This window comes from Dermacentor andersoni, chromosome 8, assembly GCF_023375885.2.
Source record: "Dermacentor andersoni chromosome 8, qqDerAnde1_hic_scaffold, whole genome shotgun sequence".
NCBI lineage: Eukaryota > Metazoa > Arthropoda > Arachnida > Ixodida > Ixodidae > Dermacentor > Dermacentor andersoni.
The window spans coordinates 83,032,197-83,176,375 of record NC_092821.1 but is presented as its reverse complement, the minus strand read 5'-3'; the positions used below and the strand labels follow the sequence as shown (position 1 = coordinate 83,176,375).

The 144,179-nt window shown below is 45.1% G+C and overlaps 1 protein-coding gene and 1 long non-coding RNA gene across 2 annotated transcripts; both read right to left on the bottom strand.

The window, feature by feature from the left end:
* Window positions 1-45,369: 45,369 nt before the first annotated feature.
* On the bottom strand, window positions 45,370-51,386 carry LOC129386761 (uncharacterized). Its single transcript, XR_008614069.2, has 3 exons — window positions 51,279-51,386; window positions 49,320-49,481; window positions 45,370-45,684 (listed from the first exon to the last, which is right to left on the bottom strand). It is a non-coding gene; the product is annotated as an uncharacterized lncRNA (long non-coding RNA).
* Window positions 51,387-63,845: 12,459 nt separating this feature from the next.
* Window positions 63,846-143,248, bottom strand: LOC129386746 (uncharacterized). The gene is made up of 13 exons (XM_055074954.2): window positions 143,142-143,248; window positions 138,422-138,445; window positions 136,594-136,700; window positions 122,495-122,646; window positions 118,021-118,213; window positions 117,027-117,255; window positions 116,158-116,323; window positions 111,196-111,311; window positions 108,171-108,339; window positions 75,201-75,380; window positions 69,518-69,655; window positions 66,001-66,200; window positions 63,846-64,270 (listed from the first exon to the last, which is right to left on the bottom strand). The coding sequence occupies exons 1-12, from the start codon at window positions 143,246-143,248 to the stop codon at window positions 66,192-66,194; spliced, it is 1,590 nt and encodes a 529-aa protein (XP_054930929.1). The 3' UTR covers window positions 63,846-64,270; window positions 66,001-66,191.
* Between the last annotated feature and the right edge of the window lie 931 nt (window positions 143,249-144,179).

Here is a 144,179-nt window from a genome sequence, read left to right as displayed (position 1 = left end):
GTGGTAGATACGCAGTCATTGCCATGCATGCACTCATCATCCCAAAGTCGTTATGCCTCAATCGTGATGACTCTAGAATTGTCATGCCATTGTTGTCACCGCATCAGCATCATACTGTTGTCGGCATTCGACAGATGCATTACACAGCTTAGCATTACCTTTTCAGCTTCTAGAACAGAATGCACGTGGTGATCTGCCGCAGTAATATTATGAGAGACACTTGGGCGGAACAATTGCTGGCCTCAATCGCCAAACCTCCCTAACATCATTTATTTCAATCTCCATAATAGTATAATCCTAAATTATGTCACAAAACTTCTACAACAAATGTCAACATGGTTGCCATAAGACCTTGTCTCTCATGAAAAACGTAACTATATTGTCATGTTCACTAACTTGATCTCCTCCATTGAACTTAGTTCTTGCGTTGAATGGATGCTTCTAGCGTTTTAAATTCTGATACTTTGTGCCACTGCCTCCTTCTCCTGAATAAGCTAACTTAATATTGATCCACATGCAATTACTAAAATTCACTGAATGCTTTCTTCATGACTAAACACAATTTGTATGTTAACAACTCCAATTCACAAATCTGTCTTTTGTCACTTCTGGCATGCCACAATGCTGAGTGTTTAGGCCCTTGATTTTTCTCATTTTAGATCTCGCAAAGAACTTAACGTAGAAAACTAAACTTTCTGTTGATGACTGTGTGTTTTGTCGTGAAACAACCAAACTCTGGCAGGTCCGTTTCTGTTCAAACAGACTAAACAAATGGCCCACTGAGTAAAAAAGCCAGCGTCTGTCGTCTCAGCGAAATGGAACCTCAAATCCCATTGGTTGTGACCACATTGCGAGCGTGCCTCTACGGAGCATATCGGGTGAAAGGGTACATCTGCCATCACTCTAGTGCGCCAGGTGTTGCGGGAGGGGAGAGGGCGCCGCCGCAATGCCACGTCATCCTTGCTCTCGCAAGCCGGCGCCCAGTGCATATCCCCCCCCCCCCCCCCCCCCTGGGCTTAGCTGCTGCACGTGCCCAGTGGGGCAATGTCTCCACTAATGTCTCTTCGGAGTGCCATCACTAGTTTAAAACCTAATATCAGTACCCTAGCAAAAAAAACTGATAGAAATTTCTACAAGTCTCTTAGGAATATGTATAGGTTGTATGGGTCCTTCTAAGAGTGATATATATTCCTACCTGACCCATAGAACTCTTTACCAGACTGGCAGGCAGCAGATAGATCTCACTGTGCTGCCTACAAGACCAAATAGCATGATGTATCAGTCTTTTAAACCCAGATAGAGATCATCATATGACATACAGGAATCTGATTGAGGCACTGATAAAGCATGTTAGAAATAGCACACATGCCGGTGCCCACACGCCTGAAGAGACGTTTTTAAAATGAACTGAATATACAACCCTGAATGCATTGCCTGCCACGTGAACAGATTAACAAACACAGTTGGGATATTAGAGTATCAAATAAAAATGAAGTGTGTAAACTGTGCAATTATCAAAACTTTTTACAGCTTGTATGCAGATATATTATCCTAAACATGTTTCAACATAAATTAAAGCACACGTTTTCAAAGCACAGCAGCGTTACTTAGCCTGTGAAACTACATTGGGGAAGTTGCATGAGAAAAGTATCAGTCCATCTTTGTAGCAGGTGTGCTCCAGTTCTTTTAATACAAAATTACATTTACAAATTTTGCGAGACGGATGTGCAACATTTAATGCATATCCAAAACAGGATTACTGTCATCATCATCATCATCATCATCATATTTATGTCCACTGCAGGACGAAAGCCTCTCCCTTCGATCTCTAATTACCTCTGTCCTGCGCCAACCGATTCCAACTAGCACCCGCAAATTTCCTAATTTTGGCGCACCACCTAGACTTCTGCCATCCTCTACTGCACTTCCCTTCTCTTGGTACCCATTCTGTCACCCTAATGGTCCAACTGTTATCTAATCTGCGCATTACATGACCTGCCCAGCGCCATTTTTTTCTCTTAATGTCTATTAGAATATCATCTATACCCATTTGCTCTCTTGTCCAAACTGCTTTCTTTCTGTCTCTTAAATTTATACTTGGCATTCTTCGTTCCATCACTCTTTGCACGGTCCTTAACTTGTTCTCAAGCTTCTTTGTCAGTCTCCAAATCTCTGCGCCATATGTCAGCACCCGTAAAATGCACTGATTGTACACTTTCCTTTTCAATGATAATGGTAAGCTCCCAGTCAGGAGCTCACAATGTCTGCCGTATGCGATCCAGCCCATTTTTATTCTTCTGTGAATTTCCTTCTCATGGTCAGGGTTTCCTGTGATTAGTTGACCTGGGTAGACGTACACCTTCACAGACTCTAGAGGCTGACTAGCGATCTGGAACTCTTGTTCCTTTGCCCGGTTATTTATCATTATCTTTGTCTTTTGCATATTAATCTTCAGCCCCACTCTTACACTCTCCCTGTTGAGGTCCTCAATCATTTGTTGTAACTCGTCCCCAGTGTTGCTGAATAGAACAATGTCATCGGCAAACCGAATGTTGCTGAGGTGTTCGCCGTCGATCCCTACTCCTAAACCTCCCCAGTTTAATAGCTTGAATACTTCTTCCAAGCACGCAGTGAATAGCATTGCAGAGATTGTGTCTACTTGTCTGACTCCTTTCTTCATAGGTATCTTCCTACTGTTGTACTAAAGTTTATTTAGAAAAGCAAAACAAAGCACTTTCAAGACTGTGGATACTAACTGTAGGTCTAACGTGTCAGGCTGAGTTTGTGAATGCCATAAATTAGACACTACCAGCGTGATTTCATTAAAGCTACTTTCTGGGCTAGTTGGTGCATACTTGATTTGAAAATTATGACAACGCTAATGCATCCATCCACAAAGGAACAAGGACAAGACACAAGCAACGTGACTACCAACATGACTAGGGTTTATTTTACACTCCATTATCTAAAGAATAAGCAAGCAACTTTAGCCACATTTAAACAAGCACATAAGAGGAAGAACACAGACTGAAGTACCAACTTCACCATGCCCATTTGTGCTCACAGATGCTGGATAGAACGCCAGGTCTAATTGGCACATGCTTTTATCATATTACAACTTCATATGAAGCTATTTTCTTTAGACTATGCACTTTTGCATTCATCCCAAAAGTATTGTGATATGTGACAGAACACAAGTGAGCTTGTGCAAAAAGAACAAACTGGCATGGCACACTGACAGGAAGCAAGGAAACAGGACAAGCATCGCTATTGGTACAAGATCTACAGCAATATATCAGAACATGACAATACAGCAATATTATTTAAGCAAAAGTGAGTACAGATCTGAGAATTTATTCAAGTAAGAACATGGATTTACCATTTTTAAAACCACATATTCATGAACAAAAACAGCTAAACATCAGTGCACATATTGCAAAGACACACAATTCTTCACTGGGTGCTAGTTCAACCACCGCACGTCGAAATGTGTAAAAGTATTTTAACCTGTGTAGCTTTCAGCACGCGACAGCAAAGAAGACTATCAGAACAGGCTTCATATATAGTGTTTGGAGTCTTTGATTCAAACCGTAATACACTGTTAAAATAAAATTTCAGAGTTTGCTTGTTTCATTCAGAAAAAAGATAGTGTCTTAGTCATGCCGCCACAGTTAACGGATAAACTTGCACCAGCTACATTGAGTCAAAGGAGAAAATAAAGTGAGGAAGACAGATGCATGGTGTGAAAATGATGCTGTTGTATCAAGTAGCATAACTGCTCACTTAACATTCAGCTGCTTTCTATGCCTCTGCATACAGACTGAGAAGCTTTACCTCTTCACCATCTGCTAGTGAAGCACTGTTTGTTCACTGTGATCACCCACTCAAGGCAGTCACGTGGTTAAGTAGAGCCCTTCGCTACATGTAAGGACACCGACCCGAAACTGTGCATAAGTCCTGTAAAATATTGTCATGTTTTGGCTACTGCAACTGTTCATCAGCAGCTGCATCACTACTGCCAACATGCAGACCATGCAATTCCCCAAGCACTTAATCAACAAGAGTACAATAATGAAGAGTGGCAAATTGGGCTAGCTGGTTCATTAGGAAAACAAGAAGCTATCGCAAGAAAAAATAAACACTCTAGAATTTTGATGGCTCTGGCTTGTGTAATATATTCAAACATCAAAAAGCTGATTATTACAGAATGCCATAAAGCGTGGTGCACTGTTACCAACTGTTGTTTTTTAAAGCTATAACCTGTTATTACCAGACATTCATGTACCATGGCTGAAGACATACTGTTCATCGTTGTCATGTCTTGAGCACGGGAATTAGTCTCTTTCATAATGGTTTCATATTTTTCATTCAAAAATATAGTTGTCTATTTCTATAAACACATAAAGGCGCATAACTTCGCTGGGTGTTACGTAAACTAGTGACTCCTCTCTTCTGACGCAGACTGAAAGGTGCTTTGCATGGAGAATTTCAACAGGAAATAGTTTCTTGCATTTCAGAATTATACAAGAATTCGCTCCAGTAAGAATTCTACAAATGAGAGAAAACGCACCTGAGAAGCTGACAAATGCACTGTTTTTAGTCTTTATAGTTCAAGTGTACTGGAGAGAGTGGAATGTTTGTTGGTTGATGACCATTCGGTAATATTCCGTGACACTTGTTGAGTCACCGCCACGGTTGTAGACTACAGCCTGTTTTTCACTTTCATCCATGTTCAAGCACAGCTTTCCAGTGCCTAACAAAACTGTCTGCTGACCAGCTCTCCTCTCCTGTACACCAAAAAAACTCACTGCTTCTGGTGAAAGATTTAAACTAGCTTTACCTGCCTGTAACTTTCGAGCAAGTACATAACATTCCAACATTTGTAAAGGAACATCATTAGCTCAGCGTACCAATTTCACAAGAAGTTCATTTCCGCCTTCAAATACAAATGAAGAATGCGACCAATGAGGTCCTAGTTTAGCCGCACTTTTAAGAAGATGTAGGATTTGGTATACATTGTATGTCATTGCACCCAATCCATACAAAGACTGTGCTCTCACAACAAACTCCGAGAGAAGATCAGATGATCTCATTATGGTCATCTGAAGTGACGGTGTCCAGTAGAAGTATATAGACACCCTCCACAAGCAAACTGGAATGTCTGACATACTTATCTGGCAAAAAGCCATGAAGGCATGGTAATGAATAATGAAGAACCCACCACTTCCATTCACTAGCTTTCCAGATTGTGAAGTCTGATAATCTTCGTGGTGTACGTGTGAACCAATTCGGTGGCTTGACTGCCAATAACCTCCTGTTTAAAGAGGCTAAACTTTGTTGTGAACCAATGTAAACATCTCTTCTCTTTTAAATGTGATCACATTTTTATTCTTTTTAAGCTGTTGCATGGTGTGTAGTTGTTCCAACAATCTTTCCTTTCTGAATCCTGGGCTTCATATTTGATTTGTATGTATTGTCTTTTGTGATAATATAAATGCATTATTTCGGACTCATTTTTTGGGCAAATGAGGAAGCTTGCTTCTCCTTGAAGCACATTACACCTATACAACACATATAGATACTGATAGACTATAGATCTGGCAAACTAATACGAATACATTATTACACTAATAAAAGGAATACACTAGTAGACTGGTACAAGCAGAATAGCACAAATACGTCCAGAATAGAACTAAAAGTAATTTTATCAGTGTATCAGTTGTATCGTTTCATAATGCAATAGAAAAAAACTGATATAATTTTTATTAGGTCGCCCTATCAGATTTTTTGCTAGTGATCTTTCAGTGTAAATGCATATCAACTTTTTGACTAATGCTAATAACTGAACACATGGCTTTTTGTGCTGCAAGTTTTCTTGGACTCCTGCTTCCCTTAAACTTATACTGTATAATATGCTTGCAAGATCAAAACTGGAGTATGCTTCATCAATCCGGGATACACCGACAAAAAACACAACTCTCATATTTAGTTGAAGCCATACAAAACCAACCTGTAAATTTTATTGTAGCTGCTTATTCCCATACCGCAAGCATATCAACAATTAAAACTTGCCTTGATTGGCCAGGCTTGTCAACAAAAAAACTTACCCATTTATTTCACAAATTCTCGATTGAAACATATGTTATTACCTCCTTGTATCTCATTGAGAATGAACTACAACCTCAAGGTACAGGTGCCAACTTGCCAAACCAATCTTTACTATTCCTGTAAAAGGCAGCCTCAGAACACACACACGCACACACGTATATATCAATGAGCTACATGGAGGTAATAAAAACATGTTTCAATTTAGAATTTGTGAAATAAACGGGTAAGTTTTCTTGTTGCCTAGCCAATCAAGGCAACATTTAATTGCACACAACTGCACACATTGCACACAACTGGAACTTGCACCACGATAATGTGCTGGCCCACAGTGCCTTCATCGTCACCGACTACCTGGTTAAAGAAGGGGTGCCAACGATCCCCCAGCCCCCGTACAGCCCGGGCTTGGCTCCCCCTCGACTTATTTGTTTCCATGCCTCAAAACACCCCTGAAAGGCAATCATTTTGGGACAGCGGACGTGATCAAAGCAGCTAGCACCACAGCATTAAAGGCCATTCTGGAGGAGGACTACCGCAACGCATTCGAGAGCTGCAAGTCTCGCTGGAGCCGATGTATTGACGCAAAAGGAGAGTATTTTGAAGATTTTTAAACTTTTTGTAACAACAAATTCAATAAATGATTTTTAATCGCCTTACTGACACTACTCCCAGGACAGACCCTGTACATGCACCTTGAAGGTATGTATGTGGAAAGCATTTCAACCTATGCTTGCTTTTCTGGCATGGAATAAAACGGCCTTTTGTCTCAAAACCCCTTACTTTTAAACTATTCCATTTGGTTCATTTTTCTAACTTCTGCAGAGTTGCATTCACAACTTTCATAGTTAACCGGCTCCGTTTTCATTCTTGCGTCCTAAAATATGCCCTCCTGTCATGCATAATTTGGAAGGCCTTCTGTTAGCAATGGGTATTGTATTTCAAGACTATCAGTGCAATGTTGCATGAAGAAACCTATTCTTGGAGTGAATTATTGTTCAGCTTGATATCATGATACTGGTGCATGGTTGTTATTTAACTCTGCAAGAGAATGGTCCTGCCATGCTACCAAGAGTGCATTTCATGGGTATTACTCTCTTTCTTTTGACATTAGTTTATGAGGCTCACAGATATGTATCTGTGTCAACAATAACACCTGACATCTAATTTTGTGCAACATGCACTACATTTAATCAGATAAAAGTTGCATGTTTTGTCTCTTGGACCAGTCTGCTCAGTGGTAGGAGGTCGAGACGACAAATGAGAATGGCTGGCCAAGATCTGTGGTGTATGTCCCGTGTTGTGCATCTGACAAGATTTCATGGTGGCAAGAAGACATGTCAGACATGATGTGATCTTTATAGTTATTGTGCACAGAGTTATCAGCATGATAATATCCTTAATGCTATAAAGAGTACCTCCAGCAAGCAGTCTATATGCTTATGCCTTTTTGTTGCTTATGGCAACAAAATCCAACATCCTTTGAAACATGCTCACTTGCTGTCTGATGCACAAAATGAAGAACGCTGCCTTCTCTAAATTTATTAGCATCAAGAAGGCCACTCTGGAAGCAATTATATACATACACAGCAACACACACTAAAACCTACAAATGGGAGAAAAAACACAAACTAGGCTAACAATAAAAGAAACCTGACACCCAACAAGTGTTACATGTTACTCAAGTATGCACATTCAACCTGAGTTAGAGAGATAGATGGTCGACTCCCGCACTCCTGTGCATGCATGTGGATATGTTAAGCCTCAGCTACTCGTTCTATATAACTATCCCAATGTTTGTGAAATATGCTGTACAACCGCAAGAACAATGATGGCTTGACAGGTGGTTTCAATGAGTTCTATAAGGAGGATGCATCAACTCTTCCAGCCAATCTACACATTACCACATGAAAGCAGCAGCTTATAAACAGCACAACACCATACAGCACAAATTATATATTTGCCACGTGTTATTAAACTTACATCATTAAAGTACATTAGAATTGGTGCTAAGGCTGGTGCACAATATATGCATATACTTTAAACAATCATAAATAATGCAGGAGCTTGGAATATGATTGACTATTCTCGGAACTGCTTTGATAATACAAAAGTCAAGGCTTTGTTTTTGGCATCACCCACTCCAATTCGTTTTCTTTCTTTTTCCAATTGAAGCATTGGCAAGGTTTGTGCCATGCGCTTCGACTGTGATTCTTCCTTGTTCGCGCACGGCCATGATCATAATAACGCAGTGGTCCCTGCCTACTTTTTCATATACTTTACCGCAATACATTACGTATGCTTCACCGCATAACATGACTGTATTGCGGCAAAGCTAATTTTATGGAACTGACATTATGTAACGGATCTTTTGTCCTTCTGCTGCTCGCATGAGCATAAGCTCGAAAAACCACAAATTACAGACTTGGTTGCTGCTGGTTGATTTCTAGTTAACATTTCGAGACGTCCACGTTGTTTACAAAAAATTCGGTGAAGTTTCTCGCGCTCGGACGCGCTTCAAAAGGCAGTGTGACCACCTATAATTAAGGCAGTCATAAGCGCCAACGAAATCCACACAAGGTACATCAACTTCCACAAAGCTTCTGCGCAACGCCATCAGTAACTGGCACAGGGGCCACCCAGGAGCTGGCAAACGCTGCGATGACATCCACACAAACCACGTCGCTTTCCACAAAGCTATTGGGCAACACGATCAGTCACAGGCACAGGTGAAGTCCGCAAAACACTACATGGGCAGAACTACTACGGCCATACTCAATGACTTCGCCACAAGCTCTCACATTTAACGACATCAAACAGCTACAATCACTTCTCCACAGCCACGGACACAAGCGAAGACCGCACCATACCGCACGGGCAGAACGGAAGCACCGATTCGCGTTCATCGCTTTAGCGCCACCTATTTAAAAATAATATACGGAGCCAAGCCAAACCATTATTTAGCGTCTATTTGGGTGAACCTAACGCTTTCGGGCCCTAAGCGTTCGAACGACCAGGGTACAGTGCTCTAGAATATTGGGTAGTGGGTTCAGGAGCCGGCGGGCTACACGCAGTTCGCGAGGCGGCGAATGTCGACAGGTCCCGGATGTATGCGGCGGCGCTGTTGTAGCGTGGGCTGTACGGCTTGGCTGGCGCGCCCTTTTCGGCTGCTTCTTTCCTCGCTTTGCTCGGCTGCTGCGTCGCCGTGCTTTGCTGTGCTCCCTGACCTGACTTTCCGTGGAAGCACCTGACGTTTTTTTTTTTTCGGAGGCCTGTCGGCGTCAACGCGTCTTGACGCGTCAGCATCAAGAGGCAATGTCGGGTCGTCGGCGTCAACGTCATTGCTTCGCTCCCGGGTGTAAAACAGGATACCAGTGGACAAAAGGCGAGCAGCCGTCACTTTTCGCAGTGCCAAAGGATGAAAGCCGACGGAAGCAATGGGAACGGAACCTGCATCGAAAGGACAAGGTTTTAGACGAAACCTGCTCCGTCTGTGAGTTACATTTCGAGCCAGCATGCATTCTGAGGGACTATATTCATATCATTGATGGCAAAGAAGTCCGCATCCCACGAGGAAAGCCGGAATTGTTACCGAATGCGGTGCCAACTTTGCTTCCAAACGCGCCCAGCTACCTTTCGAAGAAAGCGCCGCTACAGAGGCCCCCGAGGAAGCGGAAAAGCACAAGTGCCTGCCCCGATGAAGCGAAAAAGCGATCAGGTTGTCATTCCGTAGATGACGAGGAAGCGAGGTGTACGGACGTTCGCACTGCGTGCAGCGTGTTAACAAACGACCCAGACACTTGTGAAAACGGCGAGACGTCTTTACCGGACGATTTTACGAGGCTGGATGTGCCTTCAGAATACTGGAGCTGCAATCGCATACCTGATTACAGTGGGACTGTGTACTGCAAGCTACGAATGAAAGAAAATCAAACCGTGGAGTCGGAGAGGGTTGTGGTGCTTTCAAGAGACGATGGGCCCGGCGTCGCGTACAGCGCGCATCTCTGCGGCCACTTGATAGAAACGGGACGCATCGCCAGCTGTGAGGAGGGAAATCAACTACTTCGAAAAGTAGATTCATATCGCCTGTGCAGAGGAGCACTGTCAACTAGCAGCGTGCCAAAAAGCAGCCTGACGAAAGGACTCGAAGCGCAGTCGACTGTGCACGAGGGCACATACTTTAGCAAACGGTGTGCTGGAAAGGAGCCATCAGAAGGTATGTAGTTTTCTTGCACGTATGTTGTTATTGTGCCAATTTTATTCAAACTTATGCGCGCACTATACGATTGGCTAACGACACCGACACTGTGGCAATTTATTTTTGCTTTGTGTTGCTCTTCTTTGCAGGACAAGCATGCGTGTCCTGCCGCTACCTCAGGAAGGCCCTGCTGACTCGATGCGCAAGGGTAAAGCGGTCAGTTGAAAAGAATCTGCTCAGTACAGCACAGAAACTGCGTTCAGCACGGCAAAAGAACCGAAGGCTGTCATCACGACTGAGTAACCTGAAGGATGAGCTTTGCAAGATGCAAGAAAAAAATGCTTCTAAGCCTATGGAAGTACTTGAGGCAGAGATCTCGGCACTCAATCCAAAACAACAAGAATGTGTCCGGCAATGTTTCTTGGCAGCGAAAAACAAAAGCAGCAAGGGAAACGTGTATACAAAGGCTTGGATTCTGGAGTGCATCTTAATGAAAATGAGGGGTGCAAAATTATATGAACACCTCCGAAAGCACAACATTATTTGCCTACCAAGCAAGAGTACGCTCAAGCGCTATTTGCGGGCATATAAAACCTCATTTGGGTTCAGCCACAAAGTACTGTGTGAACTGAAGAAAAAGACGCGACACATCAGTAGCTTCAAACTGCGCGGCGGCCTTCTGGTTGACGAGATTAAATTGTCCGAGCACCTGAATGTGACATCTTCAGGCCGTATTGAGGGCTTCGTTGACCTGGGCCCTTTTACAGCTGAAGGGCAGAATGTTCCCTGTGACCATGGGATGGTGGTAATGTTTGTCCCGTTTGCTGCCAAGTGGACGCAGGTTATTGGCACCTTTGCTACAAGTGGCAATGCCAAGGCTGAAGTGCTTGCGAAAATACTTATAGAAGCCACAATTCTCGCCGAAGCTAGTGGACTTCTCGTCGATTTCATCACTTGCGACGGTGCATCATGGAATCGACGTATGTGGAACATCTTAGGAATTGGCGTCAAGAATGGGAAGATAACGTGCAGCCGAGAACACCCTGTGGACCCTTCTAGACGGCTGTTTTTCTTGTCGGATTTTCCGCATTTATTGAAATGCCTGAGGAACTCGCTTCTGAAAGGTCCTCTGAACACCCCAGATGGCATGGTAAGTGCTCAGCGGTCATGAAATGCACCTGTGGCAGCAAACCTCATGAAAGCGGTGTTCTAGCTGTAGCATCTTTCTCAACCTATATACTTCGCATTGTTAACTGTTCCAGGTTTCCATCCAGCCTGTAAGGCAGGCCTTCAAGCTCGACTCGAGCCAGCTCACCCTGAAAGCAATGCCTGGCTTGACATCGGCGCACCTTCAGCCAAATGGGTTTGAAAAAATGAGGGTGACATTTGCTTTCCAACTTTTTGGGAATCGTGTGATCAACGGTCTTCACTTCTACAAGGAGAAGTTGGAATCATCCTGGGGCAACATTGACGCTACTATATCATTCTTCAGGTAGGGCAAACATCATTTAGAAGCAACTACTTCTCGATAATTAGCTTGACGGGCACTAAGAAATAGCACCGATAGGAGTAGCCTTTGTTTAGAGCTGCGTGACATATTGAATTGCTCTGTTCACTTCTTACTTTTCACACCCTTGCTCCTTTGATGCTGCATTGCAACAGCAACATAATTTGGTCGTTGTGCATTTGTGTGCTAAAGTTTATTTATTTTTTTTTTTCAGAACTGTCAACTGCCTCATCAGGACCATGACATCCCGTTTCACTGCACAAGCACTGCGTCGAGGCTCTAACAGTGCACAGATAATTAAGGACTTCCTTCAGCTCCTATCACGCTGGGAAGCGCATGCAAATGGAGCAGGATTCCTGAGTCTGTCAACGGCAGTTGGCCTTAAGGTCACACTTTCTGGCACCCTCGCACTGTTAGAATACCTAAGCACACAAGGCTTTAGGCATTTGATGACGTCTCGCTTAAGCCAAGATCCACTGGAGAACTTCTTTGGCATCGTAAGGCAGTCCTGTGGATCTAATGATCACCCGACACCCACCCAGTTTCTGATAGTTGTAAATTGCCTCTCGTTTTATAATCTGGCAAACACAGTGAGCTCAGGCAATGCCGACAGTAACGATCCAGTCAGTTCCTTGCTGGATGCATGCGATGCTCACACTGCAGAGGCTGACCTTGACAAATTCATTGAGTCTGGAAACCTGTCATTGGCAGAAGCCAAACTAAGTCGCATTTCTGCCGAGCACAGCGGTTATGTGATTGAAAAGAGTGATGACCGTCTGATTCATTACATGGCAGGCTATGTTGCGCGCAAATTTATTGCGCGTAGTGACTGCATAGAGTGCAAAAACTTGCTTTTGCAGGCACCAAACGAGAGAAGCGAAGATAGTGAGTTCACTGGCATTTGCGACAAAGGAGGGTTGCTCTACCCGTCCCGTGTGCTTTTTTTGACAGTAAGGAAGCTGGAGGACTTATTTACTACTTTCTTCAGCCAGGAAAAGCTGTGCAGTAATAGCATAGTTGATGTTATGCTGTTGAGCAAATCTCAGCTTTTATGTGGTGTAGGGTGCAGCCAGCACTCTGATGTGCTTACAGCCAGCATCGTGAAGTTTTATGTGCTGACAAGGCTGCACTTTTATGTAAGGGGTATGAATGAGTCGCGAGAAGCAAGCAGAAAGAAGAAGCTTCATGCCAAGATTGGCCGCTGCGCGTAGTGTCAAGTTGTATCTACAAAAAAAGCATGACAGAACTGTCAAACATTCGAGGATGAGCTGAACAGCATGCAGCGTTCGAATAAAGAACTGGTTTGTTTTTGGGAAACTCTTTTGTTTTGTATTCAGTCGTGTTAATAGATCGGCGGCAAAAGACTGCTCGTTTTGATAAAAATGCATGCCTGAGAGCACTAAAAAAGAGCAGTCGTTTACATAAGTTGCCAATCTTACAATAGTCACGCTTGCTTTCAGTTTACGATAAACAGTTTCCGCAGAACGATTTCCAAGCGGAACTTTTATAGAAACGTCTCTTCATTGCGATTTCTTGTTGGCCCGCAACTGTAATAAATGCGGCTGACATTTGCTCTCCCGCTGCTTGAGGTTTGCCGTAAGAGTCTCGTGATCGATGGCACTTTTGTGCCTGTCCCTCTACCTATAGCCTTTCATTAGTGTGACGATAATTATTTCGCGTACACGTGTTAAAACACGGAGTGGTAGCGCCAATAGAGCACAGTCTGCCGTGCGAAGCATTTGAAGTGCACTCTGTCGTGCCCGCGCATTCGTACCATCGCGCTATTGCATGCTATTTGCTAGGCGATTCCACCGGCCGCGATCACATTTACGCCTCCTAAGTTGCCCGGCTATCCCTCTGTACAGCAGTAACTAACTTTAGGACATGTATTAACGTACAGAGCCTTGTTTATTCGTCGATGGCTCAGACGATTCCACGCCGAGTACACACAGCGCATCGCGTTTCATACAGCCCGTGCTCTGGTGGCGCCACCTCTCGTCATCGACATGAGACGCTTCACCCGCAGCCGCTCCCTGACCCCACTACCCAATATTCTAGAGCACTGTAACCAGGGCACTATAACGCTTACCCCCCCTTTCCACTCCGTCGACCGGGTCGCAGGAACGGCGGCCTTTAAGAACACCACAGGGAAATGAAAGAAATACAGGTAATGGACTCTTATTGTACCTTACTTGTCACCTCGTCATCTGCAAAGATGCTGCAAACTATTTTGGAAGCTTTGTTTTTGTAAAAATAGCAAAACTAGTAGTAATGTTTATTTCTAGGTGGCGCGACAAACGTTAAGGTAGGTTCGGGTGTGTATGTGTGCGCGCACACGGCCGCAACCGAGCTTCGTTTTGCGCACACTTTTGCAACAGTACACATGGTTACCGCTAGTTTTGTAGTCGCATTTTTTGGTCGTAGTATTTATTGTTTACGCTATAAATTAGATAGTTCTTAAAAATCTATGAAGGTTAGTTGATGAAAAATTATTGCTAATCAATTAGTGGTTCTTAAGTGCCGTTATTTTGTGTTTGAAAGGTTTTTATAACTTAATACGATAGTGAAGCCGTGTGAAGCTGTGAACGGCTCGCGGACTCAGTTATTCGGTTGCAGTTGTGCGGTGGTTCACGCCTCGTGCTTCTTGATGAAAGTATTTTCTTTTCGGACATCATGACGCACATTTTAGTGAAATGCTTTAACGACGATAAGTGGAACGCTTATCCGGTGAAGTGGTTGGCTCATCCAACAACTAGTCTTCTATTGATGTGCGAGCCTGACGGTTTTGATGAGTTGCGCGGCAGAGGCCATGATGCCTCTTGGAGAGAAGGCACCCCGAAACAGTCGCAGCCGCACTTCTGAAGATAGGTAAGTAATCTCGTTTTCTTAGGCACGTAGCCTTCTTTTCTATTTCGACATTGACGAGCGTGACATGTTAAGCACACCGTTCACTTTCTTGAAGCAAACCGCATGCCCCGGAGCAAATGCGCGCGATACTAACTCTCGCTGCCGCCGTCACTTCGTTTGAAACAATGGTAGGCGAAGAGGCAGCGGCGCCCCATGTGCGTAAAATTGCATTGCTTCATTTCTTCCTGTCTAATAACGTTTCCTTCAGTTGTATGAGAGAACACAATTGGAACATAAGGATTGGCTTCTCTGCGCAGTGATAATTTTCTACAGTGGCCACGTCATCTTTCAAGGGGGCTCACGTATGCCGTCTAAGCGTTTGTTATCGCGTTCCGTTACGTGAGAGGCGCGCTGCCTTTCAAGGTATTTAGGCAGGCACTACGAGTTTAGGAGAACCGCGACAAATAATCCTGCAGTAGGTGTGCAGCTGTGCTACTCTTGTACCACACTCGTACCGGAAGGCAGTGTTGCACTTCACGCTTACGCATGTCGTAACTATGGCGGCCTGCGTGGCAATTTGGGGCTCGAGGTCGTGGATACGATCCCTGCAGCGGCCGCATTCCAAAGGAGCGGAATGCAAAAACGCTCGTGCATTGTGCATTGTACGCACGTAAAAATTTCCAGGAAGTCAAAATTAATACGGAGTCCCCAACTACGACGTGCCTCATAATCAGATCGTTGGTTTGGCACGTGGAACATCAGCATTATTTTTTTTTTCCGTAGTGGCTCATTGTATACCATACGGCTAGTGTGATCACCTTTTGTGCAGTAGCGGTTAGCGCGCCTCGATTTAGGTTGCGGCTAATGATGCGGCGCACCGCGAAATATATTTCGCCTCTCTGGGATTTGCGGAGATCGGCCAACCGATTAGTCACAGCTTCCGCGCGGTGACTGTACACGGATACACAGCGCAAATGAACGGAGGTGTGGTGACGTGGTCAAAGAACACAGCCGCCGACGGGCTCACCTTATCGTCTATCACCGCCAAAACTACCGCCGTAAGCATCTTTATCTAGCGCGGCGTGTTGCCGTTGAAGGCGTACTGTACAATTTTAATAAGCGATAACCGAAACATGCCACCGTTCTCTGCTGCCTCTGTGAGTTGGACCGATCCGAATGTGTGTTGTTTCCAGAAGCGAAAGGAGCGCCAATCGGCGCGTTGTCGCCTCGATCTAAGCGTCGCACTCGAGGACCGTTTGCGCGGTGAAGAATGACGCGTGCATGAAGGTAGCTCACTGCGCGGACGCTACCGCGCAAAACGCGCAAGGGCGTGTACGCGACGTTCTGCACACAAATCGCGCGGGATGATCGGAGCCACGCCGGAGCGGCTAGCTTCAAAGAAGCGGTACATGTTCTCACTCGTACAGGCACGCTCACGCTCGCATCGCTCTCGGCGTATGTTTAGGTCATTCCTTGTGCTGGACTTTTGCCCAAACATTCGATATCTGTTTGGTATGGGCTATGCACTGTCGCGTGGTCTTTGGTTCTGCGAGAGAGCCGGGAATATTTTCCCCACTGTGAAACATCGCTGTGCGTGTTTTAGCTAACATTTACCGTAGCAACCCATTCCTTCCTTTTCTCGACGGCACTCGTGAAGAGTCGCAAATTTTTACTTGCCAGTATAGTGTGTAGTTCTATTTCGTGCGTAGTTATGTGCAGTCTGTGGCAGATTCTTAATCCGCGCAATATCATTTTCTGTCCACATTCCCTTCTCACAGGTTACGTATGCAGTAAATTCCCAGATGCTAAAGTGTTCTACGCCAAAACCACCTTGGCGTCGTGCAAGAGACACCCGTTGATATGTGGCTGATTCACTAGCAAGGTCGCATCTCTGCTGCCACTCTCCATCAAGTGGGATTTTCAACTATCTTTTGTGTTGCTCTGTGGTGTACTAGCTGCCGCATGGACGCTGTGAAGGCTTACTTTCGATTTGCTCTGGCGTTTAGTAGTAAAGGATGGGCTACCTTTTGAGGGGAGGCATTTACTTTTGTTTGTGAGAATGTTTACCAGCCTAACCAAGTGATACGTGGGTACTGTAAACAGCAGCACGAACAGAGGCGGACGACGAAATAGGTAGGAGCACACACGAGCGCAAGCTACACTAAAAGTTTGCTTTTAATGACAAAGGTATTAAACACACTGGTCAACTTGGCAAAGCTAAAAATCCGTGCATGCGTGGCAGAAACAGCCACGTGCGACAAGAAAAATATATGAAGCCATGTCATGTAGAATAAACGTGCGTGAAAAACGAGAACTATCGGTCAAATCTATTGAAAAAGCGAAAGATTTGTCCGATAAGTGATACTACCCAACGGGAAATACTCTTTTGAGAACAACTTTTTCCCACTGAGGGCAACAGATAACTTGGTTATGCAATTGTTTCGTTTGTGATCAATAAATATTGCTTCTGGAACTCCTCTGGTGTTGCGGTATAGAGCAGAAAGAACGATTGTTTCATCACAAAGACCAGAACACAAGAGGACTTATGGAAGCATTATTTATTAATCACGGAGAAATATTCATAAGCAAGATTTCTGTGACCATTAGTGGGAAAGAGTTGCTGCAGTACTTCTCGTTAATATCACTTACAGGAGAAACCTCTCAGTTTTCATGTCTTTGTTAGTTTTTGACGCACATGTTTATTCCACAGGACGTATTTAGGTCCTTTTTTGTTGTGCCGGGCTGTGTATGCTGCGCATCCATGGCTTTTTCTTTGTGAAGTTTGCCAGTGTGTTTAAAATCTTCGTCTTCACGAATAAACTTCTACTTGAGTCAGCGTTCATGTGTGTTCCTACCTTAATTCATCCTTCTCGTCTCTGTTTGGGTGGTTGTGAAATATAAATGTACACCGAATTGGCGAAGTGTCCATAGAATTGATACATGAAGTTATTTGCGCTGTTTATTTCAGGAAGAACGCTATAGGGTCTTACCTTCTCAATGTTTTTGACACTGAGTACATTTTTCTAGTTCAATTTCAAGGAGTCCCCTGAGGAAGCCAATAAGAGTGATGGTAACTTCCTTTGTGTGTAAGATTTATGAATTTCATCCATTCAATGCATGACATGGCACATGACTGATTGTAGGCTGCAAGCATTCGTAGTAAGATCTACTTTTCGGTTCTCATGACGCTTCTTTGTACTGCGCTGCATTCTCCAGGCACATGAACCTTTTTATGCTCTAAGTGCATGCGTTCTTTTTCTATATGTCTGAGCGAAAATTGTAAACCTAAATATGCATATATATCATTTTCCTTGTAAACTTTTTCAACATGGGTGCTGTAGCTCCCTCTGTCTTTCAGTTACTGCCTTGTCCCAATTTTTATGCAACCTTTATGTATTTTATGCAGCAAAATTCTGGTGCTATTTTAATAACATTTTATCTGCGAAATTGAGGTAATTGGTGTTTCGTATATGCATTCATTGGCGTTTTTCAGTGTCTCAGCAATCTGGCTGTCGAGTCATTGGAACCTTTTCTCATACTTTGACTATTTCTGAGGTGCTTGATACTGAAAGTGCAGGTGACCATTTATTTGGCTGTTTGGAATTGTGTTGGCCATGTGTTACTACCAATTTTCTGTGCTAAATAATTATTTTTTCTCTTATCGTTCAAGGTATTAGCCTTTCCTTATCTCTTTATTGACTGAGGTAGCACGTAGTTACTGGGTATAGGAAAAAAAGGCCCAAAAAGTGCTTTAATTAGCCTTGTGCAGGTCCAGAAAGATTACCTGAAAATGAGCTCACTAAATTGTGGAAATGCCACTTAGGAACTCTTCTGTACCCCACAATAACATAATCAAATGGTGTACTGTTTGTTCTTGACTTGTGCCAGGGAGATAAGCTGCTTTCATTACACAAAATCGTTACAAGTTAATTTCTGAAGAAAGCAATCCTGGCTTGTCAGAAACACGATTCAGGTGTTCATCATGCCCGACAACTTTCTAAATTATGTCTCGTCAAATAATAGCTAAGTTGAGTGATGTTATTTCATAAAATAATTGGGCAACATGAAAATATATATATCTCGAAGACAAAGCTCAGGCAAGTCCACTTTGGCACTTAATTAAATTTTAATCTTGATGAAAGACGTGTGCTAAAGGTTGTATATATTTACGTGAAGTCATTTGTTTCAAGTTGGTTATTTTGCCTTCTCACAGTCAGCCGTAGCTCTTCCTGTGATGTGTTAGTGTGCGCAACATTTTAATGTAACATATTCAGATGTCTTTTGTGTATTCACGTGCAAGCAGCTCCAAGTGTTCATGTGTTCAAAGTTGGTTGTTACAAGGGTATGCTTAAGGCCTGGCTTTTGAGTCGCTTTGCCTTCTAGTCATAAACTTAAGTCGAAAGTGAAGAGCACAATGATCGTTTTGATTGGATTCATATGTATAGGTTTTTTCAGATGTATTTACACTGCTAGAGTGCTGTAGGTACTAGCCTATGTCTCCAGGTTCGATGTAGTGGTGCCTTATGTACTGTAATAATGTTTCACGTGCACGCATCTTTAGTGTAAATAAAGCTACTTCAGGTTTATCAGTCTCTCCTTTGATTTTGTTTGTGTTTGGGAAAGTTATGAACAGGCACCGGGGCCTGCAAATGTGAACAGCAAAGCAATTTCAATATATGAATAAAAATCCACTAGTCCAACGAAACATAAATCACATTTCAATGGCGACCTCTGAAATCTCAATGCCATCTCAACTGTGTCACAATGTGCTTTTCAGTGCTGTGGCAATAATAACTCAACAACAGGTCAACAGAACTACCACAACGTCAGTTCAACGCAGAATCAATTCTAACTCAACACCATTCAACAAAAACACAACGGGCCGTTTAAGCACAATGGACTTTCAATGGTAACTTAACAATCATTCAACATTGAGGTACCCAATGGTGTTTCAATTCGATTTCAGTGGCCAATATTCAAGAGTGCTCAAAACTCAACCCAACAATTCTCCAACAAACTGTAAATAGTTCCCAATAAAAAACTCAACTTTGACCAACGATATTTCAATGCCTTCTCAATAATTTTTTTCGTACGGGAATCGTGCATGGTATGAAGCCCTCGTCTTGCGTAGTAAGTTTTCCGGTTGTCATTACTGTTGTATTTAGTGCCGCCGTCTTGGATAGACTAAATTATATGTGCTGTGCAAAAACGACAGAGCCGGATTATCCATTTGGTGGCCTTTTCTTAGTAGATAACGCACAGATTATTTAAATTTACTGGACATTACGCTTGTTCTACCCTTGCAACACACCTATGAGATCGTAACATGTTTTAGTTGATAAGTAACCTTATCAATACGCCCCCGTTCCCGTGCATTCTATTCAAAGTGTGGCCAATATATTAATGTCAAAATATGAGAAAATAGACTTTGCAGGCTGTTCTAAGCGGAACTAAGTTGCAATTCTTAACGTGATTGTTCATAACTGCAGTCACTATACTGAGCATGTCGTTGGGCACGGGTATATCGCAATAACACCTGAAAAATGTGCACAATCCAGGCGGGTATCTTTGTTTCAGCAATTATTATTATAGAAATCGTTTGGGATTCTCGCATTTCTTTTATTTTTATAAGTACTCTGTGTGTCACATGAACCTGTCTTGAAACCAAACGTATCGTTGCAGGCACCGGCGACAATTACGGTTGTCCAACTGCTAATCATACTGTAACAGAACGAAATATCATAATGGTACTGACTCATATTCCCAAGTTGTCTTTAGTCAGGGGTAAGCAAAGTTACCTAGAGGCATAAGTGAATAGAGCAAATTGTATAGAAAACTACTATTGAACCGTAAAAATAATTCATTGAATATTTTTCCCTCACCCTGTTGCATTTTCTTTACGTGTGTCTCTGTGTCCTTGTCTTCCGTGCTGTACTTGTGTGGCCATCAATTACAAGCTTGCCCAACACCTTGTCAGCCTTATTAAACAAGGGATTGAATTCAGTTGAATCTGATACTGCATGTCAAGTGACTGACGTGTTGTTCATTTAATCTAAATGTGGACTGGCAGTACTTGGCAATCATTGAACCACAATATTTCCTTGTACTTAAGATGCGGATGTAACAGATTGCCAAAAAGCTTTCATAAAAAAAGCCAGGGAATGCTTGGAAAAAGATCGAGGAATTTTAAAATTACCCCATTGGTATGCTGTCTTGTTATATGTCATACAAAGTTTCCGGAGAACCTATCTGTTAAATATATGTTTAAAACGTTTCACCTCATATTATGTTGAGGGAAATTGGTCCCATTTATTGAAAGCAAAATGAAAGTCAAGCATACTGACATGCCATTTCTTACTCAATTTTTTTGTTTTTTGCGTACACTAAAGGTCCTGAACCTCGAAACCCTAGAAAACTTTTTCAACTTTGAGAGCGCCTTAAGTAATTTACTGTGATAGCATTCATTCGAACTATAGTATCAGTTTTGTTTTCTAGGAGGTGCATATGTGTCGTGCCATGACACAGTGCTCGCGTGGCATTTCGGGTGCTCATCTTGTATACCTAACTTGGAAACCTGTTAGCATGCCCAAGAGGCCTCATCACCTGTAAGAAACTAAATGACCATATCAATACAATCAATCCATCTACCTTCTCTTGAAGCTATGGTCAATGACCCATCCATTTAAAAGTATGAGAAAGACATTTAAATGTGTATTAGGCAAAATAAATTACAATCTTTCACATGATGCTGTGAATACTCCAGTCACGTCTTCTGAGCATATCCCTCTGCACGGACATACTTAAGAGGAAGCTTCAGCTCGGGCCCAACTCCGACGCGGCCTATTCAAATACATGTAAAACGCAAAAACGTTTTTATGAGGTAATCCCTGGACCGATATTGATGAAATTTGTTGCATTTGAAACAGAAACTTAAATTCTAGTGACTGTTGGGAGCGGAATTTCGATTTAGGGCTTGGATTTTTTAAAACATTTTTCAAATATTTGACCGTTTGAAAAAAAAATAGAAGCACGAAGTTTACAAATTCATAGCTCTGCATGAAGAAATGATAGCGCGGTTATGTAAACGGCATCCATTAGATCATTCAAAGCGGACAAATTCAATACGTCATTTTACACCTTACGTGAATTTGTTCCGTTGGTTACAACGGTTTTGCAAAAGTTGCATTTCGCTATGATTAAATTTTTTTTATATTCATGTGTAACATATGAATTTTGTCCGCTTTAGATGTACTATTAGATGCAATCCACAGAATTGTACTATCATTTTCAGTGGTTGAGTCACAGGGTTGTAAACCACATAGTCTCGTTTTCTGAAAAATTTCGATTTTTGCCAATTTTTAATAACAAATTAACAACCTAACTCGAAAATTCGAAACGGACAGTCACTAGATCTTAAGTTTCTCTTTTAAATGCAACAAACCTCGTCAAATTTGGTGCAGTGGTTGCCGAGAAAAACAAATTCTTCTTTTACATGTATTTAGATAGGAACGCTCGAGCTAAAGCTTCCTCTTAACTGCCAGCCAAAAAATGTACAGATACTCCAACTGGGTAATGTTTCAGCAATAAATGTAGAGAATTTGGAATAACTACCATAATGCATCATATATGAACTTGTCATAAAAATGAACATACTCTTGCTGGCACGAGCAGCAGTTGTGACTGTTGTTCACCATATCATACAATAACACATTGTATAATGGTACTGATTTGTATTGACAAGCAGCCATTAGTCATAGCTAAACTGCGTTAACTACTGACTTAGATGGTTTGAGCAAATATTTTAAGTTGCTTAATGAACATACAAAGAACACACACTTGTTGCTTTTGCCTCATCTTGCTGCATCTACTTATTTGCAGCGTACACCTGCATCACCTTTGTGTCTAATGACACAAAGGTCAAGGCCAGCCTGGCGACCATGCTTGCCAAGGGGAAGTGGTGTAAATATTTAGTCTCTTTCCGTAATAGCGTCCGACATATATTTTAAGAAATTCATATATTATATCGTGCAATAAAAACAGTTAATTCGTTGCTGCTGCATATTTTTTTCTTTTTTGCACTGCATGATTCAGCACTTCAATTTTTCCTGCTTATGCTACATATATGAGAGTGCAGCTGGTTCAGGAGCATTATTAACCTACTAACGTTAACGCATAAGTGCAGATGAAAAGCAACAAGTGCACATGCATAAATACATTTAAAATTTTTTGCTACCACATGTAAACAAAAATGTAAACTAACTTGCAGGCTAACTAACTAACTAACTATGGCTTTATACACTCTTTTTAGACTTGTCTATAAAATGTCTGTGTCTATAATTAATAAAAATTCATGTTTGTTGACAAATGTCTACAGAATGTCATAGAAAAAAGTGTATATGATTATATAGTGCTGTTTTTGTAGACTGAAGTCTATAGAATATCTATAGACAAATGTCTATTGGTAGTCTATAGACATTTGATTATAAACATTATATAGACGTCAGTCTACAAGAAGAGAACTGTATATAGTTCTATTTTTGTAGATGAAGCTGCGTCGAATGAAAACTTCTGAAGTTCCTCCCGCACGACCGCTCTGACAGTCTCACGCATGTCGTCGGTGCCCACTGATTGAACTGCGGCGTATTTGGTTGAGTTCATGCCGCGGTTGAATTGTCGGTTCCGCGTTTTCAGTGTTTTCTTGATGCTGCTGGCCTCGAGAAGGAACTCCTCGATGGTCTTCGGTGGGCATCGTATCTTTCCGGCGACAAGCTCCTGCTTCACACCACGCCTGACTTCCTTCTCGAACACTTCCGGGTCGGCGCGGCGAAATAGACGGCTCATTTCTTCCGTAGAGATGGCAACGTTCTCGTTATATAGCTGCACTCTGGCTTCCAACAGAATTGCGGACCTTTATTTCCTAACGACGCCTGTAAAAGTCCTCAGGAGGTAAGTGCGGAACAGGTCCCACGTTGTAAGGGTGGACTCCCGATTCTTGAACCATGTCCTCGCGGCATCTTTCAAGGAGAAGTGCGCGTGGCATAGCTTATCCTCAGAGGTCCAGATTCTTTCGAAAGTCTTGAGCCAGGTTTCTGGATCGCATGACGGAGCTCCACGGAAGGTGGGCGGCTCCCTGGGTTGTTGAAGCATAATGGCGGACGCTGAAGCTGCCATTGTTGCTCTTGACTTCGCGTCAATCTTCCAGGTCCTTTGAGGCAAAAGTCCGTGTTCCACGGCCAGCCCTTGGAGTCTGCGGTTACCTCTCTGTTCATTGGTGACCATGTTGTTGTTTTTCTTGGTTCAGGTTTAGATCACGGCTTTGTTGGGGCGTCCGGGACATGAACGCGAAGCACCTCGACCAGATGTCACGTAGTAGTGACGGTAAAGAACACAGTAGCGAAACTGTGAATGACGAAACTAAGTTTTATTGAGTGAACCTATGCCAGCAAGAACATGCTACACTCGAAGCACAACGATAGCGGCGAACACAGTCGGCGATCATCGAAATCTGATCTGCCGGGTAAGCGGATCAGGTTTTATACCTGAGTCATCGAAGGTTCCAGAAAAATTGAAGGTGCCTGCGTGACTTCCAGAAAGTTCTACATAAGTCGTGTCGCGCATACAGGCGATCAGATTACGCAAGGTTAGCTGACCACCGATAGCAGATAGAACCATCGATAACATTCCAGAAACTTACGATACATGCAGGCGCGTTCTAAGCTGAGCGATAACATTTGTTTTGACCGTGAAGCGCGGTCGCCCGAGAAAGACAAACCAGTACACGTGTCAATACGTAAATATAATTACATATCATATACGCGATTTCATTTGAATCTCGCTGGAGATTACAGATAAATTTCAGCAGACACTGTTCTTCATGTTCATGCTCTATGTGGGGACTAATTCAGAATACGTGAGAAAACGGGGCTCTCTGGCATTAACAATGTTTCACGCTTTCGCCTTATGTTGGGTGGGGAATTCGGTGGCACATAATTATTTCTGCAAAAGAGGTGCAGCACGCATAAAAGAGATTTGATGACATCTATAAAGAAACATAGAGCCATGCGATATATACCCTTAGTCTTTACGACACCTGGATGCTTCAAAGATTCGTATGAGCCGAGGTCATTTTTAAAAAATTTGTGTATTGATTTGACGTTTTTTTTATTTACACCGAAGGAAGGTTAGGTAACTCCCGATATTCTGTGGATCAATTGTTCGCTATACTAGCCGGTCTTCTGTGCCCTACCAGGTGAGATAACTACCGTCTGACTGACCGGGCGGCGCGGACTCTGGAAGTTAAAAAAAAATCAGGGCCGTTTAAAAGATCAGTCCACGTGAAAATGACATTGATTCCTGAGTATTTAGTGCAGGAATAATTCTCCGCTAAGCAACATTTCCAATAAAACATAACGCCAACGCACATGTTAAGCGGCAGCAGTAATGAAGATGTCATCGTCAATTAACGTGGCGTTTATGACCTGTTAAATGGTTACCGCTGTTAAAAAAGAGCATTCTTGGGATCTACATCCCCAAGAAATTCAGTCACAGGAACTTTATGCTCATGAGCCTAAATATTCGTCATATCGTACATGCAGAATATTGTCCCAAGGGACGATCAAAACACAACGTTGCCTTTATTGATAGCGCACTGAGTGTGGCTATTGTCGTCCATAGTTTGGTTTTGCATTCGCTGTCTCCAGTTATCGGCATAATTTACCCGTATTTCATCGGGTTTTATTGGCCTTTGAGTAGAAACACTCATCCCGATCAAAACAGCATCACTCAATCTGGACGTCCAGAAAAGCAGACCTATGAACAGCGCAATGAGGCAAACGGTGCCGCAGAACAGAAGCGTTTTCTTGCCTATACGTTCCTCTTCGTCATTGCGAACCATAAAATTTCCATCAAAATATTATTTTGGCTAAGTAGACTGTGCCTCTATTTTTAACCCTTTAATCAACCAATATATTCCTCTCTCTGCGCTATTGCAACAAATTTTCTAATTCGCTCAACCAATGCGTCGTAATATGCAACAGCCTAAAGAACACAACCGATTTCATAAGATATTTCTAATAGGTGAAAGTTGTATCAATTTTGAGGAAGTTTTATATTGGGAGGTATCATATGAATTAATTAAAAGCAGCATTTTTCTTCGCGCAACTACTGTACCAATTTTGATGAAATTTGTTGAATTAAGAAGAACGAACTTAGTCCAGTTGTAGTGCACTACTACGTGCCACAATGGTCCGCTCACTAAAGACGATGACGGCACGACCAGCTCTATGACAGTGCGTGAGTAGAGGACTAGTTGGAATAAGTCTTCCGCCTTATTGAGGGAGCTTGACTTAAAAAAATATAATTTGTGGACACTGGCACCAACGTCTGCATGGTTATTTCTTCAGTCATTTAGAAACAGTGTTACGATAATATTGTATTATATTTTTTAAATAAATCATAGAAAATAATAAAGAAACCTAAATATATTTTACAAACTTTCCAAAGCAGGAATAAATGCTATCATTTAATTTCGTATGCGGCACTTAAAAGCATTCCGAAATTAGGCTAAGATCCACGCCCTTGAATTGTGTATGTAATCTTCAAATACGGGTTTAGAAATGCCCTTGTTGTCCACGCAACAGCTTTACGCAAATTTTATATCGCCCATTTATCGTGTCCAGCCACTAAGGACCGTTGTCCTTATTTCGTCTCCTTTGCTCACGGCTTTTATACGTCTGCGTGTCTCGTTGATCATTCGTTTCAAGCATGCTTGATTTCAAAAACAGGCTTGAGCGCTAGCACCCACAAGCAAATGGAATTTTGTTTGTTTCTTTCGTAAATCTTTAGGAGCATCGCCAAGATTACACCCCAAAATCAATCTGTATTTAAGGGGAATATTAGAATTAGAATTAGCACTTCAAGAAGTATTCGGTCTCCCTGCAGTGCGAAAACTTCGGGCTGAACAACAGCTTCGCTGTCGTGCCCAACAAAAGGGCGAAACATTTACGAGCTACATTGAAGATGTAGTTGACATCTGCCGGCGTGTCGACCCAGATATGACCGCAGATGACAAGGTCAAGAACATCTTGAAAGCCATAGAAGATGGCGCCTTCCAAATGCTCTTGGCAAGGAATCCTCAGACAGTCAACGACCTCATAACGCTTTGCCAGAGTTATGAGGAGCTGCGCAAAGAACGGCTTTCTACGTGCCAAGCACTCGCTCCGGACGTCGCGCTTTCAGCTCTGAGTGATGGTGTCACTTCTACTCCTTGCAGTTCAGAAATTTTCGACAGAATCAAGCAATTTGTACGAGAAGAAGTGGCGCGCCAACTCTATCTTCTGCCAGTCGCTCCAGCCTCAGAGCCGCGCTTGTCTCCAGATCTCCGTCACATTATACAAGAACAAGTCGCTAACGCAGTACCACTTGCTCATCCACCGCCTCCTACGCCTGTGCCACTTACGTACGCTGCCGTTGTCGCTAATCCAAGGCCTCCTCCTGCAGGTAATCAATCCAGACTTACCAGCGCCTTTCCCTCACCTCCGAAAGCCGCTGCAACATATTCTCCTGCCTCCCCAAGCAGCTACTGGCCGCCACAGCAGAGCGTGCGCCCACCTCGCCAATATTTCCAACAGTCTCCGCCCGCCATTCTCAATCCATGGCGCACCCATGGCAATCGGCCTATCTGTTATTCGTGCGGCCTACCTGGGCATGTAGCACGGCTTTGCCGCCGGCGTGGATGGTATCCTTCGGATTCTCCGAGGGCACAAAGTAACGGTTTCGACTCTCCGTCCCGTTCTGCTACTGCCGCTCAGCCCTTCGAAGCCTCGTCTCCTCTTTCCCGACCCTACAATACCCGTCGGTATCCGTCTCCCCGTCGGCGTTCTCTGTCGCCGCTTATCCGTCATCCTGAAGCTATCCGAGAGGAAAACTAAGGAGCGCAGTTCCGGAGGCAAGAACTGCGATCTCAGCGAACTGCTCAAGACCTCATTTATTTCCTGCGAACGTCTTTGAAGTTTATGCAAAAGACATTGCCGTTCACGCGCTTGTAGACACGGGAGTAGCAATATCAGTGATTTCGGACAACTTCGTCTTACCCTTAGAAAAGTCGCGACGACATATTCAGCCATTTCATTACGTACAGCAAGCGCTGCGCCGATAACCCTTTGGGAAGTGTACTGTGCGTGTTGTTATAAGCGGCGCTTTATACCTTATTGAGTTCGTTGTTCTGCCTCGCTGCTCCCATGCCATGATTTTAGGATGGGACTTTCTGTCCTCTCATCATGCCGTTATAGATTGTGCCCGTGCAGAACTTGCGCTGTCGCCATTCGGCACCAACGTTTTCGAAGATACTGATGACATTTCCGGGCGTGTGTTCGTCACCGCCGATACCGAGATTCCTCCATACTCTGCCACACTTGTACCCGTTTCCTGCGGTGGGTTTTCCGACTCCACAGTTCTTTTCACGCCGTCTAAGCTTGTGGCTCGCCGCCATCCTTTCTTGATTCCTTTTGCCCTTCTTGCCATTCGACAAGGTTTGAGCGCACTTTCTGTATCGAACCTGTTTCCTTGCCCTGCTAGGCTGCTCCACAATGAGTGTCTTGGTTATGCCGACGAAATCGAGCCAAGCTTCCTTTACGATTTGCCTGACGACCCGGCTTCTCCTCCGGTTGACGCTCTGGCTCTTCAAGTTTCTCCTCCCACGCCGCCGTGTGACCCAACATTTTAGCAGTGTATTGATCCCAACCTCACTCCAGCGCAGCACGCCCAGATCGTGCGTCTTTTACACCGCTTTCGCTCGTCATTCGACCTACAACAATCTCGCTTAGGCCGTACTTCCACTGTTGTCCATCACATCGACACCGGCAACCATGCGCCTTTACGCCACAGGCCGTATCGTGTATCCACCACGGAGCGTAGCATGATCGCTGAGCAAGTTGCAGACATGCTCCAACGCGGTGTCATACAACCTTCGCACAGTCCCTGGGCTTCTCCTGTAGTGCTGGTAAAAAAGAGAGATGGCACAATTTGCTTTTGCGTGGACTACCGGCTACTTAATAAGATCACACGCAAGGACGTTTATCCGCTGCCCCGTATGACGACGCGCTAGACTGCCTCCAAGGCGCCGAATTCTATTCATCCTTAGACTTACGATCCGGGTACTGGCAAGTGCCAGTGGCTAAGTCAGACCGTCCGAAAACCGCCTTCATCACACCTGACGGTTTAGTTGAATTCACCGTGATGGCCATGTGGCCTGTGTAATGCGCCTGCCACATTTCAAAGAATGATGGACAACATATTGCGCGGCCTCAAATGGCAGATATGCCTGTGTTATCTGGACGACATCGTTATCTTTTAACCGGACTTTTCTTCCCCCTTACATCAACATGAACCCGTCCTAAAGTGCATCGCCGATACTGGCCTCCAGCTTAACTTGAAGAAGTGTCACTTCGCTGCCCGGTAGCTGGTCATCCTCGGCCATGTCGTATCGAAAGAAGGTGTACTCCCTGATCCGGCGAAACTACAAGCTGTTGCCCAGTTTCCCCGACCAACGACTTTGAAAGAACTGCGCAGCTTCATTGGATTAGCGTCATACTTTCGCCGTTTCATTCGCAATTTTGCCACTATAATAGCACCTTTAACACAGCTTCTTCATGGTGGCCATAACCTTTCAACCTGGTCACCGGATTGCGATGCCGCCTTCAGAAAGTTGCGTCGTCTATTGACGTCACCACCAATCCTGCGCCATTTACACACGGTTGCCAGTGGCGTTGGCCTTGGGGCCGTTCTCGCTCAGAGAAAGGCTGGCTTCGATGAGTACGTCGTTGCCTTCGCCACTCGTGCACTCACTAAACCTGAATCGAACTATTCTCTTGCATAAAATGAATGCCTGGCTATAATTTGGGCCATAACCAAAATCCGTCCGTATCTTTATGGCCGCCCGTTTGACGTCATAACTGATCACCATTCGCTGTGCTGGCTGTCGTCCTTAAAAGAACCGTCCGCTCGTCTTGCTCGATGGGCCCTTCAACTTCAGGAGTACGACATTCGCGTGCTGTATCGTTCTGGCCGAAAACATTCGGATGCGGATGCCTTGTCTCGTTCGCCACTAAGAGACGGGGCTAGCTTCCCGAAGGCCTCATTGTCCTAGTCTTCCCTTGCTGCCACGGACATTCTTCTGGAGCAGAAGAAAGACCCATGGATTGTGTTCATGCTGCGTTTCTTGTCCAGCCCATTGACACCCACTACCAATCGCGCATTACGTCGCCAAGGACATCACTTCTCCATTCGCGACGGGCTCTTGTACCGTCGCAACTACCTGCCGGACGGTCGCAAATGGTTGCTTGTCATCCCGCGACACCTGCGTTCGCAGTACGCGCATGCAGGGGTACTGAAGACATACGCGCGTCTACGCCTTCGTTACTACTGGTGGGGGATGTATCGATTCATCCATCATTATGTCCGCTCCTGTCTGCATTGCCAACGCCGTAAAGATCCCCCTCGTCGTTCAACGGCCCCATTGCAGCCTTTGCCTTGCCTTGCAGGTGCTTTTGATCGAGTAGGCATCGACATTTATGGACCTCTGCCAACCACATCAGATGGCAGTCGCTGGGTAATTTTGGCCATCGACCATCTTACGCGCTATGCCGAAATTTCCCCTTTGTCCAGCGCTTCTGCACGTGACGTCGCCTGGTTTCTCCTGCGCCACGGAGCTCCGAGGGAATTACTCAGTGACAGAGGCCGCGTCTTCCTCTCCGACGTCATCGAGGCTTTCCTTAAACAATGCCGCATCATTCATCGTACCATTACTGCGTATCATCCGCAGACTAATCGCATGACTGAGCGCTTTAATCGCACTCTTGGTGACATGCTGGCCATGTACGTTGCATCCGACCAAACCAAATGGGACCATGTTCTACCTTTCCTGACCAATGCTTACAACACCGCCACGCAGACTACCACGGGATTTTCGCACTTCTTTCTCCTGTACGGACGCGAACCGTTTTCCACAACAGATACTATCCTTCCGTACGGCTCTCACTCCACGGAAACAACTACCCTATCCGAAGCTGCTGCACACGCAGAAGAGTGTCGCAAGCTTTCCCGTATATTTACGCCAGAAGACCAGCAACGCCGGAAGCACCATTGACAAAGTTCCAATGCTCCTGTATCCCATGCTCCTAGCTCGCTAGTGTGGCTTTGGGTTCCAGCCTCCACCACTGGACTGTCACCGAAACTCGCGTCGATGTACCAACGCCCATGCCGCGTGATCAACCAAACGTCTCCAGTCAACCATATTTATTTATTTATTTATTTATTTATTTATTTATTTATTTTACCCTCAGGGTTTGCCCATCACAGAGGGTAGGGGCATATTACAGACGAACATTGGAAAAACAGTTGATACAATCACAATATGAAGCATGAACAATCACCAGCCTAATACAAAAATGAACTGAAACAGTCGCATCCAAGATAAAGCTGAGTAATTTGAACATCTAAAACTAAAACAACAATAAGCAAAAAAACAGAAGGACAAATTCAATACAAATAATTAAGCAATATTAAGCATGTTATTCAAGCAATCCTTAAAGCGCGTTGTATCAATGATAGCTGTAGCTGCTCGTGGCAGCTGATTCCATTCGGAGGTGGTTCTAGGTAAAAATGCATGTGAATAGGTTACAGTTCTACAACGAGGAACATCAACTTTTTGGGGGTGGTCAATTCTAGTTGAAAGGAGGGGATTCAATGAACTGATTGCGGAGATGATCGTTGTTATAAAAAATTTTATGAAAGAGAGCGATTCGGGCTATTTTACGCCGAATCGTAAGTTCTGGAAGGTTAAGTAGTGACTTCATCATGGTAACACTGGCTGTACGGTCATAATTGGATAAGATGAAGCGAACGGAACGATTCTGCACTCTTTCAAGTTCTTTTATCAGTGTAGTACCACCGGGATCCCAGATAGATGATGCGTATTCAAGTGACGGACGAATGTAAGTTGTGTAGAGAAGCTTTTTAAGTGATGGGGGTGCCATATAGAAGTTTCTTCGAAAGTACCGAAGTGATCGGTTAGCTTTGGTGACGACGTGCCTCACATGATGGTTCCATGATAGGTTACTACAACTGTTAACACCGAGATATTTGTAAGATGAAACAGACTCAAGAGGCGTATTATCAAGATGATAGTGTGGTGGCGCTAATAAGGTGCGGGATACGCGCATTGATTTGCATTTCGAAATGTTCAATTCCATGTTCCACGTTTGACACCAGGAATGTATAGTATTTAAGTCGGTCTGAAGTAAGGCAACATCGTCTTTGTTAGTTATTTTCCGATAAATTACACAGTCATCCGCAAATAGGCAAATCTTTGATGAAATTCCATGTTCCACGTTTGACACCAGGAATGTATAGTATTTAAGTCGGTCTGAAGTAAGGCAACATCGTCTTTGTTAGTTATTTTCCGATAAATTACACAGTCATCCGCAAATAGGCAAATCTTTGATGAAATGTTATCGGGTAAGTCATTCATGAAAATTAAAAAAAAGTAATGGTCCCAATACAGACCCCTGGGGAACTCCCGGTAGCACTGGCTGGACTGGGGAATCAACATTATTTGCGGAAACAAACTGAGTACGGTTAAAAAGGAATGCTCGAATGCAGTTTAGAACATTGGGATCTAGATTTAACTGGCCGAGCTTAAAAAGTAGTAAATGATGACTAACCTTGTCAAATGCTTTGGAGTAATCTAAAAAAAAATAGTCTATTGTGAATCCAGAATCAAGTAAATGATGCAGGTCGTTAGTAAAGACTAGAAGCTGTGTTCCGCAAGAAAAATTTTTGCGGAAGCCATGTTGTGAGGGTGTAAAAAATTGGTATGACTCAAGAAAATTGAGAAGGTGAGTGAAGATAATATGTTCAAAAACTTTACATGGAACAGATGTGAGTGAAATTGGACGGAAATTTGATGGATTGTGTGTTACACCAGACTTGTGAACTGGCACAACCTTACCTATCAGCCAGTCTTCCGGAAGGCTAAATAGCTGCAGGGACTGAAAAAATGCATGCCAATATGATACAGGAGTATTCAATAGTATTTTTCAAGAATTTTGTACTGATGCTGTCGACGCCACATGATGATGAGTTTTTCAGTTTCTTAATGATTGTACGAATACCCTCAGAAGTAATAAAGATGGCGTCCATGGGCAAGTAATGACGTAATGGCAAGGTATGTTGTGCATTGGTAACTACTGGGTGAGAAAAAGCCTTTACAAATGTATCATTTAATACGGACGCGCATTCTACGTCAGGTACTGGATGTCCTTCCGTTGTTAGCAAAGCTATTGCACTGCGCTCATTGCCCCGTATGACACTCCAAAATTGTCTAGAGTTATTCTTTAACATCTCTGGAAGGGTGCGATTAAAAAACAAGAATTTAGATCGTTTCATTTCAGATAAGTAAGTTGTGGTGGCAGACTTATAGGCTGACCAACCTTTATCCGACCGAGATTTGATAGCAGCGCGATAGAGCCTTTTCTTACGGTTAGAAAGACGGTTTATGTATCTGTTGTACCACGGGGCTCTCGTATTCGAAAAAACTTTCTTGGTAGGAATGTATGTAAAGGTTAGTTCTGAAATTTTCTTTTTAAACAAGTCCCAGTTGCTTTGCACACATCGTTCAAAGTAATCGGACAAAACTCGTCTAAAAAGGAGCACAATTCATTGTTAATTGCACCGAAATCCGCTTTTTTTAGTCGCGTATTGTTTTGAGATGCTTTCGCGCGCGTGAGAAAGGCAGTGAAATATGTTCCTGTATAGTTACATGATCGCTAATACCAGGCGTGTTAGACACACAAGATACAATTTCCGGCGTTGATGTCAAAACAAGATCAAGAATTGAAGATGTATTATTTGTAACGCGTGTAGGAAATTGAACAAGCTGTGTCAACCCGAAATCAGAGCAGATGTGAAGGAAATGATCTGCTTCAGCTGAATTAGGCGATGAATATGAGTACACCCGCCGTGGTTGCTCAGTGGCTATGGTGTTGGGCTGCTGAGCACGAGGTCGCGGGATCGAATCCCGGCCACGCGGCCGCATTTCGATGGGGGCGAAATGCGAAAACACCCGTGTGCTTAGATTTAGGTGCACGTTAAAGAACCCCAGGTGGTCAAAATTTCCGGAGTCCTCCACTACGGCGTGCCTCATAATCAGAAAGGGGTTTTGGCACGTAAAACCCCAAATATTATTATAATATGAGTACGAATTTGGCCACATAATGTTAGGAAAATTGAAATCACCTAGTAGAATGATTGGCGCTCCGGGAAACAAAATGTTTACGTGATCCAGGCAATCATGAAGGTCGTCATGAAAATTGGAACACACAGGAGGAGGGCGGTAGCATACACCAATGACAATTTTTTTAAAAGCCAGGCTGAGGCAACACCATGTTGCCTCCAAACTAGTCTTTATATCAACAGCGTAGCTTTCAACTTCCATGTTACAGCAAGAAGAACGCCACCGCCACATCGATTAGACCTATCACATCGAAATATTTTGTATTTTCTTTCACAGCAAAACAGCTCTTCGTTTGGTATTTTATCAGAAAGCCAAGTTTCGGTTAACGCGACAATATCAGCGTTAGAATAGTTGATCAATGCACACATTTCATCTTTCTTCGACAAAAAGCTGCGAACGTTAGTAGAGAGCAGAATCAGGTGGCTAATGTTAGCGGAAGCGCCGCCACCCCTGGCTTTCTCCTAGCTTCCCGAGGAAGCCAGTGCGCGACCAGAACGAAGGTGCCGCGGGGAGAAGTTGGCGGCATTGGTTGCGCGTCTGGATGGTCCTGTTTCATATACTGCGTCAGTACTGCAATCGTAGCCGTAGCATGTGTCATTAGCAATTAATTTGTTCTAGCGCAGTTTGAAAGGGCAGTTCAGTTCTTTGGCATAATTAGTTAGTTTCTCTCTAATACGACAAGTGTTGGCTGAAAAATCTTCTCGCATGACCACTCTGCTTCCTTTGAGCATGTGACGCTTCGAAAAAATCGTTTCTTTTGTTTTGTAGGTAGAAAACTTTACTATAATAGGTCGAACTTTGTTGGTAGAAAATCGCCCGATCTTATGCGCGCGCAATGTTATCGGCAGATGTTATTTCGAGAGATTGGCGAATTACACTTAAAACATTTTCTTCTGTCTGCTGCGCCGTTTCAGAAGCGTTATCAACGATACCAAAAAATACTAAATTGTCCCTCCGAGAGCGATCTTCTGCTTCATCAAGACGCACGCGTAGCGTAAGTGCCTCGCTTTTCAGCTGCTCAGTTAGTTTACGCGTTGTTAATTCGCACTGTACATCATCTAAAATAGATGTCCGCTTTTAGACAGATTCTAGGCGCGTAACTATGGTAGAAATATCTTTAGTAAGTGATTGTTGCTGACTCTTAAGCTCTAAGATGTCGCTTGACATCGTCATCTGTGCAGCTTCCATGCGATTTGAACGTTCATGCATGTCCTTCATTAATTTGTGCATCTCCGTAAGTTGATCACTCATGGGACCCGGATTCCGTTCGACATCGCCGCATATCAACAGCAGTAATTGACACAAAGGCATTAAGAAGGCTTCTAGGCATGGAAGCACCCTGATACAGTGGTGGCATGGGGCGGCAAACCGCGAAAACACTCACCGTGGGCACGGCACAAGGAGCAGACATACATTGTTACTTCTATAACAATGAACGGGGCGATCGTTTCTCACCTGCACAGGAAACAGAAGCGGGTGTTTCAGACGCATGTTCACGATGCCCGCGCCGTGCCCACTGGCGAAGATCCGTGATGCTTCTTCTTTTATAGCATTGTCGCAAGGCAACGTTGCCGATGGTTGCGCTGAAGATCTGTCGACGTCAGTAGCACCGTCGCGCATGACCATTTCCGGAGTTCATCTTGTCAAGGAAACGTTGCGCCAGTGTATCTCCTGCTCCATCACTCCCACCACGGAATCATTGACACGTGGATCAGTTGACGTCGAGGCGCCTTTGACGAAAAGAACGGCCTGCACTAAAAACAGAAGCGGGTGTTTCAGACGCATGTTCACGATGCCCGCGCCGTGCCCATTGTGGAACCCCTCGAGCTACATTTGGGTCATCGCCATCGTGGACGCGAAATTGTGCATGCCCAGCGTCTCAAGCCCTACTATGATCCGCCTGTGCTGTCCTGCCCGTAGGTCGCCGGGACGGCTTCCTTTTCCGGGGGGAGATAACTGTAGTGTAAAATAGGGAGCAGTGGGGCTGTGGCTAGGAGATAGACAACGACGACGAGAAAGAACAGCCTTGTTTCGATGCTCGGTCGGCTACACTACCTCTCGTCGCTGCTCCAACGTTCTAGTATATATAGCTACATAAATATATATTGTCGCGAAGCACTTTCAGCAGTAAGCGTTCGCGACTAGAACGTTGGAGCAGCGAGAGGTAGTGTAGCCGACCGAGCACCGAAACAAGGTTGTTCTTTATCGTCGTCGTTGTCTCTCTTAGCCACAGTCCCACTGCTCCCTATTTTACAGTACAGTTATCTCTCCCGCGGAAAAGGAAGCCGTCCCGGCGACCTACGGGTAGGACAGCACAGGCGGATCATTGTAGAGCTTGAGACGCTGGGCATGCACAATTTCGCGTTCACGACGGCGATGATCCAAAGGTAGCTCGAGGGGTTCCACAATATAGTTGACTGGAGACGTTTGGTTGATCACGCGGTATGGGCCTTGGTACTTCGACGCGAGTTTCGGTGACAGTCCAGTGGTAGAGGCTGGAACCCAAAGCCGCACTAGCGAGCCAGGAGCATAGGATACAGGAGCATTCGAACTTTCTCGATGGTGCTTCTGGCGTTGCTGGTCTTCTGACGTAAATATACGGGAAAGCTTGCGACACTCTTCTGCGTGTGCAGCAGCTTCGGATAGGGTAGTTCTTTCCGTGGAGTCTGGGCGGTACGGAAGGATAGTATCCATTGTGGAAAAAGGTTCGCGTCCGTACAGGAGAAAGAATTGCGAAAATCCGGTGGTAGTCTGCGTGGCGGTGTTGCAAGCGTAGGTCAGAAAAGGTAGAACATGGTCCCATTTGGTTTGGTCGGATGGTACGCCGTAGTGGTGCGATGAATGATGCGGCATTCTTTGAGGAGAGCCTCGATGACGTCGGAGAGGAAGACGCGGCCTCTGTCACTGAGTAATTCCCTGGGAGCTCCGTGGCGAAGGATGATGTGGCGCAGGAGAAACCAGGCAACGTCACGTGCAGAAGCGCTGGACAAAGGGGAAGTTTCCGCATAGCGCGTAAGATGGTCAATGGCAACGATTACCCAGTGATTGCCATCTGATGTGGTTGGCAGAGGTCCATAAATGTCGATGCCTACTCGATCAAAAGCATATATCCTACATGGAAATTTTGGATCAGCCGCTGTGATGGCTAAGCGGGAGGTGGGTGGCGGGATCAAATCTCCCGCGGCGGCGGCTTCATCCCGATGGGGGCGAAATGCAAAACCGTCCGTGTCCCACGCATTCGAGACAGGTCATAGATAACATATTTGTCAAAGTTAATCTATCGTGCCTCACTTCGGCGTGCATTATATTAAAATCCTGGTTTTGGCACACAAAACGGCATATTTTATAACAACATTTATTGCGTGTTTCCTTAGCGGGAACAGAAACGCTTAAGGTGTTGCGCACACATCTGTAAGCAAATTAAGGACACGTATTTGCGTTATACTCAGTGGGAAGAATGTGGCAGACGTGGACACTGTCGTGAGAATATGCGATGAATGTCCGTGATCTTCGCAATTATTGCCTTGATGGACAAAATATTTTTGTACATATTTCTAAAAAAATAACGTTTAGATTGTGATCAATCAAGTTGGGAACGCCAATGTCCCAGACTTTAGATTTCAAATGGACATACTTGGCGCTGCACGAAACCCAGCGGACAAAGTATGGAAAAGCGTTTGGAAATCCAGAACCCTTCTTTTGTCGACCATGCGTGGTGCAGGATGGGTATTATGTTATCTATGCATAAACTTACCACATTCCCGTGTTTATTCCGTTGCGTCCTCTGCAAAGTGAAATAAAAGAAAAAAAATTTGCTCAATTGTAAAATAATATAGATTCACGCTTTATGCACTTCTTGAAGCATTAGATGAGAATTTGGCCGGCTGCACTATGTAATCTAAGCCGGGAGCAGTACCAATACGTAATCTTTCTTCGGTAGCCTATTTTCTACGTTCAAGCTGTATGTCCTTTAATCTTACTAGAATGCGGCAGGACAGCCCCCAACACAGGAAACAGGATACGAAGCCAATGTATAAGCGCATTCAGCAGCCAGGCGAATTTTTTTATCTTCTTGTTTTATTTTTGTACGCTTTATTCTGGTAGTTCTTCATATGGAAGTGATTTTCAAATTGCATTGGCCCTCAACTGTAAGGCGCTGCCTTTTCTTACTTACAAAGCAAAATCATTCCTTTCATTTGATGGCAAAGCAACGCTTTCTTAGAGCCCGTCAAAAATGCATTTACAATATTCAGTTGATGTTACGAGCTGTAATGCACAGCTGTTTCTAAGCTACATAAAACCCTTTGCCTTAGCTTTTTCTGAAACGCTTAGTATGTGTATGTTGGGCTAATGATAATATATATATTTAAGGTATTTAAAGGGCTCACCTTTCACATTATCGCAAGAAACGAAACTATGACATGGAGAACGCAGTTGATGTACATCGGGCATAAAACTGACACGTAAAGGGGCAGTGTTCCAAATGCAGGCTGGACATAGTATGAGGACCAGCTCAGAGATTTGGCAGTCGGTATGGTATCGGAGGGCACGATTTGATTCGTTATACTTCTTTCGTATATTAAGGGCAATCCACGATAGCATAGATAATCCCGAGTCGCAGCATGCGGCTGTGCTCACATCTAGCGCAACATATGTTTCGTCTGACGATAAATATACAAGGCCTAACACTACGAAATGAAACCACAGCACTCTTAAAGTTGTGCCTAGAAGACACTTGTTTTTTGCGACATCAATTATATGGACACTGCAGTCGGAGTTGCGCCGTCGTCGTCACCGTGATGTTTCGTACGGGTGAAGATGTATGAGGGTGACGTCACACACTGGTGACGTGACTGTGTGATGTCGCCGCCGTTCACCGCGTGTTTCGGGACCGGTACGTCCACAATGTGCTTTGGTACCCGATGCATAGCTATATTAAACAGGGTCGGTGAAATAACCATGCCCTGTTATGGTAGATTAAGGTTGGTACAAATTAAAGGAAGGTGGATTAGGCGGGAGAATACGCGGTTAAAAGTATTTACACCCTTGGGTCTGTCTGCTCCCACAACAATAATCTTTTTCATTATTTAATGCTGCGGGCCCGGTATTCATAGGCCACGAATGGCATGTGCGTTGCCCCCCCCCCGAGTGAGAAAGCATTCTCGAAAAGGGAGTAGACGCCGCACATTTTTTGCGGAAGGAAACGCAAGCAAGGCTGATGATTATTGTTGTGAATGAAGATACGCCTCAAAAGGTGCAAACTTTCTTAATAGTGTAGTCGACGGGTGAAAGATGTCGAGAAGTTTCTTAGCCCCCTTTTAGAAAAATACCCAAATTTCAAAGCACCTCTATGTCGTTTACATTAACTAAAGCGAGCTCATGTGGAAGCCCCTATAAGTAACTCAAAGAAAATATTTACGGAACTGCTGGAAAACACTGCGTGATTGCTCCTTACAGATTGGCTATTGGTGATTATGAGTAATGCAGTGCTCCCGGTCGACACGTCACCAAGCGTCTGGCCGTCCTATTGAAGCGAAGCGAAGCCGCACTTAAAATCTTGACAGCACTGTTGCGCGCCCGAGCAAAAACAGCACATTCCCTTAAGCCCCTCAGTGGCTCCCGCTGTTGTTACAGGGCCTCTAACCCACTCAAATGCCGAAGGCGGGCGATTGATTTGTGTCGCATTCATCACGTCCCCCACGGACGCTCTCTTCCGCTACCATTGCATTCATCTAGAAGACACGTGCTCATTACGTCAGCATTGAACGTCACCCTGTCAATCCTTCTTGATTGACCAAACAATTCACTTCCACTCATCAGGACTCGCGCGTTTTGGCTCCACGCTTTAGATGCCACACGAGCGGTGGAAAACAGACAACACAAGTTGACAACAGTTGATTGGGCACAACAAGAAAGCGAGAGAGACGAACAGGGGCGGCGTATGAGTGCATGGTAATAGTGTGCTAGCAGGCGGATCGGAAATGTCCCTTGTAAGTGGTTTCTTTGCTACCTTCAAGGTTTGGTGACATCACAGACTTGGCACTGTTAGGGTCACGGCGCGTGAAGAAAAAGCCAATATAGTCCGGAGAGGTTCGCGCAATTCCTTTTAAACAGCGGAGCTGTATACGACTGGCGTCCGGGAATTTCTTCCCTTCCGCAGCCGAAAACTCAAACAACTGCCTTCCAAGTTCCTTAGAAGGCAGTTGCAGAGAAGCGGCAAATGTAGCATAGAAAGCAGAGAGTGACGTCACTGCACTTTCATATGTAAAAAAATAGAAAACCTTGTGAGAGCGCTATGGAAGAGCCATGCATAGTTAGGACTCCCGAAGAGCAGCGCGAATACGATGAGCGAAGTAAGGAACAGCAACGTCAGTATGCGCAACAGCGTCGGGCTCAGGCTCGACAGGACCCAGTTCAAGGCGACGTCACATTGTTCTATATGACCACGTGATGCCACAGCTTCGCTAGCCAACCATCTTCACAGCGTGGGAGCCCCATTTTCTTTCATTATCAGTGGACGTTTAAGAGCCCTTTAGGAGCAGCCACACCATAGTTGAAAGCGTTTTTGGGTTAAAGATGGCGCTTCTTGTGACCAATATTTTGAACCCGACCGGTTCCCTTCCTCCCGCAAGCTTTACTTCAGTGTATCGCAATAAAGAATGTGTTTCTAGTTCATGAGCTGCAATGGCTGTTCACGCACAAGCGGATTTGATAGCTCGGCGTACAATCCGCGTTCAGAGCGCGTGCTATGGCCTCAACGCAAACTAGCTAAGCCGTGTTGTGAACAAACATATCACTGCTCTTTTCTTTTTGTCGTATTGATTGCACTGGAAGTAAGAAAGTATTGTCGCTGGTGTATGCCCAGCACAGCGTGCCTCAGTGCCTTTAAAAGCACAACGCTTAGCACGACACCGATATGGCTTAATGTCACACCTGTCGGGGCGTCGTTGGTTACAAGACGAAGCACACTGAGCTCTGTAATGAAAGTTCACTTACCCATCTCTGGTGCCGCAATCACGAAGATTCACTCGAGTGGCTGGAAAGAGGCCTAATCCTGCAGTAACCTTGAGCAAACGCCGTGGCTGATGATGACGATGAATCCTCAATAAATGGCACAAATCCACTATGGGGGATAGGCCACGAATCGGGTGGTACTATGATTGAATGAATAAAAGGATTTGGTTAATAAATAACTAACAGAAAAAGTAAAATAAATATTTAATCCAAGATGAAAAATAAACTGAATACATGAGTAAAACTAGTGATCAATACTATAGTAAACCTTGCGTTGATAGGAATACTAAAAAAGAATGATAATTAAAAAAAACATATACTTAAACTTGGGTAAGCTAAATTTTTGAATAACAATACTAGAAGGCTTTAAACTGTGTATTTGTGCTTTTATATTTTTGAATTTCGTAGACTGAAGTAGAAGTAAATCAATTGTGGAAACTAAGAACTATTAACAAGGCATTCTTTTTGTGCCACATAGAAAATTATAAATGGCTAGGCATACGTTCCTGTGGCCGCATCCCAATACTATTGCTCCAAGGGAGAGAATAGTAGTGCTTTTTAAAGGCAAACTTAAATTTTGAAGTGGGATTTGACAGTTTTCGATGAACAGAAAATCGCCGACAAGATAATAAAAATGATCTATAGATTCCGGTTCATTGCAGAGGTAGCATAGAGGGGACACCGCCAGACCACACATGTGCAAGTAAAGATAAAATGTTGGAATACGGCAACGCAGCCTAGTAAATGAAACTTCGAATTTCCGGTTAGGACCCCATTTCCGGTTCCAAGAATAATTTAGGTGCGAAAAATTTGTACATTTTGCTAATGACAGGGATTTTTTGTCTTCGCTCAATGAAAATTGTCTATATCTGGCTGCAGTGACGTGCGCCATTGCCGGCAGCACAGATAGCACAGGGCCTGTTAAAGAAGCTCGGGCCAAGGAATCGGCTATTTCATTAATATGAATGTCTCGGTGGCCTGGGACCCATACCATATGAACTAAACTTAAATGAGGTGGAGCTAATGAATAAAACGTGTTCAATGTTGTCGATTTTGAAGGCGCAGGAAGTGCGCTGCATACAGATAGAGAATCTGTGACGATAATAATTCTTGTAGTATCAACGGGTAATTTCCTCAAGGCAAGAACTATTCCAGACGTTCGGCATGAAAAATTGATGTGAAATCTTGTAGGCGAAGTGAAAAAGACCAATCGAGGGATGTTGAGTAGATACCCACTCCTGCCTTCTCTTCACACGAAGAAGCATCGCTATTACATTTATTTTGAAACGGACCAAATATTCTTGTAAACGGTCATTCAAATATGTTGTGGGCAGAAATTTTGCATCGTTAGGAAAAATGTCTGCAAATTCAATTTTGAGCGATACTGTAGAGCTATGAAGCGGAATTATTTCTCTAAGGCTAACATTTAAAGGTGTTAATTGTGCTAGCACAAATACAACTTGTGGGGTATGCAACTGTGACCACGTGCAACCGTGACCACGTGGCTAAGACCTCGCTGAGTACTCGCTTCTTGTTCTTCTCTTTTGACCGCCGGTCGCTTGCTTGCTTGGTTGTTCATTTGTGGCGCTTACCAACAACAGGCAATTGGTCAAGAAGCCGGCAGGTAAATGTTAAAGGATAGGGGGAGCGAGAACAAACCGAAACGAGAAAGCAAATCGCGGTGAGGTACAACCCCTGTCGTAGATCACTGACGTGGGTTTGGTTTGGTTTTTCTTCAATGAATGCATACACCTACCGCGGGAGATTGGCCATGATTTAGATGGTACTACGCCACTTCTATTATTCTCAAATTAGTCAAATGGTCCAGATCAAATGAAAAATAACCTATGAACAACTTCAGAAAACCCTCCGGAACCATCTATAAATTCCTGCACGGCTGAGCAAACATCTCTGTGGCAGTTTATTTCTTCCTTGTTTTTTTTTTTTTTTTTGGTCGCCTAAACCCTTCGCTCATGCCCGTGAGACTTATTGGAGAAACAAAAGATGATAAATATATTATATTATATATTAATTTTAGATATATTATATACAAAACATTTGGAGCATTTCCAAACATTTATTATATACAAACATTTGAAGTACACCCCAATTGCAATAATGCACCCCAACGTGAACATCTGGCCTTGCAAGATTGCGGAAACTGTAAAGTCTGAGAGCCACTATAATGAATTCTCCCTAATGACAATTGAACTGAAGTAGCTGAACGTGCCGTGGAAACTGTCCTCTAATAGTGGATAAAGCAACCATTGGGAATTGGCACAATATCGGGTGAGATAAGAAAATAATTTTATGCGTCTAAAAAGACGCACTATACAGAAATGTTTAGTAGCTAAAATGAATGGTCATGGAAAATCTTCAGAACGTATGAAAGAAATCGTCCTTATACAACTATATACCTAGCCACAGCTACACAAACATCCCTATAACACTTTCCAAGAATGGAGGCTACCGGATGGGAAATATTTGTGATAGTGGTGCAGGCTTGAATAGGGTGCCTGATTTCGATTGCATGCATATATGGTGTGCCCATTTCTGCAGGGTCATCATTTTTAAGTTTTACGGAACTGATAAAAATAACCCGCCTGCGGATAACATAATTCTAGTCCTTGATTTTAATTATTCAGAGAAGCGGACATTACTAGCAAGAATATCAGAACACGGAGTCAAGTAATTAACAAAGCGTCACTAATTATATTCTGAACTAATATTTATTATATATCAATTTGCGAATTATAGCCGGTGAGTTTGTGGGGTGTGTCCACTTGGAATGAATTGCCAGACAGAATGACGCCATATTGGAGATATGCGCCATCAAACTTGCCGTGAAAACGAGATTGTCAAGAAGCGCGAAGGATGACAACGGACGTTGACGGAGCTGCGGCTGAGACTTTGCGATGGCATTATTGTTCCATAGTTACCGTTACCGCTTCTTGCTCACCCCAATTCAGCTCATGTCGTAAACCTTGCAAATTGGTATTCGATGGCAGATGGATTAGGTAGTGGTAAAAGAGAACACTACAATAGCTACGCTATAGGGCGAGTGCTAAACAAACTAAAATTTTGTACTTTGAGAGCGTAGATTAAACTGAAGAAAGGAATATTAAAGAATTGTGGCAGAGCCCATCTCGCGATGACTGTCGGCGGTAACGGGCTAGCATTGGATCAATATACCAACACAACCTGTCTCCACTGTCAAAAACAGTTGCCTGCGAGGCGTTTACTACAACGGGACTCGCGCTTCGCTAAGAACACTGGGCGCAATCTAGCGCAGCCGTCGCGACGCCTGTGCGTGGGCTCCGAGGTGCATGGAAACGCCGCTGCGTGCGAATGCGTAAAAATGCGCCGAGCGTAAATTAGGCTATTCTCTCGTTCCGTCTTGTGGCCACGCTACTCCATCCAGTGACGCTGCCGATAAATCCACGCGTGCCGTCGCAGACGAAACAATTAGGAGGCCGCTTGAGCATCGCCTTTGGGAGTGGAACGCGAAAGCATTCAAATATCTCTGACTGCTTGTCACGCTTTCGGGCAAAATGGCAGCGTGTCCAACCGAGATGTTTACCGGAAACAGCCGCGGCAAATGATATGTACGAAGGTGGGCTTTCTGGTAGAAACGTGGCCTCTTGCGTCATCCGCATTACGGTGGAAGCGAGCGCCATCTAGAAGGGTTTCGAGGAAGCGGGCACGTCGTTCCGTGGACTCCTAGATATTAACGCGCCGTCGCTGGTCTACGAATGGTTAAAACGAAGGAAACGGGGTGTGAGTTTTCACGTAACAGAATGTGTTTTCTCTTACATTCAAATTACAATCCGAGGGCTCTCATGTCTGTAGGTTGTGCGTATGTCGTACACTGTAAAAAAATTTTCCTTACTTTACAGAAAATTTGCTGGTAATTTGTGACCGAACACTCTTCCGTAAATTAAGAACGGTCATTTCCGTAGAACGGACAACTGTAAAAGAGAGACCGTAATACAAGATACGAGTGCTTCTGTATCTAGAAAACGGAAGACTGTATTCTGAATTTGTACTATAACCGTAAAAGTACGGTGCTTCTCGTATTCAGAAAACGGAACACACTGTATGCTGAATTTGTACTATAACCGTTAAAATACAGGTGCTTGCCGTATTCAGAAAACGAGAGACTCCGTATGCTAAATCTTTACTATATCCTTTAAAGTACAGGTGCTTCCCGTATTTCATCTTGCAGAGCATATCCATTGTTCGAAGAATGTGCCATCGGGGACAAAATTGCCCAGGACGTGCGAGAGTCGACCGAATTTTAGGTGCACTATTTGCTGGGATCAGCCGTGCTACCATCTGCATTCGGAATGTGCATACGTGACTCACTGTTTTCAGCGGTCTTGAACAGAAATGCAATTTGGTCAGCGCTCGCACTTCCAGGGTACTTTTGTCCACGATAGTACATCGCCTTTAATGCAAATGTCATGAAGGCAGCTCATAGACAAAGCAGCAGGTCACCATTGAGAAAATTGTCTTGCCAACACACTGACATGGCTGCAGAGATAAAACACTTTGCACTTTGTGATATGAATGCACTGCATAGCATATATACACAAAGGTGCAACATTTCAGTCCTCAAGTTCTTAGATCACAGAAGCAACTTTATTTTCTTCAATCACTCGTCTTGCACTTCTTCCTGGTGAAAGTTGTTCTTGACCCAAAATGCTTGCAAGGATAAACTTGCTGCTGTCAGGAGAAACAAATAGTATTCGTGAATATCCATCCTAAACAAAGCGGCAAAATAGTATAATCACAGAACACGACAAAGCAGTAACTTCTGTGTTAGAAAAACATGTACGTAGACCAACATTGTTGGAACAAGGGATGTTGCTATAGCCAACATTTCGACATAGGTGCTTGTCATTAGGGTAGCAAATGTTTTCCTTGGCTGCGTTGTTTTGGATTGTGCATAGCTCAGTGGCCCCTAGCCTCATTGGGGGAGAAGAAACTGGTGCATATAATAGGTCAAGAGAAGCCAAAGTGTTAAAATAAAGGAAGGAAGGGTGTGCTTAGCAGTGGTGATTGTGATGGAGCGGGTATGAGCACTACTGTTAGTTCTTGCAAAGAGTAGGGGTGACCAAAACAGAAAATGATGTACACATGTAAGCAGTCATTAATCCAGTAGACCTAATCTTCCGAGAAGACAAAATAGGTATCAAGATAAACAGTTTGCACTTTTGGAAAAGGAAAACGAAGAATTAAGGAAAATAAATTTTGTATCAAGATGCATCTGGTCAAGATCACTGTAAATTGTAAATGAAGGCACATTACGAATATATATTTTGTTAAAAGGCGATGAAGAAAAGATATATTAACGAAATATTAAAAAATAGGGACATTAAAATTCAACTGGCTATGACCATAAAACAGTAAAGAACAGCCTGTGGAAAAAAATGGGATAGACAATATGATAACCAGGTGCAAGATTGCAAAACATCGAGCGATGTTTATATTCATGCTGCTGTTGACGGCTTCAAGTTTCTGTCTTCTTGTGGAACCTTTGTCTTACTTGAACAAGGAAATGGGTCATTTTTTAAACAAGTCAGTTCATATGCAGTTCAAAGCGTTAGCATTATTATTTTGAAAGAAAATATTATGGTCAGTTCTCCTGGGTGTGCTTTCATTCACCAGTTATTTCCACCGGTGTAAGCTCAAAATTTGTCTAAATGGACCTTAGCTCCTCGCAAACCATTAGCTGGTCTTTTTTTCAACACAGATGCCTGCACATTATATTTGTTGGCAGGAGTGCTAGCGAACTACATTAAACTTGTTGCCACAACCGAAGTGAAACTTGGTAACAGTGATTGAAAAAAAAACAGCATTCCACAATATTGATTCAAGTCGTCTGGAAAAGTTGCTTAAGTTAATGTACACCCCCCCCCCCCCACCAGACACAATTATACACCACACTGACTCTCATGGTGTCAACCATGCTATTATAGCACTAGGCATCAAGTAGGAGAATTAGAAGATAAGAGGGCACAATGCTTTTTGTTAGAACATCAAATGTGCTTTACATTAATGCTACATTCCAACTAACAAAGGAGCAGCCGATAGTGACCAATGCATACGAAAGCTAATGACATTTTGTGCAGCAGAATGTTGACGATGAGGTGTTATGCGCACAAGTGCACTCATTCACACAAAATGACATCCTGCAGACAAACCTTGAGCCAACATTACAGTTTGAAAAACACCACAGTGGAAAGCAAAGAGTGTTAAATTTGTTGAAAATTACTAAAAATTATTCGATTATTCATTATCCTTACTGTTCGTTAAAAATTCGCAGATTGTTCCCTACGGGTGCTGTAAACTGCTTTTATAGTGGTAGCAACAATGATTTGTGGCACAGGCAAGAATAAATGCTCATGAAGTTTATGCAAGAGTATACCCTACAAATTACACCCCATTTCACATTCCAATGTGGTAGAAGAGGAAGACGAAAAAAACTGCTTTCTCGTGGAGGATGCATGCCCCAGAACAGAAGAAACAAGTGTACCCTAACCATTGCTGCTGCCGTGCCTCTGCACTAGCAGTTACATATAATATGGCAGTTACAATTTAATGTCCACAAGCACTGCAAGCTGCTGCCAGTTTGCCAGTACAGAGCTGTAATAAATTTAGGGCAGCTTTCTAATGGATTCATCTCATATGACACAATCGGAATGCAATATTCTGCAAATAAGTGAAGAGCGATGTGCCATCCCATACAATGAAACGCCTTTGAAGAATCTGAATCACCACCTGCACTCTTAGGCAGTTACACCCTTTGGAGTGCCCCTTCTGCCGCACAACAATAATCATTATCTGCCTTGATGTGTTTCCTTTCTTTAAAACGCCACGCCTGCTACTTTCCTTCCGGGAATGCTATCATGCTGATAATGTGCATGCCGTTCGTTACTGGAAAGTACAGGGCTCGCAGCGTTAAAGAAAGGAAACGCAACAAGGCAGATGACGATTATCAATGTGTGGCAGAAGGGGCACTCCAAAGGCTGTAACTTTGCCTAAGAGTGTGGGCAGTGATGAGGTAAAAGAGTGCGTTCTGTGTAAAGTAGTGCACCTGTATAACCTAAAGCTGTGGAGAATGCATTTAGTATCAGCTGTGAAGGTTTCTAATTTTAATTGCACACAGTAAAAACCTCCATGGAGTTTTGCAAAACGCAAACCCCCTACCTTTTTGTTGTTCAAAGGCAATGACACGTAGGGCCATAACATGTACATTATCAGTTTTGTTCCCAGACAATCAAAGTGAATAGCACCACCTTAAGTGTTATGTGCCTTCTGTCTCACATTTTCTGTCAAGAATTGTTAGTGTCAAATGCTGCGATCGGCAGAAAAACGAATTTCTGGAGCAATATAAAGTATTAAGTACCGTGATCTCAGTTCTTTCACTGCTGTTTAAGCATTATCGGGTCTTAAAGTAAAAAAACGAGGAATAAATACACGCATATTTTACGTCACAACCCTCATGAGGCATTTAGTAGTCTGGATTATAAAGGATTCCAGATTTACAACGCAGGACAGATTTTATTCCACTGAAAGAATGGCATCATGCCAATGATTCTGCATTTGGTGCTATATTTATTTGTATTTAGTTCCGTTGGAATGTGTGTGTACTGTCAGCGATATTGCTTGACATGTTTTAGGTTGACTGTTTTCTAAATTTAGGCAAATTCGTATTCGCAAATAACCTTGTATGACACCAAGAACTTGCTTAGCAGGAGTATTTCTAACATTTGCAAAATATGAGGCTCTTGAATGCATATCTAAGCCTGGGGTGCACGCCGCCCCCTAATCTCGTCAGCAAGTTTCTGGAACTCATCTACAAGGTATGTTATGATGAATGTAAAGTTGCTTGAACGGGAGAAATAGGGAATTTAAACAGGTGAATTATGCAGCATAAGAATGATGTCAGCAAGAAGCAAGCATCAAGAAGCACTGTCACTCAATGCGCATAGACTATCAAACGCAAGAATTATTTGGGATGATTTAAAATTCTGGCATTGGAACGAAATGTCTTTTAATCTACATATAAACTGATTATTCACTCTACTACCACTACCTTTACCAGAAACATTCATAATCATTATCCTATCTATGCCACATCATCCTAGCTAATATTCAAGCCTTCATAAGCTGCTTTTTTTACTGCTAATTCTCTGTGGGAAAGAGGTGTCCGTATGAAGACCATATCATATACTTATTACCCGTTTTTTGATAAATGATAAGGGAAAAACTTCACACCAAAAATGCGTTGAGCTTGAGCAAGTTGTACGTTTTAAGCTGTTGATTCTTTTTTCCCTTTGCCATCATTGACTGACCTGGTTAGCTAAGTAGACAGAAAAGCTGCAGGAGAAAGGTAGGGGTGCCAAATTAGACTTTTGCCCCAGGGGACCTTTTCACGGTCACTGGAGGAACTGCCTGTGGCCTCGGCATCTTCCTTGAAGGCCATGGCCATGTCTAAGAAACCTTGTCTCCACAGGCTGCATAAAGAAGGATAATTTTCTGAGCCAAGTCTTTTTCTTAAAAGAACCCATTTAAGGTGTATTCGTGGCTTTGCACCACAAAACTGACACATGACTGGCCACTCAAGACACTTTATGTGTATTCGCAGGCTTATTCCTTGGAAAAACACTTTTATGTAGCACACAATGAGTAAGAGTAACAAAAAAGTGCATAAGGAGGCTTTCATATTGCTCTACAAATTTTTATTGACACATTTCATTTAATTATTTGAGATATTTATTAACTAATTAAGAATTATGTAATTAGGCAGAATGCAAAATATAATCAGAGTATCTCCACGCGACGGCAAACAGCATTACCTTCATTTTGTCTAGTTACATCGCATTTACATATTTCTAAATCTTGGTGCACGATAGTTAAGACACCCTGTAGATCAAAAAACAATATTACAATTCTCATAATCATCTCTTGCGTGTTATTGGTGGCTATGGCTGCTTCAAGTTATTCTTTCAGTACAGTACAAGCAGTTTTGAAGTGAAATTGTTTTGCATCGAGGGTGTGTAATATAGAAAATCAAGCAAAAGGTCAAGTTGTGTTCACTATTCAGATGTTTAACTAAGAAGCTGCAGGAAAAGGAAATAGGACACAGCACCTAATAAACAATGCATAATTGGAAAATTCAAACTGATCAAGAAACCAGTTTTTGAAAACACAGAAAAAAGCCAGCAGCTTACGTCGAATACACCCTTGCTATGTACTCCAAGTGAAGTTGCTACGGCAATGCTTGGGCACCATATGAACGTAACAATCAACAACTTTGAGCAGAATATTAACACCACTAAATGAACTGGCCTTTGAAGATTCTTGATCTGAAATCCTGAGCGACTTGTTCTGGCGTTTAATCTGTCGAGCTCAATTTGTATTCTCAAAAGCTGGCTCTCGGCCATAATTTCTCCAAACGCAACATCAGCTTAAATCTCAAGATAGGGTTGACCTGTAAATAAAGTGGATAATGCATGGCAAACATCATGAACACTCTTACATGTTAACCAGAGGGTTCACTCATGCAGCCATGAAATTGTGATGCAGACACGTTATATTGAAGCTGGTTTTGTGAAGTGTTTCATGCTTCCAAGGCTTCTTCTCCAGTTGTGAAAGCTGTCTCCACTAGCTAAATAAGCGATGAGAATAAAAAAGAACTTCAACATACTCACAATACGTTCGCCATTTGCAAGTAAACAGCAGCCTTTTTGGGCACCCAGGTTGCCTGGTGCAAATCTACTAGGCCACAGTACTTGCGTTACCCAGTACCAGCCACATTAAAATGCAATGTGTTCAGAGCCCTTTCCCTCTGTTTTTTTGCTTTGGAAACAGTTTACCATGTGTTCAGTAGGTGTCGAGAAAGGGGACAGAAAACACTGTGCACCAGTGATTTCTAATGTTTTGCTGGATGCAGGTGAAGCCAGTGGAAATGCGGTGTCATGCAGGCGCTTGTCCTGGAAGCAGGGCATATGGTGGACTAACTAGTGCGTGCGATCAGATAATATTGCTGCCGAAAAACTTTTCTTTGTGGTTTTTTACATTTTAGGAGGTCTCTACATGTCTAGTAAGCACTTTTATGACAATCTGAACCCATATACGATAGTGTTCTCTTACATCAAGTTTTTTCTCATTTACCAGTGTCCCCATTGCACGCCACTTATGTTAGCTACAATGTAGACACTGCAATGGAAAAATTCTGGACACTTCGAAACACTGCTTGCGTAGTTTATGGCACATCAGGCAGGCATGTTAGGGGAAGAAATGCCACACACCCGTGCAAACGAAGTGCTGCCGCAAAGTTGTGAAGCACCAACTTCCGGGACAAGGTTGGCTTCAGTCGAGGGTGCTCGATGTGCTGTCCATCCCCTGTAGTAGAGATCAGTGGTCAGTGGATTTCTGGTCGGAACCTTGGCAACAGCTTCCACCATACTTTTTTGAACCTGCAACATGTGCAGAGAAAGTCACATCGCTGTGCGTTGATTGTATGGCTTTATTGTTCTACACATTCTATGCAATCAATAAAAAATACAGTTCGCACATTTTTACTACTGTATATAGACAGTCTAGTTGCTAGACACGCGAAACATTACCATCCATCTGACAGAATGCAACAATAGAGGCGTACACTGTAAAGCTACACTAAAATTTAAATTGATGTGACACCTTATGAGCACGCAGTATGCTTACTGTGTGCTCTAGCCCTGTGTCAAGTAAAAGTTAATCGTCAATCATTTATGGTGTATTTCTACTCATTCTGGGTCATCAAACTGTACAATCAATGTTCCAAATTTACACATTGTTGGCTTTTGATTGCCCATGTGATCCGTTTCCTACTTACACATGCAGTAATCCCACTGTAATAAGGAAAAAGAGTTAAAAAAAGAAATGCCATGATAATCTTCCACATTCGCTTAGGGCAGGAACAATGGCCAATAGCATGTGGTTGAAGCTACATAAATACTCAGTTTTCACACAGCCTAATTGTTCAGCAAGTAACAAAGAGGTACGCTGTGCGCCTCTGCATAACCAATAAAATCTGACTACTTGACACTGTACTAAGGCTGCTGCTTGATAGTGTTCGGCAGTTCAGCTTTGGTTTTCTGATATACAGAACTGTTTAGGTACCAGTAGTTTACTTTGCGATAAAATGGCACTTGGAGCACTGGTCATTTGCACATAAATAATGCGACAGCAAATATAACACAAGGATAGGAATATGGGTCTCTTAGAAAAAGTACATACACATTATGAATATAATGTGGTGTGATGCCACAATGAAACTAAGCAACGCATAGAAGTGGAGGGCACTTCCATACCACCAAGGTTATTGGACAGACAGTACTTCAGAAGTGCCCGCAACACAGTCAAAGAAGGCAAAGCAACATTTCATTGCGTTCAACACAATGCATTGGCGGGCTGGTTGGTGCGAATCCATAAATACTTTGTTTAGCGCAAAACAATGGACACAAGAAAGACGACCAGCACAAGGCGCTACTCTCAACTGACATCACTTTATTGCGTCCGTCCTTTACAGATAGTAGAATCTAGAAGAACATGTGCAGTGAGCACCATGTGCAGGGACCACCAACAACCGATCACAAGAGCGCACTCATGCGACGGGATCCAAAAAACCATATTGAGCACTGCACAAGGTTAAAGAAGGCACACTAATGCACTGTGACCCCCATGACTGTATGAAGAAAGCTTCCGATAACTCTCGGGCGGTGGTATCACAGCACTTTTTCAGAATCATAGTATCACGAAACATGGCTTTGCACTTCCATATTTTACAATGTTGAGCCAAATGGGAACCTGTTCCTGTTGGTATGGATCGCTTATGTTCGCAATGTTTCGCGATACTACGATCTTGAAAAAGAGCCGTGATACCACCGCCAGAGGGTCATCGGAAGCTTTCTTCATACAGTCATTGGGGTCACAGTGCATAAGTGTGCTTTGTTTTACCTTGTACAGTGCGCAATATGGTTTTTTGGGATTCTGTCGTATGAGTGTGCTCTTGTGATCAGATGTTGGTGGTTCCTGCACAGCGCATGTTCTTCTAGATTCTGCTGTCTACAAAGGAGGGACGCAATAAAGTGATGTCAGTTGAGAGTAGCGCCTTGTTCTGTCGTCTTTCTTGTGTCCATTGTTTTGCGCTAAAAAAGCAATTATGTATTCCTTGTGTGTGTTTGAAGACAGCTCCACACGCAGTAGTGATTCCAGTATTGCTGCCCAGTGGTTTAGCTCGCCGCAGCTTGAAGTGCCACAGAATATAAGGAGAGAAACCTGCATTATAGTTTTGTTGCAAACAAGAATATAACGTGAAGTGCATTTGAGGCCAGAAACTATAGAAAAAAATTTCATGATGCACCACTGTGCAGGGTTTTATAGCAAAGTCAAATACATTTAGTGTAAATATCACACTATGATGGTACACAATAGTGGTAACCTGTAGTAATATAAAAGGCGCCTTAATGTTACAACAAAAGTTGACATTACTTAATAATAGCCCTGTAAAATTTAGCATGCAGGGGCACCACTTGGTTAAACAATAGTGATGTAATGTCTATGTACACAAGTATTGCCCATTCATTTCTGCCATTGTCCAAATGGCATAAATGAATGGGTAATACTTGTATACATAGACAGTACATCTTTACTGTTTAACGAAGTGGGTAAACTATGTCTGCCTCATACAAGATTAGAATTAAACCATAAATTATATATAGTCACCCTAACAGTAACACCTCATTTGAACTTCACAGTAAGTAGACGTCACCTATTCAAAGTTTATATGTTGAATGTAACGAACCGTCATTGCAGCAGCGCAGAGCATTCCTTACATTTCCTTATATACTCAGAATTCAGTCATCACCGCAACACATATGCTACAACATCGTCACAAAGTGCAACTCACGCTTATACTACACAAATAAACCAAACATGATTGGGCCACTTGTACTGCGGTATGAGCAATAGTGTCGGGATTATGAAATTGCCCACGAAGTCCTCCAGGTTGCCAAGGAACCAGAACGGTTGGCCCCGTGGTACGATTTCACGCAGTTGTGCGACTGGACATTAACACATTTAAGGAAAAGAGACACTCCTCACAACCACATTATACAAGAATTCCGTGCTCTTCAAGACCAATATCGAAATCGCATGCAATTCTACACTGATGGGTCCAAAGCAAAACAACACGTGGGTGTAGGGGCCGTAACAGAAAATTGGGAAAGAAGTATTCGTCTACCAAAACATGGCTCTGTTCTCACTGCTGAAGTTTACGCTGTATGGGTTGTAGTGAAAAAGATTATCACTGGCAAGCACAAAAACACAGTCATTTACACTGATTCCTTAAGTACACTGAAGGCTCTAAACCTAAAATCTGAGTGTGAACCCCTGTTAGGGGACATACTAAAGATGGTCGCACTTAACAAATATGGGAGATCAATCCACTTCTGCTGAGTACCAAGTCATGTTGGGATACCGGGTAACGAAGCAGCCGATAGATATGCATCGATGGCAGCGAACAAAGAGATAACAAATACAACACTTCCATACAAAGATAGCATCCGCGAGATTAGAAAAGCCTTAACGGCGAAATGGCAACGCGAATGGGACCACTGTGCTGACAACAAACTACATCTCACGAAACCCATAGTTGGCGAGTGGAAGTCATGCTACCATCAGGAGCGGTTCATCAATGTAGTTTTATGCCGACTACGCATTGGGCACACACACCTCACACACAATTACTTACTTACGAAAGAAGACACACCAACATGCGAGAAATGTCAACAGCCACAAACAGTTATGCACATATTACTCACATGTACGCAGACTGAAACACACAGACGAACACTTTTGCACAAATTATATCAACTACACATACCTTTACACCCTGCTCTAATTTTAGGTGATGATCCGCTAGTCCCATTATGTGACGTTCGTAAATTTCTAGACGACACTGGATTTTTACATAAAATATAGATTATTAACAAAGTCTTTTCCTTCATTAACTGGATTTTAAAACACCTCGTGTTTGGCGCAGCAAAGCCTTAGCCGCTTTTGCGCCATTAAACCCCATTTAACTAAGTAAGTAAGTAGACGCTTGTTGATGCCAGCCTCCCCCAATGCTAAACTGTGCTGCATGCTTTACAGAGAAATTATAGTGGTATCACTAAACTCTGAAGCTATTCAGGACTGCAGCATTGTAGAAGACATCTACAAATGTCCCATTTCATGCGTAACAGCCTGAATTGCTTGCACATCTTACCAAGTGCAAATTAAAATTACTTCTCCTTGTTTAGCATTTTTGCCTGCTAGACCACAATCCAATGTCATCAATATATTAACATATTACCTCAAAGAACCTAATTTGGCTTATAGATTAACACCTTCGCATACTGCCACAGCTACACTCTGCCATATGCGTTGCAATCATAAAGGAGTGCTTGTCCACCAGCACTCCAATGTCACTAACAGTGATCACCTACACAGCTTGATTCAGGTGGCAGGTGGCAGTCATGATTCAGGTGGTAAATAGCTAAGAGAAAAAAAATCCACTCACTTTCAGAGCTACAATACTGCGATAACTTGAGAGAGATGGACCCATTGCAGGCAGCAGACCTCTTCTCAGCTCCAGCACAACAGCAACTTGCCTTTCAGTAAAAGAAAAGGATTGATTAGTAATGATAAGTTACCTTGTTTTTGCTGAGTATCAATACAGTCTGACTTTCATGCATATCCACTCTCCGCCTCAGTAATACAACTGAATTATTCGTAAAATAAAAGAGTCAATGATAATACCATTCGCTTCTCTTGTATGTCCAATTTTTTTTGCACTGATACCCCGTTTACTGCTTGCTTACTGACACGAATGCCTTGACTGCCCAGACATCATTCGAAGCAACACGTCTTGCTGCACTGCCAGAAGTTGCACCGAGGAAACACAGCAGAGCAGCCAGAGCAAAGAACTTTTTTTTTCTGGTCACAATTAAAACGTGCACCCAAGCAAGAAAGTAACGATCACAGGTAGTGAGCGACTGCTATTGCCTCGAACGTTTATTTCCGTATTTTAACAGAAGTTCTTGTATCAGATACAGTATGCTCTCAAGCCAATACGAGCGTCAATACAAGTGCGCAACTGAACGCAGTTTTATTCTACGCTTTTAACGCGAGTGAGCAAAACGCTAGAAGTACCTCACGGAAATTGTAATCGAGCCGATCGCGCTACGACTGGAATCGATCTGAAAAGATAGGGTGATCCCTTTCCCCATTCATGCGTCAGTTTGGCCCTAAGACGTTGCAAGTGGTCTTTTTAAACATTTCTGTTCGCGACACCGGCTTACCACACATCACTTCAAGACCTACGTTATGCAAACCAAATAAGATTAAAATGGGCTTACCTCATGAGCAAGTTACGAGTGCGCGTAGACTGTTGAACACCCGTTGAGAGCAAGCAGGATATATCCGTGTCCAAGCGCATACGTGCACCCAAACACAGGACAACTTCTTCGATGCCGCAGCGTGCAGAGTTTTGTACACGAAGTGAAAGACATCCAGCGCAAATATCTCCGCGCGACGACGGCAAATGACGAGCGCACAAGCGTACAAAACACAGCGACAAATTCGGAACTTTGCCAATTCGAACGTGCCGAGACCCAAGCAGCGTAACCATCCATCGTTTCTGTTCTTCGCTCCCGATGCGTCAATCTCTCTTCCTTGGAGTCTTGCTTCACTCTTGAGTACAAATCAAAAGTTATTTACGGCAAATTAACAACTTTTGCAACACGACACGAAAAATTCCGGCTGACTACACATGTGCAGCTCCGCCTGCCACTCCTAACGGACGCGCAGCGCGCGCTGCCCCCTGTTGCCGCACTCTGTGAGCGCGGAGAACAGAATCGGTTTCGTTTTCGCATTTGTGCTCTAGTTACTGTATCGTATCAGTTCAACGAGCACAAGCTATCTTGGCACGCCGGAACGACACGTGCCTTTCCTTGCTCTATATTTCCACTACCCCCTTTCCCTCGCTCTGGTATAAAATGCCCAGCGCAATAAACATAAAAGTTCACTGTTGTCTTGAAACGCCTGCTGTTGGTTTCTTCGACCGGGACCCGGTCGATACAGTTACTGGAACTGCAATATAATTGCTTGACAATTCTTTGAATTCTAAAAGAGGAGAACACTTTCTCTCCCACAAGTTAGTGCGTTTTGTACAAAGGGAGAGAGAATGCAAGAAGCAGAAAGGCAGGGAGGTCAACGAAAGCGTTCGCTACTGGGGATAGCTAACCCCTGTGCTGCAATGAAGTGCAAAGCGATGCACTGCGATGCGTCCATAATCTCTAGTATAGTGGTAATTTGGGCTGGTTGGTGCATGTAATGAACGGGTAAATAATGAGTTGTGTCATAACATTACCCATATATAAAGCACATGGAACTAATGGTGTTGCATTCTAGGTCAAAAAGAAATGAAGCTTGAATCGTTACATCTCGGCACTGGGCATTCTTTTTTTCCGTATTATTTTTTCTTCTTTTTGACAGTACACACAGTACAAGCACGGTAATAGGTCCTTCATCTTCAGTCACCTTCCAGTAGTTTACACACATGTCGGTGCATGTTCGCGTTCTTTATTCTACCGTACAAGAACGAGCGCGCTTACCGGTCTTGGTTCAAGGTGAAGCGCCAAATGTTTGCGATTACATCTTATCGCAAGAATTAACACATGAACAGTGAAGATTATGCGTAAGCGATTTGTCTCAATGAATGGGCAGTTATTGTCAGAGACGAGATATTTTGTAAATAATATGGGAATGAGGTAAACCAACTACATTGCAGTTCAGCAATGCCCTTTGACACTTGGGTTAATTTCTTGCCGCATTCGAAAATTTCATCCGACCGTTGTGCTTGGATCTATAGGCCGCCAGCCCCCTTCGAGACCATTTGTTGCAAGATGTAAATGCCGTTACAGTCATTATACCACTCCCTGCGTTTCCGTACTGAATTAGAGTGCACACAATTTTTGGCGTATACAGAGCACCAATGTCATTCCCAATGCACCAGCACCTGAATGCTGCAAGCTTGTTGACGTATGCACGTATGTCCACGGCTCTTCGTTCACTTAAATTACAACTATTAACTACAAAGCGCTTAATTTGAGAACATTGCGAGAACACGCATATATTTGCGCATATGATCAGCGAGGCCCATATGCGCGGCAAACTGCGACCGCAATAGAAGATGCGTATATATATTTATATGATCTGTCATTGCAGCTTTTGGTAGAAGGCTAGCTCTCACATTTTGTACGCATGTTCATGACGCGTACAGTTTGCGTTTTCAATAAAATATTGTTGGCTGAAACGTTACGAGTACGAGCGCTCATTCAGACAGCTTAAGTTTTCTCACAATAATACGGATGTTCGCATAACAAAAATACGGAATTCTGTCTGTTTCGTCCAAAACAGTGTATAGCCGTACATTTGACTACAGTGAAAATGACCGTAAAGCTGAAAACAGAGAGCACTTTCCGTATATTAACGGCAGATTTTGCCGTATTTTTGAAATATGACATAGTTCCCGTATTTTTACTCTGCAGTTCTCCGTATAATGACGGAAATCCTCCGTATAATGACGGAAATTTTTTACAGTGTACTTTACGATTTTTCTACGTCTTCTCGCTTGAGAAATACAATTGGTTAAGTAACTTCATTGCGCTAGTTGGACGGCCTGGTTATGAGTTGTTCGAAAATCGTTTTGCCCGAACGACTTCGTATGCTGGAAGCCGACACCGGATTTTCTGTGACACGGGGCCCTTAAACCTTAAAACTGTAGTGCTCCTGGGCCTGGGAACGCCGATAATTGTTCTGCTGCTTGCCGTGCACTTTGTGCCACGTACTCAGTAACCCAAGTTCTCGAGAGGCTCATTGAAAAGCGGAAGATAGCTAGTGTATTTATTCTTTGTACAGCTTTCGAAAACGTTGGCATTAAAGGTGTTCGATGAATAGCCGAACGTGACCAATCTCTTTGTTGCGCAGCCAAGCAGGCAGGAAAACGGTGTTAAGCACACGTAGTAATATACATAGCGGGATGATTATGGATAAATAGGCAGACAGCCCACAGAAAATGCGCGAAGACCCTAAGCCTGCTAACGCTTAAAAATCCATAAAATATTTCCGGTGGCGCGCGTAATCGAATCCATGTCTCAAGACCTCCTCAATGACAGCAATCCGGCGCTTTCGCAAGCTGCACTACAAATGCATTGGGTATGTGGCGCTTTTCAATGAACGCCTTTCACAGAAACAATTTAGCGACCAGCGGGATGAGTGAATTAGGTATGTGCCCACTCTGACTTGGAGCAACTTTCACGTAACGTGAAGTAGAATCGACGGGAAATCACTCGAGTTCTACGGAAGGGAACTTTTTTGAAGTATCGTCGAAGTCGTCTTTCAGAAACTGGAGAGCATTCTTCATGCACATTGTCCATATAGAGTTGCTGACATCGGAGTGCTGGTAGCAAAAGAACGTCTACTTGTCCTAATTCACGTCATACGCTCATTCATGTCATTCACGGGCCAATACTTCATGTGGTAAATCCTAATAAGTGACCGCGCAGTTGTGAGTATGGTCTCTTTTGAAAATGGTCTAGGTATCACTCACAAACAAAATTCTTTCCATGAGAGCGCTTTATGATCTTATATTCTTCAACAATAACTATAATTAAACAAACTGGCAGTGCACACATCCTCTGGCCTCTCAATTAGTGCCAGTGAAAATGCATTCCATTTGCATTACTGTTGTCAGGGTTGTGCAAGATGTATGAAAAAATTGCATTAGAAAAGTGCAAGAATTTTTTCGCCAGATTGTACATAGAAGAAAATATAATACTTGGGCTGAAACAAGCGCCGTAAAATATGAACAATACAGCAGAATAGCGATGAATGCTCAATTTTTAATTCAAATGACACAAATGCATGTTGTGGTGACAGCTTGCCATTCGTTTCTTTTAATTATATTTCCACCGGACTAGAGTGACGGGGCGCCTCATTAAGAACTGGTATTCCTCGAAACCCTGTTTAGCATTGTGCTTGATTCCCTTCAGCGCCATCTGCTGCACGCCATTGTGAGCTCCATTTCCAGCACCTGAGTGGTCACGTGGGCGGGGATGGGGCGGCGTTTCTGGTGGATAATTCTACACCAGTGAAAGAAGGTGTTCGCAGAGGCCACGCGGGATATTGGCCCGGAATAGTCCCAGGCCCGTGAACAAAATTTCATGAAAGCTCGGCATCGACAAACTAAACAATAGTCTTCGAAAGCGCCGGCCCAATTACACGAAGACCGGAAACGGCTCGTTCGCAAAGCAAGTTAGCGACCCGGGCAGTGAACGAGAATTGCATCTACGTGGGCGCGGTGGAGTTTCATCAATCGCCCGAGTGCTTAAGATGCGAGCAATCGCACCACTTATCCGGCAAGGTGATCGTGGAGTATGGTCGCGAAGGGGAAACCGGAACTATGATTTGAAACGGAGGAGACGTTTTAGGCAGGCTCAATAATTTAGCGCCTAGTTAATCTTGAGCCTAAATAAATCCCGTTTCTTACCGCAGACATCACTATGTTGTGGTTTAAGGCTCGCCTCCGAGAACAAAAATACGATCGACACTCGTGTCACGATCGCAACTCATGGGCTACATGAAATCAAGACAAGCGATCTTGTTTTGTCTACCTACGACAGTTATCAATGTGATTAAATTATTTTTTGTAACATCAAGAAGTTTACGTGGTAATTTCTTTTTGAAAGCTATGCCTTTCTTGTGCTTGTAAAACAGCGAGATTCTAATCCGATTGAAATGAAGTTTACCTGTACAGAACTTGTGCAGTTTCTCCACTAAAAAGTTTGTCAATTTACGCCTGCGCAGCTGTACCGGCTTTACCTGTGAGCAACGTACCCGTAGAAAAAAATATTGAGAAGGCATTGAAATGTCGTTGGTCAAAGTTGAGTTTTTATTGGGAACTATTGACAGTTTGTTGGAGAATTGTTGGGTTGAGTGTTCAGGAATCTTGAATATTGGGCGCTTAAATTTAATTGGAGCAGCATTATTGGGTACCTCAATGTTGAATAAATGTTAAGTTACCATTGAAAGTCCATTGTGCTTAGACGGCCCGTTGTGTTTTTGTTGAATGGTGTTGAGTTAGAATTGATTCTGCGTTGAACTGACGTTGTGGTAGTTCTGTTGACCTGTTGTTGAGTTATTATTGCCACAGCACTGAAAAGCACATTGTGACACAGTTGAGATGGCATTGAGATTTCAGAGGTCGCCATTGAAATGTGATTTATGTTTCGTTGGACTAGTGGATTTTTATTCATATATTGAAATTGCTTTGCTGTTCACATTTGCAGGCCCCGGTGCCTGTTCATAACTTTCCCAAACACAAACAAAATCAAAGGAGAGACTGATAAACCTGAAGTTGCTTTATTTACACTAGAGATGCGTTCACGTGAAACATTATTACAGTATATAAGGCACCACTGAATCGAACCTGGAGACATACGCTAGTACCTACAGCAGTCTAGCAGTGTATATACATCTGAAAAAAAACCTATGCCTATGAATTCAATCAAAACGATCATTGTGGTCTTCACTTTCGACTTAAGTTTATGACTAGAAGGCAGAGAGACTCAAATGGCAGGACTTAAGCATACCCTTGTAACAACCAACTTTGAACACATGAACACTTGAAGCTGCTTGCTTGTGAATACACAGAAGACATCTGAATATGTTACATTAAAATGTTTCACACACTAACACATCACAGGAAGAGCTACGGCTGACTGTGAGAAGGCGAAATAACAGACTTAAAACAAATGACTTCACGTAAATATGTACAAGCTGTAGCACACGTCTTTCATCGCGATTAAGATTTAATGAAGTACCAAAGTAGACTTGCCTGAGCTTTGGCTTCGAGATGTATATATTTTCATGTTGTTCGATTGTTTTATAAAATAACATCACTGAACATCTCTTAATTGACGAGACATCATTTTAAAGTTGTCGGGCATGGTGAACACCTGAATCATATGTTTCTCACGAGCCATGTTTGCTTTCTTCGGAAATAAACTTGTAAAACTTTTGTGTAATGAATGCAGCTTATCTCCCTGACACAAGTGAAGAACAAACAGTACACTATTTGATTATGTTAATTTGGGGTACAGAGAGTTTGTCGGTGGCATTTGCTCAATTTAGTGAGCTCATTTTTAGGTAATTTTTCTGGACTTGCACAAAGCTCATTAGAGCCCTTTTTGGGGTCTTTTTCCCTATGCCCAGCAATTAAGTGGTACCTCAGTCAATAAAGAGGTAAGGCAAGGCTAATACCTTGAACGATAAGAGAAAAAATAATTTAGCACAGAAAATTGGTAGTAACACACGGCTAACACAATTCCAAACGGCCAAATAAATGGTCACCTGCACTTTCAGTACCAAGTACCCCAAAAATAGTCATAAAGGATGAGAAAACGTTCCAATGACTCGACAGACAGATTGGTGAGACAGTGAAAAACGCAATAAAATGCATATAGAAGACACCAATTACCTTAATTTCGCAGGTAAAATGTTATTAAAATAGCACCAGAATTTTGCTGCATATTATACATAAAGTTTGCATAAAAATTGCTACTAAGCAGTAACTGAAAGACGGAGGGAGCTATAGCACTCGTGTTGAAAAAAATTACAAGGAAAATGATATATATGCGTATTTAAGCTCTCAATTTTCGCTCCAACATAAAGAAAAAGATCGCATGCATTTAGACCATAAAAAAGGTTCATGTGCCTGAAGAATGTAGCACAGTGCAAAGAAGCGTCATGAGAACCGAAAAGTAGATCTTACTACGAATGCTTGCAACCTACGATCAGGCATGTGCCATGTCATGCCTTGAATGGATGAAATTTATAAATCTTACACACAAAAGAAGTTTCCACCACGCTTATTGGCTTCCTCAGGGGACTCCTTTAAGTTGAACTAGAAAAATGTACTCAGTTTTAATAACAAAGAGAAGACCCTATAGCGTTCTTCCTGAAATAAACAGCGCAAATAACTGCATGTATCAATTCTATGGAGACTTCGCCAATTCGGTGTACATTTATATTTCACAACCACCCAAACAGAGACGACAAGGATGAATTATGGTAGGAACACACATGAACGCTGTCTCAACTAGAAGTTTATTCGTGAAGACAAAGATTTTAGACACACTGGCCGACTTCACAAAGAAAAAGCCATGGATGCGCAGCAGAAACAGCCCGGCACAACAAAAAAGGACCGAAATACGCCCTGTAGTATAAACATACGCGTAAAAAACTAACAAACTCATGAAAACTGAAAGGTTTGTCCTGTAATTGATATTAACGAGAAGTACTGCAGCAACTCTTTCCCACTAAGGGTCACAGAAATCTTCCTTATGAATATTTCTACGTGATCAATAAATAATGCTTCCATAAGCCCTCTTGTGTTCTGGTCTTTGTGATGAAACAATCGTTCTTTCTGCTCTATACCTCAACACCTCAGGAGTTCCAGAAGCAATATTTATTGATCACACACGAAACAAATGCATAACCAAGATCTCTGTTGCCCTTTTGGGGAAAAATTTGCAGTTCTCAAAAGAGTATTTCACGTTGGGTAGTATCACTTATCGGACAAATCTTTCGCTTTTTGGAAAGATTTGTCCGATAGTTCTCGTTTTTGACGCACGATTATTCTACATGACATGGCTTATTAATATTCTTTTTCTTGTCGCACGTGGTTGTTTCTGCCACGCATGCACGGATTTTTACCATTGTCAAATTGACCAGTTTGTTTAATACCTCTGTAATCAAAAGTAAGCTTTTAGTAGAGTTTGCACTCGTGTGAGCTCTTACCTACTGCGTCGTCAGCCTCTGTTCGTGCTGCTGTTTTCAGTACGCACGTATCACTTGGTTAGGCTGGTAAACATTCTCACAAACAAAAGTAACTGCCTCCCCTCAAAACGTAGCCCATCCTTTGCTACTAAACGCCCGAGCAAATCGAAAGTAAGCCTTCACAGCATCCATGTGGCAGCTAGTACACCGCAGAGCAGCACACAAAATAGTTGAAAATCCCGCTTGATGGAGAGTGGCAACAGAGATGCGAGCTTGCTAGTGAATCAGTCCCATATCAACGGGTGTCTCTTGCACGACGCCAAGGTGCGTTTGGCGTAGAACACTTTCGCACCTGGGAATTTGCTGCATGCGCAACCTGGGAGAAGGGAATGTGGACGGAAAATGAGATTACGCGGATTAAGTACCTGCTACACACTGCACATCACTACGCACGAAATAGAAGTACACACTATACTAGCAGGTAAGAATTTGCCACTCTTTACGAGTGCCGTCGAGAATAGGAAGAAGTGGGGAAAAATATTCCCGGCTGGGGAAAGCGGGGAAATATAATCCCAGCTGTCTCGCAGAACCAAAGACTACGCGACAGTGCATAGCCGATACCAAGCAGTTATCGAATCTTTGGGTAGAAGTCCAGCAGAAGGAACGACCTAAAGATACGCCGAGAGCGATGCGAGCGTGAGCGTGCCTGTACGAGTTACAACAAGTACCGCTCCTTTGAAGCTAGCCGCTCCGGCGTGGCTCGGATCATTCCGCGCGATTTGTGTGCAGAGCGTCGCGTACACGCCACTGCGCGTTTTGCGCGGTAGCGTCCGCGCAAGGAGCTAGCTTCATGCACGCGTCATTCTTCATCACGCAAATGGAGCTCGAGTGCGACGCTTAGTTCGAGGTGACAACGCCCCGATTGGCGCTCCTTTCGCTTCTCAAAGCAACGCACATTCGGATCGATCCAACTCAAAGAGGCAGCAGAGAACGGTGGCATGTTTCGGTTATCCCCTATTAAAATTGTACAGTACGCCTACAACGGCAACCCGCCGGGCTAGATAAACATGCTTACTGCGGTAGTTTTGGCGGTGATAGGCGATAAGGTCAGCCGGTCGGCGGCTGTGTTCTTTGCCGACGTCGTCACCACACCTCTTTTCATTTGCGCTGTGTATACGTGTACAGTCACCGCGCGGAAGCTGTGACTAATTGGTTGGCCGTTCACCGCAAATCTCAAAGAGGCGAAATATATTTCGCGGTGCGCCCCATCATTAGCCGAAACCTAAATCGAGGCGCGCTTAACTGCTACGGCACAAAAAGTGATCACACTAACCGTATGGTATACGATGAGCCACTACGGGAAAAAAATTCTTCTGATGTTCCACGTGCCAAACCAACGATCTGATTATGAGGCAGGTCGTAGTTGGGGACGGTGTATTTGACTTCCTGGAAATTTTTACGTGCATACAATGCAAAATGCACAAGCGTTTTTGCATTTCGCTCCTTTGGAATGCGGCCGCTGCAGAGATCGTATCCATGACCTCGAGCCCCAAATTGCCATGGCGGCCGCCATAGTTACGGAATGCGTAGGCGTGAAGTGCAACACTGCCTTCCGGTACGAGTGTGGTGCAAGCGTAGCACAGCTGCACACCTGCTGCAAAATTTGTCGCAGTTCTTATCTCGAAGTTCCTGCCTAAATACCTTGAAACGCAGCGCGCATCTCAGGTATCGGAACGCGATAACAAGCCCTTAGAGAGCCCACGTGAGCCCCCATGAAAGATGACGTGGCCACTGTACAAAATTATCACTGCGCAGAGAATACAATCATTATTTTCAAATTATGTTCTCTCATACAAATTAAGGAAAAGCTATTAGACGGGAACCAATGAAGCAATGCAATTTTACACACATGAGGCGCCGCTGCCTCTTCGCCTACCATTGTTTCAAACGAAGTGACAGCGGCAGCGAGCGTTAGTATCGCGCGCTCTCGCTCCGGGGCATACGGTTTGCATGAAGAAAGTGAACGGTGTGCTAAACATCTCACGCTCGTCAACGTCAAAGTAGAAAAAAAAAAGGCTACGTGCCCAAGCAAACGACATTACTTACCTGTCTTCAGAACTGCGGCTGCGACTGTTTCGGGGTGCCTTCTCTCCAACAGGCATCATGACCTCTGCCGCGCAACTCATCAAAACAAACAGGCTCGCACATCAGTCGAAGACTAGAAGCTGGGTGAGCCAAGCACTTTAACGGATAAACGTCCCACTTATCGTCGTTAAAGCATTTCACTAAAATGTGCCTCATGATGTCTGAAAAGAAAAAAAAATGCGTTTATCAAAAAGCACGAGGCGTGAACAACTGCACAACTGCTACTAAGTAACTGGGTCCGATAGCCGTTCACAGCTTCACTATTGTATTCAGTTATAAAAACCTTTGAAACACACTATAACGGCACTGAAAAACCGCTAATTAATTAGCAATATTTTTATATCAGCTAACCTTCATAAATTTTTAAGAACAACCTAATTTGTAGCGTAAGCAATAAATACTACGACCAAACATGTGACTATGAAACTAGCGGTAACCGTGTCTACTGTTGAAAAGTGTGCGCAAAATGAAGCTCGGTTGCAACCGCTTGCGCGCAAACATACACACCTTAACGCTACCTTGACGTTTGTAGCGCCACCTAGAAATAAATATAGCTACTAGTTTTGCTATTTTTCCAAAAATAACGCTTCGAAAATAGTTTGTAGCGCCTTTGCAGCTGACGAGGTGACAAATGAGGTATGATAAGAGTCCGTTACCTGTATTTCTTTCATTTCTCTTTGGTGTTCTTAACTGAACGTACGAGACCTGCAGACCTCGTAGATGAGAGGACGACAGTTCGGCGAGGCTCAAATAAATCGCATTCTTCTTGCAAGGCGAGAGACGGGAGCAGCCGCAGGTACAGCGATTAGCTGTGATACTGTAACGGCCGTTCCTGAATCCGAAGCTCTTTGAAGTCAATGGTTATGGCGGCTGCGCGCTGCGATCTCAAAGCGCGTTTGTTCTTTGATCTCTAGTACCACGGACATTGGATAAAAAAAACTATATTTGCTTTACGGACAGAGGGTACGTCGCAGGAAATTCGAAGACCTCACCTGTGTATGTATGTAGCGTGTGCGCGCTTCCATGCTACGGTTCCCACAGCGCGTCCGATGCACGAAAGTAGCGTCGTCGCCTGTCGGAACCTGTCTTGTCGCCGGCCGCGCTGCCCCAGTGTCTACATTTGGGGAACTCCACATGCGCCTAGTCACCGTGTTTGCAAGTGAATTTCGCATTAATATTCTCCCCAAAACGTTATCATTTCGGATCGTACCAATGGTTATGTCATCGAGTGTATGTTAAAATGACGATGACATTTGTACACCGGCGAAGGAATAAATCGTTATGAACTTGGGCGGTCATGAATCTAGTCTAACGTCGCAAATTTTACGTAGCGAAAATGGCTACGAAAGTGGGGCGGTCCCGGAGTTAGGCGCTTCAAAGCGCCAGCTGCAGTGACAGCACCAGGAAGTGGCACGCGGCGCACGTGCCAAGCATTTCAGAGCTTACTGGGTTTCGATTGAGAGGAGTAGGCGCGCGCTCGAGGCCTATTGGTTAGAGTGCCGGGCTTGACGGCCGACGTTCGATGCCACCCAATCGGTCACACATTTTCCTTTAATGAAAGCGAGGCGAAAGAAGAACCAACCTGCCGCAAAGTGACAGGAATGAGGTTGGAACGCATGGCAATAAATGTTTGGAATGTCTTCATATGCGAGTCCTAATTATTGTATACTAGACTCAACTGCTACACAACAATAAAAACAACAAGAAAAATCGACACAAATTACCCAATTGTTTATTGAGAACACTCAACGGTAATATTGTTGTGCAAGGCTTGAGTGAACTCAATTGCTTTTCAAAATTTGTTGAAATCCGTTGTTTCAAAAATTCCCCAACAATACATCAATGGTTAATCAACAGTCATTTTTGTTCGGGTATTTCCGTATAACCCCAGGAGGGGCGATACTTAAAGGAGGGAGAGTGTAAGGGAGAAATGGAAAGGTTGGGAGAAGTAGAAGAAATGACAAAAAACAAGGATGGCTACCTTGTCACGCTGACGTCTCTCAGTTTAATTGAATAAAGGTACTGTGTGTTATGTTACCACGCCCGGTCTTTGGCGTGAGTACGATTATGGCGGAGTTGTACCGTGCCGGTGTGATAATGCATAGTCAAGGACGACAGCGACATTTTGGTAACAATCATGAACACACACTTCACTCACACTTAGAATTTGCAATGCTGTACCCAGCAACAGCTGCAGGAAACGATGACACGACACCAAAGTAAGGTCGAATTTATCGGCCAAAAATTGGTCTTCCAAGAGCATTGCAAGCAATTTTTTTTGCGCCGTCAGTGAAACGGTTCTTAATAAAGTCTAAAACAGTCGTCGCGAAGTGTACAGTCCTTGAAAAGTTGCTGACGCTGTTGCAATAGAATGAATCAAAGTCGTAATTCACGTCGTAAGGAGCTAGGCTTACGGTGAGCTGCAGTGCTTGGTATTTCAATTGACAGATCTGAAGAGAAACAATGCCGTAGTGAGTGCGAAATGTTGTTATATAAAATAAAAGCGAAAATATAATTAGGCTGTTTTTCTATCAGAACATTACCATACTAATTTGGTAAAATTAAGAAGTCTAGGACGCGTGCATCTTTGGCAAAATCTAATTAAAAAGGAAATCGCCATGTTTTATCACAACAGTGCGCGCATATTCACCGAACTGAAAGAATTGAGAGAAGTGTAAACGGCTTTTAGTTCATGTTTTGAAGCATTGAAGAAGTGCTTCTTGCTTTGTGTAATATACGAGCAACGCTAATTATGCAGTGACTAGTTTTTTATCACTGACGAGTACGAAGCAACGGCTGATCTCATTGGGCGCAAAAATTTTAATCCATGTGAAGTGACGTGACGAATATTACAGATGTAACTGCGACAACGCTTTACAGTCCTCCATATTTGAAAATTATCTTCGTTGGACCGGCCGTTTGTAGCGTTTAGGTTGTCGTGCGCCGCTATTATTCCTTCAAAAGGACCTCTAGTATAGGGTAAAGGGGCTGAACTGTTTTTGCACTTGGAAAGAAGATTGTCCTGTCAAGCAAGGGTTTGCACACTTATTCAACGGTATGTCGTTATGGTTAACTTTGCATATGTTATCACGGAACGTAGTGTGCTGAATATAGTAACGATTTTTTCATTTTATCGAGAAATATCTGGTGATACTACGTTGAAGCGCGTAGTTTATGATCTGCAGTACTTAGAAATCTGAAAGTTGCTAATAGCAGCATATAAGGGATCATAATTATGCTTGAATAGGTCAAAGATGTGTAACTGCGCCTCCAATGTTCGAAGCATGCTCGGGAAAGTTGCCAAGGAAGTTGAGCTTCTTAAATGTCAAAACAGATTAATTTCGAATACAGTGTCCAATTGAAATTTGTCAGAGTATATGTGTGACCTCTATGTAATACACCAATACTCCAGGTGCATTTGCACGTGGCCACAGAGCCTTTGGCTCATACTATATTCGCTATTGGCAGCACGACTCACCTTTATACGAAGCGTGTCTGTACGGTCGAAGTAGACGACTGTGGTCCTTTCCGGTGTTGTTACGAAAGCATACATTGTTTTGTCAAAATTCTCGAAGAACGGCCCACTGACGTAGCCTTTCTTGGCGAGATCGCAGAACTAGGAGAAAAATATGAGGCAGAGCTGAAGGCACGCATACCTTTAGACTCTTTGATGAAAGCTGCATGGTCCGATGTTCAGGGCGTATTACGATTAATCAAGCTGACCACATTCTTAAAGCAGCTATTTGAAACTTCTCAGAAACAAAATACAAAATAATTATAATAATTTAGGAGCTCTTATAAGCATGTACCCGAAGGTGTTTTTCACTGACTTCAAGCGTTCTTAGCAACAACAACAGGTGCAACGACGACAGGAGATCCCATTAAGCTGGCGCGCCTCTGGTGTAAACGCTGCGTGTAGGCGGCTGCCGCGAATCGTGGATGAAAAATTCTTTACTCTAGCATGTGTGAGAACTATTCGAGCTACAGTCGACACCAAATCGTATCACAAACTAGCGCCCCGCGCCAGCTTGTTCGTATAAACCGCTTGGTGAGGAAGATTCGTATGTCGAAGGAACAATTCGAAGCGCAGCACTTATTTGCTCATTTTCGAACCGAGGTAGCTCCTGGGTATAGCTTACTATCGAACAATTTCCGAAACAGCCGTCAGTGCATCACAACCACCTGGTACACTTGCAGCGACAATTATCCGCAGGTTGAGCACGCAACATCATTGAAGGTGTTGCGGCAAAAACTAGGCAATGAAACCGCGATGGCCAATTGCCCAGATACACCCCCCTCCCCCCACCCCAGAAGCACGAACACGACCGATTCATTTTCACGCCCTGGGGAGCCTTGCGGCTTGACAAACCGCAGCTAAAAAATAGTTCTCTCTCTCTCTGGTATCAAGTTATCTTGTACAGTGAAGACCTAGCCCTATCGCTTTCCATATTTTTTCCACCATTAAGCCGAACATTTTCGTGCACCCTGAAAGCCCGCTCCCAACCGCCCACGCCCTGTTAACGCTCCTATTAGCTTTGAATACTCGCGCTTCTCCATTGGGCCGTTTCCTAAGATGTTAGATTGATTATTATCTTGGCATTGTTTTACAAGACTCGAAAAGGAAGGCACGGTCAATGTATTCTGTCAAGGTGTTTGTTTACATTTTTGTTTTGCAAGGTAAACATATATGAACATTCTTGTGCCCAAAGTTTGTACCTTACTTGCTATCGCTTCTTCTTTTGCCTTCTAATGATGAAACCGGCTCATCTAATTTAACTTCCAATTACATTGGGTGTGGTCGTCGACTTTTTTTCTAGTTATTCAGGTGCAGCTCTTTGTAAATTTTAGACGCTCGTTTCTTTTCAACCACGGAACTCACACTTCTTTGAAAACCAGTTTTGCTCAGCGCTTCGCCTCCAAAAACGCCAAGCCTATGGCTACCTGCACTTCTTTTGTCATTTTAGCATCGGCCGTTGTGCCGTTGATTGCACCGACCCTCGGTAAAACGTAAGGTCTTGGGATCTGCTGTGACATTGAGCAGACTATATTTGCGAGTGTAATAGAGAAGATTTTCATCCAGGCAATTGTAGCACGAACCTAGAAAGGAAACTATGAAGCTTTTGAGAAACCTACTGCTTTATTCCCTAGTTTCGTGCTACAGTGGGATGGACGACAATTGCCTTTTTCTTGATTCTCCCTCCACCGTAATGGACTCTGCAGAACACGTTTGCCTTTGCAAACGGCGGAGAGACAGTACGTCCCCATGGTCGGCGTCTCTGCTGAAGTTAACGCGATCTGGCTCGTGGTCTCGGCCATACTTGAAGTATTCCTAAACTGCGGATATGCATGTGGTGCTAATATACATCCTAGATCGTGACGCCAAGTGAGTCTGACAGGAAGAAATATTTTTCCTCAACTGACTAAACAATATTGGGTCTGCTCAGCTCTGCACAGGCATCTGCGATGAACTGTAAACATCGTGTAGTTTATCGCCTATAACAGCGTCGCAGTACAGATCAAGTTTCTACACCGATAACGTAATGAATAGATTCTCTAAGCTATCCGGGGGTGCTGTACTGCCGACAAAATGCACCAGTTATATTACGCTTCAAGTTATGGACGTTGTGTATATAATAAAATGCAGAAAACAAATCTCACCTGCCAGATACACACCCGCCTTCTTTTTTCACATTTCCGACACAGATACATACCTGCATTTGTGTGGCCACAAAATCTAGCGGCCAGACCAGTACCTATTCTTAAGATCGATAACAAACAATGACAAACAGACATTTTTGTTTTGTTTCTTTTCGTTTGTTTTTTATTTAGTTCTGTTTTTATGCCATCACCCTGACGCTTGATGACATAGCCACATGTCGCGTTTACATAATCTGTGACCTTCCGAATAAACTTTCAGTTGCAAGTAACGCCGTGTCCTGTCTTTTCTTGTGCCTTAGGTTGCGTCACAGTAGTTCGCGCTCTGAATTTAGCCATGCTTCCATACCAACTCGCCCATTTTTTTCACTTTTGCTTTTGACTTATCCCTACCCCGTAGACTATTTCTACTAAAATCCGTACTAATACCTTAATACCTGTAATCAGTGCAAGCAAAAACCGGATCAGTTCAATATTATGTGGCCGTCCACATTACGAGACCACACGAATCACCATATAAGTAATAGTTAGCAGTGGAAGGCCGTGTTGCAGTGCCCCCACTCTGACCAGCAAGTGAAGCTGATCAAGAGAGCTGAAGAAGTTGTCAGGGTCCAGGGTCTCGTGGCCGCGCCAACTCAAGGTCAACATTGGTTTCGAATGAAGTATTTACTCACTCACACACTGTGACGGCGAAGTTCTCTGACTCCGAAATACCATCGCTGGACAGAAATCTCTAGGCTGGCGCAACCCTTTTAAGAAAGGTTTCGAGTGTTATACTATTTCGAACAATGTTGCCACGAGACCTTCCTTGGGAAATATGGGACAACAACGGAGTGAAGCTTAATGATTCTGGTACCTGACTCTAGGGATGAATGAGGGCAGACTCTGCCCATACCATGCTGTTTGCATAACGCCTGTCACGTAATTTTACGTCCGTGCGGTGATAATTATACGCAGCTACTATTTTCTACTGAAGTACATATGAGTGATGCCTCTATGGGACATATTGCATCATGACAGTGTATGTAAATCTCCTAAATCTTACTTTTAGGAGCTTCATGATATTTTACCACATATTGAAAAGGTCTGCAAGAGTTCTCGCGCTACGCTAAAATATGCAACAAACCTACTGCAATACAGGAGCACTTGAGCTTAATATAGCAATCGCGGTAGAGTAAAATGCAATTACTTCTTTACCGATAAGTCCGAGAAAATATTTGATTGGATGTTAGTGCTAATAAGATAGCGGGGTATTGCAGAAAAGAAAGTACTCTGCATGAAAATTTGTCGTCACAATAAAAACTGGCTGTTTCGCATGAAGAGCTATGAATTGACTGCGGTAACAAATTATGATATTTCCATTAATGTCACCGAAAATGAGTTCGAACTATGTCCGGTTGTGACAGGATCGCTCACTTACTAACTCACCATTGCGATTTATTGAACTCCTTGCTTTATCCTCTCAGAGAAAAGATACCAGACTGACCTTCTCCGCCTGAATGAACTGAACCACTGTTTATTGCGATGTCAACTGCGTGAGCATACGACACGCAATACGCGCCATATTGGCGCCGCCACCATCGTGCTTTCTCGTTATTGACAGCGCGTGCGCAACCAGCTCGTGAATGGTTAGAAAGCGCCGAGGGATGCAAAGCGCACTTGGCTGCAAAGAAAAAAAAATATAAGATTGCAGGACGTACCGCCTAGCGAGGTTTTCTCGCCTCCGTAGCAACAGCTCAATGTTCTTGTTTCCGCAACAAGCAAGAACTTTGCGCACACAGCCAACGTCTGTGCTTACGAGCGGCGTGAATACCACTGCCTACTACGATTACAGTGGTGGTATAACGGGAAGTATTCAGAGCTCTTTCTACTACAAGTCTTTATTTTGCCCTCCACGATTAGTGAAAACATTGTTGGCCCACCTCCATGTAGCCTATCAGTCATGCGAGGCCTGAGAACGACGTTGATTCCACATTTGAAATGACGTCTAGATTGTAATTATGCGTCAGTGGACAAAACAAAAGTAGTTATTTCCGATTCGGCGCCCTCTTTGCCGTTAGCTCTCTGCACTGACGATAGGCTTGCGGATGGCGCTTACTTCACCAGTCTGTCACGCGACCTCACAAAACCGCGAGTACTCACCGCCTGAAAGTGACGTGTACGCGTTAAAGATGCATAATAGCGTAAGAATGACCACCTGTATTTTAACCCCCCTACGATAATGCCGTACAGGCGATGTAGGTATACCGAATAAATAAATAAATAAATAAATAAATAAATAAATAAATAAATAAAAAGAATGCCTGGTTTCTAAAAGAATAGAAGGCGGTTGGGCACCGATTGCTTTGGCATGGACTGCTGGGAGCTGCCGGAGGGCATATTTGCGTATAGTAAACTTTGTTGCGTTGCATATAACGTAGCAGAGCTCATTGGGAAAGTATACAACAACGCAATGACCAACTGTCCTCCGATTAACATTCGTTGTAGTTCCATTTTTAAACTTCAATCACGGAGGCGCGATTCTTGACCAGGAACCACAAACTAAGTACGGGAGAGCGGACCAATCGCAGACGAGGGCGCCGCCTTCCTCATCCGGGAATCTACTTTCACTTCACTGCTTCGGCCCTACCGAAAACGAGTTCACTTGAGCGTGCTCCTCGCCTCCACGACGGCCACTTAGATAATTAACATCGCTGAAAGTAGGCCATCCTAAGCTGTGTGAAAGGCAACTGGATGTGAGCTCCCATGAACGTCGATATCATTTGACTGAGCTCGTAAAACAATGCTGCTGATTACTTCCCGTTGCTTCCTTCGGTGGCGACCTAAACTTTAAGCCAGGAGATAGGAATAAGAACATATTGGAACAGTTTTATGTTACACGGCACCAGGCTTGAACTAAAGGAGCGTAACTGGCAAGCTAAATCTACCTGATCATTTGATCAACGGTGGCAAACTCCGAAGGTTTCTCCGTAATCCTCATCTTGTCGTCCGTAGAGGCGCAACGGCCAGTAACGCCATTGGCTGCGTTCTTCACTGCGCCAATGTTGTGACACGCCTGGTGACAGCAGGGTGCCAGTGCTACTGTGCACTACTGTTTGTCTCGCGTGCAGCGTCGTGCCATGTTGACTACGCGTACAACGACGACACCGTATAAAAAGCTGATGTGTAATACTGAGCACGGCAATTGCTATCAGTGCAGCTTTGATACATTTATACCATTGTGGTGAATTCATGCATGCGTAGCGTCGTATTGCATTCGCGCTAGCTGATTACACACACACACATATATATATATATATACGTGTGTGTGTGTTCTCAGGCCGAGTAATGGAGTATTTGGTTAACGTACTGGACAGATGAAAGCTAGGCGCAGCGGGCCGATAAAAGCAGCTGTATATATATATATATGTACTTTTTGTGAAGATTCACGAAACGAATACAAAAACACCTAAATAACCGCTTTGCTGCGGAAGAGTAGCGACGATCGGTGTGGCCGTGCAACATACCTCAAGGGGATCCACGTCCTGCGAAAAATTTCCGGGAACGCATTTCGAGAACATCGTTTCGTCAATGGGCTGTTTTACTTCAGGCTGATACATCCGGGCTTTTAGTGTAAAAGAAATTGCAAGGGGACTTTGGATGTCTTGATCCTCACGAAGACAATTTGCAAGGACCGCCGCATCTCCCTGACGAAAAGAGCAAGAGATGGTACACACACACACACACACACACACACACATATATATATATATATATATATATATATATATATATATATATATATATATATATATATATATATTCTCAGGCAGAGTAATGGAGTATTTCTTTAACATATTGGACAGACGAAAGCTAGGCGCAGCGGGCTGATAAAAACAGGTGAGCCAGCGAAAAGCAGTTCCTAGGTTTCTTCTGAACCTCTCTATGTGTAAAGTTTGATCGATGTACGGTTCTTTGCTGCCAAAGATAGAGCGATCAAAATGGCGGAATTTAGCGCTAGATTTTTTTTTTTTTTTTTTTGTACCAGGCTCATCGCAGAGCAACACTGAACATTTGGTTGCTTAATGTTCTCGACACCATGGTTTTAGGTATTAATTACTGGTCGCGATGATTGAGTGACTGTTTGAATATGAATATATTTGTGGCGAGCGCATTAGCTTTCTTGTAAGCCATGTGTTTATTGTAATGTTCAATGTATGTTACTTTGGATATGAACGACAACAAAATCCTGACAAAATATGTTTGCAGTGTGTTCTACTTACAGTGCAAAAAAAAGCGAAGGCTCAGTCTTTCGCTGTACTAAGCTCCAACCTAAATGTTTTTGCCCCATTGGAGAAGCTGTAGATCTCAGAGCCAGTAGTAAATGCGAAAGACTCTCGATATGTGCTCAGTTATGTGCTTCGCTTCGTATGCTCGCCCGCAATGTCATTCGCGGTATCGAATGCGCATGTACAAAGGTCATGTAACGTATCACGAACTCTAAATTTTTCAACCGCCAATATTCAGACAGGTGTGTCTGGAATTGTATTCCGGCGCGCAAGGATGTTATCTGCGTACGCCTCATATCTTCAGTAGTGCTGCAAACGACTTTTGAAATTGAGTACAATATCATTGTTTCGCTACATTTTCTTTCTAGTGAACAGATAAGGGTTTAGTGATACAACAAAGCGTAATTCTCTGACTCGTCTTGAAGCCAGGCAGGCCTATAAGAATTTGCCAATTGCTCAATTTGCTGGCTTGCCAAATGCTATTTGCTGCAAAATCAAGAACTGCGGCATAAATAGCTGTTAGTGCGCTTTCAAAAGCTGAAAACTACTTTTGCGATCTATCACCCATCAACGCAAAATATTGTTTTATTTTTTTAATACATTGCATACGGGCACAAATAAAGTATTTTTACACTGCTTGTAAATTTTTTGTTACCTCTTACAGATACAACCATTTATTTTTTATGGGTGATATGGACTGCCTTAAATACCAATATTCATTACATTGGACATTGCACTGCTCACTAGCAACAATTCGAAGAACAATAAAGAGTGCTTTTCTGGTGCATAATTGGCAGCCCAAAAAAAATATTCTGTAAGCAAAAAAGAAGAAATGAAATATGAGCGAGACACAAAACTCACTGCGGGCCTCAGAAGCATATATGTGATGTCAGGGCGGAGGTACCTATGCGTGCCCGAAGCTTATTAACTAAATAGTCTGCAGCACTTCTTAAAAAACTGTTTATTACGAGATTTCGGCCACAGACCGACCGTTCTAAAGACGGAAAACCAAGTCTATCTTTATGCCACTTTTACAGCTTAAAAAGTAAAAACAAAAAGAAAAAAAGGGAAGAAACAAACAAACAAAGAAGAAAAGTGTGAGAGCGAATTGTAAAAAGTATTTATGCCAATGAACACTGAACAGATTGCGTAACAAGGGCTCACTTCAACGAGTGCCCGATTTACGAAGGCCACCAAACAGGCCAATAACCCTGTCACACGGACAAACTAGAGTGCACTTTGAGCAAGTGCAATTCAGCGTGCTGATCGTCATTTTGGCGCTGCACTGCTACACGAGAATGAAAAGTTTTTTTCTTGAATTGGTGGCGATACATATGTTAACTTATAAATAGTGCACAAAAACTGCTTGTCATTGTTAGAAACAGCATTCAGAATCAACTTCATAACAAGCGAAGTAATTTATTGCAACCTCGATAACAACATTATTCATCACGAGCCAAGACAAGACAGCAAGACTTAACCTGTACCGGTCCAAACAAAGTGTCCCGCGAAACAACTGCGCGGCCATAACAAGGTGCGGCTGTAAGCAGCCCGAGAGCGGTATTAACGTGTTACGGGTTTTTTTGTTTTGTTTTTTCAGTGTGCCAATTTTATTACCTTGTAACGTTACCAACCTAAACATCAGTTAGTAAAAGTTACTCCTCATTCGGCTTTCAATATTAGTTTAGTTATCGTTTACACATTATTAACGAGGCTATAAAATTGCCCGCCGCGAAATGTGTTCGCCGAGCACACTCACTCTGCAGTGAGTGTCGCTAAGCTTCCCCGTGAGGCAGCCTGCGAATGACACTAGCGGCGAAGTGCGCTAGCTCAAAGTGCACTTAGGCTCACCGGCGCCGACTACGGGGGAGGGGGTAAGCCCGAGCCCCCTCCGGAGTTTTCCGGGGAGGATGCTGCCCACTTCGGCGATGTCGAAGCCTACTCCGCCCCACCCCACCTAAAGTTCGTTACCAGAGTTTTGTCGCCCTAAAAATTTGAGCTTTCTCACCTAAACTTCTATTGCAGCTAATAGCTCACTGCATCATTACTGGCGTGGTGATGCATGGCTCCTATTTTGAGAATTTCGCTTTCTTTCTGAAAATCCTGACAATAGGATGACAAGCGCACTAAAAGCACAAGCGGCGGCTGGCTCATCCGTACTTTATCACTTCAATATGGTTTTAAATTTCTGTGTGACCACCACGCAGCTAATTTGAGGGCGCTGATTGATGATGCGGGTGGAGCAAAGTTGCGTTTTACTTTTTATCGTCGGCTTTCTTTACCAGTCCGAAAATTTGGTACGCAACCAGTACTTCGCCGAAAATACCCCAGTTAGATGTCCCTTCGCTCTGCCTGAAAATATTTCAGTGAAACTTTCATAATTAGGAGAGTATTCCCGGGTACTCCACTGTGCTGCGTACCATATGCAATAGGTTTTCTCCGCGTACGTCGCTGCAAATAGCGCAGTTAGATGTCCCTTGGCTGTGCCTGCAAATGCCTCATGGACACTTTCTTGATTGGTACTGTACTGGCGGCTACTCCACTGTTCTGGAAACCATGCACAGTAGGCTTTCTTCGTGTAACGCAATTCCAATTTCATTAAATACATGGTGCATGATAGTTGGGGCACCCTGTGCAATTCAATCAATAACGGAAATGAGGCCAAGCCGAATTCCCTCGAAATCCGAATCAACAGCAGTCATGCACAGCAGCACTTATACTCGCACTCACGTTAAAAAAAGATATATAGAGGAAGCAGTAGTAGCGATACCAATTTGTACGACAATTTCACGAAGAAAGTTTACTATATCGAAAGACGCCAAATGTTTGCTGGTGCTTGAAGGCTTATGCGGTGAAACTGATCAGGTCTTGTAAATACTGACGCAAGGCCTTTATCATATATATATATATATATATATATATATATATATATATATATATATATATATATAATGTCGTCCCTGCAAACTTCTTCATCTAATCCGCCCAGCTAGCTTTCTGCCGCGCCCTGCTACGCTTCCCTTCCCTTGGATTCCAGTCCGTAACCCTTAATGACCATCGGTTATCTTCCCTCCTCATTACATGTCCTGCCCATGCCCATTACTTTTTCTTGATTTCTACTAAGATGTCATTAACCTTCGTTTGTTCCCTCACCCAATCTACTCTTTTCTTATCCATTAACGTTAGACCCATCATTGTTCTTTCCTTAGCTCGGTCCGGCGTCCTCAATTTGAGTAGAACCCTTTTCGTAAGCCTCGAGGTTTCTGCCCCATACGTGAGTACTGGTAACACACAACTATTATACATTTTTCTCTTGAAGGATAATGGCAACCTGCTGTTCATGATTTGAGAATGCCTGCCAAACGCACACCAGCCCATTCTTATTCTTCTCATTATTGCAGTGCCATGATCTTGATCAATGATCTGGTCAGCTAGCATGCATTGCAATTGGTCCCCTGAGTTGCTAAGCAAGGCAATATCATCAGCGAATCGCAAGTTACTAAGATATTCTGCATTAACTCTTATCCCCAATTCTTCCCAATCCAGGCCTCTGAATACCTCCTGTAAACACGCTGTGAATAGCATTGGAGGGATCGTATTTCCCGGCCTGACGCCCTTTTTTATCGGGATTTTGTTGCTTTCTTTATGGAGGACTACGGTGGCTGTAGAGCCCCTATAGATATCTTTTAATATTTTTACATACGGCTGGTCTACACCATGATTCTGTCATGCCTCCATGGCTGCTGAGCTTTCGACTGAATCAAACGCTTTCCGTAATCAATGAAAGCTATATAGAAGGGTTGGTTATACTCCGCACATTTCTCTATCACCTGACTGATAGTGTGAACATGGTCTATTGTTGAGTAGCCTTTACGGAATCCTGCCTGGTCCTTTGGTTGACGGAAGTCTAAAGTCTAAAGAAGCATATACAGTGCTCAGAAGCGGGCACGTCCTGTGCTACCGGGGCTTAGCGGAGAGACGAGAACTAGGAGTCGGATTCCTGATTAATAAGAATATACCTGGTAACATACAGGAATTCTATAGCATTAACGAGGGGGTGGCATGTCTTGTTGTGAAACTTAATAAGAGGTAGAAAATGAAGGTTGTACAGGTCTACGCCCCTACATCTAGTCATGATGACCAGGAAGTCGAAAGCTTCTATGAGGACATGGAATCGGCGATGGGTAAAGTGAAAACGAAAGAACAGAATAACATGCGGATAATGAATACCTGCTTCCGCAAGCGGGATAGGCGAAAGCGGATGTGGAGAAGCCCGAATGACGAGACTAGAGATGAAATATATCTTACGCTCGGCGTCATTCAATATGTGGACGGATATGTGGATGTACAATACCTGGCATCATACAATATGTGGACGTGCTCGGCAAGGTGCACTTCAGTGACCATAGGATGGTAAGAACTCGAATTAACCTAGACTTGATGAGGGAACGGAAGAAACTGGTACATAAGAAGTCGCTCAATGAGTTTGCGGTAAGAAGGAAAATGGAGGAATTCTGGATCAAGCTACAGAACAGGTAATCGGATTTAACTGAGGAAGATGACCTTAGTGTTGAAACAATGAACAACAATCCTATGGGCATCATTAAGAAGTGTGCAAGAGAAGTCAGCGGTAACTCCGTTAGACAGGATACCAGTAAGCTATCGCACGCGACGAAAGATCTGATCAAGACACGCCAAAGTATGAAAGCCTCTAACCCAGATCTAGAATAGAAGTGGCTGAACTTTCGAAGTTAATCAACAAGCGTAAGACAGCTGACTAAGGAAAGTATAATATTCTTACGGTGAAGAGAAGGAAGTTCAATTAGACTAGAGGAAGACGAAGTCTGCCAGTTGCCTGACCGCCATATACCTAAGTTGTAGATGTAGATTATTGGGCCTGCTTTCTTCCGGCAACATTTTGGTGGAATGTGCGGGATACAATCGCGGAAGTTTGCAGCGGACGTCATCTACCTGCCACCACAATTGCAAATCAGCCGACACACGCGACAACGCCTGAGCAGCGCGGCCCGACGGTCATCCTCACTTATTGGTGGGACCGAGGGACATCTTGTGGCACGGACAACGCCTACATCAAGGACTGGCTTATGATGTACGAGCGAGTGTGTGACAACAGGTGGGATCCAACAATGATGCTAGCAAACGTGATATTTTATCTTAGAGGAACTGGGAAGCAATGGTACGACACACACGAAGCTGACCTAACGAGCTGGGATGTCTGCAAAGAAAAAAAATGCGAGACCTGTTTGGCAGAACTGTCGGTCGTCAGCTGGCAGCAAAAAATGAACTTGCGTGCCACGCTCCGACGTCCACAGAATCCTATGCCATGTACATACAGGATGCGTTGGCCCTCTATCGCAAGGCTGATAACATGACCGAGGCAGACCAGATAGGTCACATACTGAAAGGTATTGCAGACGATGCCTTCAATCTACTGATGTTTAAGTATTGTGCCACTGTGGATGCAATTATAAAGGAGTGGCGGCGCTTGGAACAAGCGAAGGGCCGCCGCGCCGCTCAAACTTTCGACCGATTGACCAATACCGCCGCGACATCTTTTTGCGAAGACCCGCCGCGGTTCGTTCAGCCCACAGGCCCGGAAGATATCACGCGCATCGTTCGCCGTGAGCTTGAGGCCATGGCTCCGGCTCCAGTTCGTTGCGACTGTCGGGAAAGCGTGCCCGCTATCTCCCTTATACAAGCAGGCGTTCGGGAAGAAATAGCAAGTTTGGGCATTCCGTCTCTCTGCTCGGTCCGCCATACAAATACCTACCAGATTTCTCCTGCCGCTCGCTCCCAGACGCAAAGCTTTCCGCCACTCCGTCGCGACCCAGCTGACTGGTGCATAGCAGGTGATAAAGCCATCTGTTTTAATTGCTCAGGTAAGACAGATCGCCCGTCATTGCCGCAACCACTGGTCGTCGCATGCTCGGTGGTTGTCTCCGAGTCACCGCCGCCAAGTACCAGACAATCGCACTTTCTCGCCGCATACGACGACTAGGAACATCAATGCCGACAGTGCTCCACCAAGATCCATCCGCTCCCCGTCTCGGCAAGGTCGTAGGTCCCGTTCGCCTCTCGTTCACCGCTTTTCGTCCCCTTCTGCAACCGGTCGTTCGCTTCGGGAAACTAGGCGGTGCAGCTCCCGGAGGTGAAGCTGCAACTCCGACCCGGCCCACAAATCCTCTGTTGACCCTGCCTACAAGTGGAAACCAACTGGACATTGAAGTTGATGGCGTTTCTGTTAGATTTCTCGTTGATACAGGAGCGCAGCTTTCAGTTATGAGCGCTGCTCTCCGCCGAAGGCTCTAGAAGGTTCTGACACCTGCCGCCCCGGGCACAGTGCGAGTCGCCGATGGGAGTACTTAAGCTGTCCTTGGAATGTGCACAGCACGTGTATCCATTGGGGGCCATTATACCATTGTTCTCTTTATCGTCCTTGAACACTGTCCGCACGACCTAAATCTCCGCATCGACTTTCTTTTGAAAAACTCTGCCCATATTGACTGCTCCGCAGGTGTTGTACAGTTGGATCTGCCGCTTCCTGCCGACACAACAACTTGTGCTTCACACCGCTTATGTTCTGCTGAGTTTGCAATGCTGTCTCCACAAGCAGCTACAAATGTCCTCCTGACACCCTCTCCTGCCGTACCTAATGGCGAGTACGTCGTGTCGCCGCTTACTGCCGTAGTTTTGTCGCGCAATATTGCCCTGCCGAGCACCTTAATGTGGATCTGCGAAAACTGCACTCGCGTGCCCATCAATTTTGCATTTTCATCGCATGTGCTGTCACACGGTATCGCCATGGCGCATATCACTCTTTTGGAAGACTGTGATGTCTCTTCTTTGTCCTCTGAATCCTTCCTCAGTACCAATGGACCTTTGTCACCCAGTCCTCCGTACTCGACCTCTGCGGACGATGCTTGTATGATCGCCCCTGACCTTCTTTCCGAGCAAACAGCAGCTGTTCGTCACCTCCTGTCATCTTATCGGGACATCTTCGATTTGGACGACTGACCACTTGGCCAGACATCTGTTGTCACGCATTGCATCAACACCGGTGACGCCAGCCCCATTCATCGGCGGCCATATCGTGTCTGCGCGACTGAAAGAGCCATCATACAGAAAGAGATAGACAGGATGATGGACAAGGACGTCATTGAACCTTCCAGTAGCCCGTGGGCATCACCGCTTGTCTTAGTAAAGAAAAAAGGCAACTCGTGGCGCTTCTGCGTTGACTACCGTCACCTCAACAGGATACCAAAGAAGGATGTTTATCCCCTGCCTCGCATTGCTGACGCTCTTGACTGCCGTCACGGATCCCAATACCTTTCATCAATTGACCTCCGCTCCGGCTATTGGCGGATTACCGTCGATGAGATGGACCGCGAGAAAAGCGCCTTCATCACACCGGACGGTCTGTACCAACTTAAAGTCATGCCCTTTGGATTATGCAATGCGCCAGCTACATTTGAGCGCATGATGGACTCTTTTGCGCGGCTTGAAGTGGCCTACATGCCTCTGTTACCTCGACGATGTGATTGTGTTTTCGCCAAAATTTGAGAGCCACCTGCAGCGCCTCACAACCATACTCTCCGTGTTTCGCAGGGGTGGCCTTCAGTTACACTCCTCCAAGTGCCATTTCGGTCGCCGTGAAATTCACATGCTCGGCCATCTCGTAAACGCCGCCGGAATTCAACCTCAGGAAACAGAAATTTCACACTGTGCGAAATTTTCCTGTACCTTGTTCAACAAACGATGTCCGTAGTTTTCTGGGCTTATGCTCTTATTGCCGGCGATTTCAGAAAAATTTTGCCGACATCGCTCTCCCTCTCACTCACCTTCTTAAGAAAGACGTCTCTTTCTCTTTGGGACCACTGTAGGAGAAAGACTTCTCTACCCTGATTGAGCGACTTACAACTTCCCCAATTCCGTCACACGTTGACCCTTTTGCGCCCACTGAAGTGCGAACTGACGCGAGTGGTAACCATACTCTCCGTGTATCGCAGGGCTGGCCTTCAGTTAAACTCCTCCAAGTGCCATTTCGGTCGCCGTGAAGTTCACATGCTCGGCCATCTCGTAAACGCCGCCGGAATTCAACCTCAGGAAACAGAAATTTCACACTGTGCGAAATTTTCCTGTACCTTGTTCAACAAACGATGTCCGTAGTTTTCTGGGCTTATGCTCTTATTGCCGGCGATTTCAGAAAAATTTTGCCGACATCGCTCTCCCTCTCACTCACCTTCTTAAGAAAGACGTCTCTTTCTCTTTGGGACCACTGTAGGAGAAAGACTTCTCTACCCTGATTGAGCGGCTTACAACTTCCCCAATTCCGTCACACGTTGACCCTTTTGCGCCCACTGAAGTGCGAACTGACGCGAGTGGTAACCATACTCTCCGTGTATCGCAGGGCTGGCCTTCAGTTAAACTCCTCCAAGTGCCATTTCGGTCGCCGTGAAGTTCACATGCTCGGCCATCTTGTAAACGCCGCCGGAATTCAACCTCTGAAAACAGAAATTTCACAATGTGCGACATTTTCCTGTAACTTGTTCAACAAACGATGTCTGTAGTTTTCTGGGCTTATGCTCTTATTCCCGGCGATTTCGTAAAAATTTTGCCGACATCGCTCGCCCTCTCACTCACCTTCTTAAGAAATACGTCTCTTTCTCTTGGGGACCACTGTAGGAGAATGACTTCTCTACCCGGATTGAGCGGCTTACAACTTCCCCAATTCCGTCACACGTTGACCCTATTTCGCCCACTGAAGTGCGAACTGACGCGAGTGGTCATGTCATCGGCGCTGTCCTCGCTCAGCCTCAGCAGAGCCAAGCCTGTGCCATCGCTTACGCTAGCCGCCTTCTTTCCACGCCCGAGCTAAATTACTCCATTACTGAGAGAGAATGTCTCGCGCTCGTATGGGCGTTCGCGAAATTTCGGCTGTACCTTTTCGGTCGGAGTTTCTGCATCGTAACCGATCATCACGCCCTCTGCTAGCTCTCCTCTTTGAAGGACCCAACTGGACGACTTGCATGTTGGGCATTGCGTCTACAAGAATATACATCTTCTATTATGTCAGGGCGCCTGCATAAGGACGCCGACTACCTGTGCCACAATCTCGTGGGTCTACCAGACGATACCAATGCAGACTCGGACATCAGTGTTCTATCCCTCTACGGCTTCCTCCATATTAGCGACGAACAGCGCAAAGATCCGGTTCTTCCAACACTTATGGAACGCCTAAGCTCCTCGCCCAATGACCCATCCCTCCGAATGTTCACCTTGCGCGATGGAACTTTATACCGTCGTAGCGTTCGTCCTGACCGCCCGGAGCTCCTCTTAGTCGTTCCCAAGCACCTTCGACTCGCCGTGCACCAGCAACTTCACGACGCTCCTACTGCCGGCCATCAGGGCATCACTCGTACATATGACCGCCTGCGGCTCCGCTTCTTCTTGCCCGGCATTTATCGCTCTGTGCGCCGTTATGTCGCTTCTTATGACCTGTGCCAGCGCCGGAAGACGCCTGCTATGCCTTCCGCTGGTTTGCTGCAACCAGTTGATATCCCTACAGAGCCCTTCTTCCGTGTGGGCCTAGACCTCCTTGGCCCCTTTCCAATTTTCATCAAAGGAAACAAATGGATTTCTGTAGCAACCAATTATCCCACTAGATATACCATCGCAAGAGCGCTACCAACCAGCTGGAACTGAAATCTGCTCTCATACGCCAAAAATATACTCCAAAAATAGTAGACGATGCCATTGAACGCGCCCGCAGCTTAGATCGAGCACAGATAATGGGAGAAAAGGTTAGCAATAGCAATACACAATCAGATCCAAACTTGGTCCTCACATACACCACCGGTGCTCCGCGAGTCAATGCCACTCTCACCCGCCATTTTAATACCATGAAACAGAGCATCCGACTCACTACTATCTTCAAGCAGCCGCCTCGGGTTGTGTATAGAAAAAACAAAAATTTAAGGGATTTGTTAGTCAGGGCGAGGACACAGAAGTCAAACACGCCCAAGGGCTGTCGACCGCGTGGGAAACCTCGTTGCTAGGTATGCCGTCACATGACAACAGCAGACACGGCTGAAGCATCGAAGTCGCCCTTCGTATATAAAATTACCGAAAATCTTGACTGTGATTCCAGTAACGTCGTGTACAAAATTCGATGCGAGGTGTGTAGGCAGGAATATATCGGCCAAACAGAGACCCCTTTTCGCCTGTGGTTTAACAATCACCGCGCGCATGTGAAAAGTCTCCCCAATTTACCCTTCTCCAGGCACGTTCGGCTGCCAGATCACTCCTTTGAACGCGTGAGCGTTGTGGTCTTGCAATCTGGTTTCCAACACACCCGTGCACGCGAGCAGAGAGAATCTTTTTTCATCCATAAATTTGGAACGTACACTAAAGGAATTAATGAGAGTCCGGGGCGGCTGACGTGCCTCCGGGATATGCCGTGAAAGTGCATGAGAAACGCCAATACATGTTCTGTACTTAAAAATTGAGACGCTGTCTATTTACTGCTTGCTCACCCCTCCGCATGCGCCTCAAGGGCGCGAGCGTAAAAGCAATAAATTCAGTTTCCTGGACCCTGCCACCTTGCGACACCACGGACCCGAGCACACGAGGGTTGGACCCTCCCGCGTGTAGCCGTGCGCGGCTTAGCCGTGTCTGGGGAAAAGGGGATCCTGGGGGTTGAGCCGATGCCGGGTGTTTGGACCTTTAAGGCCCCCCGGCGGAGGCAACACACCTCTTCGGCCTCGGCTTCACATAGACGGCACCCCCGGACTGACCCACCCGGGGGAAATCGGCAGTCGCCTCTTCCTGTCCTCCTCTCCAATCTTCGTCTTTCTCTCCCACTTTTACATCTTTCCTGTCTTCTCTTCACTTCTTATTACTTCCTTTCTCCACGGCGGCAAGGGTTAACCTTGTGTATGTGCCCTCCCTTGGGTATAATATATTAGGTTATAGTAGCAATGTACGGCTGGCGCCTGCAGCCTTACGCGTTAAGGCATGCAGCGTCCCCATGTTGGGCTCCGTGGTGGGTGGCCGCCATTGCTGCCGAACACAAACCAAAATACCATGGGAACACCCGCATTTCCCCGCCTACTTGATCGTCACCCTCAGAAGAGGGGACGCACCGAAGACTTCCGCACATGCTTGACCCGCACTAAAGAGAACTACCCGAAATACCATGTTGTACATAGTGAGAATGCTGCAAAACAGGCCAGACTCATTTCACCATTCATAGTCTCAAAATCTTTGACCGAAGCCTTAGGGTCAGGTTACAAGGTGACAAAAATGGCAAGTGGAGATCTTCTTCTTGAGATCCCACAGAAAAATCAATACGAAAAGCTAGACAGTCTGGTGACCTTTGGCAACATTCCAGTTTCTGTTACGCCACACCGATCAATGAACAGCTCACGCGGAGTCGTCTCAGAGGCAGACCTTCAGGATTTGACAGAAGCTGAACTGCTGGAAGGATGGAAAGATCAAAATGTGACCGATGTAAAGCGAATTATAATTAGACGGGACAATAAGGAAATCCCCACAAAGCATCTTATCCTAACATTTGCATCCAGTGTACTGCCAGAAACGATTGAAACAGGATACATCAGATTAAACGTTCGACCATATATCCCCAACCCTAGAAGGTGTTTCAAATGTCAGAGGTTCGGCCATGGCTCGCAGAGCTGCCGTGGTCAGACAACTTGTGCAAAGTGTGGAGTGCAGGGCCACCCCTCCGAGAACTGCAGTGGCACACCTCACTGTGTGAACTGCAGTGGTGACCATCCAGCTTACTCACGCTCCTGTCCGAACTGGAAGAAAGAAAAAGATATAATCACCCTTAAAGTCAAAGAAAATATTTCGTTCAAGGAAGCCCGTAAACGGTGCTCACCTTTCCACAGCACACCTTATGCTGATGCGGCGCGTCGGGGGGCAGCGTCGCAGCGGCAATCGCCGAGTGCCCTGCCCGCGTGCAGCGAGCAGGCACCTTTGGCTCCTGCCCCCAGGGTGGAAGTAGGTAAGCCTACTCCATCCAACCAGCAACCAGGCCCGGCTACCCTTGGGTTGCCGGTGCCACAAGAGTTATCTGCGGAAACCTGCGCTGCACGCAGCGATCCCGCAGGACCGATAGCGGCCACGAAGGTAGGCGCAGCTGAGGCTGCCTCGACCTCCCCGGCCCCTCCCAGCGCTGGCAACAGCCGGCGCAGCCAAATCCCACAGGGAGCCCCATCGACCTCAGGGCTGGTGGGCGCAGGGGTCTTGCCTTCCGAGGTGAGACTCTCACGAAAAACTTCTCGCTCGCAAGAGCGCGTGTCCGGCGCCTCACAAGAGGCAATGGACACAACACCTATACCTACGGCGCAGCAAGCGCCTAAGGAGCGGCGAGGTTCCCTCGAGCGCTCCAGAAAAAACAAAACCCCGGTTACAGGGCCTCGAAAGAGCTCTGTAACCTAAGGCATCACCTCCCTTTCCGTACACACAGCACTTATTTACATTAAATATGGATACACAAATCATTCAATGGAACATTAGAGGTCTCCTTACAAACCTTGATGATTTGCAAGAACACATCCACAAACATAATCCAAAAGTGCTGTGTTTACAGGAAACACATTTAAAATCCAGACACGCAAACTTTCTCCGTACGTATGTTACGTTTCGTAAAGATCGCGATGATGCCGTCGCATCATCGGGTGGTGTTGCGATTCTCACACATAAAAGTATAGCATGTCAACCTTTACAGCTTCGAACGCCCCTTGAAGCAGTGGCGGTGCGAGTTGTTTTGCTAAACAAACTTATCACAATTTGTTCGATTTATATACCCCCACAGTACAAACTAAGCAAACATGAATTTCAGTCCTTCATAGATGAATTGCCAGAACCTTACGTTGTACTTGGAGATTTCAATGCGCACAACAGCTTGTGGGGCGACTCTCGTATAGATGCGCGAGGTCGTCTTGTTGAACAGTTCCTCTTCTCTTCTGGTGCATGCCTGCTGAATAAGAAGGCACCCACATATTATTCTCTCGCCAACAGAACATTTTCATCAATTGACCTCAGCATAGTTTCCCCGTGTATACTGCCTGAACTCCAATGGGAAGTTATGAACAACCCTTACGGAAGCGACCACTTCCCCATACTGATAAGAACATCCAAAGAAAACGAATATCCTCCACAAGCTCCTAGGTGGAAGATAGACACAGCCGACTGGCAGAAATTTCGATCTCTCTCTGGCATCTCATGGGCTGACCTGTCTTCTTTAGAAATTGATGCTGCTGTGGATTATCTTACAGCATTCATAATAGATACCGCGTCAAAATGCATATCCGAAGTAAGTGGTTTGGCATGCAAACCACGTGTACCATGGTGGAACAGCGAATGTCGGACCGCCCGTAAGAATCAGAACAAGGCGTGGGGGTTGCTGCGAGCTTCTCCCACCGCTGAGAATCTTGTCAACTTTAAAAAAATAAAATCCCAAGGTAGGAGAACCCGCCGACAGGCCAGAAGAGAAAGCTGGCACAAGTTTTTATCGAGTATTAACTCGTTTAGGGATGAGGCCAAAGCCTGGGACAGAGTAAATAGGATTAGAGGGCGGCAAACACATTCACTCCCCCTGGTAAACACACAAGGTGAAACACTGAAAGATCAGGCAGACTCACTTGGGGAATATTTTGAGAGCGTGTCAAGTCCAACAAATTATACACAGTCCTTTCTCAAATACAAAGAAACAGAAGAACGTAAGCCATTAAGAAGAAAAGGTCGAGAGAATGAGCCTTACAACCGTCCTTTTTGTATTGCTGAATTGAGGGCTGCCTTGAGCGTATGCAGCAGCTCCGCACCAGGATCTGATAGAATCATGTATGAAATGCTCAAAAACTTACATAATGACACGCAGGTTACACTACTCACACTTTTCAACACCATTTGGGATGCAGGGTACCTTCCAACCGCATGGAAGGAAGCCATTGTGGTCCCTGTCTTGAAACAAGGCAAGGACCCTTCCTCAGTGGCAAGTTACCGCCCGATAGCCCTCACAAGTTGCATCTGTAAGGTGTTTGAAAAAATGATTAATCGGCGACTTATCCATTTCCTTCAACTGAGCAAAATCCTTGATCCCTATCAGTGCGGCTTCCGAGAAGGGCGCTCCACAACTGACAATCTTGTACGTGTAGAAGCAAATATCCGGGACGCATTTGTACACAAACAATTCTTCTTATCCATATTCCTCGATATGGAGAAGGCGTACGATACGACGTGGCGTTACGGAATCCTAAGAGACTTGTTAGAAATGGGTATCCATGGAAATATGCTTAACCTAATAGAAAGCTATCTGTCCAGTCGTACCTTCCGGGTAAAAGTAGGAAATGTACTTTCGCGTCCTTTTACGCAAGAAACTGGTGTACCGCAAGGAGGCGTGCTCAGCTGCACACTCTTCATCGTGAAGATGAACACGCTTCGCGCTTCATTACCACCGGCAATCTTTTATTCTGTCTACGTGGACGACATACAAATAGCTTTCAAATCCTGTAACCTCGCAGTGTGCGAGAGACAGGTACAGCACGGCCTGAACAAAGTCTCAATGTGGGCAGACAAAAATGGATTTAAGATCAATCCTAACAAAAGCTCTTGTGTTCTCTTTACAAGAAAGAGAGGCGTGGTTCCGGATCCTTCCTTAGAACTGTGTGGACAACGAATACCTACCAGCAAACAGCACAAATTCTTAGGTATCATACTTGACTACAGACTCACTTTCATTCCACACATTAAATATCTAAAAGAAAAATGTCTAAAAACAATGAACTTAATGAAACTCCTATCCCAGACTACATGGGGTAGTGATAGGAAGTGCTTAATGAACCTATACAAGAGCCTAATTCGGTCTCGATTGGATTATGGTGCTGTAGTATATAACTCTGCCGCCCCGAGCGCACTAAAGATCCTAGATCCTGTCCACCATCTAGGAATCCGATTGGCCACTGGCGCTTTCAGAACGAGTCCCATACAAAGTCTATATGTAGAATCAAATGAATGGTCTCTCCACCTACAGAGATCATACATTAGCTATACATATTTCCTTAAAGTACGCTCTAATCCTGAACATCCATGTTTTGATACCGTTACTGATATGACGTGCGCTACACTTTTCAGCAATCGTCCCTCCATAAGACAGCCTTTCTCGCTGCGTGTGAAGGAGCTTAGCGATGAAATGCATGTCCCACTCCTCGAGCATCGCTTAATGCACCTAACCAAGCTCTTACCTCCTTGGGAGGGGCAGGTGATACAATGTGACATATCCTTTATAAAAGTTACAAAGCACGCTCCTGAGGCCGAAATCCGAATGCATTTCCTAGAACTCCAGCACAAGCACTCCTGCGCAGAGTTCTACACAGACGCTTCGAAGTCAAATGCCGGGGTATCCTATGCAGCCGTCGGCCCATCGTTTTCGGAATGCGATGTACTGCATCCGGAAACAAGTATTTTTACGGCCGAGGCCTACGCATTACTCTCTGCTGTAAAGCACATAAGAAAATCGAAACTTCCAAAAGCGGCGATATATACAGACTCTCTCAGCGTCGTGAAGGCCTTAATGTCACTCAGCAAACATAAAAATCCCGTATTTAATGAATTATATTCGGTCTTGTGCAAAGCGTACTCATCTAACCAGAATATCATAATATGCTGGGTCCCTGGCCATAGGGGAATCGAAGGTAACGTTCTGGCGGACGAGATGGCCACGTCAATCACATTGCAAGCGGTTAACCCTACCGCTGCGGTGCCTGTCACAGATCTGAGGCCTTTCTTGCGAAGGAGGCTGCGAGATCACTGGCAACACATGTGGGATGCGGAAACGGATAATAAGCTCCACCTGATAAAACCACAGTTAGGATTCTGGCCCTCTACTACAAAATCGCGCCGAACAGATGTCCTATTCTGTCGTCTCAGAATAGGACACACATACGGCACCCATAACTTTCTACTGACCGGAAGTGAGCCTCCAACCTGTGGTAGATGCGGGGAGAGGCTGACCGTACTCCACGTCCTCCTGGAGTGTCGGGAAGCCGAATCTGAGAGAAAGAAACATTTTTCATTAGCATACCAACAGCACATTCCTCTTCATCCTCTAATGTTTCTCGGTCCAGAACCGCTTTTTAATACAGACTCAGTGCTTGGTTTCCTCAGAGATGTCGTCTTACATGTTATTAGTCCCATGAATTCGTAGCGCCTCCTCTCTCGAGAGGATGCCACTGCGATAATTGTTTTTGCGTAGCACATGCCTCCAGGCCCTTGTGCTTCAAGGGCTCTAAGGAGGCAGTAGTGCTCTGGCATTTCTTATAATCGTGATATATTTTACCTATCGTATCATTCTTTTTATATGCATCTAAATTTTCATAGTACAAGTCATACGTCATCGCCATAATTTTATCATACAGATTTTACGCACTTTAGAGCGTATATTTTAAGGCCTCCTTACAGCCACCTCACACCAACTTCATAGCAATCATAATTACACCGCAAACTCATTACCACAGACATGGCGCTCTTTGGCCACACCTGGCCCTTGCGCCATAAAACTCCACACATCATCATCATCATGGACCCTGCCACCGAAGTGGTCATTCTGAGTGACCTATTGCCCTTCTTGAAATACGCACGTGCTGACTTGATCGCAGTTGTCTGTTAAACGTTCAAAAATTGGACCACAAGGAGGCTATTTAACTCGGCTCCCTAAATCTAAGCCCATGGGCGCACTTGCTTTGCGAATGCCATGTATATATACTTTTTTGGAACTATATATTTTTTTCGCACCGTAGCTGGACCACAGAGTTGCCGGAACGGGCCGTGCCTTGTATATGTGTACTGTGACACTGTGTTGCTTTCCACAAGTTGCCGCTCTTCTGTCTTCCTTCTGGGCCCCTTCTCTATTGTGCCCCCCGCCACCCGATTCAACTTGCCCTCTCTCCCGCTACAACGGCAGCGACGCACTGGTGCTGCGGAGCGACCGTTTTCTCCCTCCTTGCCTCGGGTGCACGGGAACCTAGCTGCCGCTACTTCCCGCCCCCCTCACTCTCCGATTATGTCTCCCTCCTCCTGAGTGCCTTTTTCTTTTTTTTTCTTTTCTTTTTCTTTCCTTTTTCTTTCTTTTTCCCTTTTTTCCTCACTGACCTCCTTGCTCTACATACATGTGACTCCGCCTTCCTCTTGCCCTGCATAGCTGCCAAAGGCCTCTGTAAATCTGCCAAGGCGCAGAAAATCAATCACTGTCACAACTGTTCCTCTCAGTTTGATGTATGTAAGAACGACCGGGCACCCGGTCTGGTGTCTTCACTACCAGGGCCGAACTGCCATTTTTTTGTAAACCCTGATGAAGATCGGTCCACCGATCGAAACTGTCGAAATTAAATACTGGTTCTGTTTAGCTTGAAGCACCACTCAAGTTCCTTACGTTTGAAAGGTAGCCTGAAGAATCCCTCTTTGCCTACTATGTATATATATATATATATATATATATATATATATATATATATATATATATATATATATATATATGTATATGTATATTATGGCAAAGAACTACGACACGATCGGACAAGCAGACGCAACAGCGTAGGCTTAGCCAGTCACACCAGCAACAGCGTCTAGCCCGAGCCCCACTTCAGTAGCATTGGCGATCCGGCTGCGGCGCTCTGCACGGCGCACTTCTTCCTTACAACTTCCCCCCTCGTTGAAGACGGAGCCGCACAGGAGGCCTAAGGCGTCGTGAGGACGAAGGGCTCGTGATACGGCTTGAGCCGATCTACGTGCACAGTTTCGCGGCCTCGGCGACGCAGGTCTGTAGGGGTCGTCAGAGGTTCCATGAAGTAGTTCACCAGAAAAGTTTGCTGTAGAACCCGGTGGGGCCCATGGTATCGGGATACAAACTTGATAGAGACACCTGGTGTCGAAGTAGGAGGCACCCACAATCAAACGAGAGCATCAGGGGAAAACTGGTGGTGGGGGCGCCCGTCGTCATGACGAAATTTCTGTAGGGTTTGTTCTTGCGTTGTGAGGGAGCGAGCTAGTTGCCGACAATCTTCTGCATGCCGGGCGGCTTCAGAAACAGGTGTACCCTCTGATAAGTCGGGACGGTAAGGAATGGGAAATGATGGTTCGCAGCCATATAGAAGAAAGAAGGGAGAAAAGCCCGTCGTTGACGTTGACTGGGGTGCCGTATTGTATTCGTACGTGACATATGGAAGGATGAGGTCCCAGTTGGTGTGGTTGAAGGCGACATACATCGAAAGCATGTCGCCGAGTGTTCGGTTAAAGCGTTCTGTCAATCCGTTTGTTTGCGGGTGATATGCAGTGGTACAGCCATGAATAATGCCGCATTCAGCGAGAAGTTCTTGAATGACATCGGCGAGAAAGACGCGGCCACGGTCGCTCAGGAGTTCGCGGGGAGCGCCGTGACGTAGGACGAAGCGTTGAAGGAGGAAGGAGGCAGCGTCACGAGCCATCGCGGCTGGCGGAGCGGCCGTTTCTGCATACCTCGTGAGGTGGTCAACAGCTACAATGACTCAGCGATTGCCAGCAGCTGTGTATGGCAGAGGCCCGTAGAGGTCTATCCCAACCCGGTCAAAGGGTCGCGAAGGGCACGGCAAAGGTTGCATTGGTCCAGAAGGGCGGCAAGGATCAGGCTTCCGGCGTTGACATTCTGTGCAGGAGCGAATGTACTTTTGCACAAATGTGTACATACCACGCCAATAAAACCTATGACGTAGTCTGGTGTAGGTCTTGAAGAGACCAGCGTGTGCGCACTGAGGGTCGGTGTGGAAAGCGGCCCATACATCAATGCGGAGCTGGCGGGGTATTACAAGCAGCCATTTGCGGCCGTCGGAACTGTAGTTACGGCGATAGACGATTCCGTCGCGGATGGCGAAGTGCGAAGCTTGTCGGCGTAACGCTCGGGATGGTGGGCGTGTAGGTGAATTGGAGATGTAATCTATCAAAGATGAAATCCGGGAGTCCTTGCGCTGCTCCAAAGCCATGTCCAAGTGGGTCGTCTAGGACGGACACACTGACAACGTTGGCGTGGACAGGCGAGCGCGAAAGAGCATCGGCATCGGCGTGCTTCTTGCCTGAGCGGTAGACAACCCGTATATCGTACTCTTGGATCCTCAGTGCCCACCGGGCTAGGCGGCCGCAGGGATCCTTGAGAGACGACAAACAGTAAAGTGCGTGGTGATCGGTAACGACATCGAAGGACCGGCCGTACAGGTATGGGCGAAATTTTGTGATGGCCCAGATGATCGCGAGACATTCTTTTTCCGTGACGGAATAGTTCGCTTGAGCTTTCGTCAGAGTGCGGCTCGCGTAAGCAACAACATATTCTTGGCAGCCGGGCTTTCGCTGGGCGAGCACAGCGCCAAGACCAACACCGCTAGCATCCGTATGGATTTCCGTGGGAACAGCTGGATCGAAATGACGCAGTATCGGTGGTGTTGTGAGCAGGCGACGTAGCGTTACGAAGGCATCATTGCAAGTCGGAGACCACGCGGAAAGATTGGGGTCTCCCCGGAGACGCTTTGTCAGAGGTGCCATAATCGAAGCGAAATTTCGAATAAAGCGGCGGAAGTACGAGCAGAGGCCAATGAAAGTGCGCAAGTCTTTTAGAGACGTTGGCCTCGGGAATTCTTTAACAGCACGGAGCTTAGCGGCATCAGGGAGAACGCCGTCCATCCACACAACATGTCCGAGAATTGTAAGCTTGCGTGCCCCAAAGTGACATTTTTTCAGATTTAGTTGGAGGCCAGCGTCACTGAGACAGCGTAAAACCTGCTCCAAGCGATGAAGGTGAGTAGGAAAATCTGGTGCGAACACTACTACATCATCCATGTAACACAGTACTTGTTCCATTTGAGGCCTCGAAGAATAGTGTCCATCATCCGCTCAAAACTCGCGGGCGCGTTGCAAAGTCCGAATGGCATTACACGAAATTCGTATAAACCATCTGGTGCGATTAAAGCAGTTTTAGGCTTATCTTCTGCAGCCATAGGCACCTGCCAATAACCAGAGCGTAGATCGAGGGAGGAAAAGAACTCTGCACCTTGTAAGCTGTCCAGGGCGTCGTCGATCCGCGGCAATGGATAAACATCCTCTCGGGCTACTTTGTTTAGGTGGCGGTAATCCACGCAAAAGCGGATCGAGCCATCCTTCTTTTAACTAAAACAAGTGGCGATGCCCATGGGCTGTCGGACTGTTCAGTGACACCACGCTTTAGCATGTCACCTACTTGCTCATCAATAACGCGCCGTTCTGTCGACGAGACGCGGTAGGGTCGCTGCCGTAGCGGTGAGTGAGAACCGGTGTCAATACGGTGACATACAGTCATCGTTCGGCCCAGAGAAGTGCTGTGACTGTCAAAAGCAGGGCGAAATTTCTCGAGGAGACGGAGAAGGTCATGGCGTTGCGTGGGGCTTAAGCCGTTGTCGATGACGTGGCTGAAAACGTCTTCAGGCGACGCGGCAGGTGCGGCACTACAGTAGAGGGTGTTGACGTCTGACGATCCAACAGGAAGTTCCGACGTGGTAATGGTGTTGTAAGGCTCCACAGTGCCGAGAGATTCACCGCGAAGCAACGCAATCGAGAATGGGAAGTGGTTGTGTATAGGAAGGTGAGTAGCACCAGCTTGAAGGCTAAGCAGCGCAGTTGGGAGTGGTGAGAGGTGGCGGTGTACGAAATGATTCGAAGGCGTGAACAGTACGGTAGAGTCGGAGGCAACGGAACAGGATACAGGTGCCAGAACGGATGCGTGCGGAGGTATATGGATGTCGTCAGTGAGGGACAACTTGGTGCAGGAAAGCGAAACGTCATCAGATGTGGCATTGCCAAGCGAAGAGAAGGCGACTTCTGCACGGGAGCAGTCAATAACAGCTTGGTGACGGGAGAGAAAGTCTCAACCTAAAATAATATCGTGGGAACAGTGGAGAAGAACGACGAACTCGACTGTGTAGACCACTCCTTGAATTTCAAGTCTGGCGGTGCGCGCAGCCACCGGCTGGACGTGCTGTGCTGTGGCTGTGCGGAGTAAAGGGCCGAAGAAAGGCGTCGTGACTTTTCGTATTGAGCGGCATGGTTTTTCTGCAATTACAGATATGGCGGAAGCTGTGTCAATGAGGGCAAGCACAGAGACACCCTCAACGGCGGCGAAAGAAGAGGGCTTGAGCGTTGTGACGATGACGCAGTTCTTGCCTCGGGAACCGCACCCCTTAGTTTTCCATGTCAGCGGTAGAGGGACGTCGACGCATCGGGGAGAGCGAGCGACGACGAGGAGAAAGAAGGACAGTCGGAAACTGGGCGAATGCTTGGGCGAGGAAGGGGTAAATCGCGGTCTGGAGCGTAAGACAAAGGATGGTCGTGCGCGGCTGTGCGTGGGTCGTCACGTGGATGAAGTGGACGGCGCGGCACAGGCGTGCAACGTGCCCGGGCATAGCGCACGAATAGCAGATAGGCCGATTGTCCGGTGTGCGCCAGGGATTAATTACTCGATGGGCTGGAGGCCGTGGCGGCGTGAGAGTAAAAACAGGGCTAGGCATCGGATGCGGAGCCCGGAAGGTCGGCGGTCGTGGTCGTGCGACGGCGTCGGCGTAAGTCAATGGGGCGGTGAGTTGAGGCGCCCGTTCCAGAGGAAGGACCTCGGACACTTGCTCTTCTATAACATGTCGTAGGGTCGGACTAAGGGACGAACTTGAGTCCGGCGGGTTGGAGATGAGGGAGAGCGGGCGAGCTACTCCTTCCCGGACGACAGCCTTGATCTGCGAGAGGAGGGTGGAATCTTGAATAGGGGAGGTCAAGCCGGACAACGATTCGTGATGGGGAACAGGACGGCGAGTGAGGATGCGTTGACGGCGCAGCTCGTCATAGCTTTGGCACAGTTCAATAACTTGAGCAACCGTAGAGGGGCTCTTGAAATGAGCATCTGAAATGCGTCCTCGTCGATAGCCTTCATTATATGCTTGATTTTATTGCCCTGAGTCATGGATGCATCGACTCGTTTACAGAGATCGATGACATCTTCGATGCAGCTGGTAAAAGTCTCACCGTGCTGCTGAGAGCGCGACTGCAAGTGCTGTTCGGCACAAAGCTTTTGAACAGTAGGGCGGCCGAAGACCTCGCTGAACTTTGTTTTGAACACCGTCCATCTTGGGACTTCGCCTTCGTGGTTCCGAAACCACAAGTGGGCAATTCGGGTGAGGTAAAAAGGGACGGTGGTCAGTTTCGTGATGTCATCCCATTTGTTGTTCAGACTGACGCGTTCGTATGATGAGAGCCAGTCATCAACGTCGTGGTCGTCAGTGCCGCTGAAGATGGGAGGGTCCCGCTGACGGGGTGTGCCGGGTCATACGGAGGACTGGGGAGCAGGTGGTGGTAAGCTCGTGGCGCGGACGCGGACAAGGATACGCAACAGCGTAGGCTTAGCCAGTCACACCAGGAACAGTGTCTAGCCCGAGCCCCACTTCAGTAGCATAGGCGAACCGGCTGCGGCGCTCTGCACAGCGCACTTCTTCTTCCTTACAATATATATATATATATATATATATATATATATATATATATATATATATATATATATGTCTAATACAGGACGAAGACCTCTGCCAGCTATCTCTCCAATCTGCCTTTTGTATTGTGCTGTGGCGCCACCGTGGTGGGCACCGGGAGAAACAAAATGCCTGGCGTCGGTGCCACCATAATGTCCCACGGCCGCCCGGGCTTCATCATCACAGCGACCTGCTTTGGTGGCACAGTCTATGCGGGCCACGGCTAGAAGCTTTACGTGGGCCGCGTTCTCACCGCTCAGTTTCTGTTGAAACAACAGACAGCACGAATGTCACTTTGCTTTCTACTTCTGCCGCGATTACTCAGGCCAGCGTTTTGACAGGGAGTGTCCGCAGTCATCGAGTGTGAAGTGTTCATGTTTGCCTGCGCGCGCAGACGCCATGCTAGGTAACTTACATATTAAGCAAATGTTTACAAATGTGCCGCGCGTTCCGGTAGCTGCTGCATACGGTGCGGCTGCGCGAGCCCTGCCTTGAATACTATTAGCGATACGGACACTCTAAGCGTGCTGGCGCACCGAGGCTCGATAGCGCCGTGTGTGCAATAGCACTGATGCGTTTGCGCGTCATACGTTGTATTCCAAGGTGTTTTTCCACATGTCTACAGGCAAAAAAAAAAAAAAAAACATTTCTGACTGTCTAGTGCGTGATACTATTTCTTTGTAACATTCATTTTGAAAAAAATTCAATGCAACTGAGCGGTAGCTGCACTGAACTGTAAAACAGATTCGACGTGAACGTTGAAAAATAATTCTTGCTTTGTGGAAATAATTTTGCGTCCGAGCACTGCCTGTATTTCTATGAATCCGTACTTCTTTCATTCAACTTGGTGATGACGAGTTAAGAAATTGAGCGAATTTGGTTTCTACAGCATCATACCCAGCAGGAGCGTTGAAGGAGCTGGAGTCGAAGGCAGACGGATAAGCGGCCTCGATCTGAAGCCCGACGATCCTGGTAACATCGCCAGTGTTGTTGGGATGAGGAGCGTCGGCACAGGAAGGTGCCGCGGGGTTGTTGGGCAGACGGGCAAACTGCTGGTCGATACGTCGGCTTTTAGCGAGTTCCAGGCGGCGGCACTTTTTTATAACTGCATCCGCCGTCGCCACGTTGTTGAAAACGAGGAAGTTAAAGGCGTCGTCGACAATGCCTTTGAGGATGTGTGAAATCTTGTCTGACTCGGTCATGTGTGCGTCAGCTTTGCGGCACAGAGCCAAGACGTCCTGAATGTACGTGACGTAGGGCTCTGTTGACGTCTGCACACGGCCGGATAACGCTTTCTGCTCGATAAGTTGGTGACCGTAGGTGTTTCAGAACAAGTCTCGAAGCTTTAGCTTAAGCGAATCCTAACCGGTGAGAACAAGTCTTGAAGCATTAGCTTAAGCGAATTCCAACCGGTGAGCTCATCTTCGGGCGTCCGAAACCAAACTCGAGATGTGCCGCCGAGGTTAAAGACTATGTTGAGGTGCAAGATAGTAGGGTCCCGCCGGTTATTGCGGCTGACGTGTTCGTACAGGCTGATACAATCCTCGACATCTTCCCAATCTTTGCCCGAGAATATGCCAGGATCACGGGGAGCGGGGAGAGCGATGTAGGTCGTCGAAGTGGCAGCAGGAGTCGGAGCCGGCTGAGTGGAGTGGTCGTCGCCGGGAGCCACGACGGAAGGCTCGACGTACCGTCCACTGCGAAGCTCTGTGACGAGGTACAGGGAACATCCACCGCCACCAGATATGTTACGTAGGAAGACGCAGACGAAAAGCTATATGCAAGTATATTTACAAGGAAATACGCCGCACTTCGCCAAGAGGCAACAGCCCGCGCTAGCCTCTAATCGTCGCCGTCGTCTTCACACTGCTCGCCTCTTCGTCATCGCAAATACTGTTCCGTAGCAATATAGAGAACAAGTACTTTCACTTAGTGTCCCGGCGGCAGTGCGTGTTATCCCATCAGCTGAGTGGTTAACAGCTTAAAGAATGAACCCAGCAAATGCTGCTCACAGAAGAGGTCTTTATTTTGTTTACGTAAAGCCTATCGTATAAATGGAGTCTCAGTGTCAGCAAGCAGAAGCAAGGTTAATATATCTAGAGAGTGTCACTTTCGCTGGTGCTGAATTATCTATTCTGTACGGATTTGCTGACTCTTAGCTCAATGAAAAAATGTCTTATATCAACTGAGGCACAGCAAAATACAAACAGTTGCGACTATGACCCAAAAAACAAGCGAGGTTGCGCATATCTATGGAAGAAGAAATACACAAACACACCCAACATGAACACGTTTGAATCTGTGGCCAATTCTTTTTTAAATATATTGGCTAAAACAATTCCTAACGTTTTCTATTTCTCCAACTTTGAACACATCTCTATTGGGTCCTCTCTACCTTCAGTATGAAACGCCCAGAATTTAAAGCAGTTTATCTTAAAATAATTTCGCGAATTTTGAAAATTTTTGGTGTCCGTTTCCACGCCGGCGGCGCCACCACCGCCAAATCAAAATTGGTGTGCCGTGCGTCACCGCTGAAGACCAGAAACGACTACCACGCCACCGCCGGTCGAAACCGATACGATGCGCTCCTCTACTTACGGTGGAGTTCGCGGCCTCTCTTCCGGTTGCTCAGCTACAGTGTACTATATAGGTACACGCGTTTTTCTTTTGGCGACTGAGAAGTAGGAGATACACTTTCGCTCTTAACTCCACGGCAAGCGCGCAATTTCCGACACTCGAACGAAATGTCATCGTTACGTTCTCTCGCAACGAGCTACCATTCTGACCTTGCCTAGAAGGTGTACAGCTCCGGAAGCAGACGACCTGTTCCAGTCAGATTTTATTTATTTATTTTATTTTTTTTATTTATTTAACAATGTCCTTACAGGCCTCGTATGAGGCATTGGGTAAGGGGGGCGTTACAGTAATATTAACAGTGTATATAGAAAATATAAAAAACATAATAGACATACATTATTAATTGACAGTGAAAAAAAAATATATGCCTATCTTATACAAGTATTAAAAGCATGGTACAACATAACAAGGTCTGGAGTGTACATATTAGAAAAAAACAAACGATACAGTTTTTTTAATAAACAATAATGTTGCCACTCCAGTACAAATACTAAACATTACTAAAGAATACAAGAATAATAAGCGAAATGAGCTCATAAACAAGAGAGCACATAACTGGAAAAAAAAGGAAAAAAAAGCATCCTGCACTTTATTGAAGTTACGCGGTGGAATATGAAATGATGAGCTGGCGGAATTTATCGGGATTAGGTTCGGAGACGATGAAATCAGGAAGAGCGTTCCACAATCGAATGGCACGAGGAAGCGCGGACCAGTTGAATGCATGTGTGTTCCCGTAGATGCGTGTGAAGCTGAGGTGATTATGTAATCTGCGAGATGTGAAAGGTGCGACTTCAAGCCGTAAAGAAGATTTTCTATCCGCATGAACGTACTTGTGAAATAATGATATGAGTGCAAAATCGCGTCGAGTACTTAGTGGCTCAAGTGAAATATCAAGTTTTATTTGTGAGATGCTTGAATTGTAAGTGTAGTTACGCGAGATAAACCTGGCGGCCCTATTTTGAATTGATTCTAATAAGCTGATTAGGTTGTTATGATGGGGTGACCAGATTGGGGAGGCAAATTCGAGCTGGGGGCGAACAAACGTCTGATAAGCTAGCTTACGGATGTTAGAGGGCGAATTTTGTAGATTTCGGCGTAAGTACCCCAGTGATCTTGAAGCATTAGCACATATAGTAGTAATGTGATGGGCCCAGGAAAGGCTTGGTGCGAGATTAATGCCTAAGTATTTGTAGGAAGTAGCTACAGAAATTGGTTTATTATTTACGTTATATTGGAAGGAAGAGATTGAGTGTTTACGGGTGAAAGACATTACTTTGCATTTAGACGAATTAAGATTCATTAACCAAGTGTTACACCAATCCAATATGAGCTGAAGGTCGTTTTGAAGAATGAGGTGGTCATCGGGGCTGGTTATAGGGCGGTAAATAATGCAGTCATCTGCGAATATTCGCACTCGGGATGTTAAGTTATTAGGAAGATCGTTAATGTATATTAAGAATAGTAGCGGCCCAAGAACGCTACCTTGTGGCACGCCGGAAGTGACATAGGAAAGGGGCGAAGAAAGGTTGTTAACGATAGTAAATTGTCGGCGATTAGAAAGAAAGTTCCGCAGCCAAGTTAGTGTCAGTGAATCTAATCTTAGTGCATTTAACTTTGAAATTAGGCGGCAATGGGCTACGCGATCAAACGCCTTGGAGAAGTCAAGGAATATGCTATCAATCTGTACATTATGGTCCATGTCTAAATGCAGGTCAGTCGTAAATTCTAAAAGCTGTGTCTCACATGACAAACCCTTCCTGAACCCGTGCTGATTAGTGAAAAAAAAGTTGTTTGATTCCAGATGGTTGTATATATGAGAAGCTATTATATGTTCGAGCATTTTACAACAAATACACGTGAGCGAAATTGGCCGGTAGTTATCTGGTGAGTATCTGTCACCGTTTTTGAATATGGGCACTACTTTGGCAATCTTCCAATCTGACGGGAGCGCTCCTGAAGTTAGTGACTGTTTGAGAATGTGATACAGTATTTTGCTAGAAGTCATAACAGTGTTCTTTAGTATTTTGGAATTAATCTCATCGATGCCACAAGAATTAGATAATTTAAGGTTGTTTATAAGAGATACAATGCCGTCGATAGTAATGTCGATGGGTGTCATGTACTGATAGTCTAAATCGGGAACGTCAGGTAGGGTGGAGTGATCTTCAATGCTAAATATAGATGAAAAATATGTGTTGAAGCATGAAGGACACTCATTGTCTGGAAGGGGCACATGGTCGCTATCATGTAAAAAAATGTGATTACTGTCGCGGTTCGGAGAGATAATTTGCCAGAACTTTTTAGGGTTGGATTTGAGAAGAGATGGAAGGTCATGTGAAAAATATTTGTCTTTAGCAGCGGATAACGCGGAGTTGTAGTTTTTTAAACATTGATTGTATTTTTCCCAAGCCGGTGGGGTGTTAAATCGTTTAGCACTAGTGTATAAGCGTTTCTTTTTGTTTCGAAGACGGCGAAGAAAACAGGTGAACCATGGGTTCGATTTATGATTAGATATTTTGATTAATGGGATGTACTGGTTTACTAATGACTGTAATTTGTCTCGAAAGAGTACCCAGTTTTCCTCGACCGTTCTACTGTAAAAGGAAGGGAGAAGTGCATTGTTGAAAAAAAGGTCTAGGTCAGCATTAATGGTAGCATAGTCACCCTTGTTATAGTTCCGAATTGTTTTTTTACTATACCAGTATATGGTAACGGCATATTAAGGGTTAATTGGAGTAGATTATGGTCGCTAAAACCATCCAAGTATGTTATTTGCTTGACTGTTTCAGGGTTGGTTGTCAGTACTAAATCTAAGATGTTCGGACCGCGAGTGGGTTGGTTGACAATCTGGGTGAAGTTGAAGTCTAGGGTTAAATTAATGAAATCTAATGACACTCGACAGGTAGAGGTTAGCTTTGCCCAGTCAATGTGTGGAAAATTAAAATCCCCTAATAGATAAATTATATCCGCTGGGCAGGCCTTAATTGCAGTAGTAATACTGTTACGGAGGTCGGTGGCAAAGGTTTGAAGTGAATCAGGAGGACGGTAACAGGCACCAATGAGTACCTTTGTAGAACGGGTTAGACAGGCGGCCCAAACGATCTCGAGATTCGAGTCTGAGTTAACGTAATAAGATGTAATGATTTTTTTAATCGCGAGAATGACGCCACCACCTCGCCTGTCAAGGCGGTCATGCCGGTAGATATTGTAAGTGCGGGCGAGAAAAAAAAATTCATTATCAGAAATATCTGGATGCAGCCAGGTTTCGGTGAGAATGACTATGTCAGAATCGGCATCTTCAAGGAAGGATGAAACCATTTCATGCTTTGATATTAGGCTTCGGACGTTAGTAAATGATAGTGATATTGGTGTTATAATGGGAGAAGATCTCGATTCTTGACGGTCGTGAGTGCACGTGCGCCTCTCATGCTATCTATTCCACCGCACAACATTTTGTGTTGCAATATCATAGACATATGTTGTTGTACCAATACGCAGCCTATCAACAGATAACCTATACGGTTTGTTTTGCGTCTTCGCAAATTCTATCAGTTTTCTTCTGGCTTGGCGAGTGGTAAACGAGAAGTCTTCGCGTATGAAAAATGATGAGCCTTTAATCTTACGTGCAGCTGCAAGTACCTGTTCTTTGTCTTTAAAAAATGTGAACTTTGCTATGAGGGGCCGGTGCTTGTCTGCATTGTACTTGCCTAGTCGATGTACACGTTCCAACTGTGCACCAGCTATGTTTATGTCTAGCTTTTCTGCGCAAAACTTTATTATTTTCATTTCCGATGCTGCCCAATCCTCTATTGGGTCATCCTGAATGCCAAAGAAAAGCAAGTTACATCGTCGCAGCCTGTTTTCCGTGTCATCGCACCTAGAGGTGATTGTTACTAGCTGATTAGAGACACCATGCAGAAGATCGGCTCCCATGGCTGAATCGGCCGAGCGCTCTGACGGAGCGCTTGCTTCTAGTGGCGTTACCCTTGCGTTAAGAAGTTCGATTTCGCTCTTAGCGGCTGCTAGCGCGTCTTTAGTATTAAGTTCAGCATGTAGTAGAGCATTTCCTTGCTCAAGCTTGGTTACTTTTGTTAGCGCAGCAGTCTCCCCCTTTCTAGCGCTTTTGAGTTCAGCAACGAGTGCTGCATGTCCTTCCTCTAGTTTAGAAATTCTATCTACGACGTCAGCAAAAGCCTCAGCCTCAGACTTGGTCATGGGACCAGGATTGGGCTCAACATCACCAGAAAGCATGAGCAACAATGATGGCGCTAGGGCAGGCTCGCCGCACGCGTGCAGCCACGTCAGCCGCAGAGACCAATCACAGAGCGCGGTTTGACTCAGGAAGCAGAACTGAGCAGCGCCATCAGGCTAGTCGCGATACGCCGTGGCGACCGATTTATCTACGCTACGCAGCAGAGGCAGCCACGTGCAAATGTAGCAAGTTCGTTATGGGAACGACAGGGATCGTGCTCGCCCTCGCGCTCCTGCTGCATAAGCCTAACCGATCTGAAGCGCTATCAATCGCTCAATACAAAGCGACGCCTGTCATGGCGTCTCACCCGGGCCTACAAGGCGTGAGCGCGCCCCGGCAAGCGTACGTGTGGTCTACCGTTAGGTTTGCTGTGGTCCGAGGCTAAATGAGTGTTGATAACCGATATACACGAGAGAGACCGGCGTCTACGGCACCGATAAGCAGTCTGGTAGAAGTTTAGCCACTCAGCGGGCGGCCACGGCCGAACGTGAGCAGACGATAATCCATGTCTTCCGCAACTGCGTATTTCTAACTGAAAGTCGAAACGCAGGTTATCGCTTATTTTTAATTTCTTATTAGGGGCGTCAAAACGGTTGTGGACGCTTAAGCTTCGCCATTAAAGGGAGAACGCGATAGCATTCAAAGATCCCTGACTGCTTCGCACGCTTCCCAGACTCTGGAGCGGATGCAACCGTAAAGTTTACACGGAAACGCTGGCCGCGAACGCTGTGCACGAAGGTGGGCTTTCTGGTAGAAACCCAGCATCTGACATTTGCCGCAATGCGGCGGAGGCGGGCGCCATCTAGGTGTGTTACTAGGAACCAGGCGCGCCGCACTGTGGCCTCCGAAATACTCAGGCACCGGCGCGCGGAAATGGCGGACGCTGTGGCCTGTCCAGCAATCGGGTTTCTACGAGTTTTGGCACAACAATATTACATTTTCTCGCATAGTAAAATTACAGTCTGACGCTATCATGTCCACAGGTTGTGTATACGTCGTACTTTACAATTTTTATACGTATTTTTGGTTGAGCAATTCAGTTATTTCAGCAGCTTCCTTGCTCCGCATGGAGAGCATAGGTATGGCTGGTTCAAAAATCTTTCAGGGGGAACGACGTGCGACGCTATACACAGGACGAGGGACGCCGGTGCCGCATTTTTCGCGGCATAGGTTCCTTCAAGCTGTAAAGTTCTGTCGAGTTATTAAATGACATAGGAACGATACGAGGAAACGCACTGATCCAAAAAAGGTTCTTGAATGGCAGCAGCTTTTTGTCAACAGCAGCCGAGTATCGGAATCTGTTATTTGACAATATATAACAGCCCATAAAGTGTGAGGAGAGGCTTCTGTTTAAGAGAGGCCGTTTTAGAAAAAAAGGTGATTTCGTGCTCCCGTTGTGAGCGCCAGGTGTCACGGCAGAGTGCACAATTTGGCTGATATACTCAGCGCAGGGTGTGCTATCAGCAAAATCCATTTTTTGCACCAAGCCCCAGAGATGGTCCAGAGCACCTTTATGTTTTCAAAGAAGGACGGTTTTCCTTCCGCCTCATATCCAGCACTATCTATGTGCGCTGGCTGCATTACCACTTACGGCGGTTCTTGTCGAGCGAGTGTTCCAAGACTCCTATAGCGACCAAAGTGTGGTTCCAGCTGGGAAACGGCAGTTGCCTTGCCTGAGTCTTTGCGCCAACATTCCCGCCATATCCTCAGCGTACTTATTTAAGGGAAACTTCTGTTGCCTCGGTTTGAATGCAATACTATTTCTTTGGCTCTTCGAGCCATTTTTGTGTTTAATTGAAGGTTGGTGGTCGGAACTCCGCAAGGCGAACGTTTGTTCGTCTCCTTTTTTCTCGTTCGTTCGTTTTTTTTAACCCACCCACTCGTTCATTCGCTCTTTAGTTGGATCAAAGATCCTTCTGACAGGGATGCTGTGAGCGAGAGATTTCGATCATCTGAATGGCTTTGATGTAATTCTTCTGCGGAAACTCTCAAGGTGGAAAGAAGTAACTAATAAAGGGAAAATCAGAGATCCACTCATACGTAGCAATTGCTACAAAGGAAACCCGTACGAGATGCTGGAAATAAAATCGTCGTAGCTTAAGAAAAATTCGTCCTGGTCCGGGACTCGATCGAGGGACCATCGCGGTTCCAGGGTAGGCGCTCTACCACGATCTCTACTTTTGATGGTCCCATGGAGCATTCAGGAAGGACAGCACTGCAGTTCTGCCACCGCCCTCTGGGGCGGTGACAAGAAAGGAGAATAGCCGTCGGCTTCCACGCTGCCACTCGCGCAGTTTTTGTCAAAACACTACCTTGCCTAAATGTACAATCCGTTATAGTATCACTAACGGCGTGCCCGTCCACGGCTCAGGGACCTCACTTACAAAGCTTGGCATGCGTAGCGGCTCTATGCCTTCGGCTGGCCACCATTCCTGACCACATATTGATTGGTGGCAATTCGCTCTGGCGAAATAATATAGCGCAACCACTGTTTGGGAACACCGCCACTATTCACTAGCATGTATTAAATTAATAAGAAACGCCAGCTTGATATGCTCATTGCAACAAAAATCAATAGCATTTTTTCTATAGCCAAGTATATTTCTTTAGGGTATTGCCTAACATTGCTAATTATGGTCGGTGGTTTCCGCGCACAATTATTTTGCGCCAACATTCTCTGCAATTGGTAGGTGTTTCATGCTATGTACTTACGAGTGTATGATAGTAGTGGGCGGCCTTGGTACTGGCATACAACAGATTCACGTGCATATTAAGCAGATTGGGCGCAAATACATAGCATTTGTAGGAGAATCCTTTGAACTTATTCTCTTGGTACGAAAAATGTCCAAGCAAGACAATCATGTCCGGTGAGAAGACAGATCTTTAAACGAGCAAGAGAGTATGGTATTAGTTGCCATTGGAAATTGTTGATCATTTTTGTAGCAGCTGCTTAATCAACAATTTACAGAAGTGAAAGTCACACGCTCAATGCCAAATTCAATGCAACGCCCGATTTCAAAAGAAACGAAACACAATTTGATAATTGCGATGCCCTCAAAAAAAAAAAAAAAGTAAGACCAACCTCCCAGCGGCGATGACGTTTAGTAATATGTTTAATGTAATTCGAAACGCGTCAAAACGTAAGCACATACACCTAGTACGTGGATTAATTTGCTTATTGGTCCGCAAATAAACAGCTGAAGTGCAGTGGCGATTTGCGAACAAATCGCTAACCATCACTTTGATCTTTGTTTCCTTTTTCTTTCTGGGGAAGCTATAGTAACCCTCTTACTCGGGTCCGACAAGCGCGTCTTACATGAGTGTGTTATATCGTGGGATGCTTAGTTTACATGCCATGAGACAGGATGCAAAAGACTACGTGGTATCGTAAGTGTTCTGCCAAAATAGCATTCAAGCAACGATAGTGGTACTCTGTTTGGAATGCCGCAATCTAACCTTTAAACTAGCAAGCATCAGTTGCCCTCGCCGCAATTTTCAGTACCGATGTTGCAAAAGCCGAATCGTGCTTGTCCAGATTACACTGTGCGCATTGTTTCCCGGGGACAAGCCGCACGCTTGTGCTCTGCTGTCGCCTTGCATTCGTGTTCTTGTTCTTTTTTGGTGACTGAACATAATCTTTGATGCTTTGTATTGCTTCGGCCATCGTCACCATTAGTTTTTGTCGAATATGGAAAATTGTGTTCGAAAATTTGCTGCAACAAAAATGGGCAAATTTAGGACATTCTGCAAATGGAGAGGAAGAGGGCTCATTCAAAACATTGCTCTCTGAGTAAAACGAGGTTTGCTCATCCATCTAAGGTTCTTAGCGCAATTTTTTTGCCAAGCAAAATGCCGCGAACTAAAAAAAGAAAGGAACCGTGGTTTGGATAGTTATCGTGCATATCCTCCCCTTGAAATAGAATAAAAGCTTTCTGCCGCGGGAGAAAGTGCGTGTGACGGCGAAATAATTGTAGAGATATATATGGCTTTTGAGAAGCTGCCGTGCATCATAGGCCGGACACTCCTGTTCTTACTGACGTGACGCTTGATGTCTCGCTGGCAGATCATGCGCAGTGAGTGTAAGTTGATTGCACGCATGCGAAGCATTCTGCAAGGATCTCCTTTTTCATCGAGCTCTTTGTGTCGATAGCGCGTCAGATGGAGAAACAGACGAGGACGAGCATCGTCCTGGCTTAGCTAGTTCTGTAAAAGGAGCCTTCAAATATGCTAAACCCAATTGGTGCTGTCACTTCTTGGCGCCTTAAAACACTATGCGTTGAGATAACGGCAACACGTATCTTGGATCCCGTGAGCCAGACCCGCATAGGCCTTCGCCCACTGCAACAATTCCCACAAAGATTCGCATTACGTAGACGTCAATTGTAGTTGAGTCTTCCATTGATTTTGTTTCTACAGTTGGATGCCATAACAACGCTTTTTTTTTCAAGAAGCACTCCATTTTTATTCAGCTTTCTGTATTAAAAAATGAATGAAGAATATTGAGAGCCTCGAATGATTTATTTGACTGCATTCGTGCCCACTTTGTTTGAAAATAAACGCTTGACGCCATTACAAAGAAACAAAACTTGCGGTACAGAATATTACAAAATTCTTTCTGCGGGGCAGGCATAATCAACGCTAAGGAATGCAGCTAAGAAAAAAGTTACTGATGAGGTTAACAAAAACATTTCATGTTCTCCATTTTACATCATCTGCCATGCAGAGACGAGACGCATCATGATATAGTATTATCAACAATAACCCTAAACTTGTGGCTCACCTAAAGCAACGAAAACACCGCTTCTGTTTTACATAACCCACGTAGTACTTTTACCAAGGATTCTCGCCAGACAGATCTTTGCAAAAGTATCTCCAATTATTCATATCCTTCTCCCACGCTGGTGCATTATTAGTATTGTGAACTGTCCAACGGCCTCCAAAGCTTTTTAACCGTTTGTTATTCTGTAACTTCTGCAAGGAATCACAATGAAGTGCAAGAAATAGGTCTACAGTGAATGACCGAAGGGCAATCTCATATTTCAGTGCGTGGTAAGCGTACGCCTGCACTCAACTGCTTGATTTTGTAGATAAGCTTATACCTGATATCTTTACATCATCAATGTGTAGCTTGACGCCAAGATTAAGCACCCCCATTTCATTGATGCAGTATGCTGCAAATGTTCTAGCTCATCCCAAGAGAGGCACTAAACTTGTCTTAAAATAAATTACGGGCATCCCTCACACGGTTTTTCAAAATCAAACATCCGAAAAAATAAATTCATTCAGTTGATGTTAAATTAAAAAAAAATTATTTTGGCATGTTCGCAGAAATTTTGCTTTGAACATATTGTTTTTGATGATCCTGTGCATTATGATTAAGATGCTCAAAATGCATATATTCGCAAAAGTGCCGATAAGCGGTAGACAAAGGATTTAAACCTAATTGATATCAGTTTTTGCGTGGGAGTACCTCAGCCAGGCAATGAATTTCCCGAGTGTCTGTGTCACAGATTTTACTTGAGTTTACTCATTCACTTTCAACATATTAGCACCGCGGTGCACTACATGCCGTACTCTGGGCGGTGCTATAACAACATAATATTTTATTCCATATGTGTCGGGTAATGCCCGTTAGCGTCAGAATTCCTGTTATGAGGTGCTAACATAATGTGCACTTTGCAGGATGTAAGAACGGCACCTGTAATTTTAATTCATGACGTAAGACTGCGGCACTTACTTCGAGTGGAGGCCAATATTTTCACAAGGTTTCAGATGCCATAGGGCATATACTCCGAGAAATGTATACGACGCCACCCTTTTTACTGAGGAAGGCTGGGAGAACTGGGCCGCTGCCTGCAAGATATATATATATATATAGATATGTAATATATATATAAAAGAATATTCTACACCAGCAAGATCCTTCAAATTGGGCGGTGTCTTATTCAGCTGCATGTCAAACCCCTTCCATAACAGTATGCATTGTTTTCTACTTTTCTCAAAAGTAACTATAGATAGATTAAATAAAATATCCTTCATGGATATTACGTTTAATGTATATGAAACGGTATAATTGTAGTTAATTCGTGTTCTTGCCATAACATTACAGGAAAGTGACCCTGATGTGAAATGGGACACTGTGTCATCAATGGCGATCAGAAGCAAAGAATGAGGGCGTTTCGATTCCACGAAAATAAATCAGAATTCACAAGGATGCCAACTATAGCAACAGTGTGCTGCAACTTCGTCTTTGGGTTCATGGCAATAAAAGTATTTTCAGCTATGCTAAAAAATGAAGAGATGGTTACTTCGCCCTAGTTGACGGAGATGCTGCTCCTGTAGTGTAACAACATCCGGTAAAGAAAATAAAATGGGGTCTTTCACACTGGTAACATACCAGTCAGCGATAAAAACAGACTTCGAAAGTCACTGTGTAACCAAGTTTCATTCTAGTCTCAGGAGGACGTTGTAGTAAATTGACGCACTAACGTTGTTCACAAGGTGTGGCAATGATCTAAACTCGGAATTGCATGAAAGAAATAAATCAACATTTTTAAAAACGTCCTCAAAACAAATGCAGACACGAAATTCTCGGAGAGCGATTTCGTCACTCCTGCATAAAGAGCGATATTAAGGTGTCGATAAAACGACCGCCTATTGCGCAATCGTGTCCCACGCAATTCATTACGGCTTGCATCGCACAATTCCACATTACTAAATTCCCGCCAGTAAAGGAGAATAATGTTTGAATGATGTAAATCATGAGTGCCCACGGGACTGGCCAAGGTCACGGAGCTCACGTGAACCACCACAGCGTTGACCGCAGTGAACTTGTCCGTCTACTGAATTTCACACGTGCACCCACGTTCGTCGACGCCGGTTGCGCTCCCGCGACTGCCTGCTGTGTTTCGGCAAAGGCACGTGCTGCCGGTCGGAATGTACGCCGTCATCAGTGTCTTGAATGTTAAACTTTATCGGCCTCAACAGCGACGTTTTCGTGACGGCCATTGCGACGAGTCCGAAGAAGGTATAGCCATGATTCGTTCTTATACGTTAAAATTGAGCTATATTACTTTTTGGTATCCATTATCAGTCGTACTTCGTGGGAGGGTTAGCGAAAAACTAAATTTTTTTTTCTACACTCTCTTTAAAGCCAAGCAAAATTTGGTTAGGTGCAAGGTCATTTACTACAACGATGACTTTAGAACTCGAAAGTTTGAAGCGATCAAGCTATTGTTTGGTGTAGTGTCATTGAGCGGACATACGGGTGGGAAGAAACGGTGCGGACAGGACAGACGCTCGTGTTATGCACGCTCATTTGAGCGTCTGTTCTCACCACTCTGCTTCTTCCCACCCGAATTTCTGCTCAACCACACTACAAGATGCACCAACCGGCCCAAGAGTCTACGCTTCTAAACCCATAGTTTGCGGAGGAGGTAGCAGCTCTATGTAAAAATGGGCTGCTACAATTTTCAAGAAAGTCCCTATGGTCATAATGCACTGACAAGACAAACGATGCGATATGTCATACCTTTTCGAGCTGCTGATCTATGTCCGTCAACGTGCGAACGCGGTATATGTGATCTAACTGTAAAACCATCCGCCATCCATTTAACAGGGAAAACTCCCAAAATAATCGTCCTTCTACCAGGCCATATTTTATGGAACAAATTACCGAGCACTGTAGTGAGTTGCACGACACTTGATTAGTAAAAAACAGGGAGAATGACATTTTCCGAGATTTAATTGTTTACATGCCAGATTACCTGAGTTTTCTCTCTCTCTCGTTTCTTCGTTGTAAAAAATACTATTTCTATGACGTTTGCCTTTCTACAATGACTGAGTTTGCCTTTATTAATATTTATAGTTTGTACCACTCTCATGTTTATTGAAGTACCCACTCCTGCTTGGGCATGGCGAGGGCCTAAAATATCTGTAAATAACTTTACACGTTACACAATGCGAAAAGTAGAAACATCAGCAAAATTATACGGCTAAATACATTTCCGGCTGCCTGACAACTAACCATATAAAACTGAATAAAATGCTGGACTTGTTTCTTTTTTTAAGGTCAATAAGGAGCATACCCGCTAGAATGTAAAATCATGCGAACTTATCATGGGGACAACCGGCTTCAACTTTGCAAGTGTACACGCAGAAGTTCTTGAACTTGTGGTTCAATGAACTCATTTCGTGAACGCCGCATGTGAATCACCTCGCAATTGATTTAGCTTCTCCTGTAGGATGTTTGAGTAATAAAGCTTTTTGCTTCCTGTGTGGTTACCTAAATTAATGCATTATACATTGTTTTAAGCTAAACTTTTACATGTTGGCACGGGAAACCACAACTGAAGCCAATTAGGCCAGGGTGATAATTTTTCAAAAAACCGTACTTTGTATCCTTGAAAATAATGAGGATGCTGTAAAGGTAGCCGCTCAACCCGTTCCTTTCTTATTAAATGTGAAATTTTATCCCATGGAAAAGTGTACAATTCCAATCCGACAGAGCATACCATTGACCTTAAGTTACAGACTGCCTACCGATACACCGTCTGCACGAGACATGGCTCCAGAAGCTCCATTCGGAAAGCAAAGAAAATCCGGACTAGGCATGGAAAGCAAGCTATTCAGTACAAGGTTGTCGAATTATTAAGCTCTCTTGAATTGAGTGTTGATTGTACACTAAAAAGAAAACCACTGAAACGGGATTAACAATCGTTCATTCTTTCTACTAACTTCATAGCATATCCGTAAACACATGCATTATCTGAACTAAAATTCAGTCTTTTTTCAATAGTTTTTATCGTTGTTCAACTGTTTATTCGTCACATACCAGAATTATTTTTCAAAGAACTTTATGCTCATGTACACCCGGCCACAGAAGTTTACAGACCACGGGATCTCAGAAAACGTTCAATCCCCGAGCAGAGTGTAGCAGTAGCCAGTAAAACTGTAAGCGACAATGTTGTTAGCAAATTCTAGCCGAGGCCCGAAATACAAATACGAGCCTTCATTGTGAGGTTGCGGAAATATTCAGCTCTTTCTGTGATTACATGGTCCTTAATATTTTGTGGACGCGTGTACAAACTACGGCAGGTGCTCTTTTTTTGTTTTAAAACAGATTTGTTCGACGATATTTGTACGTCCTTAGTGGGTGTAGATTTCAGTATGTGATAGCACTTTAAGACAAGCACGCGCTATGTGCATTTATTCAATGGAAATTTCTTATTGTTACTTTCCATTCATATTTTTTTTCTTTCTCTTTTAGGCAATGCTACGGGCGGTATCTTTTGTGAGCGGGCAAGACCTCGGCAGGCTTTTCGGCGTTAATATTTGCCTACGGATGGAATATTATAATCTCCCTACAAATAAAGGTCTTCCACTTTGAGAACAACACTGAAATGTTCTGTACAAGCTGGTAATATAACCATTTGTACACGGCTGAGTTTTTGCAATACAAGCAGGTAATATACCTGCGTCAACAACGGATAAACCTGGCCGAACAGTGTTCGCATTCAGCAACTAACTCATCATCAGTGGGTAATGGGAGGAGATGTGAAGATGAGGCCCTGTTTGACAGCAGAGCAAACACCGGACTGTAGACGGACTGTTCAGAAGGCATAAAAACCGCATACACACTTCAGTGGAACGAAAGAAAACAAAATACAGGCGGCGGAAAGGCCGAAAGCTCTGACGGGCAGTAGTTGCGTGGCTGCTGCCCAAAAAATCAAAGTGACACTAGATGCAGTGGTCTATGCACCTGGTCCGCAGCAGCAGTAAATATACCGAAAAGGCCGCGAAAACAAATTATGGGTGAACGCTGTGAACAAGAAGCACAGCCAAAAAGCTGGTGGGTGCAGCAGCTCTTATTGCACAAATCCAATGGGAACTCGAAACAATGTCGCCTATTCCAGCTTGCCCTGGTCGGCACATCCCGCGGGACAGCATGAAAAGGTTTGCGCGCTGACAGTGTGCGAAAGGTTCTGTGCCGACAAAGGCGGCTCAATCTCAAGCGCAAAAGGGGTCTTCTACTCCAGCGGCTGAAGCGTATCGCGCGGCTGCTCCGGCATTCATGTTGAACGCGATCTGTGATGGAAGAGTGGCGCCGAGTGCTGATAGCTTTGTCCGCGTTGTTTTCGCCGCTTAGTTCGTCTTCAAGCTATAGGCAGCGCGAAGGTCAATTCGCTCGCTGTCGCTGCCACGCTTCCCCTCTCGAACATTTCGGCAGCTCGTTTCTGCTGTCATCGAGTGAGATGTGTTCATGTTTGCTTGTGCGCGCGCGACAACATGTTTGATATATTGTTAATTGAGCGAATGGTTGTAATTTTGTACAGTTGAAAGTACTACTCTCCCTACTTAGTACACCTGTCAACTAATTTGTTATCGCAATCGAAGGCTCCACATTTCTGGTAAAACTGCGCCTGTTTATTAAACAATTCCTTTGGTTTGGTGAATATGTTTTCATTATTCCCAATCGAGCGCGCAATCTTTATATTAACTATGAAGTTTGCAGAAGTTGAAGGCCGCCACCGCACTGTCAGAAAGGCGTTTGACATTGTAGAGTTTTCTATTGGTGTATGATTGTAGCGCCCTTGCCTCAAGTCACCGCCTAGTAACCTGCCATTGGAGCCGAAGCATCTCGTTAAACATTCAAGCTGATGTGAAGTTTTAGACAGCACATCAAATGTCATGAATTTACCTTCAGGGCCTCGAGCGCTTTCTTCACGATATCCGGGTCTTGAAACAGGAGAACGTGGTAGATATTCATGACGCCCCAGTGGTACACGTTGTTTGCCCACAGTTTCTCCTGAGCCCATTTCAGGGAATCTGATTTCCCGATGTCAGTGACAAATTCGCCAAGCTTTCTGCGAACAAGGAAACAATATAGTAGAGCCATTATTTCGAGGACCGGGCAGCGCCCAAGATACAGCACAAAATAATACATCTGCAGTTTTCATGGCTTATTTTAAAGCCATGAAAATGAGTGGCCCATGTTGTTTGAGATGTAGAGACTTTGGTTATTATCGCTTGATATACATCATTCTCGCAGGTCATACCAAGAAAACGAAAAAAAAGGATAAATTTTTTTATGTGCAAGGTCAATAAGAAGATGACATTTTGCTAATTTGTGCAAATTAGGAAGCCTACAAGGTTATGATTGAGATCGATTCAGCGATAACCAATTCGCCTTTACCCTCATGCAAGCCTATTGCCATACAGTACCTTGATTTAGTTTCCACACAACCAATTTTGTAGCTTAAAATACCGCTCTTTCGAGGAGTACTCCTGGCTGCCTCTGAGGGTGATTACCACTCCTTACGGTTTAAGATGGTCACCAGCTTAAAGGAGGCCGGGAGGCTAATTCCCTTCAATTCAAATCACGTAACTGGAAACAAGAACAAAGTTAGCTAGCTACCAGTTATCAGTTCGCGCCAACTCTCTCATAATTTTACTAGAATAAATTTGCATGAGCCAGTGACATATCTTTGGATTATTATGACTTACGTGTGCTATATTTTGTCCCTCGCCCAAACTTATGAACTCGGCACAGTGCATCTCACAACTTACAATGCGTCTATGGAGCATCCAAACTGCGTGTCGTTGCCTTGAGCGGCCAGGTCGAAGAAGCGCTGTAACTTGGGCGTCGCTTGCGCGTCGCCGACTCCGCCACCGCAAGTCACATATAGAGAGTCGAAAAATATAAAGTCGCAAACACCGTCCGGCGGGACCACCATCCTGATGTTGCAGTCCACGGTGCACACTACAGAGTACAAGGTCGGGGGTCTGTAAACGATGGCTTAAAAGAGAAGGCGAAGGACCATTTGCAATGACATTGTGAAGCATTCGTGAAAACGAAGCGCCAGACCTCTAAACACATTTCCTAGTTCCTAGCCAGTAAGTATATAATCATAGTAAGTCTATAGTCCATAGCGAGTACGTCTATAGTCTTTGTCGTCCTCGATTGCGTTTTCCTTCTCTTGGTACCCATTCTGTAACCCTAATGGACGAACAGTTATCTAACCGGCGCATTATATCACCTGCCAGCTTCATTATTTCATCTTGATGTCAATTAGAATACCGTCTATATCAGTTTGCTCTCTTATCCTAACCGCTCTCTTTCTGTCTCTTGACGTTATGCCTAGCAATCTTCGTTACATCGCTATTTGCGCTGTCCTTAACTTGTTCTCAAGCTTCTTTGTCAGTCTCCAAACCTCTGCCCCATATGTCAGAACTGGCAAAATTCACTAATTGTACGCCTTCCTTTTCAATGATAGCGGTAAGCTTGCAGTCAAGAGCTGGCAATGTCTGCCGTATGCGATCCAACGCATTTTCATTCACTCATCCATTCTCTCTTATTCCATACATGTCTACATAATATAACATTATAGATATAATGCTATGCACGCGGCTTCGATTGTCGCCTATGTAGCACCTATTCTAATGGACAATAAGAGATAACTGCCCCGGGCCCCGCACTACGCGCTCTCCAGTTCCAACATATGACATGAGAAAAAAAACGGCCTCATCATGAATATCAGCTGGTAATCCTGGAGGCACTCACGTGGTAACGTTGATATGGTCGTGGCCGGTGTTGTCGTCACAGTCAGGGTCGTTGCTATTGCTTTAGTCGGGGTCGTAGCGATTGCTTTAGTCGGGGTCTCGGTGCTTGATGCTGGCTCAGGTGAACTGGAAGTAGCTATAATAGTTGCTGCTGTGTTCATTTCTGATGATTCCGTTACACTCTGGGTTGAATCCTGTAGAAGTACATATATTTAGCATAAATGTAAAACAAATCCCACAGACATTTCTTGAATGAAAACCTTCTTTGTTATTAACCCTCCGACCCACGTAGCAGAGGTGTTTAAGTAGACCACTGCGAGTGATCAGACCATCGCCTTGACGAGACTCATTACTCAGGTGGTTAGTTACCATGTTTCGCAATCTTACCACGATATTGACTTTGAAAGGGCACTAACACAGTTAATCGGAGTCGTGAAATGCATTTGAATGTAAAGTGTGCTTTTCTAGAAGTATTTGAAATATTCATTAGAATCGGAGTTATCGGCAATGAAAGCTCCCTCTTCATTCGCTTCGTGGTGCTCCCGCTCCGTCTTGAAAAGCTTCCATTGTGGAGGCAATGGTTGGAGCGGAGAGGTAGGCACAAAGCTCCGCCCACAGAATATCACCACGGTGAGCATTTTAACGCGACATCGTTAAGGAGCCCGTGTCGCAAAAAATCCGGCGTCAGCTGTCCGGCGTCGGCGTCAAAGGGTTTCGGACCACACATACTCAGGCGTTCATTCAACTAATTGAATTTCTCAAGCTAAAATACGTGGAAAAATCGTAAATTACGACTTACACACAACCTACAGACATGACAGGTCTCAGATTGTAATTTCAATATGCGAGAAAGCACAATTCTGTTGAGCAAAAAATCAAACACCTCTTGCCGCGTTTCTACAATGCATAGACCGCATTCGCTCAAGTGGCGGACGCCACATGCGGACGCCGGCGCGTAAGTATCTCGGAGTCCATGGAACAGCGCGCCCGCTTCGTTGAAACACTTCCAGATAGCGCTTCCCGCAGATGGCAGTTCCAGCCAAGAGAGCGGGTCGCCCTGCGTGAACTGTCTGCTGACGCACCTACACTACGGGTCTACGTTATCTCAACCGAGGACACACGTTAAAGCGACAGGGACCCCGAAGCAATCTCTCCCCAATGCTGGCACTGTTAATCGCGGAAGTGTTGTGACAGAAAGTATCTATGTGGTGATCGAACGATAGCCGTTTATATTTCCTAGGCGGGCGTGATACCGTGATTCCCAGTTTTAAATAGTAAATGTGTACTGCAATTTATATGGCCTATAAAAATTCGAAGCTTAGTTTGTGCAGTTGCGAATTACTTTGCATTCACGTTTTTACCGACATTTTTTTACGTTGTCACGGACTTTGCGTTGCAGATGTGCACAGTAGTCTCGCAGTTTCGCACTCTGCGATCATAGAAAATGCCGAGTTGGTACGTTGATACGAATGTCAAGTTGCGAAGAAATTCTGCACAAGAACAAAGATACACTTTCACACGCAGGGGTAGATAGCGGTAGCTGTAGCGTTTAACAAACTTCAACGATTCCACAATCTTACGCCATGCAAGGGCCGGCCAATGTGGAAAACACAACGTGGAAATATCGCAGGTAAAAAACTAACTTTTTATCAACAGTTCGAACACACTAGTATTTTGCGTTTTCCTAATATATAAAGCATTGCGAGTATTTCAAGTGCTGCATATGATATTGTGGATGTTCACAAACTTATTATTATTTGAAGAAATTCCACCAACAGTTATGCGCAGTAGCGTTTACGTGATAATGTGCCAAGGACAGGGTTTGGAAGGAGCCGAAGGAAAGCGTGACCTATCTTTAGAGTACAAAATATGGAGGGCGCTCAAGCTAGCGTTTTAGACTGGAACGCGAGAGCATTCGAAGATCTGCGTTTGTTACGCTTCCCGGCAACTGGCGCTTATGTTACCTAATGTTTTCCGGGAAGTGCTGGAGACTAACGCTGCGCACGAAGGCGAGCTTTCCCGTAGAAACACGGCTTGATGCATGCGCTGCGAATGCGCGGAGCTGATCGCCATCTGCATGGTGCTGTTGAAAGGAACCAAAATCGGCGCGCCGCTGAGTGACTGGTAGACACGCTGGAAAATTTGTTTATGATTGAGTTTCCGCATAGAAATACCACGTTTTCTGGTAAATTTAAATTACAATCCGATGTGATCATGTCTGTCGGTTGTGTGTAAGTCGTATTTAGGATCTCCTTGACGCATTTTACTCTCCTGAATCCAATTAGTTCAGCCACGTCTTCGCCCAACACAGAGGGCCTGCGTGCACGGGTATGCGTGGTTCCGAATGAATTACCCGTCCAAAGGCGCTGCACGCGAACGCCGCATTTTCTGCGACATGGGTCCCTTGCTGACATGCTGTCGCGGTAATTTACGTGTCTTGCACTGCTTCGATGGGACTTACATTCGGCTCAGGCGTTCACGGAAGCATTTGCTCGAGTGCAGTCCAATTTATTTGCCATAATAAGAAATCTTGCATGGCCCTTACTAAAGCACATGCTGTGTTGCAGGTTTAGGACAGGTAAGATTTGAGTATTATTGACACATCAGAAATATTGAGATGGGCTGGTTTGAGACAGTGGACCTCCAGATCATGAATACAATCATTTTTGATGAAATAACCGAGGGAGGATCTTGTGAAGAAATCAGTTATGTCGCAACTGAAAAACAAGGCTGCTTCCTTGGCTACGAGCACTCGGGATCTCGCCTGCTGAGAAGTTTTCCCTTGAGGTAGTTAAAATTCCCGCACGCGATGATGAAATTAGCAGTTACATAATGCAAATTATCCTGAATAAAGAAAATCACATGCCATTACGCCACTCGTTAATGCGAAAATTTCAACAGAAGGCTATGAGCGTTTTCATTTCGCGATATATTCGCAGGAACGGACAATTTGTCTCCTGCTGGAGGTTGCAAATGCAGCGAAGTGCGGCGCGACTGCCTCGATAATCTGGAGATCGCGACCGCCAACGCGTGGCTAACGCGTGGGTGCGACTCACAGGAGCCGGTGTCGAGAGACCTCACGCACGACGCGCGCTATTCTGGCGCCATCTGTCACCTCACAACGCTTTTCTGCTCACGCTTTCGCCGTACCCTCCGCCGCTTTCCGCCTCATGCTTCCGCTGCGCCCTTCTGTCCGCTTTCCTCCTCCCGTCTTTCCCGCTTTCCTCCTCTCGTCTTACCCCGCTGCGCTCTGCGTTCGCCTTCATCTTTGGCTGTGCTTGTTCACTCGGTTACGCCGAAGTACGATGCCGAGGCACATCAGCACTCACCGCAGAAATGTGCGCCTGTGAGCTGCGCTCTCAAATTTACCAATACTAGAACTTTACTTTGTTATCTGAGCTGTATATTTGATTGTCGAAGCACTGCGCACCAGATCAAGTATTACACGTGAAGATAGAGCTTTATGCAACATGTTGGTTTCAATTTATATAAAAAATACGTGTTAGCGTATGTGTGTAGCATTATGAATTATTCACACGCTACACTGTGAGTGTTTGTGGAGTAGCAACGTAGTCTCGGATGCACAACCCGCCATACCATACTGTAGACGAAGGCTCTCGTTCAATGTGGTTTGTGAGGCCACAGAACTCATCGGTACAAGTATGCCCACCAACAAAACAACTAAAAGAAAGCAGTCGTCGAAAATTTGTACTTCTTCGGGCTTAGTCTTGATTGCAGATCTTGATTGACTGGACAAACCAATCGAATAACATGAGTAAATTCATCCTAACCAGAAATGAGCCGTCATATAGTGTGACTCAAATAATAAGCTCACCTTTAATTTTGCCGAGCAGCTATGGACCGGTTAAAGCAAAGTTACCTACAAGGTGTGCTATCACACTTCGATTTGTTTAGTGTCGCAATCGCAGGGCACTCTATGTGAGGACACATAAGCTTGTGTTGAAAGTGCTCATTGATTTAGGGAACGGGAGGGGGGGGGGGGGGGGCTGCCAGCACTCTTTAAAAAAACCTATGGTAGCGTAGGTAGGTACTTGAAATTTAGTCCGTCCCCTGCACTGCAGGCACGAAGCCACTTCAATATTAGATTTTTGCACGTTATTCCAGTGCCCTTTAATTCCGTTCTAGAACATCAGCGTACGGTATGAGCAAGAACGACATACATATAAACACAATATTAAACACGCTCCAGCATTGCCACTTTTGTGGAAACATGTATTTATAAAATTTTACTAGTTTTGAAATATGTGAATTGAAGCATCATGGACGTCCCATAGAAGCGTAAAACACAGAAGCGGTACTTGAGAAAAGTCGCACAGTTACGTATAATGGACTTTCGCGAGTAGAACCTGAACGGCGGACATACAGATGATACGTACGCTGATTGCGTTTTAGAAACAGCACAAATCAAAAGTATATTTAAACATATCTAACAATGTTTATGTTATGTAGCATACCTCTTCAGATCTGTGGGGCTGAACTGTAACGTATATTTTAGTCGTTAACGCGGCAGTTGTTCCGAGGTCCTGAGCTGTAGTTGCTGCGCCGCTCCCTCCTGGACCTTTGTGCTTCGGTGGTTTGTACGTGGCGGTACCGTCGATGTCCTCCTCTGCAAATTCATGGTCATTGAGCGCCGATTCATATATCTCTGTAGTAGGGAAATTGCTCACATACATGGTTGTCATAATTACCAATTAGTTGTATGCTACTACGTGAGCAGCTTAATAGGTACAGCTCATCAATTGTCCTTAGTCACAGAAAACATTCCCCGTTCAAAGCCATGTCATTTAGAAGTACAGTGAAGTCACTTAAGGAAAATCGCAGCCACTTACAGATATATAGAGAGATAATATAATCTTATCTCGCACAGATGAACGTGTCCGAGAAATAAAAGATATGCACGTGCCACGTAGCTCGACAGAACTAAGGTAATTGTGTTTTCAGTCACTTTCAGCATGCCATTTACTTTATGTATTTCGGCGTATTGCATAATTATTCATTATTCTGTCTATAACTGCTCCAATGCATATTTAGAGAAAAATGAGCAACGAGAACATTGCAGACCATCATGAAAAAATCCACAGCCGTTTTTCTATTACTACAATACGTTTTACACAAGAAGTTTTTCCAATGCAGATACAAACCTAGCGAACCACAAATAAATTACTGCAAAATCTTCCTCGTCGGACTTATTAAAGGGCGTAAGCATACCTTCCAGTGGCTCATCTCGGACGCATATTCTGCGAACCATCCGAATGAGCCTGGTTGTATGATGCAAACGTTTGCACGGTTTCTTTGATTGTTTCTTAAAAATGACTAATTATTTATTCATTCAGGTGAAAAGTAATAAGTATATGTCAAAAATCATAACTAGAGATAAGTCATCTTCATTAGGCTTAAATATTCTTGATCGGCTTTAACCTATTTGATGTTGCTTCTATCAATAGAAATTTCGCCGAATGGATAAAAGCTGCACGTGGTCATAAATGGAACGTAAAATGTTAGTTGCAAAGTTAATAGAGAAAATGCCATCGCTGTTGATTAGAGCAAGCAAGGGCAGCCAATGTTTTCATTAACAATAAAAGAAAACAATGCACTGAGGCAAGCCATGTAATCGTAGGGTATGATGGCTCGTGTGTTATATTCACAGAAAAGGTGCCAAGTTATCGTAAACGCAGTCGAGGCTGCCAGAAAATTAGGTTGTGTGACGATACAGTTTTCACTCTTAACCAAGAATGAGCTGGCGTAAGAAAGGCGTAAAAGAATGTTGCTTAGAGATGCGGTGCAGGGATTTGAACCAAGTATCTCCCGAATACGAGGCAGATGCTCTACCTTTCGTCACCGCTGTTCTAGTGAATAATGACTCCAGTGAGATAAGAGTGCTCCAAAAATTTATAGGAAGGCCATAAGATGGTGGATCCACTGCGGTGCTGCAATATCAGAATACCTAGCAGCAAAGGCGATATAACATAATAAAAAACACGCACTCACTATGGAATGGTAGGTTTGCATAAACAAGAAAATGTAAATTCGCTGCGATTGAAATGAAATACATGGACAGCATGGCTGCGGAATTTTTTACGCCACCGGTGTGTGCCTGGACACCGAGCTAATGCGCCATGACATAAAATTAATACGGTGGTCATTGTTGCGCATTGTGACTGCATTTGTGATTTGCATTGTGACAGTGCCCTTAGCCATGTGCTTCAAGTATCGCGTTTGAATAGCTTAGTGCTGCAATAAGACTAGAAGACGTTGGTCCACCCGATTAAATTGCGAATAGAACATTAAAGTGCACAACTGTAAAACGCAAGGTTTTAGAGATTCAATACTTCCCTCGAACCAATCGATAATTGAATGTACCAGCTGCAGAGGCGGTTGCCTGTCAATCTGTAGATACATTTATAGATGAGCACCAAAAATAACGTAAATGTTCGGGATACATCGACTGTGCTCTATCCTTCGCATATAAATCTGTCCTTTTACATCACCCCGCGCATGAGCTTTTTCGTGCTTCTGCCATTGTTTAGTCGTCTTATAGACGCCAATTTCGCTGTGTGAATCTACAGAAGGTGATATCGCACGACGGCCGATGTCACATATCATACAACATATTTCTTCTAGCTTTCTGCGTGTTTTTTCGCAAACAGAGTGCCAAGGGTCGTTTACTTCCCCCATATATATGTTGGCTTTTTATTGCGTTAAGAAATACGTGGACACTACAGGTGCCTCTCCGCTGCGACCGTCATCGCAGCCGTGATGTTCTGTGTAAAATCCAAGTTCGGCAACACCACACGGCATGTGCTGTAGGTGCATGTGAGAGTGGGCGAGGGTTAGCCGAGTACGGCGCCGTCATCTCGCGCGCGCAAGGGCGAAATGCGTGGAGGAAGCGCGCCGTCCTCCACACGCGCGCAAGGCCAGGGGCCAGGAGGGGGTTTTCTCCGGCGGCGGCTGCGTATAGCACGATTGAGCGCGGCCGCGACGCAACTACCTCGGAAGCGATCTGCAATGATTATAGAGTGTGGAAGTACCAAGGGCTGATAGCTTCGTGCGCGCGGCCTTCCCGCCACTTAGTGCGGGTTGAAGCGAGAGGTCAATTCCGCTCACTGCGGCCCCTCTTCTTCACGCCGGCGTTGTGACAGGGAGGGTGTCCGCACTCATCGAGTGAGATGCGTTGATGCTTGCCTATGCACACGTGACGCTATGCTTAATTTATTTTGCAAAGAAATGCTTACGAGTTTATACGGATGATAAAACTGCATTCGTTTTATTGTGTAGGTGCCTAATAATCTGTTTTCCTTATCAATGCTTCAGCTTCGTGCGATACTGCGACTTTTTTAGTGAACGCGACGGCTTTCACGCCTTGTTTTATTACATACTGCAATGTTATTGATGTCAGCCAGCCCGCCTTGCATTCAATCTATTGTTAGTGCCGCATTTTTCGAATACGGCCAGGCTTTTTTCTTGGACATATTGCCAACAATGAGCTAACGGCATACATTCGTGACAACAGAATATCCACCTATTTTCGTGAACAAATACAGCCAAGTCACGGAGCCAAAAGTATTTCTCCGTTACGCCTGCAGTAAAATCAGTTTCGAGAATATTTACGCTGGCTTTAAGAAATGCTGGATTTCCGACGCACTCTCAGCACTGAGGACGACGTCATTTCGGAGCTGAGGACACCTGCGAAACCTCCCAGCAGGGATACCCTTCTGGGATTTCTGGTGAGGACGTAGCTTGTAGCGTTCGCTTGTGATTTTAACTAGCAGAGGTTAATGGTAATAAAAGTGTGCCATGCTTAACGTTTTTCTTATGTTTTCTAAAGGTATATGGGTTTACCTATATTCTATTTACATGTTCTTATCTCTTGACAATTTCTGTATGTTGCGGCCGACCTATATTCCTGGTAAATCTAAGCTTGAATAATTACTGCTTTGTTACCCTGTGGTGACGGTGACAAGCACAGTACCAAAACTGTATATCATAACATTTTGTTTTGGTGTGCTTCTGAAATGAAAAGCGAGTAAGGCTCAAAGAAACACAATGTTGGCGAGCCCTGTTGGCGATCTTCGAAAATCTAGATCCGCGCGTCGACTATTATGCATGACTCGTCAAACTGTCCAGAGTAATCGCTAGTCTCGAATACCTTACAGAAAGTATAACAGTGTTCGCGGCGGCTTTGCAATCTTACCACACAAGATTCGTTGAGAGCCTACACAAATGATAGGAACAACGCTAGTATTCGTGTAAGTTTGAATTCAGGCAGGCGTCTTTCACTCCGAGCGATAACAAAGTAGGAAGTGGGTCAGATGGAACCCCCATAACAAGGAGAAGTTTGTACGCATGGTAATGCCACCCTTATCAACAGCATAGTCGTAATACTAGAAATACGAGAACAAAAAACCTAATCAACCGTATAAGACAAACGCAATAGACAAAAATAGACACAAAGTCTTACTCATCGTTAGCATTGTCAGAAGGGCTTAAGGTCCAATAATCGACGATTTCCGGCCGCGAGCAGTGCAGCTGTATTGCGTAATGTCACGTGGCAACCCCTCATATGCCAGTGCGCCAGTACGCCGGATGATCCTGTAGGACCAGAAATAGCGTCGATCACTGGTTATTAACCGGCATTTGGGTCCTAATGCAGATGAAGTTACCGGGCTGGTATTCCATGTAGCGTTGCCGAGAATTGTGGTGTCGACTGCTCGTGTTTTGCTGGATTTGAGGCGCAGATGCGCGAGTTGTGCTTCTTCGGCGCGTTGTAGAATGGAGCTGCGTCGAGATTCACTTCGTCGGTGATGCGCAGTCGGATGACATCCAGAGTCGTCATCGCGTTTCTTCCGAAAACCAGCTTGAACCGCGAGATGTGCGCTGTTTCTTGCACTGCAATTTTGCATGCGAAGGTTCTGTACGGAAGGTCGGCATCTCCCTCTTGTGCTAGGCGTCGACACACATTGCTCACATTTCGGTGAGGATCTTCTTTAGCATTCCTGCAGGACAATTCGTCTTCGGGTTGTTGGCAGTTGTCCTGCTGTGGCTTGTCTGGCTGTATTGCAGAATGGTTTGTGTGGGCTTTGCTGCAAAGGCAAATGATGTGGGTGATGAGGACTTCCGGGGCACCATGTTACATCGGTATGCCCTCGATCAAGACTTTCACCACTTCGGTTGCACTGCCTGTCGGCAGAGCTTTCGTCTCAGCGAAGTGGGTAAGGTCGTCCATCCGCACAACACACTGATTTCCGTATGTTCACGTGACAAAGTGGGCCAATATATTTATCTCGGCAAGGACCCACTTTGACTGCCTGAAGCAATCTCGCTAGTCCTGTTAGTGGCGTCTTGCGTCGCTGGTAGTCTCGACATGTCCTGATGTAGCAAATAGCGTAAGCGGCGGTGCGTGTCCGATAATGCAACTTTTGTATCCTCGCGAGCATAGGGAACAGATAGGTGCTCGGCTTTGTGACCATCAAGCAGAGCATGCGATTTTTGTGGCCGTAGTGTTGAGATCACCAAGAGAAGGTAGTTTGCATGTACTGCAGAGAAGATCCTAAATACGAGGGCGTATTTCTGCTGTGCAAATGATAAGAATGATGATATGTACTGTTTAATAGCGCAAGGGCCAAGTGTGGCAAAATAACGCCAAGGCAGTGGTTATGAGTACGGAATGGTCTAATGGCTGATGTGACGTGGCTGTAGAGAGGCCTAAAACTAAAAGCTATCAATTGCTTAAAATACAAAAGGAATAAAAAATATGAGAATGAGTGAAGTAGGGTATGCTGCAATTATATAATGTAGTACAATGGGTGTAATAGCGTTACATGAATAAAAATGAACAAGTGATTGTTGAAGGCAAGTAGCACAACAGCCTCATGCGGGTGCCTTGAGTACAAGGGCCCAGAGGCATGTGCTATAACAACGGTTGACATCGCAAACGTGGCTTCTCGCAAGAGGCCGTGTTACGAATTTCTTGGAAACGATGAGAATCCACGATTACACACCATTCCCCGAAGTCGATCACGTCTTCCAAGTTCTAGACAAGGCTTCTTATTTCCGCTACAGCGTGTTGAAGCTCCGCGAATTCTTTTGCGTGTATTGTTCATAGGAATTTGTCTTGTGCGTCTTGCAATGGCAGCTGGGTGGGGCGCGAAAGAGGCAGCCAGCATGAAACGTTTAACGTTCGAACTGCTAAATCACTGTGGTATCCAATTCTTGCAGTTTCAGGCTCCTCTGTGAAATGTGTTCTGTAGGATCCTTGCAGTTTGCCAGCCGCCACATGGGTGAGGTTGGCTTACGATTTTGAGGGACCTGCCCTTTAGATATTGGCCAAATTTTACAGTAGCTCAAGAAACGGGAAGGCATTCTATTTACATCGGTGAATATTCGGCCTGTTGTATCGATAACGTCGTGCTAGCATGAACAACGACCCTTTCTATTCCGTCATTTTACTGAACAAGCACTGCAGCGGGCCCGACGCGACTTGCTTTGGTACGGACTTACGTATCGGCGTCATCGTAAACTTGAGCAAGCATCGGTGGGAATGCAGGCATCGTTTGAGTTCTTGAAATGTTTTAGCTCACGGCGTACCGCAGCTATACTTGACGTCGGATTATGCGCGGTGGGTCAGTGGCTAGGTGAAGCGTGAGAGCTACTTGATGGAGCGCCAGTAAGAGGCACACAGACCCCACTACTACACTACTCGTCATTGCCAAAGCGGCACTTTTGCGGCTTCAGAGCGAGCCCTGGTGACTTGATGGCCTCTAGTACTGTCCCTTGCCACCTAAGGTGATCGTCGAAATTCCCGGAGAAGACGACTCACCTAAGTGGAGAAAACAGGTCTGCCACTTCAACCATGCAAACACGGTGTTGCAGGGTGCTCGGCGCCTGCAACATTGCATGTACAGAGCACAGTCCGAATGGCATGACCTTGAACTTATGGAGGCTCTCCGGCCTAACGAAGGCGGTCTTTTCGCGATCCCACTCGTCGACGAGTATATGCCAGTAGCCAAATTTGACATCCACCGACGAGAAGTACTTAGCGTTGCAGTGCTGATCCAATGCGTCGTCTCTCCGTGGTAGGGGGTACACTCCCTTTTTTGTTGCACTGTTCAGTCGACGTTAATCGACGCAGAGGCGCAGGGTTCCGTTCTTTTTCTTCACAAAGACAACAGATGCACACGGGCTTCAAATTCCAAAGTATTCAGCTTCCATAATAATCGCAAGTGCCCGCGTGTGTTCCAGAAAGTTCTACATAATTCCCTTCGCTAATACATGTAATAATCATATTGTCACGTAGTCGTGACGTCAAAGAATACAGTAGCAATACTGTTAAACACAAAACTAACTTTTATTGGGCGAACCTGTGCCCACAAAGAGGCTACACTTATAGCAGAACGATAGCGGCGAACACGGTCGGCGATCGTCGAAAATCTGATCAGCCGGTGAAGCGCGTCGGCTTTTGTACAGCAGTCGTCGAATGTTCCAGACTAATCGTTCGGACCCGCGTGCCTTCCACAAAGTTCTACACCATTCGCGTTACGCGATGAAATCACATAACACAAGGTTCGGCGACAACAGACAGACGGGTAGAAGCATCGATAACTTCCTAGAAACGTCGGATACATGCAGGCGCGACCCGCGCTGTGCGATTACATTTGTTAGGCGGCGAAACGTGGTCGCCCGATAAAGATAAGTACACGTGTCAATACCACCCTCTTAAAAAGCATCGACCCGATACTGCATACAAATGAAAGTAATAAAGAAAAACACCCGTAGCAAAGAAAACAAAAATAAGGAAGTTCGTCAGCGTCCGTAAAAGGGTTTCAGTCGCACCACGTGGACCACTTCAGATCGTGTGCGGCGCCGCTGTGAATGCGAAATTCTGTCTGGCACGACCTCATAGTCCAGTGCGCCAATACGTCGAACGACCTTGTAGGGTCCGAAATAGCGTCGCAATAGTTTCTCGCTCAGTCCTCGTCGGTGTATAGGGGTCCAAACCCAAACACGGTCACCGGGTTGGTACTCGACGAAGCGTCGTCGGAGGTTGTAGTGTCGGCTGTCGGTCCTCTGCTGGTTCTTTATTCGTAGGCGGGTGAGCTGTCGGGGTTCTTCGGCGCACTGGAGATAGGTAGCGACGTCAAGGTTCTCATCGTCAGTGACGTGCGGCAGCATGGCATCGAGCGTCGTCGTCGGGTTCCTGCCGTAGACCAGCTTGAACGGCGTCATCTGTGTTGTTTCTTGTACCGCCGTGTTGCAAGCGAATGTTACGTACGGCAGGACGGCATACCAGGTCTTGTGTTTGACGTCGACGTACAGTGCTCACGGAATGAAACGCGTCAATTTAGGGCGAAGTAATGTGCACAGTTTCGTTTCAACCAGCTGCAGTTCGTGTCACATCGACGTAATTCTGGCGCATACATTTACATCGGAGTCCTGGTCACCTTTGGTGACCAAATTCCTAGCGACATGGCATGCTGCTCTCGCGTACTTTGCACATATGTAGGGTTCTACTAAATACTCCGTGTCCCATTTCATTCCGTGAGCACTGTACATCGCTAGCATGTCGGCGAGGGTCTTATTCAGCCGCTCCGTAAGACCATTCGTCGGCGGGTGGTAGGCCGCTGTCCCCCTGTGCCTTGTCTGACTGTATTTCAGAATGGCTTGGGTGAGCTCCGCTGTAAAGGCCGTTCCTCTGTCGGTGATGAGGACTTCTGGGTCGCCATGTCGCTGCAGGATGTTTTCGACAAAGAATTTCGCCACGTCAGCTGCGCTACCTTTCGGCAGTGCTTTAGTTTCAGCGAAGCGGGTGAGGTGGTCCGTCGCCACGACGATCCACTATTTCCGGTTGTTTACGTCGGAAAGGTCCCGGCAAGGCCATCCCGATCTGCTCGAATGGTCAGCGAGGAGGCTCGATTGGCTGCAGTAATCCGGCTGGCCTTGTCGGCGCTGTCTTAAGTCGCTGACAGTCTCGGCATGTTCTGACATAACGGGCGACGTCGGCGGTCAGGCGCGGCCAATAATACTTTTCTTGTATCCTCGATAGTGTCCGGGAAAATCCGAGGTGTCCAGTGGTCGGATCGTCATGTAGGGCGTGCAATACTTCTGGACAAAGTCCTGACGGGACAACAAGAAGGTAGTTGGCGCCGACTGGTGAGAAGTTCTACTTCACGAGTAGATTGTTTTGAAGCGTGAAGGAAGATTATCCGTGCTTAAATGCCCTCGGGACAACGTCGGTGTGCCCTTCCAAATATTCGACGAGGCCTTTTAGCTCCGGGTCTGCCCATTTCTGTTCAGCAAAGCCTTCCGCACTTATCATTCCAAGGAAGGCGTCGTCATTTTCGTCATCTTGCGGCGGCGGGTCAATGGGGGCGCGTGATAAGCCATCGGCATCGGAGTGTTTTCGTCCGGACTTGTAGGTTACAGTGATGTCGTATTCTTGTAGTCTGAGGCTCCACCGCGCCAGTCGTCCTGAAGGATCCTTTATATTTGCTAGCCAACACAACGCGTGATGGTCACTGACGACTTTTAATGGCCTGCCATAAAGATAAGGGCGAAATTTAGCTGTAGCCCAAACGATGGCGAGGCATTTCTTTTCGGTCGTAGAATAGTTGCCTTCCGCTTCTGACAGCGACCGGCTAGCGTAAGCTATCGCTTGTTCGACTCCGTTTCTCCTCTGGACCAGATAGAACGGCACCGAGGCCTAGACTACTGGCGTCAGTATGGATTTCTCTATCGGCGTACTCGTCGAAGTGCGCAAGTACCGGCGGCGACTGCATGCGTCGTTTGAGTTCTTCAAATGCGTCGGCCTGCGGCCTTTCCCACTTGAACTCAACATCACATTTAGACGTGTCAACGGCTCGGCGATGCGTGAAAAGTCCTTGACAAACCGCCTGTAGTAGGCACACATGCCAAGGAATCTACGCACTGCCTTCTTGTTGATGGGTTGCGGGCACTGTGCGATAGCAGCTGTCTTTTGCGGGTCTGGACGGACCCCAGATTTGCTGATTACGTGGCCTAGGAACAGAAGCTCATCGTAAGCGAAGCGTCATTTTTCCGGCTTCAGAGTAAGCCCTGACGACTTGATGGCCTCTAGTACTGTCGCAAGCCGCCTGAGGTGATCGTCGAAATTTCCAGCGAAGACGACGACGTCATCTAAATAAACGAGACAGGTCTGCCACTTCAATCCTGCTAACACCGTGTCCATGACGCGCTGGAACATTGCAGGCGCCGAGCACAGTCCGAATGGCATAACCTTGAACTCGTAGAGGCCGTCTGGGGTGATGAAGGCCGTCTTTTCGCCATCTCTTTCGTCGACTTCTATTTGCCAATAGCCAGACTTGAGGTCCATCGACGAGAAGTATTTAGCGTTGCAGAGCTGATCTAATGCGTCGTCTATTTGTGGGAGAGGGTATGCGTCCTTCTTCGTGATCTTGTTCAGACGACGATAATCGACTAAGAAAATTAGGGTTCCGTCCTTTTTCTTTACCAGGACAACACGGGATGCCCACGGACTTTTCGACGGCTGGATGATGTCGTTGCGCAGAATTTCATCCGCTTCTTCTCTTATAGCTGCACGTTCTCGCGGCGACACTCGATAAGGGCTCTGGCGGAGTGGTCGAGCGCACTCCTCAGTGATTATGCGATGCTTGGCGACTGGTGTTTGTCGAATCCTCGATGACGTCGAAAATCAGCCTTTGTATCGTCGGAGCAGACTTCTGAGCTGCTGTTGCTTAATCACGGGGAGACTTGGATTAATGTCGTAGTCTGGTTCGGGAACCAACGTCGTCGGGGTTGATGCGGCGGGATCCAAGACGACAAACGCATTACTGGTTTCCAGAATTTCCTCGATGTACGCGATCGTCGCGCCCTTGTTGATGTGCTTGAACTCCTGGCTGAAGTTTGTCAACAACACTTCAGTTTTCCCTCCATGCAGTCGAGCGATCTCTCTTGCGACGCAAATTTCACGGTCTAGCAGTAGACGTTGGTCGCCTTCGATGACGCCTTCTACGTAAGCGGGTGTTTCGGTGCCGACCGAAATAACAATGCTGGAGCGAGGCGGGATGCTCACTTGGTCTTCGAGCACACTCAAGGCGTGGTGAATAGGAGGGCTCTCCGGCAGTATCGCTTCATCTTCCGACAGCGTTATTGACTTCGACTTCAGGTCGATGATTGCGCCGTGTTGGTTCAGGAAGTCCATACCGAGAATTACGTCTTGTGAACACTGTTGGACGATAACGAAGCTGGCAGGGTATGTCCTGTCATGAATGGTTATTCTTGCCATGCAGATTCCAGTCGGCGTGATGAGGTGTCCTCCAGCGGTTCGAATTTGAGGGCCTTCCCATGCAGTTTTAACTTTTTTCAACTGCGCGGTGACGGGTCCACTCATGACGGAGTAATCGGCTCCTCTGTCCACTAAAGCGGTGACTGCGTGGCCGTCGAGAAGCACGTCGAGTTCGGTGGTTCTTTGTCTGGCGTTGCAGTTAGGTCTCGGCGTCGGATCACGGCTGCGTCGTGTTGAACTGAAGCTGGAACGTCGCGTCGACAGGTCGTCTTTCGTCGTCTTATTCTTTCCTTTCACACTTCGTCGGGACGGCGGCGTGTCGTTATGTCGTCGAGGTAGTTTCTTCGGTGTCTTCGTCGGCGGCGGAGGATCTTCGTCAGTTCGACGAACAGCAACCGCACCTCCATCGGTTGCTGCTTTTAGTTTTCCGGATACGGGCTCGCTGACCGGCCCCGGGCTGGGCCAGTGTATGGTGGGCGCTGCGGCGACAGGTAGCGGCCTGGTTATGGCGAACGCGACGGTCGTCGAGAGCTCCACTGAGTAGCGGCGAGGTAGTCGGCGATATCGCGACGGCGTTCACCTTGCTGCGGGCGCGGAGCATTCACGGCGAAACGTCGCAGTCCCATCTCCCTGTATGGGCATCGTCGGTAAACGTGACCCGCTTCTCCGCAGTGGTAGCAGAGCGGGAGGTGGTCAGGAGCGCGCCAAACGTCTTTCTTCCTCGGGTAGCTGCGCTGGGCGACGGGTGGGCGTGCTGGCGGCGGCGGTGGTGGTCGACGGAATTGCGGCGTTACGGGGCCCTGGCGTGGTCGTGGAGGGGGACCCTGACGGCGGGCGACAGCGGCGTTGGTCATCGCTTGCGGCTGAGGCTGCGGCGATTCAGGGGCTACTCCGAGTCGTTGTTGGAGCTGCTCACGTACGGCGTCGGCAATCGAAGCCACTTGAGGCTGTGATGATGGGAACAGCTTCTGTAGCTCCTCCCGCACGACAGCTCGGATAGTCTTGCGTAGGTCGTCGGTGGCCAGTGACTGAACTCCGGCGTAGTTTGTCGAGTTCGTGCGGTGGTCGAATTGCCGGTTTCCCATCTCGAGTGTCTTCTCGATGCTGGTGGCCTCGCGAAGAAACTCGTCGACGGTCTTCGGTGGGCTTCGTACCATTCCGGCAAAACGTTCCTCCTTCACACCACGCACGAGTAGGCGGACTTTCTTCTTCTCGGGCATTTCAGGGTCGGCGTGGCGGAAGAGACGGCTCATTTGCTCCGTGAAGATCGCGGTTGTCTTGGCGCACGACGCTTGCGAATGTCCGCAGGAAGCCGCTACGGAAAAGTTCCCGGGTCGTTAAGGTGGCTTCTCGGCACTCAAACCACGTCCTGGCTGCGTCTTTCACTGCGTAGAAGACTTGTCGCAGTTTGTCGTCGCTGTTCCAGTTGTTACACGCAGCGACTCTCTCATACGTCTCAAGCCAGCTTTCCGGGTCCTCGAATGTTCAACCGCGGAACGTCGGAGGCTCCCTGGGCTGCTGCAACACGACGGGGGACGCTGGGGCTGCCATTGGGTTGGACTTGGTGGTGATCTTCCTAGTCGTCTCAGGCAAAAGTCCGTGCTCCGGGGGCTGTCCTTGCAGCCTGCGGCTACCTCGCTGGTTCTTGGCGACGTTGGTGCCTTCCGCGTGAGGACTTGGGTCACGGCTTTGTGGGAGCGTCCGGTACATGAACGCAAAGTACCTCCACCAGATGTCACGTGGTCGTGACGTCAAAGAACACAGTAGCAGTACTGTTAAACACAAAACTAACTTTTATTGGGCGGACCTGTGCCCACAAAAGAGGCTACACTTATAGCACAACGATAGCGGCGAACACGGTCGGCGATCGTCGAAAATCTTATCAGCCGGTCAAGCGCGTCGGATTTTATACAGCAGTCGTCGAATGTACCAGACTAATCGTTCGGACCCGCGTGCCTTCCACAAAGTTGTACACCATTCGCGCCACGCGATGAAATCAGATAACACAAGGTTCGGCGACAACAGTCAGCCGGGTAGAAGCATCGATAACTTCCTAGAAACTTCGGACACATGCAGGCGCGACCCGCGCTGTGCGATTACATTTGTTAGGTGGCGAAACGTCGTCGCCCGATAAAGATAAGTACACGTGTCAATATTACCCAATATTCGCCAGAACCCCCTCCCCCACCAGACAATGGATAGAACCATCGAAAACATTATTCCAGAAACTTCCGATACATACAGATGCAGGCACGTTCTGGGCTGAGTGAGAACATTTGTTTAAACGGTGAAATGCGGTCACGCGAACAAGATAAACAAGAACACGTGTCAATATGTACATATAATTGCATATCATATACGCCATTTTATTTTAATATCATTGGGGATTAGAGATACACTTAAACAGACACTGTTCTTCATATTTCATGCTTCACGTAGGGGTTAATTGAGTACAAAGAAGAAAGGAGGTCTCACTGGCATTTAAAATGTTTCAAGCTTTCGCCTTATGTAGCCCGGAGAACTCGGTGGCACATAATCATTCCCACAAAAAAGGCGTAGTCGAGAAAAAGCAAATTTGATGCGATGCATAAAGAAACACAACGCCGTCTGATATAACCACGTTTTCATTACGACACCTGGGCTCTTCAATATTTGTATGAGCCGACGTTATTTTGATGCAATCCTGTAATGATTTCACATTTTTTTGTTTATACGCATGGAAGGTTAGATCAATCCCAATGTTCTGTGGATCAATTCTCCGCACTACTAGCCAGTCTTTTGTGCCCTAACAGGTGAGATAACCACCGTCTGTGCCGTTTTAAAGGTTAGCCCGCGCGAAAATGAGTGATGCCTTGGTACCCTGCTCTAAGAGGAGCAATAATTCTGTGCTAAGCAACATTTCGAGTAAAACATGACGACTACTCACATCCTAAGCGGCAGCAGTACTTGTGATGCCGTCGTCAATTACCGCGGCGTTTCTGCCCTTGTAAAGGTTTATTTATGAAATATTCAGCTGTAACAAAATCAGTGAAAAGAAATTTATTCTGACGAGCCTAAATATTCATCCTATCCTACTTGCAGAATATGGTCCGATGGGACCATAAAACCGCAATGTTGCCTTTATAGAAACCGCGCAGGGCCTGGCATTTGTCGTCAAGAGCTTGGTTTTCCATTCGCTGCTTCCTGTGACCCAACGGTAACACTTATCCACATTTCATCGCATTGTATTGCCCTTAGAGAAGAAACACTCATACAGATCAAAACAGCATCACTCACCCTGACTCAAATTGGATGTCCATAAAAATAGACCCATGAGCAGCGCGATGAGGCAAACGGCGCAGCAGAACAGAAGCACTTTCTTGCCTGTATCGTCCGCTTCGTCACTGCGAACGACAATTGCCCCATCAAAATATTCCTTCGGATGAATAGGCTCTGCATGCTTGCGTTTCTCTATTCAACTAACATATTTCTGTCTCTGCGCTATTGCAACAGATTTTCTAAAATTCTCGCCAACAATGCGCGGTAATATGCGATAACCTAAAGAAAACGCGAATAAGCGATTTCATAAAATATTTCCATTGGATTGCATTTGTTTCCTTTACGAGGAAGTTTTATATTGGGAGCTTCCATTTCAATTAATTTAAAACGATGATTTTCTCCCCGCGCAACTCGTGCACCAAATTTGATGAGACTTGTTGAATTAGGAAGAAGGAACTTAGTCCAGTTGTAGCGGACTACTACGTGCCAGAATGGTCCGGTCACTAAAGACGACGACGACACGTCCGGCAAGATGACTGTGTGCGAGCAGTGGAATCGGCGGAATCAGGCTCCAGCCTGATAAAGGGGGTTTGTTTAAAAATATATTTCGTAGACGCAGAGACCAGCTTCTGCCTGGTTTTCCTTCACAGTCATTAAAGAACGGTGTTACGAATATATTTCACTATCTTTATAAATAGATCGTTGCAAAATAAAACAAACCTTAAATATAATTTTGCAAACTCTCCAAAGCACCAATAAAAGCTATATTCTAATTTCGTCAACAGCAATTGATACATATTAAGCATACCGAAATTAGGCTAAGATGCACGACCCTGAATTCTACCTGTAATTTTCAAATACGGGACTTCAAATGCCCTTGTAATCCATGCAACAGATTTACGCAAGTATTTTATAGCCCATTTATCATGTCGAGCAACTAAGGACCGTCGTCTTTCTTTCGTCTCCTTTGGTCGGGGCTTTTACACGTCTGCGTGGACTATTGATCTTTCGTTTCAACATGCGTGAGTACACACATGGCCTTGAGTGCAAGCACCCAAAAGTAAATGGAATGTGGTTCGTCTCTTTCCCCGAATCCTTTAGTGCACCCCAAAAATAAAACGCCAAGATCAATCTGTATTTAGAGCGACCGTTAGAATATTTCTCAGGGAGCCATAACAATTTATCAGTGGCCGTTCTTTTGGAAACGCAAATTATTAAAGTCAGTTTATATATATATATATATATATATATATATATATATATATATATATCAGAAGGACGTACTTCGAAGTTTTCAGTGCCACATTAAAGCTTTAGGGTTGGGTGCATAGGTATACCACACGCTTACTATATTGTTGTTGGGCTTGCATACGTTAATTGAAACAGCGCTTCACTTAAATGGAATCGCCGGTGCTAGGTTGAAATGAGAGGCACAGTTGCAATTATTGCTCTTTAGAATCAAGAGACGTGCATAATAAGGTAACGCACATGTTTAGCTACACGAATAAGTGCAGGCGCGTTGTTCTTACCTTAGTTTTATTTCTGTAACAATAACAAGAAAAACTTCGATAAAGCATTTGAAAAATAGCGTCAAGATAACGGATTACGAGATTTATCACAAATCGAAGTTGCAAGGTACCTACCCTGTCTTTTTGTTTTCATAAGTTGGAGAAATATTACACGAATTCTTACGTTTACAGTATGAATTAAGCGGACATTTCCTTAGTCTTGCTACAGTCAGCAATTCCCTTGAGAATTTTTGAACGTAAGTATAACATTTCTTAACCTATTCTTAGGTGTAAAGTTGTGGGGTGTCTGAAATAGCGAAATTACTGGTGAGACTCACCTGTACCCACAGTTGAGGCGACTGCTGAAACGGAAAACAGCAAAGAGTGAAAAAATGTGAAATACCAAACTCGAGCAACGCCTTCACTCTGCCACTAAAATCCGGCATCTCATTCATGGAATTGAAGCAAAGGTATTGCACGAGGGTCTGTGCGAAGCTTCCATGAAAACGAAGTGTCCCAGGTGTGCATCTTACGCAATAAGCTGGTGTTAGAAACCCAGATTCCGCACATTTCATCGCATTCTGTTGGGATTGTAGTTGTTCCGGCTTGCAAATGCGGCGCGTATTTTTAATACTTGGGTTGTTGTGCGCACAAACCAGATCCTTCGTATTTCTTTTTCTTTTGGGGGGGGGGGGGTGGAAGAGGCGGGAAGGAACGTGAAACTAGGGCGCATGTTAAAATATAACATAAAGTAGTAGGTAAATAAAATATATAGAAGCCAGCACTTTTAAGAACGGTAAAAGCTTAGGCAGCCAGCGATGGCAACTCCGCCTAAAAACTTTTGCTGTTCGGGCTAACCACGTAAACAAAACGACCAGTGCGAGAAGATAAACTTGCAATATTTGGTGAAAATTTTACTACAGCAAATTTCAGTGCACAGAGGTCAAGAAAATATAAATTTCAGTTCTATTTTGTTAGGCTTACCTTTTCACGAGTATAACTGGTAAATGCAATTATGTAATACACTGATATAAAGATCTAAGATCTCATGTAAAGGTTGTTTGCGAAAGTATTAACATCCATCTAAACGAAGGCTTCTGTAATAATGAAAATTCACGGGGCGCCTAGTTGCGCCTCTGATCAAAATCATAGTACCATGTTCATACACTGAAGTGGTTTTACGGAGTTGTTGATGAAAAGGAACAGCATGATGCCTCTCTACAAGCAACGGCCGGTACATAAATGTGCATACATTGCTTGAACACAGCGGCTGGTGAAATTCACTAGGTGAACAGAATGTTTTTAATACCTCAAGCGCAAATACTTTTTGCTTATACCGGGTTTCTGGCCTAAGCTACGATATCGAAATGAATTACAAGACACCATGCTGCACAGTCTACAAAAAAAATCGGCAGTATGTTACACTCCTGTAACACGTGAACGTGAAGCCCTGCTGGCACAAGTGGTAACGCCTCAACGTTATCCGATAGGAGAGGTCAGATTGTTGAACGACATAATGAGCTGCAGTGTGAAGTAAACGCATTGTGCTGTCGGTTGATTTCCTCAACAACACATGTGTGCACATAACACACTATCTAAACGTACTTTTATTCCTTCTTTCGTTCTCTCTTTCATTGTTTTCTCCTTCTTTCCTCTTTCATCGCTCTTTAATTCTTTACTTAGTTCCTTTTCTCGTTCCTTCTTTCATTCTTTCTTTTTTTCGTTTGTCCTTTCATATTTAGCCATTGCATCTCTGCTTGCTTAGGGGGAATGAGCCATTTCAAGTTATCATTTCCTTTTCGGATATGAGTCATTGCTCATGGCTTATGATATTTCAGAATCACTCGACTAAACGCCGCTTTTTTCGAGTATGAGTCATTGTAACGAGTCACGTAAGGCTTTTGCCCTAACGTGCAGCCATTTGATGTAGGTAATACAATGCAAGGGTGTTGTCGTACATTATTTTATTAGTACGTCTTTGCAGAAGTGTAGTTCTCAAGCTCGAGTTGAAACCATATTGAAATGGAACGTGCTCATGGTAATAGTTGTCTATAGAATCTTTTTATGGGTGCGTTGTCCGTAAAAACAAAAATCCCAACTTTGTACTTTTCTGTCCCCTCATTACCAGCTAATTTGGAAGGTGAGCATTCATTAAAAGAAATAAAATTCCTTAACAAGAGGACACCACTTTCATAGTTTTAATGTGCATATATTTATGTGACAACTGCGTACAACGCGTCAAAACGCTCAGGGTTTATGTGGGTGGGAACAGTTACTTCTTGTGTGATGAAGCCTTCCTGGTTCTAGTTATGAAACAGATTGAACAGACACTGCTCCCTTTTCGTGGGTGACCTTATTCCATGATTTCAAATGTAATTAGTACATTGTAACTGTAGAACTTTTAACGTCTATTGAGTACTTTATACTTTCTTTATTTTAGATTACTAAAGCCAGCTTACCCGTTACAAGTTTGCACAACTATTGGCAGCGTAGTAATTTTGCATGTACAACAAACGAGTACTGTTGGCCTCTGCTATGTCAGGCAACATAAAGACGTGGCTACCGTCATCAAGTCATTTGCAAGTGAGAAGTACGAGCATGAGCATCTAGCACCTCGATATCATTTCGACAATGAAAAATGCCGCCACTTGTTTCGCAGATATGTGGTACCGATGCGTTCACATGCGAACTATGAAATGGTTCTATTGTTAATATTATGTAGCCACTCACATGAAACTGATAACTCTTTGTGAGAAACCTGTTTGTCTCAGATTCCACGATGCATAATGAAATTTACCGCCGTTAACGCAAGGGAAAACCTTCGCACTACCCGATAAAGGGTCGATAAAAAAAAATTCCTCGTTATTTTGCAGTGTTCTTAAACACTTTGCTGCCAGTGGCCACATTTGTTGATACTTATTGTAATGTCAGGTACTCTTGAGAGAAAACTAGCGGTGCATTAAAATCCCGCGCCTTATTTAGCCTGGAATATGGTCAAGGAGCGAGATAACGGAGGAGGCAGACTCGTAGCCAGCACTTTTTCTTTTTTTTTTGCGGGGGGGGGGGGGGGTTGAGGGAGGGTATAGGGTTCGATTAATCTCTCTTGTGTTTCTCATTCATGGGGCATCATAATACAACTACAGTTGAAATTAGAATACACGAAGGGATGCCCTCGCAAGATTTTTTTCATTAAATCAGGAAGCTTGCAAAATTGAGAAAGAACTTTTTGGTCCCTCAAAATCTAAAACTGTAACGTAGCGCACCTGAAAAGGCTATCGCGGCATCGCATTTGCCGCTAATCTAGCCATCTGTCACACAAACCATGAAACAACGAAAGCAACCACCAGTGCCCCTACCAAGGCGGTTTTGAATCGGTGGTTCCATGAATGGGCACATCGCGCAGACTCGTCAAATTAAAGCTAGGGATGTGACCATGGCATCCTAGATATTTTAACGCGATAACTTTACAACGCGTGCTCGAAGAAGAACCCGTCTGTGTCGAAATTAGAAAGGAATCACCGCTTTTTTAGACATTTGTTTCATGGCAAACGTCTTCAAATCGAGTTCGGCCAAGTTTCTTTCATTAATTCGGGTTGATGGAAAAACTGAACCCAATGAGTACCTGCCGGGAAATGGAAATTTCTTCGCAAGATCGAGAACTTCGTAAAATCGCGTTTCGTTAGATCGAGATTTAATTGCATTACGTTGAGCGAGCCGCTGGTCTCCCTGAAGGCGTGTACCGTCCTGTAGTTGTCTGGGGCGGGCGTTCGAAGGATATGCGCCTTTGTTCAGAAGCGCCTTGCCAGGGATAAAAGTGAGCAGGGCGCACGGCGGACAAAAGGTCTGGCTGGGGGGGGGGGGGGGGGGGGGGGCTCCAGTGCCGTCGGCCCAGCCTGGCTACGCCACCGTCTGGAGGGGAAACTCTCCCGTTCGTCAAGGTCAGAAGACGTCACGATTAATACACGCCCCGCGCTCCGCGAGCTGTCTTGCAGGATGCGGTATTTGTCGCAGGCATTTAAAAACGTTGTGCATTCAACTCCAGTCAGGCTCCCGAGAATAGCTGGTGCGACAGCGCAGTCTCAGACACCGGGGCTTCGCGCTCGCGGGTGGGCTTCGTAGGCCACGTGCCGAAGCTCGTCGAAATCACGTGCAAAGCGCTGAGGTGACGAACGTGGCAGGAAATAACTATCCGTGTGGCGTCGACAAACAGATGTGTGTGAGCAACTGACTAGGCGAGCACACGGCGTGTGGCGGAGCGTTCGATATCTTGCCTCGGGGGCAATATTTGCACTGCACCGCGAGCGGTGATCGACTAAGGTGCCTGAATATGACCGATATCACCATTGTGCTGTTTATCGCAGGGTGCTCGAAACCTGCTTCCTCCTCGCCATATGTGTGACGCTCAATCGCCGCTCACGCACGCTCGGTCGTGGCGTTTGACTCCCCCCGCAGCTATCTTGATACGTGGCCACAGTGTTTTCAGCTTCCAAAGGGGAACACCATGACATGGCCCGGGCGGCCGCTGAAAAAAACAACACTGCTGCAAGCGTTTTCGCAAATCCTTGTGTTCACTTCCATTGTCATCGGTTGTGGACATTTTTTCTGAAGCCAAGTACACTTTCCAAAGCCAAGTACAAAGGAGAACGCCACATATTGGCTGAGGTGTCCATTAAAAAAAAAAATGCCTACGAGTAGCTCACGAGGTATTTTGACATTTTGTGTCTGCATTTGCGGAAATTTTTTCCGGTTGCAGAAAGTAATATAGATCACTGAATTATTTTCATGAGTTGTTGCAACTGTGAAAAATAAACAAGTTTTAAAAAGACACATTTTCTTGCCTACACTGTTTTCCGCAGGCCCGAGGTTAGAAGTGGCGCTCTTTGTTCAAAACGGAGTATACATTCGTCGGCGATTTAACGAACTAATGGGTGCATCTCCACAAGAAATTCTGTCACACTGAATACAGCCTACAGCTCGGTGTGGCTGTGCGCAGACTTGGTGCACTATAGCGCATCAACACAATCTCTCTCATTGTATCCTAAAACCGGTCTTTCGTACGCTTTGAAGATTTTCTGCTTGAAGCGGTCGAGCTGTTTCTGACGAAATCTAGAATTTATGATGGCTGCTGCACTGCTGTCCGACCCTTCCTCTTGATCACCCTTCATCTTGATAACGTAAACTATTATGCTAGTGATCGTCATCATTTTTTCTTTCCTTTATACGTATACTACACAATTCTTTTCATGGTAGGATTTATAGCGTCGCAAGAAAAAAAAAAACGCTGCGGCAGAAATTACATAACGTAGATATGCAGCCGCCGTCAGACTTGGCATGAACACTGAAGTTCCCTTTCTAGCAGGTAACGTGGACAAACACTGCTTTGCAAAAATCGTTCGATGTTTCGGGAAAAATACGCCTGAAGGTGGGCAACTTAAGGCAGCCAATTCAGGAATCACTAGCACTTCCCACAATAAAATCTAGAGGGTGCTTGATGCGTCTTCAGGCTCAGTATGATGGCGGTTGTAGAATTTACTTCCGTGAGAAAACTAGTTTTTTTTTTCTCAAACGGGGGAAACACATTGTATAAACAGCTGAAAGGTATTGTAAGGTCACTCTGATTGTTCGTGTTCTTAAGTGTCACGAATCGGCCACGTGCTGTGTGTATAGAGAGGGGGTGCACTTCCCCCCCCCCCCATGTCAGCGGGGCAACCGTTTCTGTGTTATGTGGGGTCACGGACCGCGCGGTGTTGGGTGACGCGTCGCGGCAGGCGCCAGGAGGGCGAGTGCCGATTCCGGGAAGTCGGTATTGTGCGCAGGGTGTTGGCAGTCCGCCGACGGTCACACGAGTCCACACAGACCAGCCTTGAAAGGGACCGCTGTATACGGTATTGTGGGTCTGGCGCCCGAGTACCAGACTAATTGGAGGCGCCGCCGAGGTTAAGAAGGGCTTAGCAACCTTGACCCCGTGCCGCGCGTGCGGAACGCAATCGCCAGCCTTGTTGTTGGGTGTGACTGCCTGTGTGGTGTCGAACGCCAGCTTACAGTGCACGCTGTAGGGATGCGGTGTACACGTGAACAGTGCATTCGGACGGCGGC

Excerpts from the sequence above, each read along its gene's own strand:
- LOC129386746 (XM_055074954.2), bottom strand. The coding sequence starts at position 143,248 with ATGAAGGGTGATCAAGAGGAAGGGTCGGACAGCAGTGCAGCAGCCATC. Across the intron at positions 117,256-118,020 it reads GACCATATCAACGTTACCAC|CCATCGTTTACAGACCCCCG; the intron begins GTGAGTGCCTCC and ends TTCTCTTTTAAG. Across the intron at positions 116,324-117,026 it reads GGATGCTCCATAGACGCATT|AAAGCTTGGCGAATTTGTCA; the intron begins GTAAGTTGTGAG and ends CCTTGTTCGCAG.